This window comes from Heloderma suspectum, chromosome 4, assembly GCF_057233095.1.
Source record: "Heloderma suspectum isolate Gila_16-S chromosome 4, 16-S_ref, whole genome shotgun sequence".
Classification (NCBI taxonomy): domain Eukaryota; kingdom Metazoa; phylum Chordata; class Lepidosauria; order Squamata; family Helodermatidae; genus Heloderma; species Heloderma suspectum.
In genome coordinates this window covers 276,506,866-276,632,472 of record NC_139461.1, presented here as the reverse complement: position 1 = coordinate 276,632,472, position 125,607 = coordinate 276,506,866, and the positions used below count along the sequence as shown (strand labels likewise).

General features: G+C 42.9%; 2 protein-coding genes across 5 annotated transcripts; both read left to right on the top strand.

Moving 5' to 3' along the window:
• The first annotated feature begins 3,980 nt into the window (after positions 1 to 3,980).
• On the top strand, positions 3,981 to 14,199 carry ADIG (adipogenin). Its single transcript, XM_084853934.1, has 3 exons — positions 3,981 to 4,107; positions 10,980 to 11,281; positions 13,910 to 14,199. Exons 1-3 carry the CDS (start codon positions 3,981 to 3,983, stop codon positions 14,135 to 14,137), a joined length of 657 nt encoding a protein of 218 aa, XP_084710060.1. The 3' UTR covers positions 14,138 to 14,199.
• A 6,568-nt stretch (positions 14,200 to 20,767) lies between these two features.
• Positions 20,768 to 111,117, top strand: ARHGAP40 (Rho GTPase activating protein 40). Of its 4 annotated transcripts, none has more exons than XM_084848376.1 (15): positions 20,768 to 20,890; positions 78,257 to 78,459; positions 83,271 to 83,491; positions 88,853 to 88,928; positions 90,058 to 90,215; positions 90,350 to 90,515; positions 91,785 to 91,876; positions 92,009 to 92,086; positions 94,623 to 94,782; positions 95,387 to 95,469; positions 96,509 to 96,715; positions 99,759 to 99,899; positions 102,645 to 102,805; positions 106,085 to 106,140; positions 108,229 to 111,117. In XM_084848376.1, the coding sequence occupies exons 2-15, from the start codon at positions 78,279 to 78,281 to the stop codon at positions 108,333 to 108,335; spliced, it is 1,887 nt and encodes a 628-aa protein (XP_084704502.1). In that variant the 5' UTR covers positions 20,768 to 20,890; positions 78,257 to 78,278; the 3' UTR covers positions 108,336 to 111,117. The 4 variants fall into 4 exon arrangements, with proteins under 4 accessions (XP_084704502.1, XP_084704503.1, XP_084704501.1 ...); XM_084848377.1 differs by lacking the exon at positions 20,768 to 20,890 and adding an exon at positions 20,917 to 21,242; XM_084848375.1 differs by lacking the exon at positions 20,768 to 20,890 and adding an exon at positions 57,856 to 58,213.
• Positions 111,118 to 125,607: the final 14,490 nt, after the last annotated feature.

The following is a 125,607-nucleotide window of genomic DNA, read 5'->3' as shown; positions in this document are numbered from 1 at the left end:
CAGCCGCAGTTAATAAACTGCCCGGGGCAAGGAGGCAAGTGAATGAATTCAACCACAGCACTACTCAACAAACCCAAGGCTCAACCTTTTCAGTTTTTTTAAAAATAATATTTTAAATGTAATGCCGATGTTTTTAATACTTCTTTTAAATAAGGGGAGGAGTAAGAAAATGATCACAGCGGCCCTTGGCGGGGGAGTAGACGGTTAACTCTTTATTTGCGGGTACTTTTTGCTCACCCACACTTAAAAAAAAAGGTAAAGGTGTCCCCAACCAGTCGTGTCCGACTCTAGGGTGCGGTGCTCATCCCCGTTTCTAAGCCGAAGTGCCAGCGCTGTTCGAAGACGCTTCCGTGGCCATGTGGCCGGCATGACTGAACACCGAGGTGCAGGGAACGCTGTTACCTTTCCCGCCGAGGCAGTACCTATTTACTTGCAATTTCTTGCTTTCGAACTGCTAGGTTGGCAGAAGCTGGGACTGAAGATGGGAGCTCACTCCGTCACACAGCACTTGGGTCTCGAACTGCTGACCTGCCGACCTTCCAGCCTGCAGTTCAGCGTCTTAACCACTAAGCCACCGAGGCCCCTAAGCCACACTTACTGAAGGCCAACTGGCTATTTTTCCAGCGCAGATGGAAAAGTGACAGATTCTGATCACAGCAGTGAAAGGTTACTCCCCCACGCCTTCTTCTAAGATCGGCTTCGCAACCCTCCCCGCCAGCATTCCCTTAACTTCCCCGGTCCTTCAAAATGGCACGATAGGGGATGGTAACACCGGACTATATTGCAAGGTTATTATTACACTCTCTCATCCCCCGCTCCCACCAAATGGATTTAATAACACCGGAGTACTGTGCAAGCTGTTGTAAGGCACGATCTCTCAGTCATGCGCATACACACGTATTCGCTTTATGGGGATAGAATCATAGCCTCATAGAACCATAGGGTTGGAAGGGGTCTACAAGACCATCGAGTCCAACCCCCTGCTCGATGCAGGAAGCCTGATTCCCAGGCGGTTTCCCATCCAAGTACTAACCAGGGCTGGCAGATGAGATCGGGCATATCCAGCCCTTCGCTTGTGATCTAATAATAATAATAGCCTATATTTGTATTTACAGGAAAATTTTTGAAACGTTTGAAAACTCAAAACACATTTTTCACATGAAATAAGGCTTGGCTTAGAAAGAGCAGGAAGTCCTGTGTTTGCCAATATCTGGGGTTGAGTTGGGGTGGGGGGAGAGACACCCCCCACCCCAGGTATAGCTATGCTAAAATCCCGGATTCCTCAATCATACGCTGTACATCGCCCAGCGATGGGTGACCAGCCAGATGGGTGATTAATAAATTTAATAATAATAAATAAATAAATAACATTGTTTTCTGTGGGCAGCTATCACTTCCAACCTGGGGAGACACCCCCCCCCCAATCTGATGAATAGCAACTAGGAACACCCAGTGTTCAACAATGTGTCTATCAGTCTAACAGTCTCACAAGTAGGCACTTGCAAAGCAGGAAACTCATAGATTCGGTCATCTATATCTCTGGCCCAGAAAATCCAAGACTGTTCTGGAGTTTCTGGAACTAGCCTTGGGGTCACTGGATAGGGCAATTACACACAGTGTCTTCACTCAACACTGGCAACTGTTTTGAATGCCAGGGATCAACTTTGGAGAGTCCCTTATGATATAATACTGTTTGATTGTGACTGGGGAATCCTGGATTCAAGTCCTACCTCAGTAAGACATGAAGTTTACTGGGTGATTGTGGATGCCTTATTCAAGACATTTCCACTCTCACTCAGCATTACCTAGATTGCAGTTTTTAGAAAATCTTTATTTTTAAAAAACATTTATTTATGGATCCCCCTTTAATAAAAAAAATCTATCCATGGATCAGTCTTTTTACAACGCTTCCAGGCAGCTAACAATCAAACACAGTGAAAGAAAAAGTAAGAAAATCAGCAGCAGACAGCAAAATGAATAAAACAGACCAAAACCAGGCGCAAATAAAATCTGAAACATAAAATAGATACCAGTGGTCAAGTCTGTCTGGAAACAACACTCTCTGATCTGGAAACTGTTCCCCATATTCACAACTTCTGCCAGCAGGGATGGTCCTGGCTTCATAATCTTTTGTTTCATATTGTGAAGAAAGAGCTAGAGTCCTCCTCACACATCAGGCTTCAGAGATATGACTCATATCATATGAGGAAAAGCTTTCAGATCAGAGGGTGTTCTTTTCAGACAGACTTGACCACTACCCTCTCTTTTTCTGAAAAATAAGCACTAATTGCAAGTTTAGAACTTTCCTATCACAATCACCACCAGAAAAAGGGAGAAGACTATCACATTCTATAGCAAACTCATTCTGTGAATATGGATCCTTCCGTAGCCAAACCAGTACCATCCATGCACAACAAGGAGGTAACAGGAGACTTGGGGGAACCCCAAGATTTGCAGAAGTACAAACTTCTTTAGAAAGAAAAACCGTAAGGGCTGGGGAAAGACCTTCAGTGAGGAATGACGGTTAAGTGGAAAACAGTGTTGGGTATGTGTGTGGAATGGAGTATTTTGAAAGAAGGCATGGCTGGCATTGTGAATAGGCATACCACAACATTTTGTGACAGGACCCATTTGTGCTTCAAGTTGCTGAAGGGCCACAAATGCATTCACTCTCCTGCATCTGTCCCTTCCACAAAGATCTGATATGCAGAAATCAGGAAGTGAAGCTCTCCATGGCATTTTTAAAATTTGTTATATTTATATTCCACTTTTTCCTCCAATGAGCCAAAGGCAGTATACATGCTCCTCCTCTCCATTTTATCCTCACAACAGCCTTGTGAGGTAAGTTAGGCTGGGAGTAAGTAACTGGCCCAAAGTCAAGCAGTGAGCTTCATGGCCAATTGGGGACTTGAACCCAGGTCTCCCAAGTCCCAGTCCAACACTTCTAACCGCTACACCACACTGTCATGGAGGCTAAATAGTATCAATTTCTTATTGCTGCAGATCAAACTGCTGTTTACCTAGATAGCTGTAGAGGTAAGTTGAAAAGTTGGCAACCTTATTCAAGACATTCCATATTCACATTCTCTGTGGAAAATAGTGGAAACAATACCTCATCTTCAGAAATTGAGCTCCCTGGTACTCTCTGCATCTTTGTAATTTTTGTAAGCTATAAAGCTGCTAGTGGAACCAGAGCTGATTTATTCTTTTGTACACAAGTATTAGTGGAACAGGGGCCCTTTTGTCCTTTACATTTGGTCACTCTCAGTGTTCACATTAAGATCATTATTCTCTTTAACAAGACATATAATTCAGGACTAACTACATTTACTTGGAATTCAGTCTCATTAACATTACTAGTATTTCCATGCTAGGATGTTCAGGACTGCAGCCTTGCAGAATAACCCTACGCGCTCTTACTCACAAGTAGGCAAACAAATCAATTTGCTTGTTGCACTTAGCATAAAATTTGACTGCAAGGTTGCAATGGAATGCAGAGCTATCTGGGAGTAAGCCCCATTGAACACAGTGGAAAACAAGCATGGATGATTGTGTTGTTACACACCTTGGCTTAGTTCTCCTAAGTGGTTTTACTTGGAAATATGATGTATTGATTTCAGTGGGATTATTTCCATCTAAACACTTTTAGAACTGCCACATTAGTATCTGGCCATCAATAGTCTATAAAGGAATTTGGGGAACTCTTTGTTATTTTTCCATTAATTTGTTGTTTCTAATGAAAGTGCAGGAGGTGGCATTATACCAGGTGAACTGCAGTTTCTCTAATCTGTTTTGTTCCTCCCTTAATGGGATTGAACCCTTCTTTTAAAGCAGCTATGTTGGAATGCTTGCATAGCTGCTTTGTGATTCATGCTGTGATGTAATAAGAGAGTGCAGTTACCAAAGGGTGTTTAGTGTAGCAGTGGCAAGTATTTAGTAAAACATGTGCACAGGCAGCTCGGCTGGATTTTGAAGCAAGAATGAAGTACCCCTTGGTCCCTTTAATCAATGATCTAACGTTTCCTCTTCTCTTCTTTTGGTTTTGTTTGCCCTTTGGGATATTATTGCTCTTATTGGTTTTCTGGCTTCAACATCTACTTCATGAAGGTAAGTCTTCCTACAAAATAGCTAAGATGTGCATGTGTATTAAGGCTTAGGTTTAGCTTTCTCTTTAAAGCATTGGGACACAAAACTATTTTTAGCTTAATGCTGATAATCTTGTAGAGAAACTAAATGCTTTTCTTAGGTGCTGTTGGAAATTCAAGCAGTTTAAAAGTAACACTAAATAATCTTCATAGCACTATAGTATATTTTGTTTTTAACTGATTGCTTTTAAGATAACTTAAACATGTTGTCTTTCTTAGTAAGTGTATACCCAAATATGCTTTGCAATTAATTTGAAACCTGTATCAGTAAATCTAACCATTATTAATGAAAGAACCAACAGGGTGGCTGGAAAGGGATAGTTAATACAATTGAGGAGGCAATGTTTCACTTATATTTCTGTGGCTAGTTCCTTTTATCTGTTTTATAATCTCTTCATTTCATACTGAATATCAGGCTTGGACATGTCTTCAAGAAACATACATTTCTGTAAGCTTCTGTAAGACATGATTCTACTTGAAACAAAGTAAAGTTCTGGTTCGTAAGAAACATTCCGAAATACATTACATGTTTGGTTGGTCCTAATAAAGGTTTTGCCTGACTATGGAATGTGGGCTGTACTTGAGATACTTGTTATGGAAAAGAGAATGAAATATGTTGTTGTTGTTGTTCAGTCGTTCAGTCGTGTCCGACTCTTCGTGACCCCATGGACCATAGCACGCCAGGCCTTCCTGTCCTGCGCTCTCTCCCGGAGCGTGCTCAAGTTCATATTCATTGCATCCGTGATGCTATCTAGCCATCTCATCCTCTGCCGTCCCCTTCTCCTTTTGCCTTCAGTCTTTCCCAGCATCAGGGTCTTTTCCAGGGAGTTTTCTCTTCGCATTAGGTGGCCAAAATATTGGAGCTTCAGCTTCATTATCTGTCCTTCCAATGAGCACTCAGGGTTGATTTCCTTTAGGATGGACTGATTTGACCTCCTTGCAGTCCAGGGCACTCGTAAGAGTCTTCTCCAGCACCACAGTTCGAAAGTATCAATTCTTCGGCGCTCAGCCTTCCTTATAGTCCAGCTCTCACAGCCATACATTACTACTGGGAAAACCATAGCTTTGATTAGACGGACCTTTGTCGGCAAGGTGATGTCTCTGCTTCTTACTATGCTGTCTAGGTTTGCCATAGCTTTCCTCCCCAGGAGCAAGCGTCTTTTAATTTCATGGCTACAGTCACCGTCTGCGGTGATCTTGGAGCCCAAGAAAGTAAAATCTGTCACTGCTTCCATTTCTTCCTCTTCTATATGCCAGGAAGTGATGGGGCCAGGTGCCGTGATCTTAGTTTTTTTAATGTTGAGTTTCAAACCAGCTTTTGCACTCTCCTCTTTCACCCTCAACAAGAGGCTCTTTAGATCCTCTTCGCTTTCTGCCATTAGGGTGGTATCGTCTGCATATCGGAGGTTATTGATAATTCTCCCAGCAATCTTAATTCCGACCTCTGATTCATCCAACCCGGCATTTCTCATGATGTACTCTGCATATAAGTTAAATAAGCAGGGTGACAATATGCAGCCTTGTCGTACTCCTTTCCCAATTTTGAACCAATTGGTTGTTCCATGTCTGGTTCTTACTGTTGCTTCTTGACCCTCGTACAGGTTTCTCAGGAGACAGGTAAGGTGGTCTGGTACTCCCATCACTTTCAGAATTTGCCACAGTTTGTTGTGATCCACACAATCAAAGGCTTTAGCGTAGTCAATGAAGCAGAAATAGACGTTTTTCTGGAATTCTCTTGCTTTCTCCATGATGCAGCGAATGTTGGCGATTTGATCTCTAGTTCCTCTGCCTCTTCGAAACCCAGCTTGTACTTCCGGTAGTTCTCGGTTCGCATACTGCTGAAGCCTAGCTTGTAGGATTTTGAGCATCACCTTGCTGGCATGTGAAATGAGCGCAATTGTGCGGTAGTTTGAACACTCTTTGGCATTGCCCTTCTTTGGAATTGGAATGTAAACTGACCTTTTCCAGTCTTGTGGCCACTGTTGAGTGTTCCAGATTTGTTGGCATATTGAATGCAGCACTTTAACAGCATCATCTTTTAGGATTTTAAATAGCTCGGCTGGAATACTGTCATCTCCGCTAGCTTTGTTGTTACTAATGCTTCCTAAGGCCCACTTGACTTCACTCTCTAGGATGTCCGGCTCAAGTTCAGTGACCGCACTATCATGGCTATCAGGGACATTCAGATCTTTCCTGTATAGTTCTTCTGTGTATTCTTTCCACCTCTTCTTAATCTCATCTGCTTCTGTTAGGTCCCTGCCTTCTTTGTCCTTTATCATGCCCGTCTTTGCACAAAACGTTCCCTTGAGATCTCCAATTTTCTTGAAGAGATCTCTAGTCTTTCCCATTCTGTTGTTTTCCTCGATTTCTTTGCATTGTTCATTTAAGAAGGCCTTCTTGTCTCTCCTTGCTATTCTCTGGAACTCTGCATTCAGTTGGGTATATCTTCCCCTTTCTCCCTTGCTTTTCGCTTCCCTTCTTTCCTCAGCTACCCTCATCAGACAGCCACTTGGCTTTCTTGCATTTCTTTTTCTTTGGGATGGATTTCGTTGCTGCCTCCTGAACAATGTTACGGACCTCAGTCCATAGTTCCTCAGGCACTCTGTCTATCAGGTCTAATCCCTGAAATCTATTCCTCACCTCCACTGTATATTCATCAGGGATATGATTTAGGTCATACCTGAACGGTTTAGTGGTTTTCCCGACGTTCTTCAATTTAAGCCGAAATTTTGCAAGAAGCAGCTCATGATCTGAGCCACAGTCAGCTCCAGGTCTTGTTTTTACTGACTGTATGGAGCTTCTCCATCTTTGGCTGCAAAGGACATAATCAATCTGATTTCGATATTGACCATCTCGTGACGTCCATGTGTAGAGTCGCCTCTTGTGCTGTTGGAAAAGAGTGTTTGCTATTATCAGCATGTTCTCTTGGCAAAACTCTATTAGCTTTTGTCCTGCTTCATTTTGTACACCAAGGCCATGCCTGCCTGTTATCCCGGTGATTTCTTGACTTCCTACTTTAGCATTCCAATCCCCTATGATGAAGAGGACATCTTTTTTTGGTGTTAGTTCTAGAAGGTGTTGTAGGTCTTCATAGAACCGATCAACCTCAGCTTCTTCGGCCTCAGTGGTTGGGGCATAGACTTGAATTACTGTGATGTTGAATGGTTTGCCTTGGATTCGTACTGAGATCATTCTATCATTTTTAAGATTGTACCCCAGTACTGCTTTTCCCACCCTTTTGTTGACTATGAGTGCTACTCCATTTCTTCTAAGGGATTTTTGCCCACAATAGTAGATATGATGGTCACCTGAATTAAATTCGCCCATGCCTGTCCATTTTAGTTCGCTGATTCCCAAGATGTCGATGTTCAATCTTGCCATCTCATGTTTGACCACCTCCAGCTTACCTTGATTCATTGATCTGACATTCCAGGTTCCTAAACAATATTGTTCTTTACAGCATCGGATTTTCTTTTCACCACCAGACACATCCACAGCTGAGTGTCCTTTTGGCTTTGGCCCAGCCGTATATTGGACACCTTCCGACCTGAGGGGCTCATTTTCCGGCGTCATCTCTTTTAGCCTTGTGATACGTTCCATGGGGTTTTCTTGGCAAGAATACTGGAGTGGGTTGCCATTTCCTTCTCCAGTGGACCACATTTTGTCAGAACTCTCTGCCATGACCTGTCCGTCTTGGGTGGCCCTGCACGGCATAGCTTATGGCTTCACTGAGTTACGCAAGCCCCTTCGCCACAACAAGGCAGTGATCCATGAAGGGGGAATGAAATATAATTTCAAGCTATTTTAAGTGTGTTATTTATTAATATCATAATAACCAGTACTGAAGTAGGCAGAGGGTTTGGTATAGTCATCTCTCTTTTGACTAAACTCTAAAATCATACAGTGTTTTTAACTATCCTATGACGGATAAACAGGTAACAAGTATGACTATCCTAATAGGTGTAGAAACAACTTCACTTAAAAACAGAAGTACTAGAAAAGTTCCTAAACATTCACATCTGATCCCTTCTACATTATACAATTAGCCACTTAAGCAGAAATGTCCAGAGCTGACTCAGATGTATAAGAATGTTCTGCTATTCCATGATCCAAGTTGTTTAGCTTTCTGCTTTATGTCTTTTTTAACTCCTCATGTATTTTTGAAAGACAGTCTTGAGACTGCAACACATATAGTTCAAGTAATTTTGCAGTCTGTAAAATTAACAGGGCATGGGGAGCATTGTGCTTCTAGTCTGTACCTCCAAAGGCATCCCAGGCTTCTTCCTTTTCTGTAAAATGAGGGATTTACCACTTTATTGTCCTGTTGATACAGATTTCCTGAGGCAGAAACCAAAGACTCTTGGGATCCCATGGCTAGATGCTCTGGGAGAAAGGCTTCTAAAATGGTACTTTTCTAGTCTAATCATATCAAGGGACAGCACGCTTGAATGGCCACTAATTTCTAACTATGTAAGTAAAAGGTCCGCTATGCTTGGTTTGAAATATCCTGGTATGTTTGAGGATCAGGAAGAGTCATGGTAGCACAATGTCTCTTTAGGGTGGAACTACTGCTATGGGGATAAGACTGCGTGTGTTAGCATATGAAGAGTAGAATGGTACTGTTAAAAGATGCCTATTTTGTACATGCCGCAACTCCAAAATTATTAGTGCACGCTGTCAGATATATAGAGCAATTCTTCAGCAATTACAGAAACAGTTATTATTAAACCCACTTACCTGGGAGTAAGCCCCATCAAACTCAATGGGACCTATTTTTTACATATATAGGATTGTGCTGTGAAACCTAGATTCTTATGCACACCAGGGAGTAAGCTCCAGTTAAGGCACTGGGACTTGCTTTTGTGTAAATCTGTGCCTAGGATTTGTCTGTAAATTATGCACAAGTGGTTTATCTAATCATAGTATTTTGAATGACACTGCTGGAGAACGGTATGTCAGCAACATTTGTACTTGAATAATGGTGAGCACTGATTTTATTGGGTGTTCTTGCAAGTACACGTATATGAGGGGTCACTCAGAACACTGGGTTTAAACTTGGCTCAAGATCAACTTGTCTGCAGTGTAGCTTGGGCTCAGTTGTGAAAAGTGATCGTTAAAATGTCGTTGTTGTTGTTGTTCAGTCGTTAAGTCATGTCCAACTTTTCGTGACCCCATGGACCATAGCATGCCAGGCCTTCCTGTCCTCCGCTCTCTCCCGGAGCGTGCTCAAGTTCATATTCATTGCATCGGTGATGCTATCAAGCCACCTCATCCTTTGCCGTCCCCTTCTCCTTTTGCCTTCAATCTTTCCCAGCATCAGGGTGTTTTCCAGGGAGTTTTCTCTTCGCATTAGGTGGCCAAAATATTGGAGCTTCAGTATCTGTCCTTCCAATGAGCACTCAGGGTTGATTTCCTTTAGGATGGACTGGTTTGACCTCCTTGCAGTCCAGGGGACTCATAAGAGTCTTCTCCAGCACCACAGTTCGAAAGCATCAATTCTTGGGCGCTCAGCCTTCCTTATAGTCCAGCTCTCACAGCCATACGTTGCTACTGGGAAAACCATAGCTTTGATTATACGAACCTTTGTCGGCAAGGTGATGTCTCTGCTTCTTACTATGCTGTCTAGGTTTGCCATAGCTTTCCTCCCAAGGAGCAAGCGTCTTTTAATTTCATGGCTATAGTCACCATCTGCGGTGATCTTGGAGCCCAAGAAAATAAAATCTGTCCCTGCTTCCATTTCTTCCCCTTCTATATGCCAAGAAGTGATGGGGCCAGATGCCATGATCTTAGTTTGTTTAATGTTGAGTTTCAAACCAGCTTTTGCACTCTTTACTTTCACCCTCAACAAGAGGCTCTCACCACTATATTAATCAGAAATATCTCTTCGGTGTTGGGTATGTGAGTTTGCCACTTTTTTGAAATAATTATATGGATTCTTCATTTGTTACCTTGAAAGTTACTGAAAATTTGCAATTATAAAGCCCACTTCTTGTCACTGGAGCAAGACAGATATAAGACCTAGACTTCGTGTGTGTGTGTGTGCACGCGCGCACATGTGCACACAAATATATATATATATTGTGTGTGTGTGTGTGTGTGTGTATATATATATATATATACACACACACTTCAGTATTTTTATTTATTTGTTGCATTTATATCCCACCTTTTTTCCTCTAGCAAGGAACCCAAGGTGGCTTACATTATCCTCCTCCTCCTCCATTTTATTCTCACAACAACAACCCTGTGAGGTAGGTTGGGCTGAGGGCCTGTGACTGGCCCAAAATCACCCAGTGACCTTCCATGGCCATGTGGGGACTAGAACCCAGATCTCCCGGCTCCCAGTCCAACACTCTCACCACTACACCATTCACTGGTTCTGTTGCGGCTGCAGAATGAACTGCTAGCACAACAGGAACTAGCAATTCTTGAAATAACTCTAGAAAATGCTTATTTCCAGAATGGGACAGCTCTGCTGACGTACCCCATACCAGGAATGAGCGTTTCCACTTGTTTCAAGAACCACTAGTTCCTATTGCACTAGTGTTCTGTTCCACTAGCATGGGATGGGGGGAGTATAAGATACTGCCCATTGTGTGTCTGTGTGGAGACCAGGAGTCTGATTTAACTCTTGATTAACTCTTCCAAAATGGTATCTAAAGGGGGAAATTATCTTCTTTCACAAAGTTGATGCATTTCTGAAATCATAATAACAGAGCCAAGTTCAGTGATGCTGTTTCTGCATTCTGGGTAAAAATGTCCATCTACTTTCTACCATGTTGCTTTTCCCTGTTGTTTTTCCGAAAAAATATTAACCCAGTAATTCCTTTTCAGCCCACAAGCCCATCACTAAAGAAATAAATATGCCACCCTCTGATAATTCTGATGGGAATGCTGACTTCCATTCTGAGAATGAATCCAGAGGAGGTGACAGCGAAAGTAAGATACCCAGAAGAGCCTCAAAAAGTGGTATGAGGATGACTCCACCTCTGAAAAAAATGGGACCCAAGCCTGCCTATTTGAGTTCAAAAGACACAGTCCGGGGAAAAGGTCTCTCTGCCATTATTTCAGACAGACTGGACCAGTGTGTAAAACAGTATTGCTTTGAGAAACATTCTTTATATAACACACTGATGGTAAGTAGTACTACTTCTTAAGATAAGTAGCCTACTTCTTAGTAGTAGCCATATTACTTTTTAGATAAGTGCCAGAGCTCCCTGCCATCTTGCCTAGAGAACTATGCTTTTAGAAGTTAATCCTTCCCAGATCAAGGAGTAATGGGTTTGAGATCAGAGTTTCAAGTCCCGTTGAAATTAGTGGAGTTTGCATCCTATATAATTAAACCCCCAAGGAGGTAATAGTAGCACAGGAACTCAGGTTTCCACCACCTTTCTCTTCGTGTTACTGCACAAACCCATAACTGCTTCTTAAATTCCCCTGAATATTGTCAGCAATTCTAGGGGCTTGCAATGGTGAATGTGCAGATAAAACAGAGTATGCATATAGTTCAGACATACTCATTTTGGTGACTTTGATCCAGCTTTGAGTATCAATCTCATGCAATGCTACCTTCCAGTTCTTGGGTGGGTGGGCATCTTGGGGTGAGTTTGTTGTTGTTGTTCAGTTAGTCTCCAGGAATTATAAAAATCGGTGATCAGTAGGGATTACATAAATCTCCAACCATGTACATGCCCAGCTAGCTGCCCCAGACTATAAAGTGCATTTAGAAATAAAATGAAAGAAAGGATGCTGCGACAGCCAGCCCTAGTGGGCTCCAGCATGCCCATACTGCCCCAGATGGGTCTGTTTGCTGCTGGTCTCTGGGTGATCTGTTTGGGGATCCCTGAGCTGTGGGCCCTGGACTTTGGCCCTGAGGTCCAACCATGCTGCACCACTGTCTGCACTACTGTCTGTCTAAAAGGTTAGGGATCCCTCACCTTTTTGGACCTGTGCTCACATTTGGGAATTTGAGAAACTGCTGTGTGTGTCACCACAAAATGGCTCCCACAGTGGATGTGGCTGGTCACATAATGGCTGCTGCGGAGGCCTGGCTAGTCAAAAGTGAGTTAAAGAGGTGGTGAAGGGGGAGAGCAGCATCAAGGTTAGAGGCTGGGAGGGAGGGGAAGATAGGAAAGCAAAGAGGAAGAGAGGAGAAAAAGAGCTAGGCTAGAAAGGGAGGGAAAGAAGATTGCCCTAACATTTTCCAAGGTTTCTCCTTACAAATTTTTTTTTTAAGGGGGCCGGGAGGGGAGAGATTTGTGGGGACTGAGGGAGGTCCCCATGGGTGTCATGGTGCCCACAGGCACTGCATGGGGAACCCAGTCTTAAGGTGTAGAAGGAACACATGTTTACCTTGTAATGGTGATGATATCTCCGTGATTGGCTGAGCTGGCCTCACATCATGGAGGGGTGGGGGCAGACAGTAGCTGCTATCTGCTGAGCGAATGGAGGGACGGGGCCTTGAGAAGCAAGGGGCTTGAAGCAGCACAAGGCCAAGGGAGGAAAGGGGCCCTAGGACAAGAAGTTTTGAAGAAATGGTCCAGAAAAATAAGGAGACCATGAGAAAGCCTGATGGACTTAGAAAGGGGAAGGATGACTGAGTATACTAGAGGATAGAGCCGTATGTGATCAGGAGCAGGCGGGATGGCAAGTCACACATTGCTTAGCCACATCCTTGACTGAAGACCTGCCTCTAGTAGGGCAAACTGTTCCCTTGTATGTTACACAGGGCCTGGTTTTGGTCTTTCCCTATCATAACTATTTTTGCTATTGTTGCATTTGTCCTATAGCAGCAGACGGAGCTGCCACAATTGGCTCTTTAATTCCCCGGTGCTGTCAGTTCAACCTTGACTACTCATAGGCACTCCACACAGGTGTTGGTAATATAACAGGTTTATTAAACCGGGATCTCCTAGTCCAGGGATGGGCAACTTATGGCCCTCCAGATGCTATTGGCCTGTGTTAAGGTTCCACTTACGACCTGGACCCCCTGAGCAACTTCTTAAGGATCTCTTGCCTCCTTAAGAGTCCCTCCTTCCTTCTTTTAAACTTCCCCTTCCCAATAATGTGGGGTTTAGGCTGTAGACATGGGGTGACTGACACTCTAGACACACGGTTTAACCACAACAGTTTACTAGTAGATTTAAAGCAAACAAATTACAACTACAGGTATTTACACAACAGGGCTGAGTGATGCAAAAGGCATTAAAAGAAAAGCCGCAACACGCAAGTTCCTTTACCCTAGCTGCCCTTATACTTTTCTAGGCTGCTTCTTCCTGCTCAGACTCTGCTTTCACTTCCGGCTTTGACTGTCTCTGCTTTGCTCTTGCTGCAGCCTAACCCCATGTTACTGGGAAGGGGAAGCTTAAAAAAAGGAAGCGGGACCTTAAGGAGGCAAGAGATCCTTAAGGAGTTGCTCAGGGGGTCCAGGTCATAAGTGGAACCTTGACAGCCTGCTACACCCATGAGCTTTCAGTGCTGGCTATGCTGATGGAAGTTGCAGCCCAAAAATGTGCTGGGGGGAAAGTGAGTAGAGATGCTGGGTTGTACTTAAGCGGACTGTGCACAGTTATTCACTGTGCCTGAAAACAGTCTCAAGAACAATCACATGGAAAATAGTTCTTTAGTTTTGTTGCCCTGTAATTGTTTTGTGCATGATGATCTTAGTTTAACTGCTTTTAATGCCGGTGGGGGGAAAAATGGGAGACAAGTTGATAAATATGATTCCAAAGAATATTCCTTACTGGGATGTTGTTCGTTCTTAGCTGCTGTGCGCTCTGCTGATCTCTCTCCTCTTCAGCCTTCTGTGCCAGTTGCTTGAGATCTCTAATGTTGTGCGAATCCAGGTGCTTCCTTCATCTTTGGTTATCCATATATATCGACTCATTGGCTGGCTGAGTGAAAAGCCTGTGACAATCATGAATTCCCTGCAGCAAGAAATCTGTGCTCTATCATCTTCCATTTTGGGGAAGCAAGAGAGAAAGAATCTCTAGGGCTAATGATGTGGTCTGGGGAGAAATAAAATACAGTTACACCACCAAACAAAGGAAGAGTGATGCATGTGTGTAATCGTCATTTATTTCTTAGGGGACTACTGGACAGAGTTTAATTACCTTTTCTCAATTGTATGTATCTTTTTTTTCAGAGATGGGCAAGGGGACATTGCGTGTTTCTTCACGTCAGATTTTCCATACAAAAACAAGTACTTGAGCTAAATATTAGACTGTTGGCTGGTTCTTATCTTGGGCCAAATTCATCACATGACATTGTTATATCCGGATAAAGAGGCTCATATATATATATATATATATATATATATATATATATATAAAATAAAAATCAGGCTAACCATTCTCTTTACTTCTGCAAGTAAAGAGAATCTCTCCCCCACCCACTCCACTTCTACAACGTTTCAGACAATAAATGTCTATTACCACTTAAATGCTAATTTTTAAAGAGTATTAATGAAAGGATGATACAGTTGAATATCTTGCCCTCTAGATCAATACACTTTCATTCCTTAACTCCTCCCCTGTGGTTATCAGCTGCTTCCTCCCACTCACCTACTGTTGCTGATACACAGTTGGTAAAAACGTGTCCTGCCCAATGCTCCAGATTAATCTTTTCCTAGGAATAACTCAATCTGATAGCTTTAAAAACACACTGGAATGTTTAACTATTCCAGGTCACTTCCTTGTCAGTTGAGTGCACATAGGGGTAGGTGTCCAGGTGCCCTCCAGGTATTTTGGATTACAACTCCCACATCCCTGACCATTGGCCCTGACCATAGTTACACAGACATGATTCTTGATTGTTTAACTATGGTTACAAAAGCAGAAGTGAGCCAGAACTGGGTGCCCTTGCTTGCCTGTTTTTTTAAAAAATGTCATCTTTCCCCTTTGTGGGGAGCTTAACATAAGGTAGTGTTCTGTCTGCATGGATGTTAGTGTGGTTAGTGTCAAAAGCTTCCAAACTTTCCGTGAACTTCCTGAAGTGGTGAAATTGTTTGTTCTGGCAATATGTGACAGTTGCTTCTGGAGAGATTTCAGCTAAATCTTAACTAAAATCTATATCCCTGCATGGTCTTTTATTCAGTAATACTCTTTGATGTCTTGTGCTTTCAGTTAAATCTAACTACTCTCTGTGGTACCTTCCAGAGAGGGTTCTGATGTATGAGATATACAGTGGTGGACATGAGTACTGCCAAGTGATTGACCTATTTTATATTCCTGGCCAGTATAAAAAATAAGAAGCTACCTGTGGAAGCGTGTGGTGGTTGGAGTACATGAGCAGAGCAGTGCTGGATCAGACCAAAAGCCTATCTAGTCCAGCATTCTATTCCCACAATGGCCAACCAGCTGCTTATGGGCAGCCTACAAACAGGCCATAACTGAAGTAGCACCTTACTGTTTGTCTTCTCTGACTTGTACCAAGAGGCGTGCTATGTCTGATACCAGAAATAATACATAGTAGCCATCTATCTTCCATAAATTTATTTTCTCCCCTTTTGAAGTGAGTGGCCATCTCTACATCTTGTGGTAGTGAATCCATATTTTATGTGCTGTTCAAGGCAGTACTTTCTTCTATCTTCCCTGAATCGCCCAACAGTCCATTTTATAAAATGACCCTGGGGTCTATTATTTTTATTATTATTGGCAATATTTATATACCTGAACACATCCTGAAGTGACTTACAAAGGATTACAAAGGAGAGCCAGTGTGGTGTAGTGGCTGGAGTATTGGACTGGGAGTCGAGAGATCTGGCTTCTAGTCCCCACTCAGCCATGGAAGCTCACTGGGTGACTTTAGGCCAGTCACAGACTCTCAGCCCAACCCACCTCACAGGATGGTTGTTGTGAGGATAGAACGGAGAAGGTCTATGTACGCTGCCTTGGGTTCCTCAGGGAGGAAAAAAGGCGGGATATTAATGTAATAAATAAATAAATAAATTATGAGTATTACAAGTAGTATGATGAAACAGGGAGAAAAAACTCTATCCACTTTTTCCGCACCATGCATAATTTTCATATTCCTCTTACTTGCTTTCCCCCCCCCCCCCCGATGATAAAAAAGGCAAGTAAGTAATCCTGGGAAGTACTAGTTCCCCTCTACTCAACACCAGTTAGGCCTCATCTGGAGTACTGTGTCCAGTTCTGGGCACCGCACTTTAAGAAGGATGCAGACGAGCTGGAAAAGGTTCAGAGGAAGGCAACGAAGATGATCAGGGGACTGGAAACAAAGCCCTATGAAGAGAGACTGAAAGAACTGGGCATGTTTAGCCTCGAGAAGAGAAGACTGAGGGGAGATATGATAGTGCTGTTCAAGTACTTGAAAGGTTGTCACAGAGAGGAAGGCCAGGATCTCTTCTCAGTCATCCCAGAGTGCAGGACACAGAAGAACGGGCTCAAGTTGCAGGAAGCCAGATTCCAGATGAACATCAGGAAAAACGTCCTGACTGTTAGAGCAATACAGCAATGGAACCAATTACCTAGGGAAGTAGTGGGCTGTCCCACACTGGAGGCATTCAAGATGAAGCTGGACAGCCATCTGTCAGGGATGCTCTGACTTGGATTCCTGCATTGAGCAGGGAGTTGGACTCGATGGTCTTATAGGCCCCTTCCAACCCTACTATTCTATGATTCTAGGCCCAAGTATTACTGCCTTTGCTCAAATGGGAGTTGCTCCAGCCCTGTGATCATCTGGGTTACCCTGTAGAAGCTTCACTGGGAACTCTTGTTATGGGATGACCCTACCACTAGAAGCAGAATGAAGCAGCCACCTCAGACAGCTAATGATGGGTGACATGACAGGGCAGCAAGCTGTTATTTAGTGTGTTGTTGCATTTTTATTGCTTGTGGTGCTTGTGGAATTTTCTGCCTCAGGTAGCCTTGGGTACTGTGTATCTTGACTTGTGGGGCGACACCATTTGCTGCCCTGCATCAGGCAGCAAAATGTCTTGGGCTGCCCCTATAAATACTGTAAGGGCACAATCCTATGGGTTGTGCCCTTGGTACTTGTAAGCACCTGGCTTACGAGTATCCTATGCAGAGAGGGAGGCGCAAGGTGCCTCCTGTGCCACATTTAAATAGATGGGCAGCTTTGTCTGTGTAACAGAGGCTTCAGAGAGGGGGAGGCAAGGAGGCTTGGGGAGTGATAGGAAAAGGCATAAGCCAGCTGCCCTGGCCTACCGAGCATAGAGAGGAAGCTGGTGCAGTTCTCTCTGCGCCAGCGGGGAGGGGCATGGTGGGGGAATGTAGTTTCCTGGCTCCAAGCTTGGAGCTCTGTCTTCAAGCACAGAGCCAGGAATCCAAAAAATCCTATGTCCCCAGATGCTGTCTAAGGGATATAGGATTGCTCCCTAAATAAATTAGATCTAGGCTAAAATCTGCACTCAGCTGTGAAGACTACAGGGGTAGCTTTGGCCTAGTAATTATCTCTCAAACCCAAATCCCCACCACACACACACACACACACTACTTTAACCCAAACACAGGATTCCTGCCATGAGAGAAAATGTGTTTTGGATCTCCGTGGTGTGAAAAGCTGTTTGGATGGGTGATTTGGAGCTGAGTAATGACAGGCCAGGTATAATCTCCACCCCACCCCTCAAAATAGAAGCAGCATTTCTCTTTTTTAAACTAATAAAAGGGTTGACTGTCATTACCTGTACTTGCATGTAATCTTTAGTTAGGGCAATCCTATTAAGTAGTATGAATACTTTTGTGCATGTGTAAGTCTTTAGGCCTAGTTCTCACAAACAGCAGATAAGATAAACCTGTATCTGGATTGCACCACTTCAGAGACAGGTGCTGCCCATGATGAAATACTGCCCTACAAAAACCATTCCTACACTTAAAAAAAACTAGTGTGTCACATGAGCTAAAGCTAGCTTAGGACCCTTCTGCCTGACATACTAGTTTTCTGTATGCAGGAAATTGTTTTGCCAGGATGATCATTCACTCACATGTGCCTGTCCCTGCAATTTGTAATGGCACCTCCTAGACACTCTATGACTACTCCTGTTTTTGAGCCCTTGTGGGGGCTTATGTCTGAGCAAATGTATATAAGATTAATGTCCCTGATAGCCATGATAGTGCGGTCACTGAACTTGAGCCGGACATCCTAGAGAGTGAAGTCAAATGGGCCTTAGGAAGCATGACTAACAACAAAGCTAGCTGAGATGACAGTATTCCAGCTGAGCTATTTAAAATCCTAAAAGATGATGCTGTTAAAGTGCTGCACTCAATAAGCCAACAAATCTGGAACACTCAACAGTGGCCACAAGACTGGAAAAGGTCAGTTTACATTCCAATTCCAAAGAAGGGCAACGCCAAAGAGTGTTCAAACTACCACACAATTGCGCTCATTTCACATGCCAGCAAGGTGATGCTCAAAATCCTACAAGCTAGGCTTCAACAGTATGCGAACCGAGAACTACTGGAAGTACAAGCTGGGTTTCGAAGAGGCAGAGGAACTAGAGATCAAATCGCCAACATTCGCTGGATCATGGAGAAAGCAAGAGAATTCCAGAAAAACATCTATTTCTGCTTCATTGACTATGCTAAAGCCTTTGATTGTGTGGATCACAACCAAATGTGGCAAATCATTAAAGAGATGGGAGTACCAGACCACCTTACCTGTCTCCTGAGAAACCTGTACGAGGGTCAAGAAGCAACAGTAAGAACCAGACATGGAACAACTAATTGGTTCAAAATTGGGAAAGGAGTACGACAAGTCTGTATATTGTCGCCCTGCTTATTTAACTTACATGTAGAGCACATCATGAGAAATGCCAGGTTGGATGAATCACAGGTCGGAATTAAGATTGCTGGGAGAATTATCAACAACCTCCGATATGCAGACGATACCACCCTAATGGCAGAAAGCGAAGAGGATCTAAAGAGCCTCTTGCTGAGGGTGAAAGTGGAGAGTACAAAAGCTGGTTTGACACTCAACATTAAAAGAACTAAGATCATGGCATCTGGCCCCATGACTTCCTGGCATATAGAAGGGGAAGAAATGGAAGCACGGACAGATTTTATTTTCTTGGGCTCCAAGATCACCGCAGATGGTGACTGTAGTCATGAAATTAAAAGACGCTTGCTCCTTAGGAGGACAGTTATGGCAAACCTAGACAGCATAGTAAGAAGTAGAGACATCACCTTGCTGACAAAGGTCCATCTAATCAAAGCTATGGTTTTCCCAGTAGTAATGTATGGCTGTGAGAGCTGGACTATATGGAAGGCTGAGCGCCGAAGAATTGATGCTTTCGAACTATGGTGCTGGAGAAGACTCTTACGAGTCCCCTGGACTGCAAGGAGGTCAAATCAGTCCATCCTAAAGGAAATCAACCCTGAGTGCTCATTGGAAGGACAGATACTGAAGCTGAAGCTCAAATATTTTGGCCACCTAATGCGAAGAGAAAAGTCACTGGAGAAGACCCTGATTTTGGGAAAGACTGAAGGGAAAAGGAGAAGGGGACAGCAGAGGATGGGATGGCTAGATAGCATCACCGATGCAATGAATATGGACTTGAGCACGCTCTGGGAGAGAGCGGAGGACAGGAAGGCCTGGCGTGCTATGGTCCATGGGGTCATGAAGAGTCGTACACGACTTAACAACTGAACAACAAAGTTCCAGTCATACCTCGCACTCATGCTGTCACTCTGGTCCTGTGTTGTTATTAGCCCAGCTTCTATTGCAGCCTTCCCCCAACCTGGTGCCCTCCAGATGGCTCAGACTACAACACCCATCATCCCTGACCATTGGCTATAGCTGTAGTCCAAAGCATCTGGAGGGCACCAGGTTGGGGAAGGCTGTATCTATTGAGACTTTTAGAGTTTCAAGAAATGCTTGTCTAAACAACAACAACAACAGAATTGTGCATCATTCAAATACTTAGAGCATTTTTTTAGAAAAAATGGGTCATGGAAAAAATACAATAACATATGTTTTTAAAAAGAAAAGATAAACCTATCTAATTCATTTGAAATGCCTGAGCAACAGGCCGCTCCCCGCTTGGAATACGCCAAAGTTTTAATTACTCCCTGATGTTTCCAACGGTCCCTTTAAAGCCTATTCCTATAGCAACTAGGGCAGGCTTGTGGGAGGAGCAAAGGAAGACGGATTAAGCGCTGGCTTCCGAAACTACACGCAGCCCACTGATACGCGTATCTTTCGTCATTTCGGGAGTTTTCTTTCTCCGGCTTTGGGGGCCAAGGCGAGAAGGGATGCTTCCCCCTTTGCCCTTCAGATTCCCCCTCTCCGTTTAAACTCAGCCCCCAATGTTACGGGTGCATGTCCCCGCCCATCTTCTATCTCTTTCGCGGAGTGGGAGGAAGTCCCGAGTTTGAACAGAAAACGTGGAAAGGCAAACGCTGACCCCCTCTCGTCCTCGGAACGGCACCCTCCTGCGGCTGCTCTCGGTTTTAAAACGCGCGCCCGCCACGTTGCAGATCCACACGAACGGTACGTTGCGCGCAACACGCGGTTAGGGTCGTCCGCCTTCTGCGCCCCTGTTCTGCGCTCGAGACTCCGCCTTGGTCTGGCCTCGGTTTTTCTCCCTCTGCTCGCTCCGCCTCCGCCCACCCTTCGCCTGCTCTTCCCTGCCTTGGCCCCGGGTCCATTCAGACGCGTTCGCTCTGCGGCGCCCTCGCAAATTAAAGCGCTTCGAAGAGAGTTTGGAGGCTCGGCGGCGCTCTTTTGGCACCGGCCTCGCTTTGCGCCCGCTGGAAGGAACGGAGCAGGTAGGGGAAGGGGGCCCGCGCTCTTTGTTCTTCCAGGAGAGGAGCTGCCAAGGGCGGCAGCGACGGCGGGGATGGAAGCGGAGCGATGGGGGGGTGGTGGTGGTGGTAGGAAGGGCATCCGCGCCGTGGTTGGTGTGTGTTTTATTGCTGGGATATTAGGCAAAAAGAGGCGCCCTGAGTTTTAGCGGCTGCTCCTGTTGCTGCCGGGGGCATCCCGGAGAACGTTTATTTTTGTCTCGCTGCTGCTGTTTTTAATCGTCCCGGGTCGTGTCTACTACCAAGATCAAAGAGAAAGAACGTTCCTTCTAGTGGGAAGAATATGATTTGTGTCTTTGCTTCTGCAAAGCAGCAGGTAATACTTCCTTTTGGTGCGGCTGGGCTCGGAGAGGGAGATGCTTTTTTTTTTTCTTTTTTTTTAAAGAACACTTTCTGGAGGAACTGACAGAAAACGCGGATCGTGTTCAATCGGTGGCGGCGTTTCCCTTGTGAGAAGAACTTGAGCCGGGCCGGGGGGGGGGGGCGTGTGGCTGGTTTAAGTTAGATGAAATCTTTATTTTAAACCTTTTGCCCCCTTTTCCAAAAGGGATGTCTCTTAGATCATCCGCCACAGCCCAGGCTTCTTGCCATTTTGATCTGGCAGACTGGGGCGGAATTGAAGCACCCATTGAGTTGTATCCAATGTTAGACCTACCTAGAGTAGACCTATTGGAATGAATGGGATTGAATGGGATAACTAACTTAACTCCTAATCATTTCAGCGACTCTGCTTTAAATGGGGCTAATACTAGAGACAACCCCATGTTTCCGCTTGAGTTCCTGTCCGTGCAATCCCATGTACGTTTACTTGGAAGTAAGCACCACTATGTTCAATAGGGCTAACTCGCGAGTTAGGATCTTGGGCTATAAGGTTCTACGGTTTGTACCCGCTTGGGAATAAAGCCCCGTTGAACTTGGTGAGGCTGACTTGATGAGTAAAGCATGCATAGTATCGGACCATAAGAAGGGGGCGCTTGTATCCTATATTCTTTGATAGCGTTTTGCTGCTACTTTGAGCTGGAGTTTGAATGACTGATGTTTTCGCATAATTGTTGTCAACTGCCTTGACCATGGTTCGTGGAAAGGGGGAATATAACTATTTTAAATCAGAAAATATCCAAGTTTAAGATCTGATATGCAAAACTACATCCCTTTTCAAGGGCTGTGGAAGAAGCTAGAAAACTTTGGAATGCAATCCGGTATAATAGAAGGATGTGTATGAGTTCCCTCTCCTCCTCTTTTCCTGTGTAAAGTAATAAGCCAGCAATTTGGTGGTGTCAGTCAGCTGACAACTGTGCTGTAATTGGGTGTTTGCCCTGCAAATGAGTGAACCGTTAGTTGTTGCAGCCTCCCCCCCCCACTCCTCCTTATAAGAAACACATGGTGTAATTGTTTGAACTGAAGCCTCCCTAGTTGTTAGCCAGAATGATGGCCAGGAGGCAATGTGCTTAGAAGGAAGAGTTCTTCCTTGCTGAGAAAATGATTACTTTGATATACAGAAACTCCCTTTGGAGCTGCGACTGGTCCCCTCTCTGCTGTCAGAAAGAGGGTCACGATGCACCTTTTGAGCATGGCATTTGTTTTCATGGTTCTTAATGTTGCTTTTACTTTATTATGTTTTCATCTGCTTACTGTTTTACTGTATTTTTTAGAACAATGTAGGTTTCAAAAAGGCAGTACAGAACTACGACAAATGAATAAATAAACACTAAAGAAGCAGAGTCCGATCCTGCAACTACATTAATCTCTGTAAAATATAATTCTTGTTGGCATGTGCTAGCTACGTGGAAGCTAGTCCATAATTGCCAACTGGTGGTCTTTCTCCTGCAGGACTGAGAAGAATTGACACAGGAATCATTCTAGTGCGGTTTCTAGAGTACTGCACTATAGTTCCTTTTAAAGTTATCACTTGCAAGTGCTTGGAGTGTTGTATCACTTGTATGTTTCAGCATTCTCTGGCTTGGTTTATCAAGATCACACATCTGCTCCCTCTTCACTCCTTCTCATCAATCAAGCTCAAGTTTAGCCTGTGTCTATTATCTTTGGCAATATGTCAAACGTCCAGGAGGATTTCCTGTCATAGCTTCATCCTGTGATTCCCAATTTATAACACCCCCCCCACACACACACAATAAAACACTTTTAAAGGGGAAAAATTGTCATCCTCGCGGGCTTAAGGTACTAACTCTCTTCCCCCAAATTAGGAAAGTCTGCATCTTAATATGGCTATTTTAGATATTTTCTGGCACAAACTAGTGGGGACCAAAAACACATGCACCAGAATACTGGGTAGGCTGAGGAGATGGAGAAGTGGGGCTATGCAGGTAAGAGCTTATAATTCTTAATGGCTCTGGTTGGGTTTTGTGGAATGGATGACTGCAGTCTGTGACACAGGTGTGTGTAGAGAAACCTTCTTCTCTCTCTAGACAATAGGGTCATCTGGGGCAGGTTTAGTTCTTACTACGATGGTTTCCTGAGTTCATAGAATCATAGAATAGTAGGGTTGGAAGGGGCCTATAAGGCCATCGAGTCCAACCCCCTGCTCACTGCAGGAATCCAAGTCAGTTTACACTGTTTTATTTCGTTCTATATATAAATGAGTTCTCTTCAGTCCTGTTCGGGGAGAAAGGAAGTGCTGGTAATGTGCTCTGACTTCTATAGAGACCCTATAAAGTGTGCAGCCTCTACAGGTATACTATGAAGTGCGTGCGTGTGTGCGTGCGTGTGTGCGTGCGTGTGTGCGTGCATGTGTGCGTGCATGTGTGCGTGCATGTGTGTATACACCCACTAGAGGCTCGTAATGTTTGGATGTTAGTTGGGCGGTGAATCCACTCCAGGTTTCAGTCAGAACTCTAAAGAAGCTATCCAGTGTGCAAAGCTATCCAAGGAGCTACTTTCAATAGCTCCTTTAGAGTTCTGACTGAAACCTGGAGCAGATCTACCGCCCCACTGGCTTCAGAGTCACCAGCCTCCACTGTGTACACCATGGATTTCTGTACAGAGAACATAATTGATGCCTGAATCAGTTTTTGATTTGCTGTTGTGTATGTTTGTCATACAAACTCCAACAGCAGGAGGAAGCTGGGATGAAGATGGTGAGTGAAGGACTCACGGTGATTTCTGTCTTAATCTTACGTTTGTCTTTGCCCTTTAAGCAACAAGTAGTACAGCTACACCAAGGTAGGCAACCTGGTGCCTTTCAGATGCTTTGGACTACAATTCCCATCAGTCCCAGGCAGCATGGTCAGGGATGAGGGAAGTTTAGTCCAAAACATCTAGGGGCACCAGGTTGTCTACCCCTGACCTGCACTGACTCCAGGAAAAAAAAAAACTAGTGGGGGGGGTGAGGAGGTGTCATGGCCATTATTAGGGGAGCAAGGATTTGATCCATGCTACAGAGGCAGGGCTGGCCCTATCATTAGGCATAGCAAAGTGGTCGCCGGAGGTGGCAGCAAGGTGTTGAAGGAGAGAGCTGTGTGCCACGTGGCCTGCCGTGTGCCTTAAGCTAGCCTGCTGCCTTTGGGTGCAGTGGAGGACGGTGTCCCATTATCAGTGTTGAAAAAATATTGAACTTCCTGTCCAGTTCTCTTAGGGGTGGGCAACCTTGGGAGGTCCAGGGGCCATTTTTAACTCCCCCCTCCCATCGACCACCACCGCAGGCTGCATCCCCCTGCGAGTGCCAAAAAATAATTTTAAAAAGGTGTCCATAGAGGCCTCGCAGCACCAAAGAGGGTCAAAATCAGCTTTTTTGCAAGCTAATTTTGGCCCTTTTGGTGCTCTGTAGCCAGTACAGATGTCACTTAATTTTTTTAAAAAACAAATATCTTTTGAATAATTGATCTAGGGAGCAGCAGGGGCTGTTTGCGGTCTGCGTGCTGCCTTCCTCTGAGTTAACTTTTGCATATGCAATGTGAAGGGGCACCATCTTGTTCTTTGTTTCAGGCAGAAAAATGTCTTGGGCCATCCCTATACATAGGACTTCAGTATGCTGTGTCTGAAAGCTGGGGAAGAGGGAAATGTTTGAGGGGAGCTTTTGCTATTCCTTGGAATCTTCTTTTCTCCATACAGATACCCACTCTTTGGGCATTTTGATAGTATTAGCCAAGATGCAATGCTAGCATGGCGGTGTCCTTCACTCTAGCATATTTCCTTTGGTAGATTAAGACAGTGGCCTTGTTCTCATGTAATGATAGCCTATGGCTTGTTTAAACCATGGGTAGTTGGGACTGCACGGCAGCAAGCAAGCATGCAACCTCTTGACTGCTCGCCGCTTCCACTTCAGTAAACAACCCAGGAATGCCATGTGATGTCTGAACCCAGCACTCTGAGTTGTTGAGGGAGAAACAATCCAGAGTTTCATTTAAACAAGATATGGGTACTTGTTATATGTGAACCAGCCCAATTTCTTGTCAGATGTGCCCTTTGAGCCAAGAGGCCTGACTACTCACAGAACAGCAGTTTGCTTTGGACTAGCTTCATATCAAGTATTTGAGTTCTTTAAAGAAGTTAGTGTCTCATATTTGTACAGGAGCCACTGCCTTGTGTGATTAGAAGCAATGTTATGGTACTTTGGGAGTTGCTGTAAAAGCACAGGATGTCCTCTGTCCTTCCTCCAAGAGGTCTGGTTCTTTCATTTTGTAAACAGCACCATGGATCACTTCTCTTATAATGGTTGTTGCAACATCTGATTACATTCATGGACCATCTTTTTCTTTTCTTCTTCTTTTAAATAAAAAAGGTGTGTGTGTGTGTGTGGGGGGGATATCATAGCATTACCAGAAAAGGGCAATTAAAACAATCAAGGGGCTGGATCAACTCCTTCATGAGGAAAGATTAGGATACTGAGGACCTCTTAGTTTAGAAAAAAAGGTGAGTAAGTGCAGTGGAAGGACACTTGTCAGAGCAGCCTTTTCCAATCTGGTGTCCCCAGAAACATCTGGAGTATGTAACATCTGGAAGGGACCAGGTGTAATGGCCCCAGGCCTGTAACCAAGTCACCTGTAGTTTTAGAGGGGCCTAGAGATCCATAATGCTTTCTGCTTTGGTGCAATTCCCTTGCTAGTGGGCCTCTTGGCTGGTAAGACGAGTCAAAGGTCGATATTGCTGCCTCAGCCCATTCCATGCTAACGAGCTCTGAATCTTATCAGGCCTAGGATGTGCCTGAGAAGTGAGGCTATGTTTACACGTGTCTGTGCTGGGAAAGTTCTGATTGTTTCCCCTCCGAGGTGGGGCTGTTAGCCTATGCTGGGAAAGTTTAAGATGAATGCTAATTAACGCTTGCTGTTGTCATGCTGCCTCATTTCTAACATGTATGGTATAAGACCCGTTGTACCCCTTGGCTCTGTGTTCAGAGAGGCTGTCTGATCCAACCATTAGGTATGCCTGTGTGCTGTAAATAATAAAGTCTCCTTGTAAGCAGACCTGGATTTGGCTTATCATTATCTCGGCAGCTCTAAACCGTAGCAGCCCACGGCCGGGACATACAATAGGTTAGGAATGATTGAATCTGAAGAATTCCATCTTCCATTCCCTTTCATTACCACCCCTGGTAGAAGTACTTCAGGAGCAGCTGCTGCAGGTATTGGAGACCACAGGAATGGCAGCAAGCGCTGGCTCTGTTTACTTTGCATTTAGGCAATTTGATAGCACCACGGACACAGTTGTCCTGTTTCTGTCTTGGCCATTGACTGAATTCTAGATCCCACTCCAGTGTTGCTCAGAGGGAGTGAAGGGAGGCAGGGACAATTGCATCAGGCTGTAGCAGAGGGAGGAAGAGAAGGGAAGCAAGGCCATTCTGTCAGTGCTGTCAAGAGACCAGTGCTTTTTGGCTCCTCTCCTTGAACTGTTTTCCATTTCAGCTGGCCATTACAAGACTTTGTAACTGCGAATTAGTGCCTGAGTTTGCATTTTTGCTCATCCCTCTCTGGCCCTTTTCCTTTTGTGTTATGTCTTTTGGATTTTATGCCTGAACGTAGGGACTGCTTATTACTGATTCAGCCTTTTTTTAGCTAAAAAGCAGGGTAATAATCCTTTAAATTAAAAACAAAACAAAACAAAACTGTGGATGAGTGACGTCTGCTCTCCTACTCTATAACCTGCTGTTGTGGAGACAATCCATCTGTCTTACTAAGGTCCTGTCATCTCTATTCCTGTCCACACCATATTTCCTTTGGAGCCATGCATGCAGGCCCATGTGTACGGTATCATAAGGAAGCTGGGATTGAGGTGCCAGCATTTGATCCGTTGTGAAAAGCAGAGAAAGATGCAAAGGCAGTGACAACAATATGGAGTGAAGGGGAGGCAGAGACGTGGTGGGCCTGATGCAGTAAATGCTCCACCTAATGAAGAATAGGATGGTACTCTGAACCCAGGGCTGGCCTACTGCTAGGTAGGGTGAGGCATCATGTAAATTATGGGCTGCCATTAAAAAGGAGCTGATGGAGAATTTATTACTGTTTCTATCAGCATAAGGTACCATTTGGATTTTCAGTGTAGGGCAAAAATGTGTCTTGAAGTGGCTGCTTTTGTTTGAACTCCACATATGCCTTTTCAGTCTTTCAACTCCTAGGCCATTTTGAACCTACCTTGTTCTCCTCCCTGTGTGTGCTTAAAACAGAGCAATGACCTGGTTCACACGACAAGCTAGAGCATGGGTTCGTTGAGGTTTGTTGTTGAACTGTGGGTTGTTGTTAAATGGTGGGTTGTTGTGTGAACCCAGCTGTGTTAACAAACCATGGTTTGTTAACCACAAACAACCCACAAAGAGAACCCATGTTTTGTTGTTGGGTTGGGAACCGTGGATTGTTCATGTTTAACAAACTATGGTTTTTAACACGGCTGGGTTCACACAGCACAACAGCCCATGGGTTAACAACAACCCACACTCAACTTATACTCAGCCTGCACTCTGGCTTGTCATGTTGTGTGAACCCAGTCAAGTGTGAGTCTTACAGCACCTTAAAGATTGACTTAAAACTAAGGCTGTTTTTGTTGCAACAGCCTAGCTCTGTAGAAGTTGTCTCTGTTTGTAGTAACTGTAGACAATTGCTCCCTCTGGTGGCTGGTTTCTGCTATGATGTTTGTATTTTGTAAATGTGGAGGGCAGAGGAAGTGCAAATATAGATTCTCTACAATCAAGAAATATAGAAACATTCTTAAAGAAGATGGAACTTGGGATCCACAACATCCTAGCAGAAATGAACTATTTTGCCATGATATACATATATTTTTCCATCATATACACACATTGTTACACCCAAGTAACAATATGTGTATATAAGAGCCCTGTTCAGGCATACTGCATGAACTCGGCAGTGCGTGTAGGGGGCACTGGGATGTACTCTGCCCCCACCCGTAATGTCCACATCCTTGCCCAGTCTACACTGAGTGGCAAGTCTGGAGGGGGTTTCCACAGGTGTTGGGCTGAATGTTTGTAGAAGCCTCCATGCAATCTTGCTTTAGCAAAGTTCCCAATTTCACAGGGCCTTCTACTCATATTTAAGCAAATGTACATAGAAGCCTCTTTTGGATCTTTTCCATTCAGCATGATCATGTTGAGGATGTTAGGGGTGATGCCCCATGCTCCCTATGCACATTGCAATTCCCTATTTAGGCTATACTTTCATGACCGCCCTACCATTAGGCAAAGAGGACAGTGGTGGTGGCAGCCCTGAGGCCCCCCACATGTCTTTCTAATCCACCTTGGCTGGTGCTCCAGCTGCAGTGGCAATGCTTGTTTGTTGCTGTCCTGCCTGTCTGTCTTATCTAGTCACCATCTCCCAACGTATCACAGACAACACTGTTGGGGAAGCCTCCCAGGCAAGAAGACAGAGAAGAAGCCAGCCCAGGCCATGCACTCCAGCAGGCAATGCACTTATATATGATGTGGAAGGGGCCATAGCTCAGTGGTAGAGCACATGTTTGGCATGCAGAATATTCCAGGTTCACTCCTCAGCATCTCCAGGTAGGGCTAGGAAAGAATCCTGCCTGAAACCCTGGAGAGCCGCTGGACCCAGAATGTCGACCATTCTGGACTAGATGGACCAAGGTTCTGACTTGGTATAAGGCAGCTTCCTATGTTCCATGTCGGTACCACCTATGCTACAGTGTAGCATTTGTGTGTGGATGCAGCAGGCAGGTTCCAGACAGAGCAGGGAGCGAACAGTGAGTTGTGTGGACAGAGCCACGAGTGTCACACAGCATGCCCTGCACCATCTAAACTAGCCTGCTGCCCTTGGGTGTGGTGGAGGATGTTGTCTCATTGCCAATGTTGAAGTAAGATGAAACTGCCACTCCACTTGGCTTCTCTACATGGGTGTGTGGAAAAATGCTGTGTATTACAACTGTTACATTCTGTGTTTTGAGAAAGCGTTTTATGACCTCTGATATTAATTAGACTGTAAGGGTTTGAGGCCTTGTGTTGTTGTGTTGCAGGCCTATTTAGTAGTAGCTACTTAGTGACGGCCCTGAAAAGGGAGAAAGAGATTATCACTTTAAATATTTAGACAATACCTGGATCAGGTAAATTCATTTTTTATTTATTGATCTAGGAAATATCTGATGACAAAACATGGTTCAATTAATTAAATGTAATCATGGTTTGTTTAATCATGGGGTATCATTACAGCAGACCTAGAACAATGAGTTAACTATGATTAGTTAACCATGAACAACCCACTAAGAGAACCCATGGTTTGTTGTTGAGCTGTGAACTATGGGTTGTTTAAGGCATGGGTTGTCATTACATGTGAACCCAGAATCGTGGGTTGTTCAGACTACAGAGGCAGTAGGCAAGAGCGGTCAACCCCCCAGCCTTTTTACATGCCAGTATTGCGGTGCTGCAAAGGCATTTGATACATATGAAGTGGGTGAAGGAGGAGGGAAACAAGCAACCCAGGGATTGAGAAAACAAAACTATAGTTTGTTTGATCATTTGCCCGAGAAACCTTGTGTAGGGCAACAAACCCTATTCTTTTCCTGTGTGATAGCCATACTTTGCTGATTGGAAGAAGGGGGCAGGTGGCTGTGTAGTGCCAGGAGGCTTCTCTGTGTTAAGGTCTCATCAAAAGAAGGTTACATAAGCAGGCCTTTAAAGCAGCTAAAGTGTCCAAGCAGCCAGTAGTACAACAGGAGGAGTTTTGGCTCAGAGAAAGACACCCCCCCCCCCTGAGTTGGACCTGGTTGTGGATTAATTTGGCTGAGTGGAGGAGGTTTAGGGAATTTGGCCTGAGGTAAAAAGCCAATTAAAAGCTTGTATTAGCAACAGTGCCCTTAAAAACTATCATTAAGCATTTTTTCAAACACCAAAGTAAATAACAGTATTCCCTTATGCACAAAATATTCCTTCAGTAAACAATCTGCTTTAATAGTTCATACTGTTTCTAGCATTGGTGCCCATTTCACACCTAAGCCTATTATACCAAGCCACTGGAAGGTTTTTAAGTATTCCTGTATAATTGGTGACAGTGAAGAAGTGTCAGTTTGTGAAACTCTATTATTGTGGCAGGGAATTCCTTGGGTCCTGAAATATCAACATTTCTAAAAATAAAAGCAAATGTAGACGTGTCTTTTTAAGGGAAAAGTGGGATTGAGGGAAGTGATTTCCACATAGGTATGTGTCATCTTGACCTTCATCTTAGGAAACAAAATATCTTGGGCTGGCCCTGTGTATTACATACGCAATTCTTGGGATGCAGTTCTTCGTGATTCCTGTGGTACCTCCTTAATTGAGAGGTTTTCTGTTACAATTTGTAAGACTGTCCCATAGAAGGTCAACAGTGTTTGTTCAATCATATATTGTGGATCTACTTATTTGAAAATAAATATTTTCCTATGAATATCCTTGCAATAGAAAAAAAAAGAATCTGCAAACAAACCTAGTATCAGATGTTTGCATAGCTCCTACAGCAGCCTTCCCCAACCTAGTGTCCTCCAGATGTGATGGACTACAACTCCCAGCCAGCATGACTGGCAGGGGAATGCTGGGAGTTTTAGTTTAACACAACTGGAGGGTACCAGGTTGGGGAAAGTTGTCCTACAGGATTGCTTATTGTACATGCATAAAAAGCCAGTAGCATCAGGTGTAATAACTAGTATTATAAACACTTAAGCTTTGGAGACTTTAGCTTCATAGTATGCTTTCTCATCCCTTAGAAAACTTTTCTTTTTGTAATTTGGATTGTTGTTCAGTCATTAAGTCGTGTCCGACCCTTCGTGACCCCATGGACCATAGCACGCCAGGCCTTCCTGTCCTTCTCTCTCTCCCAGAGTGTGCTCAAGTTCATATTCATTGCATTGGTGATACTATCTAGCCATCTCATCCTCTGCCGTCCTCTTCTCCTTTTGCCTTCAATCTTTCCCAGCATCAGGGTCTTTTCCAGGGAGTGTAATTTGGATGCTAACATCTAAATCAGGGGTCAGCAACTTCAGGAGGTCTTGGGGGCATTTTTGCCCCCACAGGCCACACTCCACAGGGTGCTGTGCTGTCTGTAGGGCAGCCCAAAATGTTTCTCGAAAAAAGCAAATGGTTTGCCACCCAAATTTGGCAACAGAGCACTCCATAGCATTAAAAGAATTCAATTTAGCTTGTTCTCAAGCTACATTTGACCCTTTATCACTCTGTAGTGGCTTATGACACATGTGTTAAAACACCTGGAGGACAGCAGATTGTGGAAGGCAGCTATGTGTAATACCTATCTGGAACTTATGACCCACCAAGCCAGACACAGACCGGTAGCTGTTTATGACAACTCGCTGGGGACTCAGTTAACGTTCTTGTTTGGCTACTTATATGGGACTTCAGGAATATGAACTTGAGCACACTCCGGGAGAGAGCGGAGGACAGGAAGGCCTGGCGTGCTATGGTCCATGGGGTCACGAAGAGTCGGACACGACCGAATGACGACAACAACAACAAATGGGACTTCAGAGTGGATGGAGCACCTTAGAAGTGATAATATAAAACTGCTGGGCTATGTTTGTCTTGGTGGATCACAAGTTGTGTAGGCTTCTGTAATACATATGAAAAGACAGAAGTTGGTAACACCCTGCTTCAGCAGGTCTATCAAAGTCTAAACTTGAGCACCTTCCAAAGCTCTATAGGATTGTTTCAGCAGGCTTTTAACAGCTGGGGTTAAATGGGTGTAGGGTAATTTTAGTTCCTATATTTTACATACAACTTTCATTGCTTATACTCTGTTAATTCTTAAACTGTTACTAACCATCTTGAGTTTGGAGAAGAGTTGGGATAAAAATGGGAAGAACCGCCCCCTCCCTGCCCCAGCAATAAATATAAATTGACTGCCATGGTTGCTTTTAACTGGTCTCAGTTTTGATGCTTGTAAAATCAGCTCTCATAGATAGGGTGATTTAAATATATGAACAGATAACACAGATTTCAGCATCTGGCCCTTGCAAGTGTTGTAAAGCTGAACAATGTCATTTTATTGTTTGTTCTCTTGTGCCTGCCTGAATCTCTGCTGCATCTAGTGATTCAGTGTGATGTATCTAGCCAGATATTTCTGCTGTACACATAGTCTCAGTTGTGGCTTTCACATGTCACTTGTAATATCTCATGACAACCATTCAACACAACCACCCTATTGAGTGATGGCTGTCTTGGGAAGCTGGTCACTTTATCTGAATGCCATGTCAATTCATTGGGAACTGTGACAAGCTCATCACTTGACAGCTACCACCTGATTATATGAATTGGTTCGGTGTGTGCAACAAAATGGCACCAAACCCCCAACCAACTCTTCCCTGCTGCCCCCATTACTGGATAATTCATTGAGCGAAAAAGGAAGGAAATATACTGGAGGACTGGAATTTAATAAGTGTCAAGCCCAAACAGAAGAATAGTGAAATTGGGGTGTGATCACAGATTTGCAAGGCATACTATACTGCTATGGTGCTGTGTGTGTGTGTGTGTGTATTTATTCTGTAATAGTGTGTGTGTGTGTGTGTGTGTGTCAGACTTAAACTGGTTTAAGAGTCATTACATTTCCCCAGGAAACTTGAGCAGTTTTACCTTGCTGGGGGGCAGTAGGGGGCGGTGGATCTTGCTAGGGAGCTGTAAATGAGAATTCTCAGGGCTAAAACAGACATTATTTTAAGTATGTGTAAAATATATATTTTATTTTTTACTGTAGAATAGGTGTATGGGGCCCAATATGGATCTTAAAAGTCGCTCTATCCTGCCACTTAAAAATCCCCCTATCCCACTCCAAATTGGGGTCCCTGCACCTACTGTAAAATAATAAGGGGGGGGGACCCTGTACCTGCTAGACACAGATTTAAAGTTATGTCTCTTTTGGCCCTCAGTATCTTTTCCAAAGGATGTTAATTTTAGCAGAAAGGAGCTGCATACATTTAGCAGAAAGGAGCTGCATACATTTAGCAGAAAGGAGCTGCATACATTTAGCAGAAAGGAGCTGCATACATTTAGCAGAAAGGAGCTGCATACATTTAGCAGAAAGGAGCTGCATACATTTAGCAGAAAGGAGCTGCATACATTTAGCAGAAAGGAGCTGCATACATTTAGCAGAAAGGAGCCTCCAGATTTTTGCAGAAGCAAGGTCAGCAAAAACTGTTTTAACATCAGTGCTTTACCTTGAGGCATGCCGACCTTATTTTCCTTTCATGACTACGATGTGTCTCATTGGGAAGTAGATTTTTCTTTCTCAGGTGTGTGGTTGGCTTCTTAAACCAGAATCACATTTTATAAATGAAGTAGCTGGAGTATAACTTGCGAGGAAGTTGTATTATGAGGAAGAAGGCCTGACCCTCCCCCTTTAAAAACATCTTCTAAGGGTCAAAGAAACTATGAGTAGCCATGGGAAAGTCTCAGCAGCCTCTGGACTGTGGGTGATAGGGAGAAGGAGTCTTAACTCTCTCCCTGCCATGGTACTGACAGGTCTCCTCTCTGAAGCCGTTGGCTGCACTTTAAAGTAAGTTCCCATTGGATCCAAAGCGATGTGTCATTGTCCATGCTAAAGAATTTAGGCCTCTTAAGACGAATGCAGTGACTCACAAATGCTTCACTTGTGTGACCCTCATTCATTTTCCTGGAATCTAGGGTAGAAAAAAAGGCTAGCATTACTCCCCCCACCCCCTCCTTGAAATCGCAGTCACTGGGTAAAAGTCTATTACATAAAGTTTTAAATAGCAGAGAGAAGTTTCTGGGCAGATACTGCATGGAAGATCTCATGAACAGGCTGCTTCCATGAGCTACACCCCAGAGTATCCCACAAACCTCATTCTCTCCCTTCAGCCTACCCTCAGGCCCTGATAATATGCTTTCTCTGTAGTCCCCTGGGCTTTGGTTGGTGGGCAGAAACCCACAGCTGAGTCACAACCTGACCTAAGGTGGGTCACTAGCAATAGTGTCACCCCATATGTTTTGGAAAAAAATAATTTTAAGTGGGTCCCAGAGCACATATTTGGGCAGGGGTACAGTACCTCCTGCCCACAGACTTAATCTAGCCAAGGAGGCATCCCAGTGTGGCCCATGGAGTTTCTTGGGGTTCCTCCAGGGGTCAGGGCTTAGCTTCCAAACCCCGCCCTCTGGAGGAATCCCCATGATGGGCATCCCTGCTCTGCTCGGAGATAAGTTATCTCCAATCAGAGATAACAGTGGGGTAGCAGGAGTTGCCTGTGCTTGGAAGATGACCTGGCATAGCTGGGTCCAGCCGTCCCACATCCCCACTGTTATCTCTGATCGAAGATAACAGCAGAGGTTCCCCTGGGCACCATGCGCTAGCAGTGGAACCCCCACAGGTATTTCTGATTGTAGATAAGAATGGCGGGTGTGGAGCGGTGGGACTTGCCTGTGATGGGAAGTGTGGGAGTTCTTCCTGGCGTGGGCTGAGTCCCACTGCCCCGTATCCCTGGTGCACACCAGCAGTGGAACCCCCTGATCTGAGATCGCAGATAACAGTGGGAATGATCCTGCTGGCACATTGCTGAGTCTCCCTGTCCCACATCAGATTGGGGATGTGGGGTGGCGGGACTTGGTGGCATGCCAGTAGGGCATCCCTGGCCTTATCTCTGAATTCACATTGGGGATAAGAGGTGGGATATGGGATGGCCTGACTCAGCCCATACTGGGAAGAGTTTATGGTTATGGTTTATGCCACTTTGGGTATTGTTAGTAGAAGAACATAGTAGTAGTAGCATTGTTGTTGTTATTATTGATGATGATGATGGCTTAGACCTTTGAGCTAAGCCTGAGTCAAGAAGTTGCTCTTGATTGGCTAAAGTCTAAAAGTTCTGGAATAAGCAGGGATCAGTGTATTTTAAGCCCTGTTAAGCAGGTGGCTCCTATATATCATGGAACTGGAAGGATATCCTTTTGGGGGAGAGATGGATAAACAAAACCAAAAAATACATTGACTTAAGCTGTGTTTTCCCAGCCAAGCTGAATCTCTGAGAGCTGGCATTTGCAAATAACACCCTTGAAGGAAATCCTGTCCTTTTGTGTAGGGATCATGGAGTGGGGATGGCGTGTATACATCCTTAGCAGCTGATCTGAAAAACAGCTGCTTGGACTTCAGAGAGTGGTTTTTCATGCACCTTCAGTTTAAAGTGCACCATGGTGTTATGTCTCTTTAGAATTTCTCCATCTAGTAGAATTGGTTGGGGACTGCATGGAAGCAGACTCTGAGGGCCTGGCCTAGCTCCACTTTTTGTATGAGGGGGCACGAGCCTTGGGCTTGTACACTCTGAGGGCCTGGCCTAGCTCCACTTTTTGTATGAGGGGGCACGAGCCTTGGGCTTGTACACTCTGAGGGCCTGGCCTAGCTCCACTTTTTGTATGAGGGGGCACGAGCCTTGGGCTTGTACACTCTGAGGGCCTGGCCTAGCTCCACTTTTTGTATGAGGGGGCACGAGCCTTGGGCTTGTACACTCACATCTGCCGCATTTGCTAGTCTACTCTTCCTCTTCCCTATTTGAAAATAATATGCTGTCTCGCTGAATGCGGTGTTTATCTGGACTCGGGATACACCCGAATCTATTTATCCATTCTGGCCTAACTGATACACTGACAAAGAAAGCCTAGCTTTCTTTGCATTTGGATGATATTGATGATCTGGACCCATTTCAACTGGGCTTTCAGCCAGGCTATGGGACTGAGACTGCTCAGGTCACCTTGGATGGATGACCTACACCAGGAACTGGATGGGGAGAGCGCGACCCTATTAGTTCTCCTGAATATTTTGGCAGTTTTTGATACCGCAAGGTGGGACTGGGTCTTTGGGGTGCTGTTTTGCAGCGGTTCCAGTCCTTTCTGTCAGGCCATGTTCAGAAGGTGGTATTGCGGGATTATTTATTTATTACATTTCTATACCTCCCACTAGCTGTGGGTCTCTGGTGGTTCACAAAACAAAACTTGAAACCATACAATACAATAACATAGTCAATCATAATATAAAAAGCAAAAGTTCAGCTCCATGGCCGTTGGCCTATGGTGTCTCACTGGATTCTATCTTGTCCCCCATGTCATTTAATATTTACATGAAACCGCTGAGAGAAGTCATTCGGATCTGTGAAGTGGCACCAATATGCTGATAACACGCAGCTCTATTGCTTTGGGTCACTTAACACTGAGGAAGCAGTCAAAACCATTGAATGTTGCCTGTGTTTGATAATGGGCTGAATGAAGGTGAACAAACAGAGGGTAAATCCAGATAAGATTGAGGTATTGTTGGTCAGTAGAAAGCCTGATTAGGAGTTTGGGATTCAATCTGTTCTGGAAGAAGTTGTGCTTTCCCTGAAGGATCAGATTTGTATCTTGGGAGTGCTCCTTGACCCTGCACTTAACTGTTCCTGCATCTTCAGGGGGCAGCAGTGGCGAAGAGTACATTTGTGCCTGGTGTGTCACCTTTGACTCTTCCTGAATTGATATGACTTGGCAACAATTATCCAAGCCTTGGTTACATAATGCTTAGACTATTGTAATGTGCTCTATGTGGATCTACCCCTGAAAGGTGTCCAGAAACTTCAGTTAGGGATGGCTGTTGTGGGGAAAATCTGGCCCTTCTTGGGCTCGCTGGATTTCCACAGAGCCTCCTGGCTCAGCTTGCATTTGTGATCTGAGCCATGGGCTTTTTCCTGAAATGCAGGAGTTTTCTCGGGTTGTTTTTTCCCCTTAAAATCGCCATATAAGCACATTGTGGCTATAATTTGCGCAAATTATGGCCGTAATATGCTTAATTTTGCCCAAATTGCACCCGCAGATTGAGTTGGGCCAGCTCACAGGTAAGTCTGGGGGGCCAAGCTGCTGAAAGCTCGGCAAACTTTGCCCCGCAGATGGATTCCTCTAACATCCCCAACTTCAGTTGGTCAAAATGTGGCAGCTAAGTGGCTAGCCAGTGCATGGTATCAGGATCATATTACACCTGTCCTGAAAGACCTAGCTGGTTCCAATTGCTTTTGGGACCCAATTCCAGTTGTTGGTTTTAACTTTTAAAGCCGTAAACAGCTTAGGACCTGCCTATCTAAGGGACTGCCTATCTTATTATAAACCTGTCTGGTTATTAAGATCTTCAGGAGGGGCCTTCTTGAGGGTGCTATTATCTGCAGACTATTACCTGTTGGGTTTTCGCCTGTGCTGCTCCCAAACTGTGGAATGCACTCCCTCAAGAACTATAATTGGCTCCTGCTCTCTTGGATTTTAGAAAGGGCGTGAAGATGCATCTTCTTAATTTAGTATTTTATATATTTTAATGTTTTACTTTTTTTAATGGTCCTTTTTTTAATGGTCCTTGAGATTGTTTTAAGGTTTTATTTTTTAAAATTGTGCACCATCTTGATGGCTTTTTAGGAAATAAGTGGTCTATAAATGTTAATAAAGAAATAAAATAGCTGATTTCTGAACTCCAGCAATTAGGGAGGAAGTTGTTTCCAGAACAGATTTTTTATAAGAGAACCATAGATGGTATTACTATTGCCCATAACTATGTGTATACGTTCTCGTTCCTAGATCGATAGAATATGTTTGTTTTGGAAGAGAAGCAATGAGATGTAATGAAGAGCTTAGATGCCACTCCTCCAGGGGGTAGGGTCTTTGTGTGTGTGCGCAATAGTTGTTCCACACACCAACTCATGCTGCATTGCAATGTGTGTGTATGTGTGTAAAATGGGGATGATCCAAATTTGCCATTGGTACATATAATTGTTGCAAAATGTGCCTGTGAATGACAAATGAAGCTACCAGTATAGGTTGGACAGGAGAGGGGTGAATATCTACTACTTCCCTTATGCAGGAACCCTGAAGCTTAAACTACCCCCAGTCAAACTGCTTGTTTACAATGTTGCTTTTCACATTGCTGGAGTGTGTCTGTGGTTTTGAGTTTAACTTCTGACCATCGTTAAAAAACAGAGTGCTTTATTGCCTGAGCACCCATGTTAAGTAAACAGATTGAGTAAAGTAAACAGAAATACTGACCAGGATAAAATAATGCCTTCTCCAGTTCTGTTTACTTGGAAAGCAAGTCACCAGTGCATAGCAGAAAGCAAATGAGGAGGACAAAGAAAAAAGGAGGCATTCAGGGTACCAGGAAACAAACTTTGGCTTCAGGATAAGACAGCTGTGAACTTAGATAAATCAAATAAATATTTATTATTAGTTTAATTATAAATTAACAATAACACTCATGCCATGCAGATGCAAAAAGAACATTGGTTGTATAGATTTTGTCGGTGGTTATTTGGCTGTTAAGACATGCATCAGTAAAGACAATGGTTGGCCTGGATTCAGAGATTATTCACATTTTTTAAAGTAAACAACCAAGAACTTCAGAACTGACCTTCATATAGTAAGAGCTAATTTGTGCAACTGTTTTGCCTAGTATAGCTGTGTGTTTTATGGTACATTGCTGTTATCTGTGTTCCAACAATAACAATTGTTGGTTTCAACTAACACATGAGCCAGGAAAAAGTGTGCTGTAGTCTTTTGGATGGGATGTGTGCCTGGTGCTTTCTTAAAGGGAGTTTCTCAAAGGTGTTGTAGCCATGTTCTTGCAATGGTGGAATTAACTCAATAAGATTTATTTGCCGTTATTTATGAATTGCTTACATTTAAAGGAAATTTCTAAGACATTTACAAAAAATACAGAATAAAACTGTAATAAAATACTGTATAAAAGTTAGAAGAGATAGTAGCATGACTGCCAGATAGAAAAGATCACTGTTCTGGGAAAGCTTGTTAGAACAAGAAAGTTTCCAGTAGGCACCAAAACCCCAGAAGGGTTAGTGCCTATCTAATCTGTAATGGTAGGGAGTTCCAGAGAGTGGGTGTGTGATAATAAAGGCACTGTTCCGAACCATCAGGGACCAGGCCCCCGTTATTTTAGGCACCACCAGGAGGGTATCTCCTGATGAGCGCAACAACCAAACAAGCAGGTGGGGGAGGTCTGGTGATCTTTACGTTCTCTAATCATTTATACCCCACAGTTCAATCAAATGATCAAGTAGCTTACAATAAGATATTAAAAATGCAAAATAAGTACATAAGAAGCTAAAAACAGCAAGCAAATCTATACATGCAGCATTAAAGTATGCAAGGCAGAATAAATCAGGTAATCAAAAGTTAAGAAGTATGGGGAAATAAAAAGGTACTTGCCTGGCACCAGAAATACATTTCTTTGTTTATTACATTTATATTCCACCTTTCCTTGTTGGAAGAAATAAAATTCAAAGTGATCTTGATAGACTGGAGTGCTGGGCAGAAAACAACAGAATGACATTTAATAGGGATAAATGCCAAGTTCTGCACCTAGGAAAAAGAAACCAAATGCACAGCTACAAGATGGGGGATACGTGGCTCAGCCACACTACAAGCGAGAAGGGTCTTGGAATTGTTGTTGATCACAAGCTGAAGATGAGCCAACAATGTGATGTGGCTGCAAAAAAGGCAAATGCTTTTTTGGGCCGCATTAATACAAGCATAGCTTCCAAATCCCAGGAAGTACTAGTTCTCCTCTACTCAGCACTGGTTAGTCCTCATCTGGAGTACTGTGTCCAGTTCTGGGCACCACACTTTAAGAAGGATGCAGACAAACTGGAGAGGGTTCAGAGGAGGGCAACAAAGATGATCAGGGCCCTGGAAACAAAGCCCTATGAAGAGAGACTGAAAGAACTGGGCATGTTTAGCCTTGAGAAGAGAAGACTGAGGGGAGATATGATAGCGCTCTTCAAGTACTTGAAAGGTTGTCGTGGAGAGGAAGGCCAGGATCTCTTCTTGATCATCCCAGAGTGCAGGACATGGCATAATGGGCTCAAGTTACAGGAAGCCAGATTCCGGCTGAACATCAGGAAAAACGTCCTAACTGTTAGAGCAATACGACAATGGAACCAATTACCTAGGGAGGTGGTGGGCTCTCCCACACTGGAGGCATTCAAGACGAGGCTGGACAGCCATCTGACAGGGATGCTCTGACTTGGATTCCTGCACTGAGCAGGGGGTTGGACTCGATGGCTTTGTAGGCCCCTTCCAACCCTACTATTCTATTATTCTATGATTCCTCCATGGAGCCCAAAGTGGTGTACATGGTCCTCCTCCTCTCCATTTTATCCTTACAACAGCTGTGTGAGGTAGGTTAGGCTAAGAGTCAGTGACTGGCCCAGAGTTACCTAGTGAGCTTCATGGCAGGGTGGGGATTAGAACCCAAGTTTCCCAGATAAGTTTCTGGGGGTGCCACCTCTGAAGCTGAGGTGCCACCATTAAAAAGCCCTTTCCCTGGTAACCTCACATGTTCCCCTGCTGTGTTCCCTTGTTATCTGTACCTCAAATGGCAGGGGAACATGGAGAAGGCCTTATGGTTATTATCTCAGAGTACAGGCAGGCACATGTGGAGAGAGGCAATCTTTCAGGTACCCCAGCCCCAAGCTGTGAAAGGCCTTAAAGGTCAAGGCCAACACTTTGAACTGGGCCCAGAAATGGCTCAGGAACCAGTGCAGTTGGATGAAGCCCTGACTTAATATGATCATGTCCCAGTTAGATTTGTGGCTGTATCATATATATTAATAGAAAACACAGTTCTCCTAGTGTGGATCCTTACGAAGCCAAAATGGCGCCATCTATACACAGGAGGAAGGTATCAGCAGAGTTAGGGAGACCCAAAAGTTTGTAGAAGTACAAAAAATCTTTAGTACCCCCCCCCCCCAGTTTCTGAACTGTGTGCTGAGGCAGCTCTACATATGAAGCATTATAGTGGTCTGTCATATTGGTTTAACACCTTTATTAGGCCAACAAAAGATCACAAAAATGTGTCTGATTAAGAGATTAGAGCTCTCAAAAGCTTGCAAGATGTTACAGAAAAGCAGGTTTGAATTCCTTGAGAAGTGGATGACATACCCTGTTTTTGTAATATTAAAATATCTTGGGCTTTTGATTTATTTTATTGATTTGTGTTAATTATTTTGTTTTAATTTATTGAAATTGCTGTTTCAATTTGTAAACTGCTTCAAGTGACTGTTAAGGCACTGGAAGACACGGTATATATCAAATAAACAAATGGATAGCATCGTATTGTGCCCATGTGCTAGCAGGGCCCACTGCTCACACAACAGGGCTTTGGCACTTCTAAAAATACCCGAAATGAGCACAAAGACTCATTTCTGGAACGGGACAGGTCATTCGAACTCACACAAGGGAGCTCCATTGAACTTTCCTGATCGGAAATGAGTGTTTTCCCTCATTTTCGGGATTATTTTTAGAAACGCCAAAGCTCTGTGTGCAAGGAGTGGGACCCGTGAGTCCAACGGAACCCTGAGTCTTTTATAAAGAGAACGTATCTTCAGCAGAAACATTTTCGTCACGCAGTCATTCTTCTACAAACTGGATTGTTCATTTTTTGGTAAAGATACTTGTTGATCACAGTATAGATTGGTTCTAGCTAAGTAAGAGGAATTTTCCCGCCCCTTAATTTATTTTATTTAAGGCAAAGCCTTCAATTTTTATATTACATGCCATCATGGTTGGTAACTATTGTGTGTGTATTTCAATAAAATTGTCTCTCACTGTGTGGGAAGTTATGCTATTAAGAGTGCCAGCTAGTATTCTCCTCATACCAGTTCATCCGCTTTTGAAGAGATGGATCCTTCCCACACCAAAGAAACTGGCTGTCATCCAATGAACAAACTTGTAAGGTGGCATTTAATTCCCAGAGAAACCAATACTTTCTCTCTCTCTCTCTCTCTCTCTTAATCCACAAAGAGCTGGAGGTGAGATTGCTTTTGATAATATTTATATATAGCGGTTGTCTTTCTCATTGGTTTGGAACAGAATTGCTGAATAGCAATAGCCTGATCATTTTTTTTTAATTTCTTTTCCTCCATGTCTGGCTGGCCACAAAAGACATGCCCACAAGGATTTTCATGCCCCCTGCAGGGACCCCATCATGGGGTTCTTCAAACTGCAGTGCTCTCCTGCTCATCTGGAACAATTACTGGACATTTGTGGGCTGTGCACTCTGCAAAACTGGCTTCCACTGTTGGATCTTTGTAGGATGCATGTATGTGGGGGTGGTGGGAAGTAGCTCCCTCTTCTAGGGACTCTTCGTATGCTCCTGTTGCGCACTGATGTTCTGAACTCGAGGGAAGAGTTTGTGTAAATGTGCCCCTAACTGGAGGGAGGAACCATAGCACAGTGCTAGAACCCAATCCTTTGCATGCCCAAGGTCCCAGGTTCACTCTCTAGCATCTACAGTTAAAGGATCAGGTAGCAGCTGATGGGAAAAATGTCTGCTGGGACCTTGGAGCACTGCTGCCACTTGAAGTAGACAGTACTGAGCTAGATGGACAGATGGTCCATCTTGGTATAAGGCAGCTTCCCATGTTGGGTATAGAATAGTTAAGGGAGGGGGGTGGTTCATCTGTCTGTGGTTGTGGTGGTCAGTCTGTTCCGGATGGGAGTTGCATTTCTTCTGGAGGAGCAGGCTCACAGTCTGGATGTATTCCTAGATCATCTTTCGCTGGAGGTGCAAGTGACCTCTGTAGCACAGAATGCTTTCTGTCAGTTTAGCCTAGTGTGCCAGATGCTCTCTCTTCTGGACAGAGATAGCCTAGCCTCAGTTATCCATGCTCTAGTAACCTCTGGGTAGTATCCAGTGGTATTCTTACATAGAGAAGACCCATTGAAATGAATGGGACTTAATTTAGTGGTGACTAATGTAAGTCTCATTCATTTCAACAGGTCTACTCTATGTAAGACTAATGTTGGATACTACCCTCTGTTAGACTGCTGTATAGCGATGTACATGGGGCTATCCTAGAAAATGGTTCTGAATGTCCAATAGGTATGCAGTTTTGGAAAGACATTTTGGCAGCAATAAAGGACATTACAAAATATGCGTCATATTTAGTGTTAGACTTACTTGGACTAGGCCCATTGAAATTAATGTGACTTTAGTTAGACTGACTTTGACTACAGCATTATAAGATACCACTTGGCCCAAAAGTAGCTGTGTTCAGTTATGTAAAGGGCTTGGTTTTATGTGATGCATAAATGGTTAAATATATTTGAGAAGCTGCCAGGAATACATAGCTTCTGAATAGGAGGCTCCCCCCGCCCCCATGGATTGGATTAGTAAAGTTTGGGCAATTGCTTGTCTCTGTAAATTGACTTACAACAACAAAATAAGAGAAGGAAACATGATGCACACCTTTGTGGAGAAATGGAGTTTATTTATCTTTGTATATATTGTCTCCAGTTGTGGATGTGTGAAAATGTATTTATTTACATTTTATATTTTTGAAAAATTTGAAAAAAGAAAATGGTTCTGAAGCTGCAGTTCAAAATACAGCCTCTAGGCTGCTACCTGGGACCATACGTCACCAGTGCTTGGACAACTACATTGGCTTCTGATTAATTTCCAGTCTCAGTTCAAAGTTCTGGTGCTTATGTTTTAAAGCCCTTCATGATTTGGGACTGGTGTACCTGAAGGACTGCCTATCGCCATGTGAACTTGCCCATATAATCTTTGGAGGCCATTACCTTGAGTGCCTATGCCACTGGAGATGCAGTGAGGGAAAGGTCTTTCTTGGTAACGGCACCCCGCTTGTAGAACACTCTCCCCAGGCAGGCTCAGCTGGCACCTACTCTGATGTCACTTTGGCACCAGGCGAAGACTTTACTTTCCCAGCCCTTTTCAATTGTAAATTGTTGGTCCCAATAACTGGTTTTATGTTGCTCTTAAGTTGCTCTTAGATTTGATTGTTGTGTTCTATCAGTTCTCCTATTTAATATTGTATTATTATTATTATTATTATTATTGGAAGCTGCCCTGGGAATGTTTTTGAAGGGTGTGGTATGAATACCTAAAATAGATAACATAACAAAAACAAGCTGTCTACACTGTCTTGGGTTTCTTAGTGTTGAGACCTTGCGGTGCCTAGGACACTAAGGGCACAATCCTTTGCATGTTTAGGATTGTAAGGCAAAAGAGTTCCTACAACTCTTAGTTGCAGGAAAAAAGTCCTATAACTCCCAGCATTCATCTGGCTGGGGAATGCTGGGACTTGTATGACTTTTTCCGTCTAAATATGCATAGGATTGTACCCCAAGGCTGCAATCCTATATCCACTTACCTGGGAGTTAAGTCCATTTAAACCCAATGGAACTTACTTCTGAGCAGACATGTATAGGATGCCCTGTCAAGCTCTTTGACAAATATGGGGCAGTGCTGTGCCATTTAGTACCGCATAGCAAGCCAGGAAGTAGAAGTGAAAACAATATAACTGTTGTTTGCTAGAGATAGTCTGCCATACAGTGCCTGTGTTTCGTCACATGCATACGGCTCACTGTGTATAATGTAAACCTAAAACCTTCTATATATAGCCACTGGGAAGATGTGATATGAGAAATGATCTTCAATTCAGTGATGATCAAAACCTTCCACTTGCTGCAGGTAGCTTCCCCAACGCTTCCCAGCAGTACAGTAAGCTTGGGTTTTGATAGATAATAGTGATTCCTTTCTATATCCTTGGTATGTCTGGAAGTCGACTTGGGAAGTGTAGGTCAGTGACTCCCAAATGGTTGTCTGAAATTCACTGGGACATTATCAGGGTCTGCAGGTAGGGAATTAGAATTCTGTGCTAGAAAACCCAAAATTCTACAACCCAAACATCCAGTTTTGTGAAGACAGGCAATTATTCAAATTTGGCATATTTGCATAAATATGCCATCTTTCCATTCAGCATCTTGGGTTTGTGGCTTGCTTTTTGGCATTAAGTGAGAGAGGCAGGTTGGAGCTCAGAATATTGGGAGAGAAAAAGGAAGAAGGCTAGGTGACCCACCTAGAGGGAGTAGGCCTCATGCGCTGAACAATACTGGCCCCCAACTACTGAAGACAAGCTCCAGTTGCGAAGCATTTTGCTTAATCTTCTTACAGTGGTTTCCCTATGACTATTAGTACTAGAACCATGCTTCTCTATTAAAAGTGAGACTCTCTGGATTTCATACCTGATCCTGTATTGGAGACTATGGCAACAAACAAAAGTAGCCATAGGAGAGAACAGTGTATGCAGCTTCATTGGAATTCCTACTGCCAAAGCTGCTGCTTGATTTAAAAATCAGCTTGCCTTTGTGGGAGGGGAAATGGTAAGCAAAGCTGTGCAGATAGTTCTCTACCTATATGTATATATTAGTTTTCCTTATTTGTTCTCCAAGTCCCCCTTGTTTCTTCCTACAGAGCCAAAACAGCTATGAAGTTTCTAGAGATCTTGCCTAGATCCTTAAGGCAGCCTTCCCCAGCCTGGTGCCATGCTGGCTGGGGATGCTGGGAATTGTAGTCCAACACATCTGGAAGACATCAGGTCAGGGAAGGCTGCCTTAAGGGGATCTCACCAGTAGATTCTAGTTCCTAACCAATTAATAAAATGTTTTTTATAGAAACCTGTGGGACTGTGGACAATGAAGTACAAGGCAAATGATCTAGAGAAGTGTGACGTTTACAGGCAGATTCAATTTTCATGCCGTGAAATCCTCATGGCTATCATATTTTAAAGGACAAAAGAGAGATCTGTTGCCCATTAATAAGTATATGTGATTGGGACCACCAGTACATCTAGCAGCTGTGGTTTTATACTTCACTAGCCAAGAGGCAAAACCCCTTTGCAACTAAATTTACTGTGTGCTTTAGATACTAAGAATGTAGTTGGAACAACACCTTTACCCAAAGAGAGAGAGAGAAGATGAACAGTGTTTATGTTTCATAGCTTCCTCATACTATGTTCTTCCTCAGGCATTACAAATACCTTGCGCAGTTTAAGTTTCATTTTTTACTGAAGTTACAAGGCGTGGGTTCATGTTTGGGTAGGTGTGCTGTAAGGCTGAGTATAGTTAAACAGAAGCATCCCTTGAGTGTGGTCAACTTAGGCCCCCTAAGTCAGGGCCCTGCAGTTCTGTCTTTTACATGGGTTTGTGGGATTGTTTTGCTGTATTAGGCTGTTTGGCACAGTATTTGGCTATTTGGACTCCTCAGGTCTCCTGCATTTGGGGGCAGCTTCTCTAATGACTCCATGGCCATTGCTCTTTGAATCTGGTTATCATGCAAGCATGAATAGACTTTTTTTTTTTTTTTTTTTAAGAGAGACCCTGGAAGGCTCCCCAGCCTGTGGAGCAGAGGACCAGAATCATGTTTACTTTTATTTCATTATTTTTGTTTAAAATACTTTTACACTGCCTTTCAAGACAAAGCCTCCTCAACATGGTTTACAAAGTCAAATGTTAAAACAATGAAATATAAAATACAGCTAACTAAAACAGCAGCATAACACAGATAAAATAACAGTAAATTCCAATTTATAAAATAAAACTGGGCATCCATTCATTTAAAAGCAGACTGGGAGCTTCTTCACATGGAGCTTTTATCCTGCTATTGAGATTGCTCACTCATGGAACTTTGCAGGCCCTTTAGATGACCTCGTTAACCTCCAGGGTGTCTCCTGCACTAAATGACCTTTATTCAATTTTTAAATAGATCGGGGGTAATGAGGTACGAAATTACCCTGCTTGAGTTCCCTCCCTGAAAAAGGAAAAGCTGCAAGAAAAGGAGCTAGATCAATGAAACATATGGAAGACTCAGATAAGGGGGAGAAGGAGAGGGAAAAGAGAGTACAACCGCCAAGAGAGCTTCGGCTATCAATCGATCAATCAATAAAAAAATGAAGTCTGTTGTGATCCTGCATTTAAAATGGAAGTAGAAAGCCCCATTTTAAATGCAAGATTTTAGGCTGGTGTAGCGATGCTGTGGAACATCCAGGCCTACACAACCCATTTAAAACAATCAGGGAGGGAGCCACACAGACATCCCGTGGTAGGGCATAACACAAGGATAGGGCCACAACAGAAAAGGCCCTATCTCCTGTGCCTGCCAACCTAATAGATAGTACCAAAAGGCATGTAAACGGGGCCTCTGACTATGGCTGTTCTTAGGGCCCAGGCAAGTTCATATAGGTGCTGGCAGCCCTTCAAATAACCTGGCCCCAAGCTGGTTCAGGGCTTTAAAGGTGATCACTAGCACTTAAACTGGGCCCAGAAACACACTGGCAACCAGTGCAGCTGGTCCAAAATCGGTGTTATAAGCTCTGGTCGTCTAGCTCCTGTAGGCAATCAAGCAGCTGCATTCTGCACAACAGCTGAAACTTCCACACCGTCTTTGAAAGGTAGCCATATAATGCGGACCTCTCATGGGTGGGCATACTTGGGGCTGTATAATAATCTTGATACCCTATCTCTGTAAGGGATTCATGACTATAAAGTACGTGCTTTTGAGAGAGGCAAGGTCATCGGTATAGATTGTTGGGAAACTCAATGAATGCTTTTCTGACCTGAGGAATGAATGTGCTTCCCAAAGGATACCCTCAAGAGGTAGTCTGGGAACATCCACCTGCCTTTTTATAACATACATGTCATATCAGTACAATAAAATATATATGGAATACAAGAGGTCTCACTGATTCTCTAAGTCAGGAGTGGGTATCCTCTGGCCCATGGGCCAAATCTGGTCCTCCAGGGTCCCCAGAGGCCCCCCCCCTTTCTTGGTCATTCCCCCCCCCCCCTGACAATCATTTGATGGTTTTCCAGCTTTTCGCACTATTTTTCCCCAGTCTAAAAGATTGAAATGCCTCTCCTTAGGCTTGGCTACTGGCAGTCAGAGTTTTAAACTGATATATGCTAGTAATGTTTGGTGTCTTGGCCCTACCCTCTTTGCCTTTGGCTCTGCTTATCACTGGAATGTGGCCCCTGAGAGCTTCTCTAAAATTGAATTCAGCCCTATTGCTGAAAGAGGTGCCCTACCCTTGTTCGAAGTAGTTATTGGCCAGGGAATCAGAAGCATATGCATCCCAAAGAGACTTAACATGAAAGTCTGGAACACCTCTTGCCTCTATTACAACTTTACTTATGAGTGAAACTGTGAGTGAAAAATCTTACCACACCTTGATTAAATTCGATTGAGCCACCTGGGAACTTGATAAGTGAAATGGGTTTGTGGGCTGAATTTCATCATCTACCAGTTGAGAATTAGCTCTTAGTTGAGCCATATAGCTGTGGCTGCCAGATGTAGGGATGGGTGAATCTGAGAAGCTCAATTTCTCCTTTTTCCTATGCTAAGTTTGCCCTATCCCAATTCCACATTGGATTGTGCTGTTTTTTTTGGAGGTGGGGTGTGTAGTCTGCATGAAAATTTGTCCACATTTTCATGCATGTTTTTTTTTAAATCTGCAATTTTTAATGCACTTTCCCCAAAGGTACACATTTCTGTGCAGAGTTCTGTAAATGTATGCACTTCCCCCATTGAATAAAATGTTTTTGTGTGCATTTATGCACATATTTTGAAATATAAGTATTTTTGTGCATGTTTTGTACAACAACTGCAATGCAAACTTTGGAAATGCACAGATATCAGCAGCACACTGCATTCCAGTTTGTGTTTAGGATGTGAATTTGGTAGGTTCACACTGAAATCTGAACTAAACAGGTTTCAATCCATAGCTAGATGAACAGCAGTGGACAGCAGGAATATTGGTTTTTCCAGCCTCTGGCCTTTCCTGCTTCACCTCTTATCCCATCTGCTGGTAGCTTGCTTAGAATATAAATACAGATACCTGACTCCTAAAGAGTGGTGTGCTTATTTCCCACCTAAAGGCCTAATCCTCTGTTTGTTACATAACACTTTGGTGCTTTTAAAGTAGCTTATGAGAGTCTCCATGTGGAGGCACATTATGCCCTCTGACATGCTGCCTTGGGCTGTGATCTGATTAGGTTTTCTGCACTTAAGAGAGCCAAATCTCTTTAGCAGTTGGATTGAGGGGACAAAGACCTATATGACTAGTAGAGCAGTTGTTTACTGCACGTTTAACTTAAGTCATTTGAAAGGACCGCCACCACTGGATTTCTTGAAGGAGTACCCACTGGATGAAAGGTACATTGCTTGCAGTTCTAAGGAGGTGGTAGTACTTTCAGTCAATTTGTGGCAAGGTGGATCAAGTTTGTCCATGTTATGTTTTGTCATTGTTAATTGGGGAGAGAGGTGTTGCATGTTAGTGAAGTTGGAGAGGGTTTTTTTTGTTTTACATGATGCTTTGTGATGTACCACTTTTATTCTACTCTACTCTACTCATTGGCTGATGATGATTTTTCAAAAAATGTTCTACAAATAGACATTTATCATCAAACACTTTTCTAAAGATTTTTTGTACCTCTGCAAACTTTGGGATTTCTCGAAGCCTGCAGACGCCTCCGTCCTATATGTGGTTGGTGCCATTGTGGGCTGCACAGACATCCACATTGGGAGAATGAATTTGCTGATAGTGTACAGGCTTTTCATGAAGGCTATTAATGGCTACTAGTTGCAATGGCTATACACTACCACCAGGATCAGAGACAGAATGCCTCTATATACCAGTTGCTGGGAGAACAGGGGGTGCTATTGCATTAATGCCCTGTTGCAGGCTTCCCATAGGCATCTGGTTGGCTTCTGTGCAAACAGAATGCTGAACTAGGTAGGCCTTTAGTCTGATCCAACATGGCTCTTCTTATGTCATTTTGGAAGGATATAGTAGCATGTGATTGGGTTTTCATAAGACCACTATATCATCTGGATAGTGGGAAGTGGCAGGTGAGTGACCATTGGGCAGCTGTACCACCTCAAAAATGGTTCTACAAAATGGCCTTTAACCCTGTTGCTTGGGCTCAAGTGTATCTTGCTCAGCTTCTTAGTCTGTGTCATTAAAAGAGTACTTTTTGCAAACCACTTTAGTCAGGCAGGAGTGGGAGAGAAGAATAAAACGATTTACTAGGGAGCGTCATGTAAAAGAAAAAAAGTAATATGAAAAGAAGGCCAACTTCAATTGTGGGAATTCTGTTTCCATCTCAAAAATAGTTGTGTGAATTGGCTCAAAGTTTATCCACTGTTTTGTTTCTTTGTAATGTCCACTGTGTACTTTCATGCACATGATTACTTCTGGGATACCTTGCATGAGGTTATCCCACATGCTGAGAGTGGCTTGCTGATTGAATACATTTTTTAGTGAGGGTGGAGGAGGAATAGTTGTGCAAAACAATGAGATGTTTGGGGACGAGTAGGAGGTAGAGAGAGCACAGTGTTTGAAGCTCTTAACCTAAAACACATGAACAGGCATAAGAGGAATTGGGGTGGGGGGGATAGGCAGATAGGACAGAGTAGAGGATGTTGATGCTGTAGTTCAGCCTTCCCCAGTGTGGTCCCTTCCAGTTGTGTTGGACCACAAATCCTATCATCCCCAGTCATCTGGAGATAATGGGGGTTGTAGTCCAATACATCTATAGGGTACCGAGTTGGGGAAAGCTGCTGTAGATGTTCCACAATCAAAGGCTTGTGCTGTAACAATGTCAACAGTGGATGAGTCCAGGCTGTAAATCGGTTTTGAGTGGCAACCTACTTTCAGAACTAGAAGTTAAGCCAGGTTGATTTTTTAGGAAATTAGATAGCGTAGATGAAGTGGTAATCTTATCACACACACTGCAGGAAATATTTAATTTTTCAATGGACATATGCCATTTTGTTTTTTAAATGAGTCGTTTCCAAGTTTTAATGGCCTTTTTAGCAAGTGTTTTGTTGAATCTGGAAAATAATAAATGGACATCAGAGTGATGTATAAGTAGTGAAGGTGTGGATATGTGCAGTTTTTTTTTAAAAAAACAACAACAAAATTTTGCAATGCCATTACAGGTGCAGCTGCTCACCTGCTCTACTTAATCGTTAGGCAAACAAACCCAACAGGTTCCTGTTTCAGATCACACTATGCATTCTAAGTGCTTCTCATTTTTAAAAATGTACCTAATGTTAGTGTTTTCTATGAAAATGTAGGGTTTTAACTTAATTTGCACTATTATTAGGTATTCCATGAGTAACTTGAAATATTGGAACCTGTTTTGCAAAGATAAAAAGTGCTGCCTGTCCTTTCTAGATGGCACATCCTCTGTTCATTTATGTAGGGTATTCACTGCTATTTGAAATTGGAATTGAAGTTGCAGATGAGATTGCAATTTCAAAGAAAATGATGTTAAGTTCTCACAGGCTGTTTAATTGTCTGCTGCATTTCTTTTCCCACTTGTGTTTGGGCCTTTACAGTTCTCACTATAGTGACAATTGTGGCTGGGATAACATCTAGCCTGTTGCAACTCTTGTTCTCACATGTTTCAAGGTTGTTAAATAGTTGCTTGGGGATCTTCTTGGGTTTATTTCCTTTAAAATTGTCTAACTATGTAACCACCTTCTGAATGCAAGAAAAGATGAATGGGATTGATTTACTCTTGCTCTCTTAAAGAGAAATGAATGATGTTAGGTTTCTCTCCTTGTCCCCAACCCAATTTATTTATTTTTAAGTAGCGAACGGACCTGGGTTCGCACAGGTTGGAATAGCCCTTGGTTTGATACAGCAAAGTCTTCAAACAAAGTTATGCAGGGATCAGATTTGAAAATATTTCCCCCACCTGTCTGAGTGAAGCCATGCTAGCTGCGCCTGTAGGCACAGTTCTTGTCACGATACATCCCTACAGCCACCTCAAGGGTCTGTCCACTTCATTCTCCTGAAGGGGGCTGCCCCACAGTAGGAGGGAAGGGGGCAAGCATATAACTCTGACTACTTCCCCTTCGTTTCAAACTGTGTCATTTGGGGCTATGTGGTGGTTTGGGAAGCTTACCACCTAGTGACTAAAGATGGTATTGCTGGCTTCACACTCACAGACACATTGAATTAAAATTAATGTGTTTTTAAAACCAAATAACCCTGAGGTACACACCCCTGGGGGCCCCTTAGTAAGCATGCCAAGTTTCAGGTCTTTAGGCTTCATGATCTTGGAGCTATGGTGTTGACAGACAGACAGAGAGACAGACATCCGCTTTTGTTATTATAGAAGATAACTCTTTATTATCACTCTTTATTATCACTCTTTATTATTATAGAAGATCACTCTCGCCCTTGCTCCAAGGATATTGGATACATGTGTACTGAGTATGATAATAGGTGAGCCAAAACTCCGAAAGTCTTGGTGAAATCCCAGGCAGCCTCAGGGTTTGGACTGTTCCCTATTTTTTTCCCCCTTCTAAGTAACATTTTATAATCCCAGTATTCAAGCTTTCAGATTATAAAAACCTTATGAAAGTCCTTTTAATGAGACAAAATTAAAGCAATTGGAACCTTTTTAAAATTAAATGGTACTTGAACTATAGATTGGCTCATGTGCGTGTTCATTAGTTGCATCCATCATGACTTGCATGTGTCAGTGGGCCGTGGCAGACAAAACTTTCCTCTTAATGCATGTGTCAATTCACACATTCATGTGCCAGTCATTGTGTAGAGAAATCAAGTGATGGAACATGCACGTGAGAACCAGACCTATGACTGAAGGACTTTAGTTCAGTGAATATGAAAGATAGTGTGATAGGGCTGTATCTGGCTCGATACAGCTGAGCTATGGGAAGGGCCATAACTCAGTAGAAAAGTACATACTTTGCATCCAGAAGGTTCCATCCCCAGCCTCTCCAGGTAGGGCTGGGAGAGACTCATGCCTGAAATCCTGGAGATCCTCTGGCAGCAGATGTAGACAATACTGAGCTAGGTGGGTTGACTTAGTATTGGACAGCTTCTTATGTTTCCTATATTCCTTTCTTGTTTTGCAAGTTATCAGTTCAGCAATGCAGTTAGCAGTGAGATACGAGCAAGAGCGATGTAGTAGTCATACCAGGGATAGGCAACTTAGTGCCTTCCAGATGCTTTGGACTACAATGCCCATAAGCTGTAGCCAGCATGGGCAGTGACTGGGGATTATTGGAGGTGTAGTCTAAAACATCTGGAGGGCACTAGGTTGCCTACCCCTGGATGATCTTGGGCTAGTCTCTTAATGTCTCTGCCTAACCTACCTCACTGTGGGGTTAAAAATGGCAGGAGAATGTATGCTGCCTTGAGCTTCTTGGAGGAAAGGCGGAATATAACTGTAACAAACAAACTTTCTGCAAGCTACTTCTAGAGAAGCTGTTGAGATTTCTGAAGGAGAACTGCAGGCTATAGCAGTTAGTGAAGAGTGGCCATAACATAGTTATTCCCATCTTTTTAGGGGGTGGGTGTTGCACCGTAAGGCTGCAGTGCTATGTGTGCTTGGGAGTAAGCCCTGTTAAACATAATGAATGTCTACTCAAGTGCATGATGTGTGCTTGTTCTTGTATGCTTTGTCTTAGAATCTGTATGAAACTATTTTATAATTAAACAAGTGGGACCTGCAACTAAATGTTGCAGTGTGAAGTGCTGCTGTTCAGGATACTCCATTCCATTCTCCCTCTCCCCCCAAAAGTCACTATTCCATGGCCATTGGGCTGTTTTGGTTTTAAAAACAAATTCATTTTGTTTCAAATTCATTTTGTTTCAGTTTAGGCAAATTTTTGCCTATCAGAGTTTACCTAGCAACTATCTAATTGTAACATTGCGAGGTTCTCAGTTTTTTCTCACCCCCAACTCAAACAGTTCCTTAAAAGTTTTCCCTGACCTCTGTCCTCTGACTTCTCCTCCAGCTCCAGCCTGGAGTCTCTAGATCGTTTTGGCTCAACTAACAGCTAAGCCTTTTGGGCCTAGTGTCACAGCTGACTTTCGGCTTCTCACCATGAAAGTGGCCTTCTTTGTCTCTATTACATTGGCACGTAGGTCGAGTGTATTATGTGCTCTCCGGAATGACCAAGTGTTCCTCACCTTTCATAAGGACAGGGTACTCCTATGTCCAGGCTGCTCCTTCCTCCCAAAGGCCATTTCACAATTTCATCTAACTCAGGATATTGTATTACCAATCTTCCTTCCTCAACCTACCTCCCCAATGGAGGAAAAGCTTTGTTCGTTAGATGTTTGAAGGGCACTCTTGTTCTACATCTCTAGGATGGCATCTTTTTGGAAATCCACCCATCTCTTTGTCTGCAGCTCTGGACCCAGCAAAGGTCACCCAGTGTCTTCACAATGCTTTGCCAAATGGGTGGCCTCAAAGCTTCGCCAAATGGGTGGCCTCAACCATGCTCCTAGCCTATCAGTTGACGCCCCCCCACACCTCCCTACAAGTACGGGGCCACTCCACCAGAGCCATTGCTTCCTCTGCCACTTTTCTCAGAGGTATCTTGCTTCCTCAAATCCTGCAACTCTGTAACGCAATCATCAACATTCATTTGGCACTACAGCCTCGATATTAGAGCTTGTGCTGACGCAGGTTTTTTCCTCAGAGCAGTTCTTTCTTCGATTCTGCTGTGACATCTCCCTCCTCCGGTAAGTCACTGCTTTTTAGTCTCAGCCATATGTGTAAGTCACAGAGACCACGAAGAAAGACAGGATGCTTACCTGTAACTATAGTTCTTCGAGTGGTCATCTGTGAACTCACACAACCCACTCTCCCCTTCGATGCCTTGCCTTTTTATTTTCCTCTGCAGCGGCAGACTCAGAATTGAGAGGCAAGCAGGTGCCATGTCCGGAATGTGCACAGAGGAGATGGGTGGGGTATCCACCCAAAGCTCTGTGTTCAGCTCTAGAATGTTCCAAATGACTGTTCTGTGCAGGCATGTAACCCATATGTCTGAGTTCGTAGATGACCACTTGAAGAACTACAGTTACAGGTAAGCAACCTATCCTTCTTTTAGCAGGGCTGGTAGATACAGTTAATACCTTTCATGCCAGCTCTTTGTTTGCTTCTGGTATTTCTCTCTTTTTCCCCTGTCTGAGTGGTGGGAAGTTCAGGGCTGCCTTTGCAGTGCCTACTTTTGGAGGAGAAAGGCTATGAAGATAAGGGTGAATTTGTGTGTGGGAGAATGTCATGGAGCTTGGGAAGAAGTGGCTGACAGTGCTGGTCCCACTTAAGGTCATGCACTTCACTTAGTCACTCAGCTCTTGATAAATGGCTGAATGTGCGAACTCGTTCCACTGACAAGATGGCGTTTGAGCTGACATCAGAGGATGTGAAAGTTTTGTATGTGGTGTTTGGTGCTACAGCCCCTAAGCTGCCACAAATCAAATGATGAATTGCATGTGTGAATTGGTTGTTAATAAATTAGCTCTCATTAACTGGGGGATGCCATCCTTAATAGGCAGTGCTTCAGGCTGAATGTGCAACTTAAACACTGCCCGTGGTGGTACTAACAGTTTATTCAACATATCCCAGCCATGTACCTTCTCTAGCTTCCTGCTAGCCAGTGTACTTTTAAGAGTGTCCCCCTAAAGCCTTAAGAAGGGAACTTGCAGCACACTCTGATCCATGTATTCACAAATTTCTTTGGGGACTTACTCCCTGGTTGTGGGAGTTTAGGATTGCAAGTTTGGTCTCTACACATGCAACGGAATAAGGTGGTAACATGCTGAGATGATAGTCTGAAGTGGTACACTCCATTCTAAGTGGAGGATCCCTGCAGATAGAAAATCTTTACACAGCAGTGAAGGGCTTGGCTAGAACCTTCTTCTCTGAAATTCTAGCTTTCTCTTCTCAATAAGTTTGTTTGTTTGTTTTTTTACATGGGGAAGCATTCAGAAGTGCTATTCACAGATAGTTAGAAGTGTTAAGAGTTCATTGTGGCCAAATTAAGGTGCCACAAAATTGCTGCTTCTTCTACTACCTCAGTATTCTACTACTTAATTTTGCTGTATGTGTACATCCAGCTTGAAGCCTCATTACCTGAAGTCATAGAATAGTAGGGTTGGAAGGGGCCTATAAGACCATCGAGTCCAACCCCCTGCTCAATGCAGGAATCCAAGTCAAAGCATTCCTGACAAGTAGCTGTCCAGCCTTGTCTTGAATGCCTCCAGTGTGGGAGAACCCACCACCTCCCTAAGTAATTGGTTTCATTGTCGTATTGCTCTAACAGTCTGGACATTTTTCCTGATGTTCAGCCGGAATCTGGCTTCCTGTCACTTGAGCCCATTATTCCGTGTCCTGCACTCTGGGATGATGGAGAAGAGATCCTGGCCTTCCTCTCTACCTTTCAAGAACTTGAAGAGCGCTATCATATCTCCCCTCAGTCTTCTCTTCTCAAGTCTAAACATGCCCAGTTCTTTCAGTCTCTCTTCATAGGGCTTTGTTTCCAGTCCCCTGATCATCTTTGTTGCCCTCCTCTGAACCCTCTCCAGTTTGTCTGCATCCTTCTTAAAAGTGTGGTGCCCAGAACTGGACACAGATGAGGCCTAACCAGTGCTGAGTAGAGGGGAAATAGTACTTCACATGATTTGGAAGCTATGCGTCTATTAATGCAGCTCAAAAGAGCATTTGCCTTTTTTGCAGCCACATCACATTGTTGGCTGATATTCAGCTTGTGATCAACAACAATTCCAAGATCCTTCTTGCTTCTAGTATTGTTGAGCCAAGTATCCCCCATCTTGTAACTGTGCATTTAGTTTTTTTTCCTAGGTGCAGAACTTAGCATTTATCCCTATTAAATGTCATTCTGTTTTCTGCCCAGCACTCCAGTCTATCCAGATCACTTTGAATTTTGTTTCTGTCTGCCAGGGTATTAGCTATCCCACCCAGTAACTAACATCTGTGTATTAACAAACCTAACTGTGTGTGTGTGTGTGTGTGGAGATGTGAAGGCCTGGGGGGAAAATCAGAAAAAATGGGAGTTTACCCAAATATATATATATATATATATGTTTCCCAGGGATGGGGGGGATTTTTTACAGGTTTTCATTTACAGTTTCTTTCAACTCTTCACATCTCTATATATTTTATTGTATTTTTATATTGTATTGTATGAAGGAAATATGCCACTTTATATTGTATGAGGGAAATAGGCCATTAATCTTTAATAGTTTAAGCTTCTCTCATGAAAGGCATAGACTTGTGCAGTGTCTGTGTATGTATGTAGCCATGCTCCTGTCTCCAAATAAATGAAAATGAAAACGGAAATGTGTTCTGTGGTAACACATTTATCACAGGGAGATGTGTGGAGAAACAAACTCCAGAAATGGCTTCAGAAATATTGTGTTGTCTTTTTTGATAGAGGGGTGCATGTGTGCAAGCCTCATAATTTTGTCATGGGCATGACTCCTGGAGGCATACCTGAACCAATAAATAGTAAGATTAAGTGCAGCCCTTCCTACCTTTTGAGTACCAAAAATAACTGTCTGTACCCTGGGGATGTTGGTATGGGCAAAATTTGGCTGCTGGTTTGGGCTGGTATTTCCTGTTTTGTGTCTTATCTGCCAATAAGAGATAAGCAGTCAGATAGAAACAGACAGAAACTCTGGATCCAAACTGCTTGGCCTGACACCAGCATAGTCCTGTCTTACCACCTTGAGCCTCCCATACAAGCCAGATATCCCTTGTGTTCCAAGCACGAGACAGTTGATGACAATTCTTGGAATGAGTGCCTGGCTGCGTGTTTGAAGTCATGGGTATGTTGACTAGATTTTATCTCTCCGTTCTCACCGAGTGTATGTGAGACAGAGAGAGAGCAAGAACTAAGGAGGAGGATTTGCTCTCCAATTAGCAGCATTCCTGAGGCGTGAGTGCGGCTGTAGCGTTGCGTTCGGTGCAGTCAGCTGCTGAACAATCCAACAATCCAAAGCTGTTCCAGTAAGGTCTCCTGTTCTGGGATCCTTTGAAAAAGGACACGGATGAACTGGTTGGTGTTTCTCTTGGCGGAAAGAAACCATTTGCCCTCTGTGTAGAGAGAAAATGGATAAATTTGGAAAGCATGGCAGAACTGGATTTGTTAGGACTCGGATTCCTAGACCGCAGATCGTATTGCAGCCAATCCAGTCATCTGGCCACTCAGGTGTTTGCAGGTACAGTTTCAATGTTTTGGGATCTCTCCTCTTGGGTGATTATGCTAGCATAGAAGACAGCATGGGGTAGAAGGAAGGTATTATAATCTACTGAAATTCAGGTAATGCAATCAAAGAGAAATTCCCAAACCGAAAGTCTATTGTAAGGTAGTAGTCAAATTATATATGCTCGTTCTGCCTACTTACCTGCTTGTAGTTTCAGTGTAAATCAGGCACATTTGGCTATTTTGAAAAGAGCTTGCTAATAGGCTGTTTCAGGAAGTGTAAAAGTGTTTTGGTACCAGACACTGCTGCATAAACTATTGATTAAATAAATCACTTGTTCAACAGTGTTTCAGGGTTTAGGAAAATAAAGGGAGGAAAATTACTTTTAATGAGTGGGAAAGTTTCTCAGTCAAAGCTTAGAAATACATAATACTAAACACATCTTTATTTAATGAGAACTAAATGCAGGAGTTAGGTATGAGTAGTGCTTTTATATATGCTATATATGGGCTGCAGTTCTAAGTGTGTTTATTTACACAGTGGTTCCAATCAAATCTGTGGCACAGCTTCCAGGAACTTGCATTAAGAGTTACTATGTTGTTGTGTTTTGTGTGCTGTCATCAGCGTTCGGTCAACTAGTATACATGAAATGTAAAACTTCTTACTTTTAGTTATAAGATAAGGTAGATGTGTCTTTTTTTTTAGTTAAACTATCATCAGATTTGGTAGTTAGTGCTTTATTTTGAAGGGCATTTATTGCCAGTATGTTACTCTTCTAGTTTTTACTTTATGCATAAGATTGCTAATTCTGAAAGGCTAGTCTTGCTTATGGGGAGCTGCTGCAAAACCATGGCAAGTAAAATCTCTTTAAAATCTCTTTTGTACATGTCAAGAGAAGGTGCTGTATACCTTAAAAATTATAATTTTGATAAATAAGATTGCAGGTAACTTGGCCTGCTTTGAGAAGGTTGTGGTAGTTTTTGTTTTTAAATATAGAAAATTTATCTTAATTGCAATATATTTGTGATTGCTCTTACCATTACTGCATCATATAGCTATAGGAGATTTCAGTTTCAAGAGACCTTGTTAACAAAGGCCCAGTAAACTTGAGTTCAGATATCCTGCTTACATTTAAACATACATCCAGTGCTAACCTGCATACAAGTAAGTTATGCAGTGCTTGCATAATGAATCCTCTGTTATATATTTGTAGTCATGATTAATTGAGCCTGTGACTAGGTGATGCTTGCAGAATGATATGCAAAAATTCCTGATAGTTTAACTACCTTTCTAAATGATCACTTGATCAATTAGTGTTGTAGTAATCACAACATGTATATTGGATTGCTATTAAGACGCCTAACCTTTTTGAACCCAGTAATCTTTGTGCCATCCTTTCCAAGAGCTGTTAACAGGACATAGTTATTGATCCAGATTCTCTTACCACATCTCCCTCCCCTGACCTTAGCAAATTCTGGTTTCTAGTGCCAGTGAGATACCTATTTTGTGGGCTTGGTGCCAACTCTTCTGCATTTCCTCTAAGCTCAGAAAGTGACTTAGTGACATTCCACAAGATGACCAAACTTCATGCAGAAACTATTCATGCATTTTGTCGACTGTTTGACGATTGTTGTGAGGCTAACCTGTCTTCAGCAGTTTAAAGATAAACCCTTTACCACCTGTGCCTTCTCTCTGTGTATGTGACCTTGAATTAAACCTCATTTGTTTGAAAGACGGCTCTTAATGATAGATGTAATTTTGAAGCATGGATTGTTTTTGTGTGCGAGACTGACCCTTCTCTATCTGGTAGCTAGAGGGGGCGGGGGGAGAGACTGCAATGAGCTTACGTATGTGTGCTTTTAATTTCCATTGCCCCTAAATCTTTTAAGCATGTAGCTTAAGTTGATCTTTGAGTGCTTCCTTCTTGGGTTCTATTCTGGTGGGGTTGGCAAATAGTTTATTTCTGTACTGTTTACATCATTCCTTGCTAATCACTGAGCCAGGAAGGTTTTCCAGTGTTCTTGGGGTCTATCCATTCTTCCTTTCTCTTTTAAAAAGACAGACTAAATCTTCATTGTTGCATGACTGGAAATTTGGTCACCCCTTAAGGGTGGGTTTACAATCAAAGTTCACTTAACTGTATTCAGTTATATGAGAGCCTGTGTATTGACAGAGTAGTGGAAAATACATTTTACTGCCTTTGGTCATGCACGCAGTACCATTTGCTTGGAATAGCATGTTAAATATCTATCAATATTATTACAAAAACTGGGATTCACAGGATATGCTACCTAAATCCTCCCTGGAAAAGCTGTGTTTAGCCTTCTGAATGTATGAAGTGTTGGGGAAAAGCAGACTTCCCTTGGAAAGAAATTCTAGAGGAATTTTTTTGGCGGTGGCGGGTGGGGGGGCATGAAGATTCCTCTTGAAAAGTTTTCCAGATTCTGATTTTCCATTCTTGCTCTTGGTTTGCCTCTATGGTGCTCTATCATTAACTTGGCAGCCTCTCTGGAAAATGCATTTCCCCTTCCCTCACACTGGCTCACTCCCACACTCATCATCACAGAAAGGCAGCCACAATTATTATTATTATTATTACTATTAATTTTTATTATATTTATTTATTTATACCCCACCTTTTCCCCAGTACTGGGACACAAGGCGGCTTACAAAAATTAAAACATATACAATTTAAACTTATGAAAATATACAAAAGTTTAAATATACATTAAACAACAATAAAATTAAAATTATATTAAAACATTACAACAGCATTTTAAAATAGCATTGTAGCAGCTTAGCGCCAGGTTCCAACTATGTCCCAAAGTCCTGCTAGAACAAGAATGTTATAGTCCACCTCTGGAAACACATGAAGGAGGGAGCCATCCTAGCCTCCCTGGGAAGGATGTTCCACGGCCATGGGGCAGCCACCGAGAAGGCCTTCTCCTGGTTTCCCACCAAATGTGCCAGTGACAGTGGTGGGACTGAGAGAAGGGCCTCCCCAGAGGATCTCAGGACACGAGCAGGTTCATAAGGGAGGATATGGTCTTTCAGATAACCTGGACCAGAGTCTGGACTGCATTGTATGTGTTATTTTTACATTGGCTGACCAGCATGACTTATGTGAGGGTTTTTTTTCCTTTCTCATGAAATTTTATTTTATTTTGAAATAAGGTTAACAAAATGAAGGCAACAAAAAGAACATACATAATAACTCAAAACCACTAAAGAAACAAAGGAATTCACTAATGATAAATCTTAGTCTATAACTGCTATGCTTATGGAACATCTACAATAAAACAACCTAAGTAGGAGCTCAGTATCTAATAAAAGTAAAAATACAAGTTCTACAACGTATAAAAAGAGCATGCGTAAGTGTATGTCATTTTGTGTGTTTGTGCCTATTAATCAGAAAAAATACAGGCAACTGTATTTTATTGGAACTTCATCAAAAGTTTGCAGTGCCTCAGCAGAGGAAACGAATGGAAACCATGGTACCATAATATCATTCTTCAAGTTAGGATTCCTTGCTCGTTGCACTTGCTGAGGAAGTTTATACGTACTCATATTCTCTCAACTTTTATTAATCCACTGCTCTCTAGTTGGTTGCGTTGGGGACTTCCAGTTACATGCTTAAGAAGGGGGGGATTATAGGAGCTGCAGGCCAATACATCTGGAGGCACCAGGTTGGGGAAGGCTGAGCTAGACCACCATGCTGCATATTAGAAGCTTGGAAACAGCATGGTCAATTGCCTGTTTTCCTTATTAGATGAGGCCAGTGGAGGCTGGTGGCTCTGTTTGTGGTGGGATCATGAATCCATTCTAGGTTTCAGTCCGAACCAGCCAGAACTCTGAAGGAACTATTCAACCCTATCCCCAAAATAGGTCCGCCACTTAGGTGCTATTTGGGGCTAGGGTCCAGCACCTTGGATAGCTCCTTCAGGCTGGTTCAGACTGAAACCCAGAATGGATTCACATCTCCACTGAAATCAGAGAAACCAGCCTCCACTGGATGAGGTGGGTGGTGGCCTTAGGATAGTGGCTCACCAAAATCCACTCGAGGAGTCCTAGTTGCAGTGGAGTGTGGACCTGCATATTTCAAGTTCCAAGTCCTATGTAGCTTGGGCCAGCAGTGTTTGGAAATGCACATAGTCCTGTTTCAGTACCCTTTTGATTTTGGGCTTGGTTCATTAACTTGGTAAGTGGGTGCTCTACAGTTCCTTGATCTATGTCAATTAGATGTTGAGAAACTGAATGCTTTTTGTGCTTGTAGAGGCAACAGCTACCCTAGTACATACAGGGGAATGCAGCTGGGAGTGGTGAGAACTGCCCTGTGGCATTATTACTCAGTCTTCCCATTTGTTGCCTAATTGTTATGTATCTTTACACTAACAATTTCCACTCATGTTAACAGTGAATTGGCATTAGTGGAACATTGCTGAGCTCTGCTTTTGGCATGCCTGTCTCTAGAAATGTTAGCCTAGGAAATACTCAAGTTGGCTGAACCAGTGATAGCACATAAGAGAGCCACTGTGGTGGACAGAGTGTCAGTGGTAGCAAAGCTTATTGGGTGGCCAGTTGCCAATTCTCAGACTTGCCCACCTCTCAGGGTTGTTGTGAGGATGAAATTATAGGTGAGGAGTGAGCCATGCATGCTGCCCTGAGGTCTCTGGTAGAAGGGTAGGATAACGTCATTAGGGAAGGAGGTACTGGCCTCTTACAACGTAAAACACATGCAAAACCCTCTTTAGTATTAAAACAATTTGTCTGCAGAAACTTGGAATAAAAAGAAACATAGGAAAGCTTAGCTAGACAGTGGTTTTGACTGTCTGTAGTTCTGTATTGATGCAACAAAACTTGCATGCAATGAACCTTGTGGTCCAAGTAATGGAAAATAGCGGGTTGCAGCATGTCTTGATGCTGTACCTTCTTTGCCCTCTGTAGTAAGATACCATGCGAGAGGCCCCTGAGAACTGCTGGTATATGTGGAGATGTGACAGGCCTGGTTACAGAGCAGGACATGGATTCTTCACCCTCACAATCCATTGTACTGCAATACCCATACAATGTAGGTCCTTAGCAGTTGCCAATCTTAAGTATTACCTTTGCTTGTTTTAATTCTTCAGCATGGAATGTGAACTCTGCAGTGGAAAAGCAAATGGTAGTTACTTTCCTAGTGTTGAACAAGTAATTGTTGATACCTTTTACTTCAGATTAGTGCTACACTGAATTTTCTCACTTGCTTATTTACAAGGTGAAACATTGGGCTCTTGAGCCAAAGTGTGCATTTGAGAGGTGCTAAAAGTCCCCTGGAAAACCAAAACTCTGTCGTTGTGACTTTCATTCTAAATAGCATCCTTCTCCAAGAGGGCATCAGTAGTTGCAGTCCTGAACAGGAGCACTCCACACTGTGACATTTTGTTGCAAGTCCCACTTGTGTTTCTTGATCTGTTACTACTGCTTTGGCACCTTTTTTAAGACCGCTGCTTCACTTTGTGATCCCAACCAATCAGGGACCATGTAGTGAACATGATGACATTGTAGTGCCATGTAGCCAATTAGATTTGGCTGCCTGATGTCATTGAAAGAAAATGAAGCCAATCCTTTACATTCATTTAAATTAGGCTGTGGGGGGACCTTCTGCATATCCAAGGAAACTGTACTTCCTCAGCAAGAGAAATATTCCTTGTTTTGCTGTGCTGAGGCAGTTTTGTTGCAGCATAGTAATAGGGGGAGCCTCTGTCTCAGACATTCTGCCTTCTTCCTCTAATGTTCTCATGCTCTCTACCCCACCCACCACCCCAAAAAGAGCACAGGAATTTTAGTAAAACTCATCCTCTTCCCCCATTTTGGGTCAACACTACTTTAGATATGTATGATATTGTTTCCCCCTCTCCCCAAGTGGTGATAAGTTTAAAATGAAAATGATCAGACTGACGCGAGCAAGACAGATACATAGATAAATATTGATATGATTTGGAGGTAAAGATAGTTTCTAAAATAAGGATATTCTAGGGCACATTTTACACTCTACAAGTATATCCTAGCTACTCAGGAGTAGAGCACGCTTCTTTTCCTCACCATTGGGCAAAGGAGGATCTGCAATTGGCACATACTGTGGGAGTTACACTAGGAGGATCAGAGACCCCCACAGAAGGAGGCAGAGGGGGCTAGAGTCTCCCTACCTCAGATGATCAAGACTGCTGTTGCAGTCCAGCGTCCATTGATAAATAAGAGGGAGAGGTCCAGCCTGTGTTCTAGGACCCAGCAACCAACCACACCGCTTTGCTTGATGTATTTTGGGAGCAGAAGTTTGCTGTAGAGGGAGGAGTCAAGTTGAGCACTAATGTAAGGGGAGGGAGAGAGAGGGAGACACAGCTGAGGTTGAGAGTGAAGAGGATGAGCACTGAATTGTGTGTTTTTCATTCTGCGACCATTCTATAATATTCATGAACTGTGTCTTTTTTTTCAGTACAGTTGGTCACCCTTTTGAATTGATTTTTTTATTTAATATTGGGCTGCCTTGAGACCCCCCGGCACCTTAAAATCACCTCTGGAATCCCTGACTAGAATGAACCCCTTCGAGCAGGATGTGTGTTAGTTTTAAAGCTAGAGAAATACCCTGAGGCACAATCTCCTCTATAATTCTGGTCCTTTAACTTGCAGTAAAAGAGAGAGGTGCTTATTGGATAAAGGTGGGCAGCTTCAGGCATTTGGGGTGGGTTAGGGTATTTTAGAAAATGTTTTTATTGTATGTTGTACATCGCCCAGAGTGGCTGGGTGACCAGCCAGATGGGCGATTAATAAATTTAATAATAAATAAATAAATAAATAAATAAATAAATGGCTAATTGGAATCTCTTCTTGTATTTATGTATGTGTTAAAGGGAATTCGCATGCTATTTTCTTGAACATATGGCTTGCTCTATATATTCTAGGATATCTAATATAAACCAAGGTAGGGACTGGGTGGGAGTTGTCAAGGGGTTGTCAGGTGATCTCTCAAGGGAAATCTTTGCCTCCCCACTACCCTGCATGCCAGCAGTGGGCAGGAGCATCATCTTTTCTTTCTGGCACTCCCTTCTCTCTCCTCTTCCCCCCTCTCCAGGAGGCTGCAGAGAAAGGGGGTGGTGTGCTTTCACAGGGCTTTTGAAATTAGGCATGTGGCCCCTAGGACCACAGGTTGCCCACCCTTGGGGTAAACCGAGGCAGTTTTCACTGTAAGAGAGAAAAATAATTGTACAACAATGCAGTTTGAGACCAGAGTGAAAGACAATAGGCTGTCCGGGACTTTTCACCCCACATACTCCAGAGAGTGATATGCCAGCCAGCCAAAGAAGTAACAACTCATGGATCATGCTTTTCCTATGAAGCTGCCCTTCCAGAACACCTTTTAAACCCAAATAGGACAAGACTATGCCATTCAGTTATTCTGTATTTGAAGCATGGAATACCTTTTTAAAAGTTCTTTAAGTGAAAGTTCACCACACCTAAAAAAGGATACTGTAGAGCTGGAAAAAGTGTAGAAAAGAGCAACTAAAATGATCAAGGGGCTGGAACAACACCCCTTTGAGGAAAGGTTACAACAGCTGGGATTGTTTAGCTTGGAAAAAAGAGTAAGGGGAGACATGATAGAGGTGTACAAAATTATGCATCCTGTGGAAAATGTGGAGAGGGAGACATTTTTCTCCCTCTCTCAAAATGCTAGAACCTGGGGTCATCCTATAGAGCTGATTGGTGGGAGATTCAGGACAGATAAAAGGAAGTACTTCTTCACACAGCAGATAGTTAAACCATGGAATTCACTGCCATAGGATGTAGTGATGGCCACCAATTCGGATGGCTTTAAAAAGGGGTTGGACAAATTCCTGGAGGAAAAGGCTATCAATGGTTACTAGGCTACTAGTCTTGATGGCTGTGTGCTGCCTCCAGTACTAGAGGCAGTGAGCCTATGTGCACCAGTTGCTGGGGAACATGGGTGGGAGGGTGCTGTTGCATTCATGCTCTGCTTGTGGGTTCCCGGTTGACAGCTGGTTGGCCACTGTGTGAACAGAATCATAGAATAGTAGGGTTGGAAGGGGCCTATAAGACCATCACGTTCAACCCCCTGCTTATTGCAGGAATCTAAGTCAAAGCATCCCTGACAGATGGCTGTCCAGCCTCATCTTGAATGCCTCCAGTGTGGGAGAGCCCACCACCTCCCTAGGGAATTGGTTCCATTGTCTCGTTGCTCTAACGGTCAGGACGTTTTTCCTGATGTTCAGCTGGAATCTGGCTTCCTGTCACTTGAGCCCATTATTCCGTGTCCTGCACTCTGGGATGATGGAGAAGAGATCCTGGCCTTCCTCTCTGTGACAACCTTTCAAGTACTTGAAGAGTGCTATTCTGTCTCCCTTCAGTCTTCTCTTCTCAAGGCTAAACATGTCCAGTTCTTTCAGTCACTCATCGTAGGGCTTTGTTTCCAGTTCCCTGATCATCTTTGTTGCCCTCCTCTGAACCCTCTCCAGTTTGTCTGCATCCTTCTTAAAGTGTGGTGCCCAGAACTGGACACAGATGAGGCCTAACCAGTGCTGAGTAGAGGGGAAATAGTACTTCACATGATTTGGAAGCTATGCGTCTATTAACGCAGCTCAAAAGAGCATTTGCCTTTTTTGCAGCCACATCACATTGTTGGCTGATATTCAGCTTGTGATCAACAACAATTCCAAGATCCTTCTTGCTTCTAGTATTGTTGAGCCAAGTATCTCCCGTCTTGTGACTGCATTTGGTTTCTTTTCCTAGGTGCAGAACTCAGCATTTATCCCTAATAAATGTCATTCTGTTTTCTGCCCAGCACTCCAGCCTATCAAGATCACTTTGAATTCTGTTTCTGTCTTCCAGAGTATTAGCTATCCCGCCCAATTTGGTGTCATCTGCAGATCTGATAAGCATTCCCTGCACTTCCTCCTCCAAGTCATTAATAAAAATGTTGAAGAGCACTGGGCTCAGGACTGAGCCCTGCGATACCCCGCTCGTTACCTCTCCCCAGTTTGAGAAGATCCCACCGATTAGCACTCTTTGAGTCTGATTCTGTAGCCAACTGTGGATCCACCTGATCGTTGTTTCATCTAGCCCACTTTGAATTAGTTTGTTCATCAGGATATCATGGCGCACTTCGTCAAAAGCTTTGCTGAAGTCGAGGTATATTATGTCCACAGCATTCCCACAGTCCACAAGGGAGGTTACCTGATCAAAAAATGAGATCAGATTCATCTGGCAGGATTTATTCTTGACAAACCCATGTTGGCTTTGAGTAATCACTGCATTATTTTCAAGGTGCTTACAGATGGATTGCTTTATAATCTGCTCCAGAATTTTCCCAGGGATTGATGTCAGGCTGACTGGTTTGTAGTTCCCAGGTTCCTCCTTTTTACCCTTTTTGAAGATAGGGACAACATTAGCCCTCCTCCAGTCATCTGGCACTTCCCCCGTCCTCCATGATTTCTCAAAGATAATAGACAGTGGTTCTGAGAGCTCTTCTGCCAGTTCCTTTATTACTCTAAGGTGCAGTTCATCTGACCCTGGAGATTTGAACTCATTCAAAGTAATGAGGTGTTCCTTGACCATATGCCTGTCGATCTCAAGCTGCAATCCTGCCCCTTCAGCCTGTAGTTCGCCTTTGCCAGGGGGCTCATAGACAGAATGCTGGACTAGATGGACCCCTGGTCTGATCCAGAATGGCTGTTCTTTTGGCTCTTCTTAAGTGGAATTATTGAAGTATATTGTAAAAATATTTTCATAATCTGAATGCCTTTCTTCTAAGCCTGAAATTTATGATGTCCTTGGAAGGATGGTGGCCAATTTATTTATTTTCAAAACAATATTTATTAAAATATCTTAATCTCAGGGGTAAAAGGTCTACATGTAAAGGGATAAAAGGCGGGTTAAAGGTCTTCATGTAAAGTCAGCTTGGGTGACTTCTTAGGTCAGTACTCAGCTGAAGCCAAAATCGATCTCCCTGAAAGTAAATAGAAAGCAGGGCTTTTGTCTATGAAGGCACTCTAACCTGCTCTGACTATCTACATGCTCAGTGCTTGTAAAGCATTCCAGCTATTGTCTATAAAAGAGACTTAACAATGGCTGGATTTCTGTGGTGCCTGAAGGTACACAGTCAGTATTTGAATATCATTGTTTAAAGTGAGATTTTGGGAGCATATCACTTATCTCAAAAATATTTAAAGTATTTAGGGCGAGGGAATGTGAAACATGCTCATAAATGACAACATTTTAAAAACTCTATATTTGTATGAGTTGGTTCTGGGACAGACGACTCCAAGGTCACTTTTGCAATGAACTGTTGAAAGGCTTTGGAAGTATGATAAATACACACAGAGATCCTGGCAGTCTGCACACCATAGAACAGGTGACAGAACCTAAGTCTGTGGTGAGTCTTGGAATGGGAGATCTGAAGGTTGCCAGGAGGCAGAGAGATTCAGCCTGTTTGAGTCACTGACCTCCTCTGGGTAAAGCAGGAACTGCAAGGAGATCAACTACTCCAGTGAAGAAAGACTTCTTATGCCAATAGATTGGCATGGTCACATGATTTCTCCCATCCTGGCCCCTATAAAAGCTTCTGAGTCAGGTTAGCTCACTGGTTGAAGCAGGTAGACTTGCTCTTGGCAGCTACAGACCACCTTGCCTTTCCTCAGCTTCATAGGGTCCTAAATCTGACAAGAGATCAGCTGAGCATGTGCACCTTCTGTTAGACTCCTGGCTCAGATTTACAGGAAGATTCCATTGTTGACCGCTCCTGTCATGTTAACATCTTGTAAGAAGAGCCATGCTGGATTAGACCAAGGGTCTAGAATTCCATTCACACAATGGCCAACAAACTGCCCACAGTAAACCCACAAGCAGGACATGAGTGCAACAGAACCCTCTCACCCAAGTTGCCCAGCAACTGGTGTACATAGGCATACTGCCTTTGATACTGGAGGTAGCATATAGCCATCAGGACTAGTAGCCATTAATAGCCTTATCCTCCATGAATGTGTCCAATCCCCTTTTAAAGCCATACAAATTGATGGCCATCACTACAACTTGTGGAAGTGAATTCCTTAGTTTAACTATGCACTGTGTGAAGAAGTATTTCCTTTTATCTGTCCTGAATCTCCCACCAATCAGCTTCATGGTATGACCCCGGTTTTTAGTATTATGAGAGAGGGAGAAAAATGTCTTCCTATCCACTTTCTCCACACCATGCATAATTTTGCACGCCTCTGTCACGTCCACCCTTACTCACCTTTTTTCCCCCTAAGCTAAACAATCCCAGTTGTTGTAACCTTTCCTCATAGGGGAGTTGCTGGAATCTCGAATCCCAGCATTTCTTAGATTATAGTTTCCATACCAAACATCCATCTAGATCAGGCATGGGCAACACGTGTTCCTCCAGAAGTGTTGTCTACAAGCTCCATGATCTCTCACCATTGGCTATGCTGGCTAGGATTCATGGGAGTTGTGGCCTCCATATATTTTGGCTTACAAGTTGTCCACCTGTGATCTAGATAGATATTTGGGGAAGGGAGGATGGAAAGACCAGTGGTGGACGTGACAGTAATGTTGTATCTCCGTGGCTGAATTGGATCATGAGGTGTGTGAAGCAAATGTGGATCACCATATATCTGTGAAACGTTTATGGAGCCAGAATTGATTTTCTCCTGTCCCTCCCAAAAAACACCCCTAGTGCGTAATTACACAATAATGAGTTCCTTCTAAGGCCAGTGGGGCTTATTTCTGTGTAAAGGTGTTTGAAAGTTGTGACCCAGTAAGTAGCTCACACTTCAATAGGCTGTGAAGCCTTACTGAGAATTATTGGATTGGAATTGACTTGAAGTTGTTCTTATGTTAGATTACTTAAGTTGTAAGTGAGGGGAACCATACAATGTTCTGTTACTGTGGCCAAGCTTCTTTTTCTGAACTTCCTCTTCAGTACAGCAATGTGTGTTTAGGGATGATGATTGTGCTGTGGGACCAACTAGTTCCCCCCATGCTGGAACAGTTTTCTGCTAGTCAGATCTGGCTGCTTTCCCACTCCTTTTGTTTACTCAGGCCACATAAAGTTCCTGCACTGCAGGGGAGACCTTGTATCAGTTGATCTGGTCCACGTATGTTTAAGTAATTGCCAAGCACCATCCATTACTGGAATGAGAATGCTTGAGGCAAAAAACTTGGAAGCAAATTAAAGAGGGACTTAATTTCCCATTGAGTTAACCCCCTTGCTTTTTTTATCCCTTTCATCCATCATCTCTCTGCCAACTGATTATTTGACCTTGAGAGACGAGTTTAAGGTTAATGGAAGAGCTGTGTTCCTTGCAGCTGTGTCTCTAGGTTTCCCTGACATTCTACAATCCAGCACTCTCCCATCCAGCAAATTCTTACATATTATATATGTGATGTATGCTCCCTATGTGTGAATCTTTGACCTGATTCACATGACTGAAAAAGGCACTGAGAACCGCCCTGGCCATCCATTAGCGCAGCAAGTTGTCCTTTGCAGGGCTCCTCATTTATTTATGTGAATCAACACTTTCTGCCTGCCTTAAGATACTGTTTGCCCCTAGAAATGACTCTAGTATTTGGCATTTGCTTCTTCCAGTGTTGTGGGCCACATTTTTAACACACTCCACCATTCCCCTTTTATTCTGAGTAAACTGGTAACCACTGTAAAGCAGATCACATTTTTGTTGGCTTGTACTTGTGGCAAGCAACTCTACCTTTTAAAGCAGCTGAGAACAATAGGAGGAAATGCTGTTATTAACACAGCTGCTGAATTGGAAAGTTGTTTGGATTTCTGCCCTGCATTTTTCAGTGCTCCTTCCACATGTAATCACTTGGGATCTTGGTAGCTCCTTGGGTGGGATGGTTCAACCTTAGAACAACCGGCTACATAGCGGACCTAGTTTATATTTATGGATCAGGTGTGCAAAAGGCATACAAGAATAGTTCTGATCTTTTTTGTCTTTGTTTTGTGGTGGTAAAGATTGAAAGTCATATAGTGCTTGATGGCTTCTAATGCTGGATTAATGTCTGTGATAGAACACTTTAGACTGAAATCCTTTGTGCACTTACCTAGGAACAACCTGGGTTTGTTTGTTTGTTTGTTTGTTTCATTGTGTTTCTCTCTGGGTGGTTCACAAAAATTAAAACCAAAAAGTACACAGTAAAACAATATAAAAGCATTAAAACCACAATATAACAATACAACCAGAATAAAACCTAGCGGCAATTCAGAGATTTAAAATGCAGAGATTTAAAAGAGCAAAGCTAAAAGACTAGAAAGTTTACTTCTGAGTAAACATGCATAGGATTGCTTTGTTAGAGGACTAACTTGCCACAGGCTTCTCACACAAACCAGGTTGAGGAAATAAAGAACAGCTTGGATAGAAAATTAGCAGCTAGCCACTTGTGATTTGGGTTCTTAAGAGTATATATATAATGGATGTCAGTTCTATAAAAATAATGAGATTCAGGGCAGCTCTAGGTGTCACAGTTGCTGCAGGAAGCGCTCTTTGGCCCAGGTTTCCAAAATGCATACGTTACTGCCATACTTCATGTATTTCCTGTAGTGTAATATTGGACTTCCCAGAGCATTAGTGCATAGACATGAGCACAGTGTTACATGCTACTCTGTTCTAGGATTGGGTGCACTGTCACTCAAGCTTTTTAACGACTGCACTCTCTCTTGACCCTTTTCTCCACTGTGCTGTTTCAGCTGTCCCAGTGAATACCTGTATCCCACAATCTGTACTTGTATCTAAATTGCTGCTACCCACAGTCGTCACTCAGTGTTCCTTCCTCCTTTGCTGTCTTCAAAGGCAGTTTTAAGCTTCTGCTTTGACTCCAGCATTTCTAGATGTCACATCAAAGTATTTCTTGGGTTCCAAGACATCATGCCTCCGGAAAACATAATGGATTCTAAACTATATCAAAAGCAGCAGCTCTATAGATTATATAGGTGTGTGTGTGTGTGTTCAGTTTTCCTTTCTTTTGGAATGCATGATTTAGTTATTTATAAAATTATTTCTGAGCTATCTTTCAGCCCAGAAAAGGCAATTTGCAATTTAAAATTTTAAAACAATTTTAAAACTCTAAAACATCATACCACAGCAAAATTAAGAACAGGAGAAAAACAGTATTTTAAAAACTGTGTGGAGCAAATATATTTAAAATTGCTTAAAAGCCATTCAGAACAAAACAGTTTTAATGAACTGCTTAAAAATAAACAAAGAAGGGGACAGTCTGATCTCCTTAGGAGACAGAATTCCACAATCAGGGAGCAACCACAGAGAATGCTGTGCCCCGTGTTTCCACCAACCCAACCTCTGTTGGTGAGCCTCCAAACCAGATCTTAAACTGTGGGCAGGTTCATATGGAAGGAGGCAGTCTTTCAGATATCGTGGCCCCAAATTGTTGAATGGATCCGGGGTTCTAGGGTTTCAAGAGAAACTATTTGACAGTCGAACACACTGCCTCATGAGGGTGACAGGCTCTCCTTCGTTAGGGATTTTTTAAAGCAGTGGCTGGATGGCTGCTATCCAGGAATGTTGTAGCAATGGATTTCCTGCTTCGGTAGGAGCTGTCAGGGTGGACACTGAGCCCATAGAATCCCAGAGTAGTTCTGATTCGGAGGAAGAGCAGTCACTCCTGGGAGAGGAGCGCACCCCTTTTTCCCAGGGCCCGCAGCTGACAGAGATTCCTCCCACCAACATTCCTAGATTAGAAAGCAGTCCAGGGAGTGACCCAGCACAGATAGCAGACTGGGTTGATGCGCGGCGCAGACGCAGAGAGCGGCACCAAATAGAGGGTGAGGAAAAGAGGCGTAGCGCCCGGTTGGCGCTCAAAGAAAGGTTGCGCCCAGAGGATCCAAGGGAAAAGGGGAGGGATTCTCCCTAGTCCTTATATTCAGGGGTCTGCCAGTAATTGCCTTTCAAACGGGGACCAACTGTTCCAACTTAGGGCATAGGGATGCTGCTGCTCAGATCTAGTAGCTACCTATAAAGTTGTTAAGTTATAAAAGAAAAATAAAGCTTTGAAAAGAATCCCTTTGTCTGTGTCTGGACTTGGCTACTGGATTAGACTGAGAGAGGCCTCCAAGGAGCCCTTGACAGGAGCTTGGACTAGATGAACTTTGAGGTCGCTTCCAACTCTGATTCTCTCTGTCTAATTGCCATTGGGGTTTTGGATCACATGGAGGCCTACACATGTAGAGTTATATGTACATAGACCTTCCATCTTGACTTTCACACTGTACATGCAGACACTGGGGGTGGGGAACATGGTATAATGTGTGTGATGCCAGGGGGGCAGATACATGGCATGGCCCTGCTCATGTGTTGAGGTAAGCTGGATTTTTAGTGCCCAAAAAGGCTCTAGGAACTTGTCATTTAATGATGCACGATACTGTGGAGAAAGCACTGTATGGAGGCATCCAAAGCAGCTTTGCATGATGCAAAGAAAGTGCAGAACGGTCTTGTGGCACTTTAAGACTAACAAATGTATTATGGCATAAACTTTCATGAATCAAAGTCCACTTCATCAGATGCATGAAGTATTGTTCTAAGTTGCGGGTTAGATATACGCATGGGGTGCATCTACACCAGGCTTTTACTCTGGGGTGGGTGCGAGTCGAGGCCCCTCATGATAGTTGACGTAGTCACAACTTTATAGCCATCTGTGGTTTTTGCCCGGAAAACGCAGAGTTCCAAGGAGTCGTTTTACTGCAATTTTAGGGGGTTGCTGCAGGTTTCTCTGTGGTTGCGGGTAGTCTGTTCCTTCCCCCAAACCGACTTCGCATTTTGCAGCGGGCGTATTATAGGCGTGCGTAGTGCCTGCGTCACTCTGTGATGCCCCTTTACTCCCCCCATCCCTTCGCAGCTGCACAGTTACAGAGGCACAGAGGGGTGTTTTCATCTATTTGATCACACTTTCGCACAGTTTTGCAGCTTCTTATCTTCACAACGGTTGTGGATTCAGTACCCAAGGGCTGGGGAGTGTCTTGGGGGAGGAACAACATCACTTTGGCCACCATTTCGGAGCGATGGCTAGGCACATAGCGCTTATGCTTGTGAGTGAACCATCGTGAGAGTCTTGGGCTGGGGAACTGACAAACTGATGGTGTGGAAATGGAGCACAAAACACCCACTTTTTACCTAAAAAGGGATGGAAAGACACAGCAGAGCCCTTCAAATACAGAACAGCCACTGAATGTCGCACCCCCACACTGATGGGACTGCACAGCTGCACATTTCAGTAAAATGACACAAAATAAAGGGCACAGCGAGTCTGTAAGGGACGCGCGCAGTACATCGCAAGTGTATCACAAGGCATGCTGACTCGAAGCCGCATTGCTGCGCAGTTGTGACAAGGTGGGGGGTCAAAGTGGTGCCATATAGATGGGGCTATGGTTGGGGGAATAGGATTGTAAACAGTGACCTTGTTAACAATCTCTCCCCTAATCCTGGAAAAAATACCCCAACCCCAATATATAACCTACAACTTAGGATAACACTTCATGCATCTGAGGAAGTGAATCATGGTCCTTGAAAGCTTGTGACATAATAAATGTGTAAGTCCTTAAGGTGTCACAAGACTCTTCATTGTGTTAGGTAGAACTAACACTTGATCTTCCTTTGTAATGGTTTTTTCTTCACTTCAATTTGCAAATTCTGTAACCTCTGTATTTCCAAATATCAGTTCAAGCATATCTTGTATTTGTATCATTATGGATGTTAAGCATTTGCAAAATGATGTAAACTTTTGCAAAAATGATTTAAATATGGCATATACCTATGATTTGTGCATAAAATGGAGGAGCTTTTTTTGCTGCATCTCCAACGTAATTCCACTTTAAAAAATCATGGGTTGTATGTTGTTTCTTCCTGCTATAACTGTTGATTTCTGCCGAAGTATAAACTGATAGCATCCCCAAAGGCTGGCACATGTGGCTTGTACTTTGATTCTGCGGGGAATACCAAACTGAACATAGACATTGGAAAGGGAAGTTAATTTTTTTAACAAGCTCTTCACCTTCATAGTTGTCCTTAATTCCTCTTTTTTGTAAATTACTTACCAAGCATACTTAAATGCCTTTATCCTTCATGTAGTTTGAACTTCCTGAAATACTGGGAAGATGCCTTTCTCTTTTTAGAGAATGTAATGCATAGAATCCTGAAAACAGTGCATATTGCACTGTTCTAGACAATGAAGTTACTGTCAGTGCCAAAGGGCATCAAAGCAACTTCTTGAGATGGAGAAACAAATGTGTATAATTGGAGGTGAGGCCAGCTATTAGAATGATGTTGCAAAATCCTTTAACAGGAGACACCACCTCAGCCTTGGACAGATCTGTTGGCTAAAAAACTGTTTTATGGTGTCTTGTCTTTATGGGGACTTAAGAAGTGCTAGTATTATCTATGGAAAAAACTATGACAGTTGTTTGTTGCCTCAAAAGACATCAATTGCCTTTCTCTATAGTTCTGAAACAAGGCTTACATGCAGCCATAAAGTTAGTGCCTCACTTGCCTTAACTCTAGGACCTGGTTTGCATGTAACGACAGCTCATAAGTTGTTGCAACTATGGGTTGTCTGGGTTGAGTGAGAGCAAATGCACTGCCTCCCGTGCATGTGTCACTTCCACTTTCAATTACAGTGACATCTGGACCCAGAAACTCTGGGTTGTTTGGGGTTTAAACTACCCAGAGTTAACCCATAGTTTGTTATTGGGTTAATTCTGGGTTGTTTAACCCCTAAACAACCCAGAGTTTTGGGGTTTGGGGGCATTCCTGGTTGTTAATGGAAAGCGGAAGTGATGAGCATGCGGGAGGCAGTGTGCTTGCCCCCGCTCAGCTATAGCAATTCCTTGGTTAAACAAAACCTCATAAGGTATTCATGTATGAGGCAACCTTATTTTCCACCTGTTCAGTTTCTTGCAAGCAGGGAGCTGTATGTCTCTCACAATTTCGAATGTTAGCATCCAAAATGTAGCAGTTGAATGAGAAGAGTTGGGGAGAGAGACCATAGCACCCAGTGGTAGAGCATGTGCTTTACATGCAGTGCTTTACATGCAGAAAGAACCTCTGGTTAAAAGGGCCAGGTAGCAGGTGATGGAAGAGACCTCTGCCTGAGAGTCTGGAGCACTGCTGCCAGTCAGAGTAGACAACACTGGGCTAGCTGGAGAAATAGCCTGAGTTGGAACAAGTTTAGAAGCTTTTACTTAAAAAGAATTTCCCTTAAAAAATCACTTCATGTGTTGCTTTCAGTACCATTGACCATAGTATCCTTCTGGGTTGTCTGTGTAGGGTGAGTGTTGGGATACTGTGTTGTGGTGGTTCTACTCCTATCTGACATGTTGATTCCAGAAGATGGTCCTGGGGGATATCTCTTTAGCCCTGTGGTGTTAAAGTTGTGGGATGTTGCAAAGTTCTGTTCTGTCCTCTGTGCTATCTATACAAAACCTCATGCTGATATTCTCTGGAGGTTCTGGAGTGAGGTATCATCAGTATGCTGTATATGATGCTGTAAACTTGGAGGTTTGGACAAGAGAGGGTTAATGGGTCAAAAATGACTGCATAAAGTTCCATTATAGTCAGCGGGCCAAGAAGCCAAGTAATCTTTTTTTTATTAGGTAAATGGCCAGTAGATGCTCTTTTAATAGCTAGGAAATCGCAAGTCCTGAGCTGTATGGAATGGTGGCGTACTTTTCTTCTCTCCCATCCCAGCTGATGAAATCCAAGTCTGTGTGCCTCTCTGAAAAACCAGTCTTTCCCAGCCTGGTGCCCTTTCCCAAACTAGCTGGGAATGATGGGAGTTGCATAGCCCTCTGCAGAACCTGGGAGGGGGGCAGATCAGGACTACAAGCAGGCCAGATTTGACCCATGGGGATGAGGTTCAACATTGTTGACCTGGAAGGTTCTTCAACTTGGAGAGCCAGATTCTCCCTGGCCAGAGAGGGCTGACTAACCTTGAGGCTGAGTGGAGAGCTCCTGAGCAGCATGGCCAGGAAGATATAGCCACTAGGCTGAAGTACTTGGACATCCTTACTTTAAGTTATCCCTTACTCTCATTTACACACCTTGGGTGGACAGATTTTGGCAGGTCAGGTGGGCACAGTTTGGGGCACACTAGCTGCTACTGATTTTATTCTGATCCAGAAATTTTCTTATTCTAACAAGTTCTCCTTCATTTAATGAAAGATATCATGTGACATGGTGTTTTTTTTAAACTGGTTTTTGGGGGTGGGAGTGGCAGGGAGAATGTGAGCTGGGGTGATCCATTGCACCCAGTGTCCCCACCCTACCTATGGGTGTGTGTTGTGATCTAGCTAATGGAGACTGCAAGTCAGCCTTGCCCAAACCTGGTGTCCTCCAGGGTTTTGAACTACAACTGCCATCATCCCTGACCATTAGCCATGCTGGCTGGGGTGATGGGAGTTGTAGTCCAAAATATCTGGTGTTCTCCAGGGTTGGGGAAGGCTGCCGTAAGACTAATTCAGAGTCTCAGCTGTTGCTGAAACCCTTTTTAGTTGTAAGATAGACACTGCTCAGTAGCCTGCAATGACAACTATGCAGATACCATAGATTTTAGGTGTACGCTTCCTCCCTTCCCCTTTTTTTCATTTTAAAGAATGAAAGTAATAATTCTTTTCTTAGGATTGCAGAGGTTTTCCTTGTAAGCTTGGGAAGCTCTTACTGTCACAGACTCGATCTGGGTCTTCACTGTTGCTTTTGCATGCTCTGAAGGGTGTTTCCTTCTAGGTCATAGAAAGGACAGTACAAGGAGACATGTATTGTTGCAGGTTCCATTCGCGTCAAACTTTGGGCTCTTTTTTAGCTTTCAGCCCATGCTGTCACTAAACAAAAATAGAAAAATAGGACAATTTAGAATTGTATCTCTCTTCTGGAAGTTGTCCATGTTGATTGGGTTTGGAGAGCATTGATGTGCTCACACAGTAAGTGTGAATGTTGAGGAAATACCTTTGTGTGTAATGGTCTTGTTCGTTCTCTCTCTCTCTCTCTCTCTCAGCATCAGAAACTGTCCTTGCAAAATGAGCCACTTTCCTCGGAAGAGCTCCTTGGAGCACCTGCAGTCGGAGTGCAGGCATTCCAGGGGAGACTCCTCAAGCAACTTATCAATGGATACTTTCTGGCTAGAGGTGGAGAGCATCAAAGAGAGTACCGAATGTGAGCCAGGAGAGTGCAACCTTATGGATGCCAAACCCCCAGAAGGTAACCTTCTCCCACTGGGCTTGTGGGAACTAAGAATGATTTTTATGACTGTCGGGTTACTGGGCTCATCAGCTGAGTAAGACTGCATATTATCTGGACTAATCTTGGCTGCATACTTAAAGTACAGCTGGCATAGTGTATTGGCTAAGAGGCTTGCGGCCAAGCTAGACATGGCGTTAATTGTGTCATCAGCCCTTATGTGATTGTATTTCAAAAATGCATAGCAGCTGCAAGGGGAAGGGACCAGACCAGATTGGGACCATGGTGGTAGTGGGAGGGGAGTTTTGACCTTCTGCCCCCCACCCATGGACCCAGTCTTAATTGGGCCCCTCCATGCTTTCTATTTGCCCCTGGAGGAAAGCTTTTACTGGCACCAGTGGTAGCTTCTTTCCCGGGCAAGTAGCTGATTGGGTGATTGATTAAGGGCTCCTTCACATGGAGCTTTTATCCTGCAATTGAGATTGCTCCTTCATGGAAGCTTGCAGGCTCTTTACATGACTCAGTGATCATCCCAGCCATCTCCTGCACTAAATGCCCTTTGTTCCATTTTTAAATGGATCACAGATAATGAGCTATCAAATTACCCTGTTGTGTTCCACTTCAGTTCCCTCCATCAAAAGAGTTAAAGCCTCAAGAAGCGGAGCAATGAAAGATAATGGAAGACTCAGATATGGGGGAAAGGAGGTGGGAAAGGAAGTGCATGTAAAGGGAGTCAGTTGTGATACTGCATTTAAAACGGAAGCAGAAAGCCCCGTTTTAAATGCAGGATTTTAGGCTGGTGTAGAAATGCCCTCAGCTGGGTGCAAAGGGTTTAAGGCACCCACCACCACCACCATGGCCTAAATCTGTTTTTGTGTTGTTCTGTGACTGTTTTTCTTTAAATGAGCTTATATCATGATCAACATCATGTCTAGTTTGGCCCTGAACTATGACTCCAAAAGTCCCTTGTTTGAATATTGCATATGTCATGAACTCAGTAGCTGACCTTAGCCACTGCTGCTGGCAGAGGGAGTTTTAAAGTTTCTCAGCCTCATTCCCATTGGCGATATCCCCATATAAAAGTATTAACAGTATTCATCTACTACAGTGCAGGATTGTTGGAGAGGTTATTGAGACAGTGGGCTGGTTTGCACAATCACTGGCATCCACCATGATTTAAATAAGCCATGGTGGGTTGTGGTGTGCACTGGCCACAATTATGAATATTCACACTGTGGTGGGTGGGCGCCATGGCTTATCATGATGTGCGAACTTGAGCAGAGTGGCCTGTTGTCCTGGTAAACAAGCCACCCCAGAATTCTGTTGCAGCCCATGGATTCCAGAAGATCTATTGTTTTTATCTTATACGCTGCCTTGAGAGGGTTCTACCCTTAAAGACAACCTAAAAATCATTTTAAATAAAATAAATGAATTTGCCTGCATGCACAGGTGTATGTTCTCCATTAATAATTAGGGTAGCTCCGCTTTCTCTGTGCAAATGTGCACAGTATATGTGGGTATACATATTGTGCTCAGGGGTAGGGGGTACAGACAACTGTCGCATACATTTTGCTTTTAAGTCTGCTCAAAGTATCCTTAATAACCCCTCTTTTAAAAAAAAAACTGCTTTGAAAAAGCCATATTCACACACTGTAGTGTTTAATTCATCAGTGGTGTATGCTTTGCTCCTTCACTGAGAAGAGATGGGCTGTAAATGTATGTCATGTTTTGTGGTTCCATCCTCTCAGCTAGACATGAGGGGAGAAGAAATGAAAATTTTAATAGGAGACCACTACTTCTTGTTCTCTGAGGAACTGTGAAGAAATAATTGCTGGCTTGGAATTTTTGTCATTACTTGTGGGCAAGGCATGTCAAAAGAAAACCAAAACAACAATATAGCAGGAGGCGTTTATACTGCTTGTTTGTGTCAAAAGTGTGTGTATGGTGGTGGTGGAAGGGTGTTGCCCTGTAAATTCCAGTACTACAGAAGGTATTGTAATTTGTACCTAATTGTTGTTTGGAACCACAAGATGGCGCTGCAAATAGTCCAGTAGCTTTTGGTGATGTATCTTGCTAAAATATTTTGGAGATCACCAAGTGTACAAAAATGCAAATGAAGGATTTACAGGAATAAGCAGGGGGGAATACAAAGTCTTGCAAAGAGAATCAACTTGTATAAAGGAAATAGCAGGTGGATACCACTTTGAGAGGAATGGAATTTTATTGTCAAAAGAAATGGCAGTAATGACCCCATTTTTCCTTTCCAGATGGGGATATAGCTATCCCAAGGTAATGGGGTCAGTCAGTCTGTCTGCAACACCAAATCAGTAGCCCCCCCCCAAAAAAGAGAGAGAACTACAGCTCAGAATTATTTTATTTGAGGAACAGAATTTATGAAATGCCCTGTGCATCTTTGTCAGGGCAGCTCCATTTTACTAAAATAAGTAGTAATAATATAGTGTTTAGAGTCTTCAAAGCACTTCACACAATTATCTTATAATCCTCCCAACAACCATGTAAGGTAGATCAATATTAGCCCCATATTGCAAATGGGAGGCTGAGGGAATAGTGGACCCTTATTGAGTTCATGGCAGAGATGAAATTTGAATTGGTACCTTGCTAATTTACATAAGAGCTGTACTGGATCAGATCAAAGGCCTGTCAAGTCCAGCATTCTCTTTCCACTGTGGCCAACCAGAGATGTGCATGGGAACTTGTGCTTTTGTCATCACTTGGGAAAGGAGAATGTGTTGGCCATTTATCAATTCTCTCTCCACTTTCTGCTTTAAAACCTCCATAGTGGATATCCCAACTGTGACAGAAGCCCTATGCAGGCGTTCACCCGCTTGCATGTCGGTCTAAAGTGTGGAGGGGGATGTGGGCACGCACATAAACCCTGCTCCCAGTGTCCCCGGCTTCCAGTTAGACCTTAGCATGTTGAGTGCGAAGGTCTGAAGAGGGCTCTGTAAATGCATTCAGCTGGACGCGCTTTCAGAGTTCCTGCGATCGGAAACCCTGATAAGGCAGGGTTCGTGATCACAGGAACTTTGTGAGTACATTCAGTTGAACGGATTTATAGTTCTCTCCTTAGACCTTCGCACTCAAGGCGTGAGGGTCTAACCAGGAAACCGGGTGCACAGGGATGCCGGAGGCAGGGTTTACGGGCGCACCCATGTCCCCCTCCACACCTTAGCCCTATACGTGAGCAGGTGAATGCCTGCATAGGGCTGGAGCCTCTGTCCTTTTAAGAGCTCCTGTGCTAAGCAGCATGCAGCAGGTTCAGATTTATATTTTATTAGTTGATGGAAGGAATGGGCTTCCTCACTTCAAATTATGGAGCATTCCATTAGTGGGACTTCAATAGGCATCACATTGTTGGCTCAACACTACAAGCAAGAAGGATCTTGGAATTCTGGTAGATCACAAGCTGAATATGAGCCAACCATGTGATGTGGCTGCAAAAAAGGCAAATGTTCTTTTGGGCTGCATTAATAGAAGCATAGCTTCCAAATCCCAGGAAGTACTACTTCCCCTCTACTCAGCACTGGTTAGGCCTCATCTGGAGTACTGTGTCCAGTTCTGGGCATCACACTTTAAGAAGGGCACATACAAGCTGGAGAGGGTTCAGAGGAGGGCAACAAAGATGATCAGGGGACTGGAAACAAAGCCAGAAGAGAGACTGAAAGAACTGGGCATGTTTAGCCTTGAGAAGAGAAGACTGAGGGGAGATAGGATAGCGCCCTTCAAGTACTTGAAAGGTTGTCACAGAGAGGAAGGCCAGGATCTCTTCTCCATCATCCCAGAGTGCAGGACACGGAATAATGGGCTCAAGTGACAGGAAGCCAGATTCCGGCTGAACATCAGGAAAAATGTCCTAACGGTTAGAGCAATACGACAATGGAACCAATGACCTAGGGAGGTGGTGGGCTCTCCCACACTGGAGGCATTCAAGATGAGGCTGGATAGCCATCTGTCAGAGATGCTCTGACTTGGATTCCTGCATTGAGCAGGGGGTTGGATTGGATGGTCTTATAGGCCCCTTCCAACCCTATTATTCTATGATTCTATGACCTCAATATGTTGTAGGCATTCTTTGCACATGCTGTATTTAAACTTTGATTTGTCCAGGATAGATACCCAGAGAGCTTTGAAAACCTCACAGGAAGGCAGTTCTGCACCTGGCTACCTTGTTCCATTTAGCAATGGAATCTCCTTGGCTGCCTATCTTGTGTAGCAGGGATGGCAGAGACCCTCTTCTTGAAACCTTGGAAAACTTCTGGTACTTTGACTAAACATACTGTGCTGGATGGATCAGTACTCTGACCCAATATGGAAAGGAGTTATATGACCTGTGGCTTTAACAGCTGAACAAGAGGCCAAATTCAAAATGTTTCCATCCCTCTAGTTCTATGCTTGGAAAAGCTTCATATGCTGAAATTGTGTCTGTTATGCAGTACTTAACAGCATAGACTCTCTGTCTACTGTTGGGGGTGGAGGTGACAACTGAAGCTAAGATAAATGTAGTAACCTGCCACAAGGCTGGGAGCTGCGCTATCTAGCCCACTAAGCCCTTCCAACTCCATGATACTTAGAGAATAAATGGAGCCCCCTAAGGCATCACTGGGGAATTTGTAGCTCTCCAGATGTTGATGAACTGCTACACTCCATCATCCCTCACTATTGCCAGGTTGGCTGCGCCTGAGGCTGGTGGAAATTGGAGTTCTTCAGCATCTGGAGGTTCCTCAGCCCTGCCTTAAGGCATGTTTAGCTAAAGTAAAAGACTTTTAGCCCTCCCTGCTTCTTTGTGATCTCCTTATTTTTTTACTTCTCAGAAGGGGAAGCTGAAGCTGAATGGCTGCAAGATGCAGGGCTCTCCGACTTGATTGGGGAACATGCTGTGGAGAATGGCAACTTTGTCCTGCTTTCCACTTTGACTAAGACCCAGGCAGCAGCTGTGCAACGACGGCTGGATACTTACACCCGCTCCCGGAGGAAGAAGAACAAGCAACCTGTCCGTGATGTCAGAGACATTTTTGGAGTGGTTGGCTCTGGGGTATGTTAGTCCATGTGTTCTGCTCTGTGGCTGGTGTATTGCCCCAGGCATGGGCTGCTAAGGTTTTGAGGTGCTGAGATAATGATAAGCCAGACCCAGGTTTGCTTACAAGGAGACTTTATTGAGTACTTACAGCACACAGGCATAATCAAGCGTTAATTAGCGTTCATTTGCAACTTTCCCAACATAGGCTAACAGTACTTGTGCAGAGGGAAAACAATCAGAACTTTCCCAGCACAGCCACCTGTAACTCGGCATAAACATAGCCTCACTTCTCAGGCACATCCTAGTCTCTGATAAGCCTTCGTTAGCATGGAATGTGCTGAGGCCACGCTATCGACCTTTGACTCATCTCACATGCTCAGAGACCCACTAGCAAGGAAATTGGGCTTATAATGAACCTAAGCCAAGCATTATGGATCTCTAGGCCCCTCTAAAACTTGCTAGGCAAAGGGAAAAAGAGCTTCGGTAGCCATTGCCACTTTCCCCCTTTGCCTTGCAAGCACTAAAGACATCACGCTAGGGGTGATTTACAGTAGCTCAGGGTAATTAGTGCTAGCACTGTGACAGTCTTGGATACTGCCCAGAGGAAGAAAAAAGAAATGACATGCTAATTGTCTTGTGGAGGAAGCAAAGTTTCCGATTTTACACAATTCTGATAGTCTCTAGATCAGGGGTGGGGAACCTCAGGCCTAGAGCCCAAATCTGGCCCTCCTGGGATTCCCACATGGCCATGCCCCTTCACTTGGCTCCGCCCTTTCTCTCTCAACCACGGATCATTTGGTGGTTTCCTGGCTTTTGTGCAGTTTTTCCCCCATTCTGAAAGGTTGAAATGCCTCTCCTAAGGCTGAGTTACTGGCAGTAGAAGCTTTAAACTACAATATGCTGGTAATGTTTGCACTTTGGCCCTGTCCCTCTTGCCCCACCCAGCACTGGAACACAGCCTCTGAGAGCTTCTCTGAAATTGAATTCAGCCCAAGGGTTGAAAGAGGTGCCTCACCCTTGCTCTGGATGATATAAGGGGAAGTTACTTTGGGGGAAATTCCAGACCTTTTAAAACAAACAATGTTTTATGCAGTTATAGATCGCCAAAGCAGAGCACAAATACAAACATATCTGTACATAATACAAAGCAAACCTACACTAGAGGAAAAAAGGTAATCTATTAAAACCTTGTTTCGCAGTAGAGAAACTTTTAAAGCGCTTGCATTCCTCTTTAAGCTTACTGATTTTACGAGTTCTTCGTTTGACCTGAATGGGCCATGTGAGCCTATTTAAAACAGGCATGCTGCACAGTTTAACAAGCTATTTCTTTTAAATGTGGAGCTTTCTTTATTTTTCAGTACTTAACGTATAGGATTCTAGCTGCTAATATCATGTGGAATAAGAAAGTTTATTTATCTTTAGAAACCTCTTCTTTTAAATGCACCAGCTAGCGTATTTTAGGCTGAATCTCTGTCTGTCTGTCTGTCTGTCTGTCTGTCTGTCTGTCTGTCTGTCTGTCTAATTTATTAATCGCCCATCTGGCCAGTCACCCAGCCACTCTGGGCAATATACAACAATAAAAACAGTCTATACAATAAAATTCAACATTAAAAACATCACATTTCTAAAATTACCCTAGCCCACCCCAAATGCCTGCCTGAACAACCATGTTTTTAATGCATGGCAGAAGCTCATTAAAGAGGGGGCATGGCGGAGTTCCTCAGGGAGGGAGTTCAACAGAGTGGGGGCACCACAGAGAAGGCCCTCTTCCTCGTCCTCACCAGCCTAGCTGTCCTGGCTGATGGGACAGAGAAGGCCATCCGAGGCTGATCTTGTTGAGTGGCCTGTCTGGTGTTGCTGGAGGCACTCCTTGAGATAGGCTGGGCTGGAACCGTATAGGGATTTAAAGGTCAAAACCAACAGCTTGAATTTGGCCCGGAAAACAAATGGTAGCCAGTGCAGCTCCTTCAGCACTGGAGTGATGTGATTTCGCCGGCGGCTGCCTTTAATCAGGCGAGCCGCCATGTTCTGTACCAGCTGCAGCTTCCGAACCGAACTCTTTCACGATCTTGTTAATGATATATAGAATCTGCTTCAATATTTCTTTGCTTCGGTGCTTCTCCACCAACAGTGGATAAATTCTGCTTTTTCCCATGCCACATTTCAGCACTGATCCAGATCATTCTGACAAATCTTAGAGAGTTTTTAGGCTATTACATACTCTTGAGATAACATTCTCAACAGCCAGTGTCATAGGAGTTGCAGTCCAAAATATCTGAAGGGCACCAATTTGGAGAAGGCTGATCTAGTTCATGCAAAAGATGGTTCCACACTGCCATTGGCAGCTCCACTTGTAAGCTTTTCACTGAATTTGAGTTGTATCCTGGATGGGTATCCTTTCTTAAATATAATAAGGACTTCAGGACTTTAGGACTGAATCTTGTGTCTCTAGCAACATGGTTACTCCTTCAGTATTTTGCAGTGCTTATTGGAGTTCAATAACATACTGTGCTGTCCTGTATGACATGTAGCATCATGTTTGTGTACATGCTTGCATGTATAGAGGTTCAGTCTGTGCAAATTCTGATGTGAACCAGTTTGATTTACATCTCCTGGATTAATGTGCAGATGAGAATGTAATTATCCTTTGGATTTCACACTTTTTCAAATTTTGCCATGCAGTTCTTGGCTCAAAAAGCATACAAAAATATGTTCTTAAAAACTGGCATTTTAGGATAAAATACATTTAGAAATGATTATTATTTAAATATGTATATATATTTAAATACATATTTATACTCAGTTTTCTGTGCAGATTTGTAAGGATTGCACATAATACTGAAAGGGGACAGAGTAGATTTAGGAATGAACACATGTGAAATTGACATGGAACAGAAATAGGCTGAACTATCCATCCCTAGTCTGTATACCAGGGGTGGAGGACCTGTGGCCATCCAGTTCCCATCACCCCGACTAATGACCATGCTGGCTGGGGTTGATGGGCACTGAAGTGCAAAATCATCTGGAGAGCCACAGGTTTCCCACTACTGCTGTATACAAACTCTGTGCATGTGTGCATGGATCAATCAGAGAGAACCAGAGGGCAATGGAAGGCTCATAACTTGGTGGCAGAGAACATTTGCATGCATTAACTTCCAGATTGTACCCCTTGCATTTCCAGTTATGTCAGGTAGCGGTGCTGGGGAAGATCCCTTTCTGCCCAAGGCCTTGGGAGAGCTTTTGACAATTGTGGGCTAGATGGACCAATGGTCTGACATGGTATCAGGCAGCTTTGTATCCTCATATGAGGGTTTTGAGTCTTAGAAATAAATATGAATAAACTAAGGATTCTGCTGCTGAATAAGCCATAGGCATGATACAATATTCATAGTCTGCAGGTATAAATGTATATATTAGGACTGGCAACTGACTTTAAAAACAAAAACATCTACTACCTGCTTAATCACCTGACCTATGCCTGGTTAATTGCTTCAGCTGTTAAACGAAAATAAGTTTTCATATTATCATACCCTCAGAATAACTGTCTTTATGAGAGAGCAGATGACATGCAGGATAATTTACAACTCAGGGCACAATCCTATGCATGTTTAGACATAAAAATGTTGTACAATTCCCAGAATTCCCCAGCCAGCATTAAATTCCCCCCACCTGATTAGTCAACAGTTGATTAACCATTTAAATTTTAAACAGATTAAAAAGTTTGCAGCCCTGATATTAAGTAAACTTAATGTTATGGAACAGATGACTTAAACCCACAGCTAATTAGTTCTTTTCACAAAAACATCTGGTCTTTTAACTGTGATTGGTAACTTAAAGGCCATCAAACCCAGTCTCTTGGTTAAACATAGAGAGTAGTCTCCTTGTTTGCAACTTTGAGTTACTTTTAGAATCTTTGCACCCCACCTTAAGTATTCCCCCCCCAATAATCTATTTTTAATCAAAAAAACAACCTGATGGTCTAGCTTAGCTCTCTTCTTGCCCTTGAATACACCCAAATTGTTCAGTGACGCTGTAAAGTCTGTTGGGAGATCTGTAGCATTTCATCACTATGCAGCATGCCTGCTGTGCACTGATTCATAGCTGCTACATTCCCATAGCAGATCTCATTCAAGGAAAAAGACAATTGAAATATTTCTCTGACCCAGATCGATCCACTTAACTTGCATTAGCACCAGTTTGCTTCTTGCTCTTTGATGTACATTAGCGTGACAGAAAGAGTTCTAATTCAAACTAGAGCTTAGCCAAAAGCTTTGTGTTAATGCAGAAATCATGAGAACACCCAAGCACGTGCAGAGTACCTTTTCCATTTCATGGAAATTAGAGCTCATGATTTCAAGACAAGGGAAGATGAGACTTTCAGGTGGGCTTGGTTCCAAGCCCCTCTCTTTGAAATGGTGTCTTGGTACTCTAGTACCATAAAATATAGTCAGCTACCTTAGAAATTATTAACCACCACTTGGCAATCATTATAATTGACAACAGGAAGCAATTTTGAGTGTGGGAAAAGAACTGCCTAAAAAAAGTGAAAGTGTCTCCATACTTGCTGAACATAGAGGTTTCATCTTGTAGTCATGAATAATAGCCATTGGCCATCTTCCATGTGGGTATGCCCCAGAAAAGGGGATTCATTCTCCATGTTTGTTGTTGTCTCTGAATTCATTGGGATAGTGTAAAAAATAAAAAAGCCCTGTGTGTGTGGAGCAGGCATGTGTGTGCGTGTGCGTGTGGATATATATTAGAGCACCTAACAAAACATTGAACTCTTAAAGGAAAACATTTCAGCTTCCACCTTCTTCAGATGCTCTGATATGAATCAAAGTGACTGGTACTTAATGTGGCAGTTATAGGACAGAGAAGGATAGAATATTCGAAGGTGTGGCATATGCTGTGGATGAGTGATGTCAGGTATTATCTTCCAGATTAAGGCCATGTGGCATTAAGGCGTTGTCTATATATTCTGAAGTTTTCTCTTGTTTACAGTGTTTTTGGATCAGATGGCATCTCTATGGCAATAACCAGTAAAGGCTGTGATCTTCCAAGTGCTCTGCAGCCAGTTGTTTCAATGTTTTGGTTAAGACTGCTGATTTGTACACACACACACACACCAGCAATAGAGCATTCTTAGTTGGATTGTACCACTGGCAAGGAGTGAGAACTTGAGCACATCAACATCGTGTTACTTACTTTGGACAATAGATATATTTTTACATTCCCACCTTTTTCTTCTCCATGAATGGAGGGAGCTTCTGTTTGTTTTGTTGTGCATTCCCCAAGACTAGGATTTAGTTGGCATCCTATCTACTTAATAGATTTCTTGGCATGTGGCTTTACTTGTGTTCTGTGCCCTTTCTCTAGGAGAATGAACCAGGAATGGACTCAGAAACAGATCGATCGCACTGCAGATCTGCCTCGTCAAACAACGTTCAGAAATGTAAGAAGGAATCTGTATTATGGGTAGAATGTGAGAGGTGGGGGGGACTGTTCACATGACATGACAGCCAACTGTGGGTTATTTAACCCATGGTGAGGCTGGAGTGCATGAGGCTGTCATTTTGAATATGCAACCCCCTCTCAGGGACTGTCATGTCATGCGAACTTATTAGGTGTGTGTCATGTGAAGGTTAAACAACCCTCACATAATCCATTGTATGTTTTAGGGTTATGTGAGGGTTCTTTAACCCTCACCTAACCCACGCTTGCTGGGTTAACAGGCATCGACAACCCCTTGAACTGGGGCTGCATATGCAACCTGGCGCCCACAGGTACCGCAGCTTTTCTGAATCTGGTCCGAATGTTATTTAGAAGCTGCGGGTCTAAGTTTCCTATGTGAGATTATAACGGCTAAATAGTCCTTAAATGCTGAAATGGATGTATGAAGCATCTTGTAATGAAATTTTCTTTTGGCTGTAATCCTATGTACACTAGGAGTAACCCCCATTGAACTGAATGGGGCTTACTTGTAAGTAGACATGCATAGCATTGTGATGTATATTTCTTAGCAGCAGTAATTTTATGCAAATATTCTCCAGTATGGTATTTTCTTCCTTTAATGTCTTACTATATATTGCAAATGGGATTGTAAGACCATTCTGGTGTACTGATTTTCAGGAGCCGAGTTACTTTATGTATTTTGAGTTATAGTAGAAGCTGCCTGCAGCAGTTGGATCCCACTGCTTTTAACTGATATACTGAATGCAACTCGATAAATGTCCAAATTCTCACATGAGCAAGAAAATTCAGAATAAAAATTTAAACTCAGGCTAAGGTTCTTCTGACACAAGTTTTTGTATACGGAGACTAGTCCAGCAGTTTTAAAGTTTAGGAACAGACATGTGTAATCGTCTCATAGCTTGCAACACATTGTCTGGTGGTGACTGCTTAGAGGAGGTTCTATAGGCTCTTGAAATGAATTTGACTTCAGTCCATAGGCAGAGAGGATGTTCACATATTCTAGCTGGTGAGCACATATAACATATGTTTATGTTCCTCCTGCTTGTTTTGCAAATCTTGTATACAGAGTTTGCATTTTTTCCTTCTTTTCAAACTTCTGTCCTGAGCAGATACACTGGGAATCCAAGACTTCCCCTCACCGTTGAGAGGTTCTGCAAGAGAGGAGTTATTCAGCACAGAGATTGCTTATTCAGAGCAGGCGGCCATCCTTCTCAAAGGGTCGTTCCCAAGGGAATCCAGGAGGATGAAGGATGAGAGTTTTTTACCTGTAAGACTTCACTTCATCTTAGCAGACTCCTGTGTGCGTGTGTTTGACAATTAAAAAAAGGGGGGGATATTGGCAGGATTATTTGTGTTGCGTTGTGTCACATTGCTCTCTCCTTTTTGTCCTTCTTGGTTTAGAAATTTAAGATCCCCAAAGGCAGGCTGGGAGTGACCAGGATAGGAGATCTGTCTCTGCAGGATATGAAGAAGGTCCCCACATTGGCACTCATTGAGCTAACAGCTCTCTGTGACATCCTCGGCTTAGAGCTGAAGAGGAACAAGGCAGTAAAACGGAAAGCGGCAGGTAGTTGTTTTCCCCACTCCCTTTTTAACTATGCATTTAACATCATGTGATTCTTGTCATCGATTACAATTAGGGAAGGGGGCAAGGGGTATTTGCTCTCTCACTTTGTCTAGTTTGTAGCTGTGATCATTCAGCAAATTTGATACATGTAACAGGGAAGGGGAACCTCTGTGGGTCTGTGATGCTTTTGGATCCAACCCACGGCATTGCCTCTTCCTTGTGTACCTGCGTACAGCAGTTAGGCTGGGGAGGGGGATCTGTAAAAGATCCCACCTTTTTCCTAAATCTAATTGCTGTGTGTGTGTGGGGGGGGGGCATCTGGGGATAGAAGGGCTAACACTTATCTCCCTGTGTGCTGCACCATGCTAAAATGTTTCCTATGCTTAGAAAAATAGGACCCAGTCATGCAAATGGGACCTATTTTTCTAAACTTAATTGCTGTGGGAGAAGCTGGGGTGGAAGAGGGGATGTCAGGTGGAGCAGAAATTGAGGGAGAGAAGGGTACTGGGGAAATTGGAATGTATGGGTCTGTGTGTGTGTGTGTGTGGCTGGTTGGCTGGGTGAATGAATGAATGAATGAATGTGCGTGTGGATGGATGCATGGATGGATGGGGAGATATGACACAGGGAGTGAGCGGGTGGCTCCAGACCTGCTCACCTCTGGCATGTGGCCCACTTGAGGGAATGCAGCCCTTGAGGGGAAGGTTCCCCACCCCTGATGTAAGCCATCTGTGCCCTGAGTTGAATCAGTACTGGTTCCTCTGCTCCTTTTCCCATGTCAAACAGGAGAGCGGCTAGTGCCGACCAGTACTGCTTGCACAACCTGATGCAAGAGCTGCACAGGGCTCTCTCATGTCCTACCGTTTTGAGTGAAACTCCTAGGACAAATGCTTGTATGTCTAGGGCAGATTAACCTATAAGCATGTCCTCTAGCATGTGATTGGGTGCACCAGGCCTGCAGAGTTTGTGCTGTGACCTACAAAGCTGACCACAGCGCAGAGATCTTCCATCATTTGGTGAGATCCCACTGTAAAAGAATAATCATGCAAGCTTGGTCTTTCAGTGTTAAATTTGCCATCACTCCTAGGAAAAAAACATTTTCCTTGAATTGACTGCTGTTAAGTACAGCTGTTTCTCACTATATCTTGCTAGTTTGCCCTGCTGATGATTTTCATGCCATCACTTTCTGGTTTTCTGCTGATCACTATTATTAATTGTTTATGAAAGATTTGTAAATACTGACTTATAACACTATATCCTCCGTTGCAGAGCACAAACTTTTTGGAGTTCCTCTTGGCACTTTGTTAGAAAATGATCAAAAGCTCCTCCCAAATACTAGAGTTCCATTAATTCTGCAAGCGGTAAGTTTATTTCAAATCTTCTTTGAGGGTTTTTTTTGGCGGGGTGGTGGTGGCAGTTGTCCTTTGCTTTCAGTTTTGCTGTAGGCCCCTTGTTACTTTTTTATGGTGAAATTCTTCCATTTTGCTTCATAGTTGCTGTCATGTTTGGAAAAGAAAGGGCTAGACACTGAAGGAATTCTGAGAGTTTCAGGATCACAGAGCCGTATTAAGGTATAGTGCAGGGGGGTTCCTTGAAAATATATCGGGAGTCATTCATGAGAAGGTCAATATTTGTGGACAAGGTTTCTGCAAGGATGGTTGACCTACCACTATTATTCTTCCTCTGCAATGTGCAGATGTAGCAGAGTGCTGGGTGTGTCCTAGACAAAAGTGGACAGAAGGATGACAGTGGTCCTTCTGTGGACTACTGACCAATTTCTGGTGGACCACTTAGCACACCTTTCTCCAACCTGGTGTCTCCCGGATGCTTTGGACTACAGCTCCCAGAATTCTTGACCATTGGCCATGCTGGCTGGGGCTGATGGGAGTTGAAGTCCAAAACATCTGAAGGGCACCAAATTGGGGAATGCTGACCTAGCACCTTTGGTTGCTGGGATATTGTAAAGAATGCTGTACTAGCAAGCTGCTTGTGTCTGCAGTGGGAGTTGGGTGGTGGGTGGGTGGGTGGGGAAAGAGAAATAAGGAAACCTATATTCAGAGCTGGGTGAAAAAAAACAGCATCATTAACCATAACTCCAGTGGGTTTGTCATACATTGAGAGGGACATGAGTCTTAATCTGTCCAACCTGGCAGCCAGAAGTCACCTTAAACACTATGTTTCTGGGAAAACTTGGAAGAAGAAATGGTGATGGACAGAGGCCCAATGCAGCAAAGTCCCCATACCTTTAGCTCTTTCCCCTAATGGGAGAATGCTATCAATGGCTACTAGTCCTGATGACTATATGCTCCCTCCACTATCAGAGGCAGTACACCTATGTACACCAGTTCCTGGGGAACATAGGCAGGAGGGTGCTGTTGCGCTCATCCTGCTTAGGGGTTTCCCACGGGAAGCTGGTTGGCCACTGTGTGAACAGAATGCTGGTCTAGATAGACCTTGGTCTGATACAACACAGCTCTTATGTTCTTAGTGGTACAGCTGAAACACATTCTAATTGCTGGACTTGTTTAGGGTTCCCACAGCCCCTGGGCCCTCTTAAGGACTCCCCTCCCAAGGGGTTACTATGGGGTACCCAGACTTGCTCACCTCAAAATGTCAAGTCTCTGTCCAAAACAAAGTACCAATTGTGGCAGCAGGGATAGCAAACAGAAAGCGACATTCCCATCACACTCAGGGAAAGATAGAATTGCTGTATAGAAGGGGAAAATCCCATGGGACTCAGTGCCAGGCAGGTCCCCCACTTGCCCTATTCTTATCCCCCCAGCACAGTATGAAACAGGCCCCCAACCAAAAACTTCAGTGGCTCTTCTTAGGTTCATTAAGCTGAGTTTATACTTGGGATTATGTAACACACTTAGTTTTTTTTATTTAACCATTAAGAGATCCTGGATGTGTGCTCTTGATTTATCAGTTTAAAGTGGCAAACCACAGGGATGAAAGATAGGTAGGTAGGTAGGTAGGTAGGTAGGTAGACAGACTGTTTAAGACTGAAGTCAATTCACCTCTGTTCTCAAGCTCACTCTATTCATGCCAGGTTAGGAAACAGTGGGGCCCCACAGGCCTGGCCATTGTTCTGCCTGAACTGGGGTCTAGAATATGCTCTGGAATCTTCTGTAACATACAGGTGTCTGAGATGGATGTTAAGAGGTTCCTCAGCAGATGTGTTGTTGTGGGAAGGGTTCCCTGAGAGTAGACATTTTGGAAGCCACTTCTACAGTGTGTGGCAGTGATGTGTTTTAAGGACTGAACGATGTTCAGTATTTTCCTGTGTCTCCTATCGCTTTCAGAAGTTTCAGTATAAAGAGCTGTTTTGAAAGTATGATAGCCTGTATTCTTGGCTAAGCCAGAAGGGGGCAGCTGCAAGCAGGAATGACCCCTTTTGCTGAGCTCAAGGGCATAGAAGATGCAAAGATCCTTCCAAATTATTGTTGCATGCCCCCCCCCCCACACACACACATGGCAGTAAATCATACTTATGTGTTATGGGAGAACTCTAGCTGGCTTTCCCCAAAGTAGCACTTTTCTTGCTGGGACATCTCAATTTTTCCAGTTTTTCCAGTGCAGTATTTTTTTGTCACTGGCAAAATGTAAACCTCGCGCCCCACAGACCCTAGTCTATTAATAATATCTATAGTTGCTTTTTCAAGGTTGAGGAGAGAAGAGGAATGGCAACGGATGTTATGTGGAAACACTGATGCCATTTATTTCCCCTTGTACCTCAACATTTAATTTTTACCCCAACTTTGACATCTTTCCACCATCAGGATATGTGTCTCCCCCTAGCTTCAGCAGCGGCACCCTGTCTGTGGAGTGCCCTTCCCAGCAAGGCTCAACTGGTGCCTCTGTTATGGTCTTTTCAGTGCCAGGTGAATTCTCCCAGGCATTTTTCACACTGTTTATATTTTGCTACTAGTTTTATGTGCTGCATTGTTTTTACCCCTTGCTGCTGGCTTTCTCTTGGTTTTATTACATGTTGTTTTTATCTTTTTTTGTATTTAATATTTTTTCATTTTACTTGTGCGCCACCTAAAGAACACCAGTTATTGGGAAGTCTAAAAGTATAATGCATTGATATTTTTCCCCCCTCAGAGTCTGGAACAAAAACTGGAAAGTGAATTCTATACTGGCTTCTTCCGGTGGGATGAGGTCCACCAGAATGATGTGTCTGGCTTGCTAAAGAGGTTCATCCGGGAACTCCCCACTCCTCTGCTGACAGCGGAATACTTGCCTGCCTTCGCAGCCATGCAAAGTGAGGCCTTGGGCAAAGATTTCAGCCTTTTGCAGCCTGAAACACTAGTTCCTGTGTGTGCTTCCTTGTCAGGTCCATCAGAGAGCCAGTATGGTGTAGTGGATATACTGTTGGACATGGACTTCAGGGATCTGGGGGGCAATTCCTTGCTCAGTCTTGGAAAAGTCTTTCTCTAAGCCTAAATTGCCCAGACATCTTTGGAAGAAGAGTGTGATACAAATGTGATTCATAATTAGTTGCATTCTGTTAACGCATGAGCATTTTCAGGTTGTTGCATAGGGACAAAAGTAGATGTGCTGTCCTCTTAAGTAGGTATTTGTGCATGGTACTTCCCATGCACCGTAACTGTTTGAATAATTGCAGCCATTCTTATGGCCACAGGAGTTTGCTTCTTTCTGGTGTTAGGCAGCATACACTCCCCTATGCTTAAGAAGGTTCCTTGGGTAGATGCATGTTGAATGCTCTGTACTTGACGTAAGGACGAGTGTGAAATGGTGCAACTCAGCCATTCCGACAGGTGAAATGGAGTCTTAAAGAGAGGGGCTCCTGGGCTAAAGTTTTCTTCTTCACAGATTTTAGATGTGGATTGTTCTCTCTACTACAGATATCCCAGATCTGAAACAGAGGCTGCAGGCTCTCAATCTCCTTATACTGATTTTGCCAGAACCCAACCGAAACACCCTGAAGGTAATGTGACCATCGTCTTTATGGCGTCAGTTGTCGTGGAAATGTTGCCATGTAGCTACCCAGAGTGTCATGACCTATATACTTCCTTGTAACAAGAGATCAGTAGGGAGAAGCCATAGCTTAGTAACAAAGCACATGCTTTGTATGCTTCAGGCTGAGAGATTTTATGATATTCAGCGGTATACGAATGCCACAAATAAATAAAGTTCCCAGGTTCAGTCACTGGCTTCTCTAGCTGCAAAGACCTTGGCTAGCAGGGCTGTGAAAGACCTCTGCCTTATACCTTGAAAGTTGCTGCCAGACATAGTAGACAGTACTGGGCTTGGTGAAAGGCAGTTCCATGTGTTCATATGGTATAAGCGATTAGAGGAAAACCTCATTCAGATTATGTTAATCTGTCCTTAAAAGCTCTGTAACTTTGTATATTGATACATTTCCTAAATGCCTGAATGAATATTTGACAAATGCAGCCTGCGTACCACCCTGAGTTGCAATGTTTGGATGAAGGCGCAGTTTATACATTTTATTTATTTGTCTATGTTTGTTACCACCCAATAGCCAGAGCTTTCTGGGCTATAAACACAATCAATCAATCAACCAACCAACCAATGTTTAAAAGGCATATGTTCTCTTCTTTGTGTGGTATGTGTACCAGGAGTGAATAATTGTAAAGCTATGTCTGTAAGACCAATATTTTGAAGTAGTAGATTTCCTGGCAACACTTGGAACTTGCTTTCGTTCTGCAGTTTACAATTAACATCACATCTTGTTTGGCCCTCAGTTAGCATTCCCAGTGTCCTGATACTACAGCATGATAATGTGCTGTAATGATGCAACATTACGTTTTTAGAATGGTAGTAATACTGTACAGATAATACACTAATCTCCTGATATTGCAGCTCTTTCCAGTAAAAAGCTGTTGACTGTAAGCAAATGAATACTATTAATGTTCTCTGCATCCAAACTAAAATTGTCTACTACTTATTCTTTGCTTGCAGCTGATGTTTGACAATGAGAATAATTTTCTCCCCCCTTTCAGGCCCTGCTGGAGTTTCTGAGGCTGGTGGTTACCAGGGAAAGAAAAAACAAGATGAATCTTTGGAATGTTTCTACAGTCATTGCTCCAAATCTCTTCATGCACAAAGGGTTGCCAAATAAGATCCCGGAAGGGAAGGAGAAACAGCTGGCAGAGGGTGCGGCAGACATCGTGCGGATGATGATCCATTACCAAGATTTGCTCTGGACTGTAAGTTTCATAAGTACATAAGAAGAGCCCTACTGGATCAGACCCAGGGTCTATCTAGTCCAGCATTCTGTTCATACAGTGGCCAACCAGCTGCCCACGGGAAACCTACCAGCAGGACATGGGTGCAACAGCACCTTCCTGCCCATGTTCCCCAGCAACTGGTGTACATAGGCAAACTGCCTCTGATACTGGGAGTAGCATATAGCCATCAGGACTAGTAGCTGTTGATAGCCTTCTCCAGGAATTTCTCTAACCCCCTTTTAAAGCCACCCAAATTGGTGGTCATGGCTATATCTTTCCCAAGTCATTTTTAAATTGCCATTAATAAAACTCAATAAATATGTCTTGCTTTTAAACAAGAAGAATTTATTGATTAAATGCATTTTATTGTAATACCTTTATTAGGCCAAGCAAAACATTTGCAAGCTGGGGAATGGGGAGGAAAAGACCTATGAACCTGATGTTGAAGTCATGGTGTCTGCATGTTCAGAGTCCCAAGATGAAGTGGGGGAGGAGGGGTCTTGAATTGAAAAACATTCAATTTTTGCTCTGCAGGTCATGTGATGGTTACAAAGTTAACGGTATTCACAAGTTTATAATATTCAGGCCAGAAATCATTCTTGGCATGTGAACAGCCACAATGCAAAGGATGGTTTGGAAACAACCAGTGAGTTGCAGGTGTCCACTGGGTGAGGTTACCAGAGGTCTGGATGCCAAGTAACACAAAGGCCTAAAGGAGCTTCATTTTCTCACCAAAGCTTAGAGCCAGGGGCCATAGTCTCCCCAAAAACACGGACAGGAGAATAAACCAAAAGCAGAAGCCTGGGAAAGGTTTTAGGCTAGAGAGCAAGAAAGTTGTCTTCAAAAATATGAAGTAGGATTGCAATTTTAACTTGACAAGACAGAAGGAGGAAGGTGTTCACATGAAGGCAGCCGTGCAGTAGAAAACAGAAGGGAGAAAAAGGAGCAAAGGGGGACCAGTGTTGGGCGAGTATGGTCAGAGTATCAGGGGCGGGGGAATAAAAGATGTTATAAGAAGCACACAGCCAGCATAGAGAGCCTTAAAAACAAGGAGCAGGAACTCCACAGGAACGGATGAAGCCAATATGGCTGTCGAGGTTCCCCTTATGACCCAGATCCTTTGAGCAACTCTTTAAGGACCTCTTGCCTCCTTAAGAGTCCTACCTTCCTTCTTTTAAACTTCCCCTTCTCAATAATATGGGGTTTAGGCTGTAGGTATGGGGTGACTTTTCTAGGCTGCTTCTTCCTGCTCACTCTTCAGACTCTGCTCTCACTTCAGGGTCTGGCTATCTTGCTCTTGCTCTGGGAGCCTGGTCTTTCTGACTCTTACTGGCTCTCACTCTCTTTATATACCTTCCTTCCTCCAAACTGAAAGTATGGCTTCAAATTTGAAGAAATGAAACTTAAGTGGAGAAATGAAACTGACCAAAGAAATGAAACTACTCCTCTCAGGGTTACCCCCTCCCAGCAGAAAACTCTAGGCCTCTAAGTCTGACCTTTTTTCCTTTAGCTTCTGTAGGCCTCAAACCTGCACAGTGGTTATTGTGTCAGATTAGGACTGAGGAAATCTGGCTTCAATTGCTCACTCAACCATGAAGCCCACTGGGTGACCTTGGGCCAGTCACTGTCTCTCAGCTCACCCAACACACAGGGTTGTTAGGCTAAAATGGCGGGGGAATAGAGAACCATCTACACCACCTTGAGCACCTTGGAGGAAAGGTGGGATATAAAATAAGTAATACCTTAATGCATTTGTGCGTAGAGGTAGGTTGGTCGATAAAATATATAGTGGATACTTGAATAATAGCCATTTTGTAAGCTACTGTCTGTGAGAGCTGGACTATAAGGCTGTGAGAGCTGAGCGCCGAAGAATTGATGGTTTCAAACTGTGGTGCTGGAGAAGACTCTTACGAGTCCCCTGGACTGCAAGGAGGTCAAATCAGTCAATCCTAAAGGAAATCAACCCTGACTGCTTATTGGAAGGACAGATACTGAAGCTCAAATATTTTGGCCACCTAATGTGAAGAGAAAAGTCACTGGAAAAGACTCTGATGCTGGGAAAGATTGAAGGCAAAAGGAGAAGGGGATGGCAGAGGATGAGATGGCTAGATAGCATCACCGATGCAATGAATATGAACTTGAGCACACTCCAGGAGAGAGCGCAGGACAGGAAGGCCTGGCATGCTATGGTCCATGGGATCACGAAGAGTCGGACATGACTCAACGACTGAACAACAACAACAAAGTTACTGTCACCCACCCCAAGGATTTTCCTTCTCTGCTTATTTATTGTAGAATATTTGTATACCACTTCCCATTTTAAAATCTCTAAGTGGTTTACAACAAATTATAAAGCAATACATCATTATAATAACACAAGTTAATGGTTGAGAAAAACCAGGGTAAACAAATAAGTTTTAATAATGGTTGAAAGCACATGATTGTCAGTGCCTGATGTATTGAATAGGGGAGGGCATTTCAGAGTGAGAGGGCCACCACAGAAAAGGCCCATTGCCATGTTGCTGTCAGATGGGACTCTGCAGGATGTGGCACAGACAGCAAGGCCTCCCTTGATGATCACAGCAGTCTAATGGGTCATAGGGGAGATGATCTTTCAGGTAATCTGGTCCTAAGTTGTTTAGGGCTTTATATGTCAATAATAATACCTTGAACTTGGCTTGGTAGCAAACTGGCAGGCAGCGTAGCTCTTTCAGCACAGGTGTTACATACGCATGGCACAGCACTCCGTTCAGCAGCCTCTCTGCAGCATTCTGCACTACCTACATCTTCTGAACCAGCCTCAAGGGCAGCCCCAGAAAGAAAGCATTACTGTAGTCCAGTCTCGTGGTTACCAATGCACAGTTCAGAAACAGCCTGCTTTTTCTTACTCCTAGGTCTATATATCTTCTGTTTGTCCTGTCTTCAGGAGTTATTTTCAGAATTTTTGTGACATGGCTAAATTGTGTCTCACAACAGTCAGTTCTCTCTTTCTCTCACCTCCCCCCCTTTGCATTTCTTTTAGGTTGCATCATTCTTGGTAACTCAAGTGAGAAAAATGAATGAGAGCAACAGCAGGAAGTACCAGTTCTATGACAGGAGGATCAAAAACCTGTTAAGGAAGATTCACACAGACAAGGAAAAGACAGAGAAGAACCATGGCGAAGTGAGTGAAATTCTCCCTGCCCAGCCTCCACAGTGTTGACCATCAAATTTGCCCAAGCCCATGCCTGATCACTTTTTGGCACATGGAAACAGCAGGAAAAGCCTGCCCATTTGGACTTGTAATTAGCTGACTAGCATGTGCTTGTAATTTACAGAATGGGCTGGCAACAGGCAAAGATAGAATTTTCACGGACTTTGTGTGCAGCTACTGTGTGACCACTGACTGATTTTAATGGTACAAGGAATTGTATCTATGCATACATGCACGCACACACAAATGAAAACTCTGAGAACAAGTACACCTTATTGCTCACCAGCATTGCAACTTAGCGACTAGGGATGCTGGAGAAATCCACCACGGACCTTAGTGAGGTCAAATTCCTGGGAATCCAACCTGTGGAGTCTGCAGCGGATCAGCTCTCTCTGCCAGCGCGTCCTCCAGATTTTGTGTGGCTTTTTAATGTTTAAACAGGGCAACATATGCCAATTGTGGCCACAACTAGTGTATTTTGGGCAAATTACGTCTGTAATCAGCGTATTTTACACCATTTGCGGCTGTAAAGTGCTTCGTTATACGTAAATTGCAGTTGCAATTTACGTATAACGAAGCACTTTATGGCTGCAAATAATGTAAAATACTCTAATTTACGGCCACAATTTATGTATAATGAAGCACCTTATGGCCGCAAATGGTGTAAAATGTGCTAATTACAGCTGTAGTTTGCCCAAGATATGCTAATTGCAGCTGCAATTAGCATATCTTTCCCTCTTTAAACAGAAAAAAGCCGCATGAAATCTGGAGGACGAGGCACAGGCCCTGGGGAAATCCACTGAGCCCCAAGCGGGCTGGATTTCCCCACAACGGACTACCCCCGGACCAGGTGTTGAGAGGTTTGTACATCCTTATTAGTGACACATATTTCTTAACTGTTCCAATGATAGTTAGCTGAGCTGCCATCTGAGGTGGCCTTTGAAATGTTTTGAGCAGGATATTCTCACTTCAAAGCTCAGCTATTCTCTGGGTGGCCTTAAGCAAACCACTACTTTTGTCCCACCAATCTATACAATAAATGTCTACTTTACATGAGTGTTGTGAAAGGATTTCTGAGATGATGTAGACCACTTGCCTGTGCGGTATTTCCCTGTAGCCTCCTCCTAAATAGTATCATCCATTAACTTCTGGAACTCTATAATTATCCTTGCACTTTCTATGGAGCAAGTATCCCATGACACCTTCACCATATTGCTGATCTTTTACTGCTCTTCTTACATCATAAAAGATCCTTATATTGTGAGCTCTGTGTAGAAGGATGGGTGGGTGGTTTCGGCCCTGGATGTCTTCACCCTCTTTTGAGTCATCATGGTACTATCCTGTTTAAAATCCAGGAACCAAAGCTCCAGATTTGAGGGAAACTTCAGCAAAGTGTCCCCTGGGGGGCCCCTCCCTAAGGAGGGGCACCCCATGACATAGGAGGGAGCCCCAGCCCTGGAAGGTTTACCTGGTGGTAGCAGCTCCAGAAGCAATGCTTCAGTTCTGAAACTGCCATGGGGGAAGTTGGGTCTGAAGCTCCTATTTGTATTTCCTAAACATTCCCCAAACAGTGCTTCGTTGGGGGCATTATGGGAAATTTAAAATGGCAGCCCTCAGACTCAGCACTGAGCACATTATTGGAAAAACCATTTTGGGGCCCAGGACAGACATTAGCGGTGAGGCCTGATCGGGTCCTGGAGCCTTGGTAGTTGTCTGACAGCCTTGAACAAATGCAGGTGGTAATAGCCAACTGTGTATTGGAAGAGAACAATGATAATATATGAAGCCACCATTCACAGACTGACACAAGCCTTACTAAAGAGGCAGCTGCAGCAGTTGCAGGATGAGGTCAGTCACAAGCAGGGCCAGCTCTCTGGCGGCAGATTCTGGGAGGTGGCAGCAGGATGTTGGAGGGGAAAGCTGTGTGCCACACAGCCTATCCTGTGCCTCATAAGCTGGCCTGCTGCCTGCAAGTGCACTGCTTTCTCATAGCTAGTGTTAAAGAAAGTTTCAACTAGCAGTCCAGTCAGCTTTTGTACATGGACTGGGGAGAGGTCACCATCTTGTTCTTCACCTCAGGCAACAAAATCTTAGGAGATCCAATTTGGTCTCTCCTAGCTCTGTATTTTTAAAATGATTTTCCTCTGTTCTGTGTTTATCCATTGGTAAATTGGTACTGAGATGGACAGTGGAGAGGCAGTCCTTTTTTTGTTTCCCTGGAGTCTGTTCTGTGTGGACATTTTCGGGCCTTAGGAGGGCTAGTCATGGGCCTTTCATGAGATTGAACTTGAGCAGCCATCCTTTGAGGCTCCTGACAAGCTGCTTGGATAAAATAAAAATCTTTTGTTATATCTTCTGCGAATTGATAGTGAGAATTCCTGCTTGCAACACAAGTGTTTTCCCCCACATGAACAGCAGGGGGAGCACCTGCTTATTCTATCAATTCTAGTCCAATGCTACCACTTTGGTAGTTATATGATGGAAGTGATTTTAATCTTCGTCACTTTGCGTCACTCCTCTCCTTTGCCACCTCTGCCTAGTCTGATGGAGGTGGGCATACATAACAATAGAAACTTGGAGGCGAGAACCTTTTCTAGATAGAGTGCCTGATTGCTTCCATACGCCTTCATGTTTGTCTGTGCATGTATTTAGATGTTCTTACCTGTGTGTTCCTTCTCATCCTCCCCTCCCCATGCTACCGCCTCCATCTTTCAGCCCTCTAAAACAGTGAAAGTCCAGGCTTCCCTGTTCCTAAAGGACTCTCTGGAAGTTCACTTAACCAATGGAACCAAAGCTGCCGATGTCCTGAGACAGTTCCAGAAGAACCTCTGTCAGAATGGCTGGAATATTGTCAACACAGTCAACTTGATCAAATGGTAACAGCCCTCCCACACTTTTCCTACCTATAAGCAATTGGAATTTGTAATCTGTGAGACCAGCAGAATTTAATAGAAGCTGTGTTCACATGGCGGTACTTCAATCCGTATTTGTCTTTTCCATGGCTGGAAAATGAGTGCCTGGTGACCTCCAGATGTTTTGGACTTTAACTCCCATCAGCCCCAGGCATGGCCAATGGTCAGGAATGCTGGGAGTTGTAGTCTAAAACATCTGCAAGGCACCAGGTTGGGGAAGGCTGGAAAATACTTTTTTTCTTTTTCTTTTTAAAAGATGGTTCTGGTATTCTGTCCTAAATTAGCAGTAATCACACACGCATGCCAATAGTGTAAAAGAGTCTCAAACTAGCTTAAGTCTATGGCATGTGCCCTAAATGCAGCTTTTAACAACTATTCCCTCAAGGGAATACTGGGAACTGTAGTTTTATTGGTGGGGGGAGGCGCCTGGTGTTGCTAACAGGCTTTTCAGTATCCTTGATAAATGATTGTTTCCAGGATTCTTTGGGGAAGCCATGACAGTTTTAAACAGTTGTAAAACCACAATATTGTTCTAGTGTAGATACACCCTTGGTGTAATGTGTGAACTGCATCTGCATATTTTGCCTTCTGAAATTTAGGCATTTTTTATGAGCAGAAAACATTGTCTGAGGAAAATACGTTTCCTTAGGAGGAAAGGAGTGAGATGCTAAAAAAAGAGGGGGAAGCTGCTTTAAGAGAATGGTAGCAAGTTAAACCTTCTGCAGGAATTTTTCTACAACTGACAACAAATCCATAACATTTAAGGATTGTACAGTCCACAGCAGCCTTCCTGCACATGTTGCTTTTCAATTTAATTTCTTGATTTAGCACATGATAAAATCAAACTGGCTTGTCCGGCTTGCGGGCTTCCTATAGCCATCATGCTGCCCTCTGTGCAAACAGAGTGCTGGACTAGATATCTCTTTGACCAGATCCAGCGGGGCTCTTCCTATGTTCTTCTGAATATGAATACTGGTTTTTTTGGTGTGGTGATGTGTTCTGGTACTCAGTATGTATGGCAACCAGAGCACTGGTCCCACCTTGAGGGAGAAGGAAGGGACTAGAATGAACCAACGGATACTCTTGCCTTGGATTGCTACGCTTGAAAATGTTCTTTGTTATTTGAACTGCCAAAAACAAATACAGAAGAAGAAAAATAAGTCTCAGAAATGCCTTTTCTGAAATAATCTCAGGGCCAAACTGAACTTAATGGCATCTTTGTATTTAATGTGCAGGTTTTGAAAATGCAAATTGCATCAGCTGAGGTGGGGGTGGGGGTCAGACCAGGCTTGAATTTAACCTTTCTTCTCCCTGCTGCAGTCCTGAGGAAAGCCCTTCTTCTGAACCTGGTATTTGCATTGGAAGGAGATCCTCCTCCTGCTGGCACAGTTGTCCTGCTTGCCAGACGATTGAATTATATCACTGTAGCTAGGGATGTACGGATTTTGTTAAATCTATTCTGTGTGTGTTTCATGGATTGTTGTCCACTCCTTGACTGATTTGGATTTTTTGTAGGAGAATTTCGTTCTACTTGCGCTCATTCACATAAGCACTAATGCACAAGTGTGCAAGTTCACTAATCTGCATTAACTATTGCAAATGTTAATGCAGATTTACCCAAATATCCCCAAAAGTGGAAACAAATGAAAAATGCACACATCCCCCCCCGCCCCAATCCACAGTTTCATGCTTTAGCCTGTGGGGGAAAAAGCAAATTTTTGGTCGGTGTTTTTTTTCTTTGTATTTTTGTATGACTAAATTTGTGTAGAATTCCTGAAAAGTTTTTTTTAAAAAGGTCCACAAGTTCACAGAATCTGCATGACTCTGAAAAAGCCGGTCCACTGTGGAACCCATTGAATACATAGAAACCCGAACGCATTTGAATCTGTTGCAGATTTCTCCTGCATCCCTAGTTATAACCTTGTAGTGACTGCAGTTCCCATGAACCCTGTGGACCAAGACCCAGAAAATGGTCTGAATACATGCGGCTTAAGCAGGCATGGCCCTGTAAGCTGCCTAAACTGGAGACCAAGGCCCTGAGCTCCTTGAAGGAAAAGTGGGAATAAGCATAATAAATAAAAGACCAGTTACATCATGGTTACAGTTTTTGACTGCGACCTGAATCCGAGTCTGACTTATACAAAGTCTTCTTCTTGGGCAATTTGTATTACTATTTTCTTCTGTTAGTATGTTCTATATACAGGGAAAGTAGTTTTCTTGCTTCTTTCAGTAAATGAGCAGCAGAAAGTGAAAAATGAAGGGGACTCCTGGGCACGTCACGGTGGATTTGAGGCATTAGTCCTTAATACTCTATTAACAGCAACTACCTCCACTTGGGGATGCTGCAGTTTTTCCTTAACACATTCAAGCATCTCTGGAATTGACTGTTGAGTTGAGCTGAATGTTGTTGATAGACATTGATTTTTTTGTTTTAGTCTTTTTATTTTCTTTTTGAGAAGCCTTTGCTGGGACTTGAGGGTATGACAGAATATCTACACCACCTACCTAAACTTGAACAGTCATTCCCTCACCCTGGGCATCATAGTGTTGTGAGTGGGAGCTAAGGAGTCTCTGAAAGAGCATTCTGTGAATCCTTACCAAGCTACAATTCCCAGGATTTTTTGGTATAAAACTGGTAATCATTTATCGGTAATTTAAAACATCAACCCTAACATAGCACAACACACACAATGCATGGGATTGCTCCATCAGTCTCTCTAGCAGGACAGACCATTAGCCTACTTTCCATACGTGGGCTTCATAGTGGGCTTAATCCAGTGTTGGCAATCCGCCAGCTCTAAATAGGTTGCAGTAGCAGGAATGGCTGTTCGTGCAATGGGAAACTAGCGTTTGCTAGCGCAACCCAGGAAACTAAGTGAAACGATCACTTCCAGAATGGGACAGATCAGCAGAGCTCCTTTCCTGACTTGTCCCATTCTGGAAGTGGTAGTTTGGGCTAGTTTCCTGGATTGTGCTAGCAAGTGCTACTTTCCCGTTGAGCTAGGAGTTCTTCCTGCTAGTGCAGTGGCAGCACTGGGTAGTGTCTAGTGACTTTACCAAAGCATAAAAGGATGCTGGCCAGAGTTTTACTGATCTGTACCTACTATACCTTTTTACATGAGCTGACCTCTCTAAACTCAGACCTCTCTATCTTTAAATCTAGGGTAATACAAATAAGATTTGGTTGTCTTCATTTTGAAGTTGGTTGTAACAGAGTTTTTTTTTGTTCCGTTTGTTTTGCAGTAATGGTTCAGTGGATTCAATGAACTTGCTCCTTTATGAAGTTGGTGGCAACATAAGTATGTGAATTTGAAACGCTGGTATTTTATTTTTAATTGTGGGGAGTGTGGACTAGTGAATTAACAGGTGAGGTCGTTGGGCAGCAGAAGTGAGGAGCTGCTGTAGAAACGAATTGGATGGTCAGCAACTAGGAATGAGCATCCTTAGGCCTTGCAGAGCCAGAAGGCAACAAGGAGCTTACTGGGGGAATTTCCATACAAAGCTTGCCTAAATCACATTCCTAGCCTTGATCATTTGCAAATCTCTTTTTTTCATTGATGCAAATGCACAATATCCCAACTATATCTGATAGATGGGAAGATAGCCTTACTGTGGGGAAATAGTAGTGCCACACTTCTCCTTCTTTCCTCCTCCTCCTCATGTGTGTGTACACACGCGCGCACCCCCCCCAACTTTTTGAACATTAATTAAATATAATCTAACAAAATGTATGTGTACATGGTTGTGTGTGTCTTAATTTTTGTAAACTGCTGAGTCATCGAGATGAGGTGGCCTATAAATGTTCTAAATAAATAATATTAAAAGGCTAATGGGGATGAGGAGGAAGAGGTGTGGGTATCTGTTCTGCTGCATTTTAAAAAAAGGATTATTGAACACTCCCATGTAGCAAGGGACTCCAAATCTTTTTATTTCTCCCTCCCCCAAAGTTTTTTTTTTTTTTAAATGATGTGGCAAATCAGCAGAATATTGGCATGTCTGGCAAGAAGTGTGATTGTATCCTTATTTTTATCACAAAAGTACCCAATGTTTCTTTATTCTGATACTGGCAGTTAACTGCTCTACCTATGACACATACGCAAACCTCTGAGCAAACATGTTTTTTTATATAAAAGGTTGCAATGTGAACTGCTTCTTGTAAGGCTGGGTTTACCTTTATGCAGAGTGTGTATCAGTGAAGAGGACCAGACCCTCTGAATGACACTGCTGCACTCTGGGAGCTTGGAGCTCAGGAGTCCTTGCCACAGTTGCCACTCGCTGCTGTATCATAAATTAGTTTCAGTTTACCTTTGACCAGAATTGCCCCAGTTTGTACCTCCTGGAACCAGACACTGACCTGAACACAATCTGCAATTGGTTTCCACGTTCCCAAGCTTCTTGCAGAACAACAACAAAAAAAGAGTTTCAAAAATGTGCATGAAAACATGCATACTTTTGAAAAATGTATACACACTTCAATCAATGTGAGAATAATGTGAACATCTCAAAGATGCACACAATTGATGCATACATTTTGAAAAATGCACACAGAAATGCACAAATTTTCATGTGAAGAAAAAAGCAATGCTTACAATCCTATCCTGATATGAGTCAGAACAAGCTTTGAGGTGGAATTTGGAGAACCTCAACGACCTTGAGTTTTGCTGATTCTCACATCCCTATTCCTCACTACTTCCTGCCCTATCCAGTCCTTGATGCTGTCCCTTTCTGTTCAGTGGTGGAGCATGTGAGGTCCCAGCTTCAATCCCTGTCATCTCCAATTAAAAGGCTCACTTAGTGAGGGATGAGAAGGCCCTTTGCCTAAGAGCCGGAGAGCCATTGCCAGTGAAAGTAAACAGTAATGGATGGACAAGTAGTCTGACATCTAATGGACAGCTTCCTATGTCCCCCACCTGAGTTTAGAGGAGTGAGATGGAGCTAATAGTCTCAAGAAGGGGAGGAGAACTGAGGTGAGGACATGGCTTCTGCTCCCAAAGTTGCTCTTGGTGAGTGCCAATTTCCAGCTCCTCCCAAGTCCATCAGTAGTATAATGTTGAGAACTTAATCTGATTCCATCATGAGCCTATTTTTTCTCTCTGCTTTCTCCACAGCTGTCATGACAGGTGCCTCCAGTACAGGGCAGGGGTGTGAGTTCAGTGGACAGTGGCTGAAATCTTTTTATTCACTGGGGACCATTTTTTTCTTTTTCCTTTTCTTCACTTGTAGCCCAGACAAAATAGGAGAGATGTTTCTCAAAGCCTGGGTGCTATTATTAGGGAGTTTATTCAGTCATTTGAAATGAATGCACATATTACTAGATACAGGACAGGTTAATAGGTTTATAACTTTGGGACTAATTTTTTGAAAAATGCTTTTTTCCCTCTCAACAGGTGAGCTTTGCCTGGACCCAGACACATACCTCTTAGACCTTTATCATGTGAACCCCCATGCAGAATGGATTATAAGGCCAAACCCGTCTTTTCCAAGAACGTTCTAGGAAGACTGGCGGGGGAAAAAGCATCCAACCACAGATTATGTTAAAACAAAAAGTTAAAGGGGGGGGGGGAATCTCAAGCATTATCTATGCCTGATTTTTTTTTTTTTAATGGAACGACAAGCTGTAGTAAAAGTAGCAATTCCTTTTTCAAAGTTCGTATGAATTTGTAGCCAATGGAAGAAGAGAAGTGTGTATATGCTGGCATTAATGCATGTAGTAAAGAAATTCCCGTGAGAGCTGATGAGAAAGGAAGGATTAAAAAACAAAAACAGAGAGCCACATCCTTGAAGGAACCAATGGCAATTATCTGACTTTGAGGTTTGATTCATTTATTGGTGAGACTTAAAGCCTCACATTGGAGGAAGGAGATACCAGAGTCTCAACAAGCTGTAGTTGGTTAACACCTGGTGATATTCATAATGCAAAACTGCATTTTTGGATTAAAGCTTCTTGGAGGGATGTGGGTTTTTAAAATTTTGTTTTGTTTTGGAGGGCTTAATTTATAACCAAATTGCCCAGAGTGCAGGAAGAGAAAAAACATTTTGCATTTGAAGTTCTGCCTTCAGAATACCGTTGTCCAAGCACAGTGGGGGTGAAATATTAACTATGCAGAACTGTAGGTGTAGAATGTCTCCTGTGATGCATTCTAACATTATAATTCAATACACAAATGTGTATTTGTGCATGTGCATGGTGTTGCTGGGCCTTTTTTTTTAAGCAATATGCTCCAAGAACATCTTCCTACTTGACTACACTAAACCACCTCAGTATTACTCTTTTAATGAAACTCCTCTGATTTTCAAATTGGGTTTTGTATCCCTGTCTGGTTGTAATATTTTTTCCCAGTTTAAAGAAATGCCAGGTAGAGACTTCTCTTCCTTCTCCATACCCTTAAGTCTTTTGTTATATCTAAGACAATCCATGAACACCTGAGCCATATGATGTTTAGTTGATATCTGTTGTTTCTTTGATACTGCATTTTTTTTAAATAGTATGTTTTTATTTACCAAAAGCCTGTTGAATTTGTCTAGGTTGTTCTGAAGAATGTTATGATTCTGTAATGTCCTTCCTTCTGGTATCCTCAACTTCTCTTCTTTTTTAAAAAAGCCAAAATAACAACCTAAACGTGCAAAAGATTTTTCAAAAGCAGTAGGTTTAGGTACCTTTGTTTGAGCTTCCAACTTAAGGGGGCCTATTATTTTTGAGACAGTAGTGGAGCCATTTTAAAAAGAGTATGTCATGTTGCTCACTTTTAAGCAATTGATGTGGTGACTTGGGGAAGCTACACTCTTTCAAAAATAGTCTCTCAGCCAAAGATCACAGCTAGTATTATTGGAAGAACAAAATAAATAGGAACAACCGAATATGTACTGCAGGAAGTTTTCCCTCCTTTGGACATAAAAAGATTTAGAAGAATTCATTTTTGTTAGCATAACAAAGGAATCCAAGCTCAAAGAGACTCACTACAATTGAATGTAATTTTGTGTATTACAGCCTCAACACCTTTTTGGGGGGAGGGGGGATTACCTTTGAATTACCTCTCAACCATTCCTTTTTAACTTAATGACTTGTTGGGTGGTGATGCAAAGGTACTTCTCTAATCCTGGGACTTTTTTAAATTAAGGGTAGAATGAGATATTGCCCAAACCTGTGGCTACTGCTAAAAATGTCAACTCCATGTAAACAACCCTTTTTAATGTCTAGTAGACCTTGCCATCAGGTCCTGGTAATGTTACAGTATTTCTTCCCACCTTACTAGTGATAGTCAATATGGGGAGTGATGTTGAAGAGTGGTAAGTTCCATTAGGCCTTACACATAGAGGTGGGAGGATGGGTCGGGACATTTCACATAGATGTTGTTTTCAGCAGCTGCTGCTATTGCTGTTAACCTAGTTCTGTCCAGAGTGAAGAAAGAATACCTCACCCCACAGAATATCATTTTCCAGCTTTGCATTTCCTGTCTTCTGTATACTCCTACTGAAGAAAGGATAGATACAGGAGTCCTGGAGACCATCAGAATGTTCTGGAAAAGTGCAAATGAACTACACAGGATGGATGAGATATTTACGCAGATGGGAATATCTGTGTGTCAAAGCCTAGCTGGAAATCAGAGTCAACGCAGTTGCCTGCAAACCCCCTGAAATATATAAGTAGAGCTTGCACTGTACAAAATTAATCCCATGTTGGTGCATCTGTGACGAAGTACTGTATATAAAAGTTCCAACTTTTGGAGCATACAGGTTTGCCAAGCAGAGAGAGGGCTTTGATCCAGTGTGAGAGACAGTACAAGGTGCCCAGAACAAGTAGTATTGGGTAAAAGGTGTTAGTTTGGGTATTTATGAACAGCCCAAGGTACAATAGGGACTAATTCCTACTTTTACGTATGGGGGCTGTCTTTTCCTGCCAGCAACTTTCAGATTTGTACTTAGGGCCAATCTGAATGAAAAGCATGGGCATGAAAGGAAATGACAGACTCCTCAAATGCTAACAAATCAGTGTGAAGTAAGCATTGTGGAAAACCATATGCAGGAAATGCATCTTGATACAAATGGACTGTAGCTGTAACATATGAGGGACAACAATCTGTAGCCCCAACTCTCTCCATAATATTGGTATTCTTTGAATGATTTCAGTGTCTTTTGTCTTTTGTGCTTGACAGCAGTTAAAGCAGTGAGACATAAAATGTAAAGTTCACTTGTTTGTTTTTTTAACAACGGTTTATATTAATATTTTAATGCTGTATTTAAAACAGTTAATCAATAAAGAATTAGACATATTTCCCAAACATCTTCCCTCCTGTCTTATACTGCATGTTGTCAATTGCTGGATTTCTTTTTGTCTATAAAAGTAGTTTTACTGAATCTACAATGGGAGAAACAGTGGTTTTGAACTAGACAAAGAGGGGTCATATCTGCAGTAGAATAGCTTGAACAGCAAAAGCATTTAGTAAGCAAAGTCTTTAAAAAGGTACAACAAGGAATTGAAAAAATAGTTTTGGAATCCTTTGTAGGTCTCAACCAATAGATTTAGAATAGTCCACAAAACATAGATGAATGAACGCCTTCATCCAATATTTATTTTTATCTGAAAAATGTGTGTGCCACTCTTCAGTTGTATAAATGTCCAGGTCACTAACTATCATTCATGAGAAAAAGCAAAATAAACACTAAAATCCATAAGATTTTTTATTTTATTTTAGGCTGCTTCTTAGGTCATAACCCTCACAAGGCAGCTAACAGCCAGAGTAAACAACTTTAAAACATGTATTTAAAAAGCAACTTACAAAAAGAGTAATCTCAGTAGAGTAATTCAAACAACAAAGCAGCAGCAGCAATAACCTCTTGTGAAAAACAGCTCAGATAAGATGCTGGAATGGAAGGTCCTGCAAATAAGTGTCTTTCCTTACCACTGAAAAGACATCAAATTTGGTGCTGGGCAAGCCTCCCTGTATAGTGTAATCCATCCCACAGATCTGCTGTTCAAATAGCATCTAGTAGTGCCCCAAGATTGTGAACCTGGTCATGGGGAGTGCAGTGCCATCGAGAATAGGTGGAATACCATTTCCCTGATGTAGTCACCAATAATACCTCAGTCTTGTTTGTTTTTAAATGTTTAATTTGCAACACAACACTAACAACAAGCAAAAAAAGGGGGGAATCATATCATGAAACATATCAATATATAGTAATCATTACCATTAGTCTTGATATAGGAAAGAAAGGATGAAAACACACAAAACGGGGGAAAGAAGGATTAAACATTTCCATTTCAAATATATATGCTGATATAAGCATTCCATAAATCTAAACAGGCATCCATATTACTTTGATGGTTGTAGGAGATACACTGAAATGTAGCAAAAGCAGTAAGATTTTTAGACCATTGAGTGATAGGTGGTGGGTGTTTTTTCCTTCCCAGCTTGGAGTATAAGTCTTCGCAACTGTACGGGCTCTCAGTATCCACTTTTGCTGCCAGTCTTTTAATCCCCACATCACAGGGCTGCAATTTAAAAGCACATATACAGCCATTATTATCACAGATTTTTCAGGAACAACATTTATATGAGCAATAACTTCCAACCAAAAGGTAGCTACTACAGGACATGCCCACATCATATGCCCCTCATATTGTCCTCATTACACCTCCAGCATCATGCAGAGCTAGCCAGCTGCTTCTTAACAACCCTCTATGGTGTCCAATATATATGAAACATCAATTTTTGCTGAAACAGTCTCAGTTTTATGTCTACAGATACAGTACCTATGGAAGTTAAGGCAACCTTCTTTTGATTAGACTGTATAGAGCATTCCAACTTTACTCCATTCATCTCTGACTTTCTGAACATCTGTTTTACTACATTCCAAAATACTTTTATAAACAGCTGTTGTAATATCTCCATCTTGTAGGGCTTCGGCTTAAGTTTTAAAAATATTTTAATGTTCCTCGTCCAACCGACTAATACCAGGCACAGATTTAGCACTTTGACTACTTCCCCTGGGCCCAATGATAAGGATAAAAAGAGCTGGGTATCATCAGTGTACTACTGGCACATCAGATCCCTGGATGTCACTTGGCAGTGTCACCATGGGTAGTTGGTGCTACAACTGAAGTTAACTGGGGGAACTTTTGAGGTGGGCCTCTGAGGATGATTGTAATGTCTCGGCAGACTCGTGTGGGAGAAGCACTTGGGCCCAAGTCATTTGAAGGTGATCACTAGCACTTATTGAACTGTACCCAGAAATGGCCCAGCAGCTACTGTAGCTGTTTAGGAATTCATGAGATATGGTCCCTTGGGCTGGTTCCAGTTTGTAACCTAGCCACTTTCTTGGACAGTATTATATTCTTAAATATTACATACATTTACATATCCTTCATCAGGATAGGTTCCAGAGTGGTTTACAAAATTAAACAAGATGATAAAACAGAAGAAAAAATATTAAACTAAACAGCAGATAACACAACAATGCTTAAAATCAGAAATTTTGTTCCTGGGAGAAGAAAAAGGGTTTAGCCTAGTTCCTAAAAGCCAACAATGTTGATGCCAGGTGAGCCTTCATCAGAAGGGTGTTCCACAGCAGAGAAGCCACTTTCTTTAGCTGATGTAAGTCTCAGCTCTGATGAAAGAGGGATTTGGAGGAAGGCCTCGGCAGATGACCTTAGAGGGTAGACAGAATGGTACGGGAAGAGGTGCCCCATCAGGAACTTGGGTCTCAATTTGTTCATAGCTTTGAACTGGGCTTGGAAGTGACTAGACAGCCAGAGAAGCTCTTTTAGGACTGGTGAAATGTTTGCATGGGCTGTCCCAGTCAAGATTCTGGCAGCTATATTTTGCACTAATTGAAGCTTCCAAATACACTGCAGTCATCCAAAGGGGGATGTTACCAGAGCATGGTTGGTGAGGAGGGGAAGAACTTTAACTTCAAAAGTGTCTTGCAAATTTGTTACACAGGCCTCCAAGAGTTTTTTTTTTATATCTCCAACTTGGGCCTAACAGAAGCAGGCCCCGAACAGCCCAGAAATGTTCAGTTGGATGACTCCCCAAAGATGCAATGGTGGCAAAAAAAGTGCCTCTTTGTCACCATCGCTGCCACAGAATAGATTGGATAATGACCTCTTACTTGCATTTGGACACACCCATCACAGGTCTTCCTCCACTGTGTTCTAATTGTCTACCAGTCTGCTTGGGCGTGATCAAGGACAAGCATCCGTTCCATCTCCCTGTTCCACAGAGCTCTGACAGGAGAGCCATCCATGTCAACTGGGAAGTCTCTGATAGCATTTGGGAATCCAGTGGATTCTGTAAGCCTCTGGGGTGTTTAATCTCCCCAGAAACCCTTTTTCCACAGCAGATATCCTGATGAAAGGCTTAAAAAACAACAAGCTATAATCAAGTTTGGGGCAAAAGTTTATTTTCCTAAACCCAAATATGAGCCCAACCACAAAGGATGGGTTTTGTACTGTCACTAGTTTCAGCCAGATACGTTGTGACGTAAATATATATTTTGGGTAGAGGTGCGAAGGGGGTAAAATGTTGTGACACCCTGCAAATGACACAAAATGGTACAGGTTTCAACCATGTATCTTACCATGAAAATACAACATTTAAACTAATGCTGAACTGATGCTTTTGGACAAATTGGGGGAGGGGTGCCTTTGGGGGTGGAACAGATCTACCTCTTCCATTGTTTTTGTCCTCTTTTCTGCCTGCTGAAGCAGTGACAGTCTGCCTAGTGGCTGCCAGCTGGTTGCCACCATCTCCCCTACCCTGTGAATGCCTCCTAGAACATTGCTTCATCACATAGCACCATCCCCATGATGCCACAATAAGCCTCTAATTTCCCCCCTGAAAAATTGTTGAAATCCCTTTCATTTCATTGGCCACAAATGGGGTGGGTGGGGAAAAGGGGGGGGGTCATTTGGGCTCAGCCTGAATAAACTAAACAAAATGCATAGTAGAATCAGTAGATCATAAGCAATTGAAGATTAATCTTAACTGCCAATCACAATGCAAGCAGAGAAAGAGCCAGGCAGATCTTCCCAGGGAGGTTGCTGCACAGAGTCAGGGCTATGACAGAAAAGGCCCTCATTCTTATGCCCACTTCCCTTCATGCTTATTAATTGTTTAATTGTTGTTATGTCCATTAATGTATCCACAATTTCTGGGGAAGCAAATAGGTACCATAGCTATAGAAGTAGAGGACATGTTTTGCCTACAGACAGTCCCAGGTTTGATCCCTGGCATCTCCAGAGAGGGCAGGAAAAACTCCTGCCTGAAAGCCTGGAGGGTTTCTGCCAGTCAGTGCTGACAGTACTGGGCTAGATGGGCCAATGGTCTCACTCAGTATAAGGCAGCTAATGTCATAATCATGTCAGCCAGTAGGGGATGTTTTCAATCTTTCTCCAGGATGGCAGGTTTCAGCTATTTAAAAGTGCTTTTAAATGACTGAAAAGATAACAGCTAAAGCAATTGTTCTCTCTCCCCTAGTTCCCACTATATCCCCTGATTAAGCAACTGTTTTTTTAAAAAATATATTTTATTTATTTTATATGAATGAAATAAACAGTACCAAAATTACCAACAACCTTATCAATGCTTCAGTTTCCCAGCAATACAATATTCTGATGAGGACACCACAATAACAAAAAGAGAAGAAAAAAGAAAGAGAAAAAAAAATAAAGGGAAAAGGGAGGAGGAAAGGAAGCGAAGAAAAAAGAAAAAAAATTCTTTCCCCCTCACTCCCCCCTCCCTCTCCTTCCCCCCTAAAGAATTGAGTTTAAGCTCCAACACCCCTCAGTCTCCAATGTCATTCTGTTTTAAAGACTATATCTATAACCTTAACAAACTTACAATTTAATAAACAACCTTACATTTCTATATCATATCATCAATCTTATATCAAAGAAAGAGGTCTAGAATTCATTCCCAAAAGGCTAGTATTATTAGTAATAATAAAAATATTATATATATATATATATATATATATTATAAACAATATTATATAATAAAACTTAATATAAACCTTTAATATTCAGTAATATATTTTATACTAGATATATTATCTATTTTAAAATAAAAGCAAGAAAAACAAGAAAAAATAAGAAATGAAAGAAAATAAGCATATATATATATATATATATATATATATATATATATATATATATATAATTTATCTTCTGAGTTTGCCTGGATCATATAGGCTAAATAGAAACAATTAACACAGCTTGTTTAAAAATTCCAGTTTATGGGGTTGTAACAAGATTCTCACGCATTTTTACGCTCAGCCAAGCCTCCGCCATTTCATGATTTTGAAACTTCTTAATCTGACCTTCAGACACAATGCAAAGAGTAGCAGGATATTTTAAGTAGTATTGTAAGTTCATTTGTTTTGCTAAGTTCTTTGCTTTGATAAATTGCGTTCTTTTATCTGCCACCTCTTTGATGTAGTCAGGATATAACATAACTTTATCTTGTCTCCAGGAAAGACTTGGAGCTTCTCTTGCCAAGTGCAGGATATAATCCTTTGTGGAGACTTTTGCAAATTGAGCTATGATGGTGTAATCAGTCCCTTTAGCATTTGGCACATGAAATGCCTGCTCAATATCAAGTAAATAATCAGATGGAATAGGGAGTATCTCATGCAAAAGTTTATCCACAAAAACAAGCAATTTTACATCATTAGGCAAATTTTTAATCCCCAAAATACATACATTGGATCTCTTCGTGAAAGCTTCCAGTTGAGAAATTCTATCAGAGGTATTTTTAAAATAAATTTGAGTCGTAGTTTCATTTCCAGCCACACGGTCTTCAAGCTCATTAATTTTCATCTCCATTTTTTGCCGTGACGCATTAATTAAATCTACAGCTCCTTGCAGGGCAGTGATGGAATTTTGGATTAAATCCAGCCTCTTGACCTGCTCCGTAAATTGCGAAGATAAAGTCTTTATCAGCATAAATAATTCCCCTATATCTTCAGTCTTCAATATTTTGGGCACAGAGGATGCGGGGGGAGTGGATGCCAGCTCCTTTCTTCTCCTCGGTGCAGACATATTTTTCTCACACAGATCGTACAGGTTCTCAGTTGTTCTCAAATATTATTAACGTTTCTTAAATCATCCCTCAAAAGTTGTTGGTATTTCTTAAAGCATATATTATATGGAACACATCAGCCCTGTTTTCTCCTGTAAAATAGGAGTCTTAATACAGCTTTTTGTGTTGGTAAAGCTCTGGGGAAATAATCCTGGAATCCGCCCCCTCCCACTATCACGTGGGAGTTACCTTTCTCCAAGATGTTGTCCAGAACTGTTGCCTTGCCCCCCCTTTCCATTCCAGGGGGGAGATGAAAAGGTTTCTCAACCTTTTAAAAAGCTGTTTGAGAAAGCTCCCACAGAGCCCGGTGGGAAGCTACCAGAGCAACATCAGTCCTGACCGGAAGTCGTCAACTGTTGATAATGCACTGAATTCTAAAATTTAGGAAAAATCTCCATAGCCAAGTTGCTTGGATTACAAGTAAATCTACATTTCAAAAGGGGTGTGTGTGTGTGTGTATGTGTGAGTGTATTTAAAGGCAAGGATTTGGAGTGAAGTAAGGGGCAAAATTCCTTTGCCTCTTAATTCTCTTATGCATTCTCTTGTATGCTCTTTTTCATTTGCAGCAATGACAAAGAATGATTCTTCATGGAGTAAAACTGGTATTAACAAACCCAAGTCTGAGTACCATCATCTAGGCACAGACAGATCAGCCTGTTTCTGGTCCACATCAGTTTTTTCATTTGTTCATAAGTTCATTCCATTCTGTTTCTGCATTAATCTCCAAATTGTTTTTTTAATCCGCATGAAAATGCATATTTAAATATGTATTTTTGAATGTATGTTCTCACAGAATATGCATTTCTAAAAATACTTTATCCTAAAACACACAATTCATAAACATTTGGTATGGTTTTTGAACCAAGAACTCGATTGTAAAATTTGGAGAAGTGTGAAATTGGAAAGATAATTGCATTCCAACCCATGCATCAGTGTGGGAGCTGTGTATCAGGTCAGCTCTCTTCGAAATGCACCAGATGAAATCCTTGAGTATCCTTATCTTCTATGGGGTTGGAATTTATTTCTTGTGAATGCTGAACATTCTGGCTATCAAGTAGGTGTAATTGGTGGCATGCGTGTCGCAATCGCACAGTACTAAAACAGTAATAATTGGATGCTAGTTTTCAAAAGTAATCCTGACCTGACATATTTTTTATATTTGGGATTCATTGAGGTTTCTTGTTTGTTTGTTTTAAAGGAGCCATTTGAGGCTGGTTTTATCCACTTAAATGTTGTTTCTAAAGATTTCCAAGTGACTTATCTGAGAAAAGGGCTTCTGTCTGTTTTCCTCATTATCAGTTTTCTCATCTTGCCCCATTCCCAAGGGCTTCTGTTTCTGAGTCATGTCATGCAACTGTTCTGCAGCTTTAAATAAAAAAAAAGCTCAGTGGATTATACTCGGAGAGTTACACCAGTAATAAGAGATGGCATGAGGGGGGCGGCCTTACAAAATTGTGCCTGAAGTTTTCATATGACTTTGCTGCCACCTTTGCTATTTCAATAGGCTGAATTCCATGTGCAGACTTATCACAGAGTTCTTCACAACAGTGACACTGGCACTTCATGAAAATTTCTATATTTTGGATAAATAACATGGTGTGGCTTAAATATATTTCTGAATTTGCGATCAGGAATAAGTGGGAGACAAATCTCCTCTTTTTCATATGGTCACCCTAGGAAGCAGTTTGTGCCTGCCACTGGAGGGAGACTGGGAACCAGCTGGACACCTTAGGGATGTACTAGTATGCCATTTCTGTTCGCAAATCATGCGTACATGTCCTGTTTGCAAATCATTTGAACATGTCCCATTTGCAATCCTGAATGCAAATGTGAGAAAAGGAGCACTTCTTTTCAAGAAATGTTCACAAATCCCCGAATTTGTGATCATGTGATCATGTTTGGAAAATGTGTGTGTCTGTGTGTACTTTGAAATGCACATCCCCCCCCCCCCACAATAAAAAAATCCCAAAACATTTTAGGCTTTAGTCAATTGCGGGTGGGGGAGTGTGCACTTTTGGAAAATGCACATAGAAAAGTGCAGTTTTCCCTTTTAAAATGTGAACTTTCCCCATTTGAGTGTGCTGAAAAACAAGTCAATAATGAAAATGGGAGCCAGCCAAAATGAGCCTTGAAGTGATCTTTGGAGAATGTAGATGAGCTCAAACATCGCTGGTTTTTCCATCCCTACATGATCTCCCAAATGCATCATCCATATAGTCCTGCCCCACCTCTAAGCCTGGTGTGAAATGGTGGTGTTCGCAGCGGGGAGGATTCTACCGGGGTGGGTCAGAGAATAGAAGTCCTCCCCCCTTTTGGCCAACTAGCATGTATAGAAAAGTCTAGGGTGGCCACGTGTCTTACCTTAGTGGGGATAATTCTTTGTTTGAAAGGTTAGGGTTAGGACAATCCTCTGGTTGAAGGCACCTTCTATTTGAAGGGCTCTCCAGTCCAATTCTGCTTTAAAGATAAAGAACCATAAGAAAGGAGAGCAGAGGCCTTGATGGTATCCAACAACAGTTGCACCTGGAAAGCAGACTGAGCAAGCAGGTACACAGCTCAGCTCATCAGGGTCTTCCCTGCTATAAAAAAATTTCTTGTACACTGTGTTGGGAGAGTTTTCCCTAAAAGATGGCTTATAAATCTTTTAAATAAATGAACTTTCAAGAAGATTTGCTCCCAAGTAATGGTACATAGAGTTGCAGTTGTAGGCTGGAAATAGACAACTAGTTTCCACATGGCCACTGTTTAAGAGTATTCCACAATCAGCTCTAGTTGAATGGGTATCTAATTGTCCAGAATTCAGCCCTGTGCTGATCCAACATTAATATCCTCCACCCACAAAATCTTTCCCACTGGTCACAGGTAGGTAGTAAAAGCACACTTAGATGGCAGTCACCACACACAGGTTGTTTTGATGTGACAATAACTCAATGTGGTTATCTTCTCTGCACCTTAGATTTGCTTTTACAGAGTAAGCACTTAATGCAGGGTTGGGGAACTGCTTTTGGCCCAGGGACTGAATCCAGTTTGGGAAGGGACTTGGGGCCGCATTCCAGCAGTGGGTGGGGCTACTGGCACAGGGGAGATGGCCAAGGACAGCTTAAGAGGGGCCAAAGCAGACTGGGTGGGACCAGATGTAATTCAAACCAAGTTGGACATTTTCACCCCAAGTATACAAAACACAGTTCAGCTCTAAGCATGCCTATTCAGGAGTAAGCCCCAGTGCAACAGCTTTCAGCCATACACATTACAAATAAGTCTTACTGGATGCATTCAAAGTATATATTTTTCCATATGTTGGAAAATGTGCAAATCATTTGCAAGCTATATGCAAATCAATTATACTAGTTGGATTATGACTACCTGATGATACCACTTGTGCCAGCTGCTTATGGAGAAATGGTTCTTTCAGGGAGAGTAATCCAACAGTACTGGGTAGATGTACCAGTTCTCTGATTTGTGTACAAAGCAGTTCCTTATCTTTTGGTTTGAAACCCAGAGTGTAATCTCCCTCTTCTTTTTCTTTTTTAAAAGCCATTCAGCCAGCTCTATCTACCCCTGAACAGCTGCACAGAGGGCTGTTTTTGGAGCAAGTCCCTGCAGTTCTGAAACTGTTACATAATTACGTATAATAGATAAGTTAAAAGGGAGAATTCACAGTATGCTTTGTTCTTTGACTTGGAGATGTTGGTGAGGAATAGGAAAGCGAGGCTAAAATAGCTGTGCAAGACTAAGGGGAGTTGTGGCAAATTGGTTTCTGTCAGGTGCAGGTCTGAGAATACTATAATTAACCTAAGTGTGTCTCTCCTACTGTCTTCCATTACAGCCTTTTATGCATTGATGTAAATTGAGGTGGCAGTTCTCATCTGTGCTGATGACACTGGTAAGCTGTTCTCTGGACACAAGAGGCTGCCAAAAGGGAAATAATTGGGTATTATTTGTAACAAACCAACAGAGCTGGTTGATGAGCTAGATTCCAGTTTACAAGAGACAATTAGGGATGCTGCATTGTTTTTCTTCTTTTCCCCCCCAAAAGGGGGAAAAGTCGCAGGGGTTCCCTAATAGCCCTTCTGACTCTGCTTCGTGTCCTTAGAGTACATTTGTTGTGTGTTGCATTTATTATGATCCACTTGTTATTATCTGTAATTATTTTGCTTGGGGGAGGTCTCTTACTCAACAGCGAAATTTGTGACTTGATGATGAACACTCAGCTGCCTGTATTTAAGGTAAAATTACTGCAATTAAGAAACTGATCAATCTCAGTAGATGTTTGACTGGCTTGAAAGAGAACAAAGGGACAAAAATTAGAGCAGTTTTAGTGTTATCACGGCAGGGAAGGAGTGCTGCACATTTTAGGAGCAGCAAAGGTGGCCTGCATATAAAGTTTCCCTGTGACCATTAGAATGGCTAAGCTGTGCACTACCCTTTTGTTGGGTCATCCTGTCTGCAGCCAGAGCCCCTTTCATTCACTCCCAGAAACTGTATAGAGCCAGAATGGGATAAAACAGTAGTCTGGAAAAGCATAACTATGCTAGAAATGTCTGGAAACCTGCTTGTAATATATTCCCTTGGGTTGACTTACATACGAATGGCCTGGCTAGATCCAACCATGGGTCCAACTAATATATTTTGTTGCCCAAGCAATCAACACAGGCAGCTTTTCAGGGGGTTTGGGAATGTGGCAGGGAAAGCTCTTGTATGTGTTCAGCATTAAGTAGCAAAGAGTACTTTAAAAACATTTTTGGAGTTCATAATAATCAATGAGTGGACGGTATTTTTGAATTGTAAGCACATGTGGTCTGAAACACAGCACTGGTCCCCCTCCATAAAATAATGCCCTTGGCATACATCACAGCAGAGCATAAAGGTAAAGATGACACCTCCTGTTATTTGTCCCTCTTACCTAAAGTAGTATATAACAACAGCTCTGAATATGGCTGTTCCATTGTTCCATTTAGCTGTCATGGGTAACAGTTGGTGACAGACCTGCCCTACTTCATATGGCAATAATATGAACTAAGGTTAAAAGCAATTAGGTACATCTGCAGAGATAATTCTTGATTTTAAGGGACTGGCTTCTATGTCCTTCAAAACGCTTTGTTTTCAGAAGTATATTCCTAATTCTTTCTTTGCGTGGAGGATCATGGGAGAATATTACAGTGTTCTACAATGCTGTCTGAAGGGGAAGTAACAATTCAGTTCTTTTTTATATATATATATATATATATATATATATATAATTTGCAATATAACAAAAACTAAACAGAAGCAACCCCCCCCCCCCGAAGTGTCAGTGCACTATAACATTAAGAAAGATTCAGCACTCATATGTTAGATATACACAATAATATAAGCCAGGGGCCCCCAACCTTTTTGGACCAATGTGCACATTTGGGAATGTGAGAAAGTGCTGTGGGAACCACCACAAAATGCCTAATCAGTGGATCGCTGCTTTGATGTTTACCTGTCATGTCTGTGGATCTAAGGCTGCTTCTTATTCAGCAAAAACCTTTGTTTTGTGTCTATTGGAAACAACATCTCTTTAATAAAGGATTGTCTAATTCAGCTAATTGCTTGGGGTGCAATATAGCTAATGCTTCTTTTAAACATATGTTTTGGTAATGTCAAGTAGTTGATCCTTTTGGGGAGGAGATTATCACACAGATAAATTTTGTACTGAAACAGTCTCTATTATTCACTGATGTACATGCTCTTTTAAATTATTTCCCTGCTTCATGGAAATTAACAAATGGTCAGCGTAAATGGATTCTCCATGCCCTTTTGACAGCTAAAAGGCTGACTGGAAGGATAAATATTCACCACCTATAATGCAATTCATTGAGGACCTTATAACGTTTTCAATATTTGAATGGGTGGCATATAGACATCACCTTCAAATGGATACTTATCTGGTTTGGTCCACTTTTTGTTGAAGCTTATGTATAATGCTAGAAAGTTGTATGCATTTCATATGTATTAATTGCTATGGATATATACAAATCTATGTAGATTTATTAAGAAAAACAGGATTAAAAAAAGTTTTGTGGGTGCCTGCAGACACCATGTTGCAGACCCCTTCACAGGCACCTATGGAGGTGTGTGTGGGCGTTGCATTGTGGACCCCTGGTATAAGCAGTCCATATGTCAGAACAGGTATCAAAATGAGATTGGCGACTATGTAATATATGTTCAAATGTAGAAAAAGCAGTAAGATTCTCAGACCATTGAATAGTAGATGATGGGTGTTCCAGTTCTTTCTATAACCCTTTTACTGTGCAAAGTTCTTTGAAATAACTCATCCTCACAACAGCCTTATGAAGTTGATAGAATGTGCTGTAGCTCAGTGGTGGAGCACATACTTTACTGGCATAAGTTCCCTGGTTCAGTCCCCAGCATTTCTAGATGGGCCTGGGAAAGATTCTCATCTGAAATCCTGGAGAGCTGCTACTAGTCAGCATAGACATAGACTGAATTAGATGGACCAACATCTCTTTCAGTATAAGGCAGTTTCCTATGTTCTTATATAGGATTTCTAAACTGGTAGCATTCTCATGAATAGGTCAGGAGCTGAGGGGATGCACATGGGCCCTCTTAACACAAATTCCTCTCTTACTGAGAACAGACTAAAAACTCTGTTTTTAATATATTACATACAAAAGGGTCAAACCAACACTGTTTTTGACCAGTGGAAATTCTCCCATGAGCTTCCATTAATCTGTCTGGGGTTTCTGTCTAATGAAAAAGAAATTGCCACAACTCTGTCTTTTGTGCACTCTTTTTTTTTTTTTTTTTTTAAGGGAACCACTGCAGAGTTTGGTGAACACAGGATCCTGAGTTGCATTGGCAGCTTTGTATCTGTTTTCAAAAGAAAACACATTGTTGGTAGACTGTTGTCCTCTTGGCCCCTGTACTTTTGAAGCTGCAAGATGGAGGCCAATCCAGGGAGTGGCATGTAGTGACAGGACTCACCACAGGTCTTTTGGAGAGATATGTGTGGGAGTGAGTGGGAATTAGGAATCAGGCCTTGACTTATCACCCCTGACTCCATGCAGGGCTGTTTCCCCATCCGGTGCTGTGCAGGCCACGTCTGAGACTTGCTGCAAGCAGCACCAGTGATTAGTGAGTGGGCTGCTGTTCCTAGCTAGGTTTTCAATCTGTTTTCAATCCAGGTCTCCTGTAACTTTCAAAAGAACCCATTCCCCTGTGGTGGTGTCAGAACTCCAGAATGATTCCATCCAATAAAAGCTATGTCTGTTTCAGTGATGCTTGTTTCTGTTTGCCATGACAGTTAGCAGGTGTGAAACCTCCATCCTTGTTACTCGCCTTCATGATGGAACATACCATGGGATGGGGGACAGTGGGTTCACCACCACTCGACATCTTCCACTCAGCCTTGCCACTAGTGCATGTCCTAGCAGCTCAATTACCAACTTACTCCCTTACTCCTGTCTGCCCCAATTGCTTCTAGTATGGAAGAAGGAAGGTTAGCTCTTCTTAGCAACGTGCTTCTGTGTTGTGTGTGGGAAGGGACATTGAATGATTTTGGGGGATGTTTTCTTGGTGTTACTTTTGTTACATGTTGAATGGTGCTTTCCATACATGACCACACGGGGCTGTAATCATGATTAGTGGATGGTGACAACAGAGAGAATAGTTGTCAAGCTAGTTCTTGCTTCTACTGCTATTGGTGTACAATAGTCTTTGCTGCTAGGAAATCATGGGATTCCGACTGTGGGGGCTATTTTCTCTTGACAGTGGGAGTGCCCTGTGTCTTCTCAAGAGCCATTCCTGGTGATTTAAGTTATAAGATCTTCCAATGTAAGTTGACTTTAATGTCCAGTGTAAATGCTGTCTTTACTGAGAGAAATGGCTCTGAATATTTTAAATCTTTTTCTCATGTTATGTGTTTGCCTCTTTAATAAGGTTCGATTTATTTGTATTTGGGGGGGGGTTAGACTGGATAAAATCCAAATAAAGGATTTTTTTGCAGCTTGCTCATGGGTTCTGCAGATAGATTAATACAGCATTAATGTCTTTCTCTGTCTTTATGTTCATTGGAAGAAGAATTATCTTATTATGATCAATAGTAATAATTTGTTTTATAAAGTGGTATCAATGGCACTTTACAGAGTTATAAATGCAAAAGAATAAGTATTTTGTGTGGGGGTGGGGAACCTCCAGATGAGGCTGGACAGCAACTCATTCCTGACCATTGGCCATGTTGACTGGAGCTGATAGGAACTTGAGTCCAACCACATTGTAGGGCCACAGGTACCTATTCCTGTCTTACACCAAGGGAGTTATGATCTGAAGCTGAAGAACATGCTAATCCAGAAGGAAATGTATACCCGCTTTCATAAATTAGTGCCATTGTTAGATTACATTTGAGTTGTGTTCTTCTGTGCTCTGAGATCAGTGGATTCAGCCTTTGGAGAACACGATTCCACTATATGGTAAAAATTAAATGTGGCTAGTTTGGATTCAAACCATCCACCAAGTCTGCTAATGTGTGTGTGTGTGTGTGTTTTCTTGTTCATCAGTTTCAACTTGTGTCTAACCTTTGTATCTCTTCCCAGCTGTCCACCATTTTGGAAACCAGTGGCTGAATATGTGTCAGACATTTTGCTGCTCATACACTATCTTGTTTGTCTGTCATTTTCCATTGGGCTTTTCCTGTTCAAGCTC

What these genes read in the sequence shown, in the direction of transcription:
- ARHGAP40 (XM_084848375.1), top strand. Translation starts at nt 58,104, where the DNA reads ATGGATAAATTTGGAAAGCATGGCAGAACTGGATTTGTTAGGACTCGG. An exon ending in GGATGCCAAACCCCCAGAAG is followed by an intron (nt 78,460 to 83,270) that starts GTAACCTTCTCC and finishes TTTACTTCTCAG; the next exon opens with AAGGGGAAGCTGAAGCTGAA. An exon ending in ACCAAGATTTGCTCTGGACT is followed by an intron (nt 96,716 to 99,758) that starts GTAAGTTTCATA and finishes CATTTCTTTTAG; the next exon opens with GTTGCATCATTCTTGGTAAC.
- ADIG (XM_084853934.1), top strand. Translation starts at nt 3,981, where the DNA reads ATGAAGTACCCCTTGGTCCCTTTAATCAATGATCTAACGTTTCCTCTT. An exon ending in TCAACATCTACTTCATGAAG is followed by an intron (nt 4,108 to 10,979) that starts GTAAGTCTTCCT and finishes ATTCCTTTTCAG; the next exon opens with CCCACAAGCCCATCACTAAA. An exon ending in CTTTATATAACACACTGATG is followed by an intron (nt 11,282 to 13,909) that starts GTAAGTAGTACT and finishes GTTCGTTCTTAG; the next exon opens with CTGCTGTGCGCTCTGCTGAT.